Source organism: Magallana gigas, chromosome 3 (genome assembly GCF_963853765.1).
Source record: "Magallana gigas chromosome 3, xbMagGiga1.1, whole genome shotgun sequence".
In the NCBI taxonomy this organism is placed as follows: domain Eukaryota; kingdom Metazoa; phylum Mollusca; class Bivalvia; order Ostreida; family Ostreidae; genus Magallana; species Magallana gigas.
The window spans coordinates 28,282,182-28,403,834 of NC_088855.1; the positions used below are offsets into that span (position 1 = coordinate 28,282,182).

Consider the following 121,653-nt stretch of genomic DNA (forward strand, 5'->3'; position numbering starts at 1 on the left):
TATGGAGCCCTCTTTAGAACTATTTCAACAAGACCTTGGACTTTCAGTAGGACGTAGCTATCGTAGCTATCTATTTCTTGCGTCAAAACAAGTAAAAAATGACGCTGGTTTCAACCGAAATATACACCGATTGTGTGGTCTTAGCTAAAAAGCCAGACAAATATTGTTGATTTCAAAGAGCCATGGCTGAGTGGCCAGCAATGAAATAGACAGGCCTACGTCACGTTGTTGTTTGACACAACTACTCGAAGTCAAAGCTCTTGTTAAAATGGTTCTATATTTTGAACATATTATAGTTAGTGTGTATGATACTTGAAGGGCATTGACTTTTCAACAAGTTAGCGTAAAATTATAAAAGTGCATCTCTAAGTTTATTACTAAAACCGATTTGGTTTGACTTTACCGATCGCGTCGCGTTCAACTCTTTCAGCTACGTCATACATAAACAATACCCGCACCTTAACCACAATTTTTTTATTGGTGGATTCAGCTTACCGCGGGTTGGCTGCTGGTTACATGTAACTAAGACTAAATTATGCACGGACAGAACAACAACATATCTGAGAATGAAAAATTCACATGGGTACTCGTGACTGTCGAAATTGGGCTATTTTTCGAAAGTGTACACTTGTGATAAAACAATACATACGGTATATAACATATATAGCTGTAGCTCTATGTATAAATTTTGGGTTAGAAAATAAAAAGCTACAGTGCATACAATACTTACATGTACAAAAACAAAAAAATTTTACGGCAATTTGCCGCATATAAAAATAACGCTATTTTTGAAAAAAATAATAATTCTTCATTTAGTTTACTACTGTTAATAATTGTATTTTACTTGCCCCAAACTTTCTCCTATTAAACAACCTTCTTCCGTACTCGGAAGGCGGATCAAGAACTGTTATGTATGTAAACAAACCATTGTTCATGTATGGAGCTGGTGATCGGCGGTTCAGAGACAGGTAAAATAAAGAAATCTGCAGTAAATGGTTTGTGGATATTTTAGTATATATATATTACACCGAAAGTGATAGGGCAACAGAAGAGACACGAATCGGACACTTGTCTAATGAAGACGCACATGTACAAGCCCCCTTGCACTCTCCACTTCCGTCTCGTTCTTTCACACCATCGTTCAATTCTTTTATTGACTGTCGATTGCCGATCGAAAGGTGAAGAAACCGAGGAATTCATATCTATCACTTCGACTGGCAAGTTAGTAGGTAATACATGTGCATATTACACATTTACGGTATTTACATGAATTGAACGCTTAGCACATGCAACTTCTAAATATTATATTTTTTATAACGCCGTACGCTGGACCGTAGCTTGAGTTGAGGCTATGGTTCAACGCCCGTTTACAGAGAGAGAGAGAGAGAGAGAGAGAGAGAGAGAGAGAGAGAGAGAGTTTGAGTTTTGCACAGAATTTAAACATAGGGGATAGTCGATTTTGAATGAATAATATTGGGGGGAAATGAACTGTTCTGAGAAATCCTTCAGTTCTGGCATTGCATAAGCATGTACTGATAACTCCGCCTAACTGTTTTCACAACGGCGGCGTGTATAATTTATGCATGACGTAGCTGACAGAAATGATCGTTACGCTATAGGAAAAGTCAAACCAAATCGGTTTTGATAATATAAATTCTTACAGATACACGTACATACATATATGAATGACATTTAGAGTTTTCCTAATAATTCAGTAGAAGCCGAGTTCCAGAAGTAAAAAAAAATCTAAAAGATACATGTGCAGCGAAATCTTATATTTATAATACGTTTTCTGTAGGTTTCTACTTTATTTGCATAATGGCTGTATCAATATTGGGGGAGGGGGTTAAAGGCCGAAAAAAAACCCGCTATCTACTGGCCTATTATCAGTGGGGGTCAACTTCGCATGAGAAAATTAATTTTTTTTTAAGCTTTGACATCTTCATGTATGTTGATCATAATTTTTCTATTTACTAGTAGGGTTGTCTTCCTTCTATTATTTTGCAGACTGGTATAAAACTAATAGAATATAATTTCTGGGGGAAGTTCATTGTTCGTAAGAACTTCCAAGGTTGAATTAAATTAAACGACAAACATCCTCAACAGATAAGTACGTTTGATGCGCAAATAAACAATCTGGAATATCCCCATCTTACCAATGGGATTGTGGTGGTCCTTTAAGATAATGGTTACGATAAAGAAAAATATAAAACGAAAACACTCCAGTCTCTGCACGTGTAAGTTACATGTTATCATTCAATTTGGACTGACTGATGATCCATAAGTACACGCACGGAATAAACTTGTCTAATGACCTAGTATCTGACTGAAAAAATCATGTTGGATCCATTCATCATGTATCATCATGTATTTTCACACTAACACGGCGTAGTAGTATGTGTTTTAAAGTGTTTGAATGTTTTAAAAAAAAGAATGAAACTTCAGATAATTTTAATAAAAATTTTAAAAATACACCCCCACCCCCACCCCCGCCCCTAAAAAAGGAAATTTTTAAAAAAATACATTTTTAACTTAAATAACACTAAAAACGTTTTGAATTATTATTGTTTAATTGTATCTTTCCTTTTTTTGTGGGTCGACTATCTATTAGGTTATTTGTTTTAAGAGGTTATGGTGAATGTAGGTAAATTTCATCGATAAAATACTCAAACTGTCTAGACAATAGATCTTTAAAAAAAGGGATGCCATTAGAAATAAATCCAGTCTTGTATCTACAAAAACAAAAATCTAAGTTTTTTTTCCTCATGGCATAAATGTATTATAACTCATGGAGGTGCCTTTGCACATTTCTTTTAGGCTGTTTCATTGGTTAAACGTTTCTAATGACATAACTTTTTTTTCTTTTTTATCCCCATTTACTGAATCGGTGGTTACCTCATTTGTACAAATGATGTTATCTGGCAAAGTAAACTTGTTTCTGATAAGACAACGTTAGCGTTCCTGTGCATTTGTAAATCAAACAGTCAAACGGTCAACGAAGGAGATCTAGAGGGCCACAAAACACCCATCTGAACAGTGCACAAAAATCTACTGTAGGAATTCTGAATTCAACTTTGCACCCGATGTTCATCAAATAGAGGTAAGTTTATTTTGTAACTTTGCAACTATTGGATTAGTTATCATTTAACGAACGACTTGTTCTTAACCCACGTGGCGAACACAGCGAGTTAAGAGTTGAAGAACGTAAATTCAAGGTATTCGATATTCATATATCTCAGAATGGTAATTCAGGTCTCTCCTGACTTTACTTGTTTTTGAATAAACCCCTTTAACTTACAATTCATTTATTTGTTAATTAGAAGGGTTGAATAATCGTGGTCATTTTTTAAGACTGTATTAATCGCATTGAGAAAAAAGAGCCCTGCTTGAAAATATAGGAAAATATTCAAAATTTAAAGCTAAAATATTTCGAAATAATTGTAAACTAAATGATATTGTTTGGCTAAAAATCCAATTTGAAATTCTAAGGTAGATTAAATGGGTATTTCGTTGACCATTTGGTCTTTTTAATTTGCACGCTATTCACACAAATACTAGTAAATGATTTAAAAACTACAATTCATGTACATCGGTTTTTTATGCACCAGGGTCAATAATTATTTAGGTACTGAAAAAAAAAACCAAGAAAATAATAAACAAAATCTTAATTGGGTCAGTACAATACTGATAAAGAATTAATATCGTATTTATTTACCTGAAAATGTAGGCCACAGAGATATGCGAGAGCTTGTTACTGTATAATTTATTGTGCTGGGTACATGTACAAACCAGGAAATCTTCGAACTTTATAGTACTTACAAAAATGCTTTCTTTGGTGATTCATGCGGGATATGAAAGTAGCGACATTGCAGAAAAACTGTAAAAACAAACGTATAGCTTTGTTAATATATAAGATAATTCTACATACCTCAAAAATAAAACAGATTTGTTAAGTGTAGTATATATATGTCATCAATTTTCTACAAAAAAGGTTTAAACACAGAGATTGTATACTAGTAATAGTCCATGGTTATCTATTTCTTCTTTTTTTTTGGTTATGTTTTTATTACAGAGTTCAAAATGAGACTGTGGTCGTTATTACCTCTTGCTCTGATTGTGCTGGTCAGTCTAGGAAGCATGCGTTCTGTCAGCTCCCAATCTCCAATATCAGGTATAGCGGACATGTTGAAAGGAATGTCTATCAATGATAAAGTTGCTCTTATAGCCGATATACTTATCAAACAACCCGTATTGTTTGAAAAACTTGAACATATTTTATTGGGCGCACTTCCTTTGGTTTCAACCTTTAAAATCAAGCCGGAAATTAACATGTTCATACTTCCCTGGGTTTTGGATAGTATTCCAAACGTCCTTCAAAATCCAATTCTGTTAAATATATCAACTGGCGTAGTGGATGACATGAACCACGTTAATGTCAGTGGTTTGAACACCAGTGGAATAGATCCGTTTATGACTGGATTCATGCAGAGATATAACCTAGTCGAGTCTGGGATACGGGCTGCTATAGACGCCATCTTAATCAGCAGAGGCTTAAATCAACCATATTCAAAATTTGTTGCTTCAAAATCGACGAAAATCCTCGAAAAATATGGTGAAAAGGTTCTATATGCCACCATAAAATACATCAACACAATCAGTGTGTCGGGTATTGCAGCAAATGATAGCCGGATGTCTGAAATGGAATTCTGGGAAGGCTTCAGCTTGCTCAGCCTTGTCAGTAGTGTTCTAACTCCAGTTGAACAATTTCTTCCGAGAGCTGAGGGGAGTTCCAGCTCACCAAAATGCTACAATGATACCATGATATATCTAAACAATCTTCTACAAGGGACAACGTGGGCTGTTAAAAGTAAGTTAAAATAAAGATATTATTGAGAAATTAAATGAATATATTTGTTCAATCTAATTTAATAATTGTTCAACAATTAACTGACATCTAAGAACAGCTAAGAGAAGCACTTTTTTGTGTCAAAATACTGATTTCATTTCTCATCGTTTATACTGCATAATCATGAAGTCCATTTTTGTCTACCTCTTTTTTGCCTGAGTGCTTTAGAATTGCCAAGGTTGCAAGCATCGTCAAAGTTTTATGTGTAACTAAAATGGTTATCTTGGATAATTAATCAACGTCTTAGTTGATTAATTATCCAATATAAGTTGAAAGAAGAATTTATCTACCCAGAAAAAATTTATTATCGCTCAACATTTATAAAAGAGCAAATTGGTCTTAGCGCTGAACCTTTTTGCCCAATTCATGCACATAATTTAAGTGTCGAACAATTTTTATAAAAATAGTGCAACTCCTTCCGTGCCATTTGAAACCGCCTGATTCGTAACATTTGCATTGGATTAATAACGGGATGACTCCGATCGACCATGCATTTCGATTTTCTGTACTTCATTACTTTGATTTTCAGTGTTCGACGCTACCGGTAAACCACCCACGGGTACGCTTACCGGTAATCTCCACTTTGTCGGTTCTTACGACCAATGTCTGGCCATAAAACCGGAGAAGACGGCCACCAACAAGCACCTGTCAGCGACAGGGAGTAGGTACTGCAGAGCCACGTTCGACATTCCAGCAAATCTAATGACCTCAGTGAAAAGTTTTATCGGAGATGTGGTAAGAATTATTTTCCTTTATCACGCCCAGTACAGTGTTGTACTAATCGTTTTTCGTTAATTTTTCATATTTTATCAACTAATTACGTTCAATTTTATATTATTTTATACGCATCTACCAGAACACGTATGGAGTTCCCATCACTGTCACATGGGGTTTGTGTCTTCCGTCAACTTGCCAAGAACATGACGTCACAGACCTGTTTCGATTAGGTTTGTTTCCGTTTTTGTCGTCATCGACGATGATTTTGTTGATGTTCTAGCAGTGTCTTAAACCTTTATTTTTTCTTTGTTTTCATTCTAAGAGTTTTTTAATATCTTAATTCTTTATTTCTTTATTTTGGTAAGTGTAAGGGTTTATCGTACAAGATTCCTTCTTTTTCTTCAAGGTTTTCTTCAAAGTTTCAACCTGACACCATCAGTTGTCTGCTACATGTCTCCCGATCTGCAACACGACGATGGCGCCATCATTGTGATGTAAAGTCTTTGATAATAAGTCACTCATTTCTTTTCTTGCCATTCATAATCTAAACAAAAAAAAATTCGCAGTACAATTGTATCTACATTTAATTTATTGTTTAACAAAGTTGTTACAATATATACATTTGTAGATTTACATTTTCCGTGTGATATGCACAGAGTTCTTTCTGTATTGAGAGTGTATTTTTGTTTTCAGTCTTTGGGAAATGTTGATAAAACAATAATCATTTTGGTTCTTCGAATACATTAATTTTGTTAAAAATAAATTAGCCAAATTGAAAATATCAGAGTACCGTTTAGAGGTTGAAAAAATACAAGTATATGATTGCCATTTATTCTGACGCTTGTAAATTATACAATTTTTTTTTACAAAGATATATACAAGAGATTAATTTTGGTGACGTTTATTTTGGACAGTTTGGTTAATAATATAAAAAAAATGCATCCTACCAATACGATTCGCCGTGCAGTAAAAAGATATATATAAAATATCATTTACCGCGATTTTATCAAAATGCATTGAAAGTAGTTTTCGCGAATTTCATACAAATCTCAGTTTCAAGGATTAAATTCGTAGACAATGATTTTAAATTTATCAATACATTAAGTTTTTTTAGAAATTGCACCTTAATGAATATTTAATTTTGTGGATCAAATCAACAATAAAATCCACGAAAATTGGTATTCAATGAATATGCCCAACGTATCTCTCAAAATATTTAGAAATTATGGGTTTTATTGGGGGGTTTTCTGGTCATTTTCAGCTTTGTCCTTTGTTTGATTGCGGCTATTTGTTTCATCGCAACATTATTTCATATCTACCGATTTGATGACGACGGCGAAGAGGACGAACCCGTGTTTGCCACTTCAACGGCAGACGCGCATGACAATAAGGGATATATACCGGAAGTTGATGACGAAACGACGTTCTCACCAGGACAAAAAATAGGTCACGTGGCCAATGGTCACATTAATGTATCTGATGACGATTCTTTCCAAATAAAGGAATCAGGTACATATATATTAGCATTTTAAAAAGTTGTTACCTTATGTATCTACATTTATTACATTTTGCAACAGTGAAATACATAATAGTTGTAATTAATCCATTGAATAAAAGTGATGTGAAAGTATAGGAAAATGGTATTCTGTCACAGTAAGAGAGAATGCTAACCAAAAATGGCAACAAACACGGGGAAACAAAACCTGGGGAAAACGTTATATTCAATGCTTTGTGGTTGGATACGGTAGTTTTTTTTTATCACTCGTGTGAGAGACAGAAATTTTTGATATTTTCAATCTTGCTTCACACTTGTGAAAATACAAAAAAAGATTCTGTCTCACTCGTGAAATAACTCCCGTATCCAACACCAAAACATTGAATATCCTCTATGTACAACTAAAATTATTTGTCTGTGTTAATGCTGTGGATTCATATTTAGTCTGAATATATATACACGTACACTTTATTCATATAATATTTCACTTCCTTTTTGAAAAGCTTATAAAATTGTTACAGAATACATTTGATTTTAAATTCAGGTTGGAAACAAGGAGTCGCCAAAGCGTTTTCTCTTTACCAGAATATACCAGACGTGTTGTCATTTGATCACGATCAAGATTCCATCCAATGTGTTCACGGCATCCGTTTTCTGAGTCTTGCCTGGCTGGTTTTGGGAAACTCTTTCCTTTTTGCTGCTTTGTCTTTAACTAAAGCACCAGTTACTGGCAAGTCTCAACGATCAGTTTGATGTTGAAAAGTTGAAAAACATATTTACATTTATGCATTATTAAAAACAAAAAAACAAAAATAAATAAAAACACTGTGGAATGACTATTTATATAAAAAAAATGTTGACATTTTTAGGGAACGGGTGTATAATAGTTCAACAAACGTCTTTGAGATGATTCACAATACCGATCAATGATACATGTAAAATGGCACGCATCTATGATATATGTACACATATACAAACTAGTATATCAATTCATTCAGCGTGTAACTTATATTAAATCATATCCAGTTTTCATGTACTAGTTGCTTTGTTTTCACAGGTAATCTATTGGAAGGTTTGGAAATGATGAAGGGTTTTGCGTTTCAAGCTGTATTCTCATCTCCCTTCGCCATAGATTCCTTCTTTGTCATCAGGTATAGATATAAATCAAAGTACTGAATTACTGTCGGGAGTTGATTTTATTGGTTATTCTTCAGTTTAAAAATCAAAGAATAGTAATTTTGCATGGCAAGTAGTTTCTTATACATGTAGCTATATTTGAATAATTACGCACATTTTTTTCTAATTTGAATTATCGGGCTTTTCCGACAAGCATTCCGAGCTATAGACGGAAAACCCCATATGAATCACGTTGTGTAATATGTTAAGATAGAATTAACACCATCAAAATCTACGGTGCTTTGTCTATCAGTACAGTAATCGAAATATTTCTGAAAAGTTTTGTCTAAGCAACCTTGAACTCTGGCGTAGGAATATATACGACTAAAAAATGTCTAAATTTTTTGTACCATTTAAGATATCACTATTTTCAAGAGGTATTTATAAATAATTTTCCTTGAAAAACAATGCTTCTGAATACATTACATCGAATTTCTCGATTATTTTGTACTTTAAAGGACTGTATTGTTAGCGGGGATTGATTTGTGATTAGGTCCAACACTGTTTCACTCACGGTTTGCCAGAGTAACTGCATAGGAGAGTTAATTAAAATTAACTTCCAAAAAACTAGAGACTCAGTCTAGAAGTCAATGTCTCACATGCGAAACCTCTTATTAATGCACAATAGAATAAGTTTTTCTTTTTTTATTATAATCTTGCTCTGCAAAATTTCTAACCCAATTACTCAATTTATGAAGACCAGATTTCCTCCATTGGTCAATCAGTACTAGCATTACCCACAGACGAAATTCCTCAGCTTTACCAATTCATTGAAATAATCAATTCAAGTTTTAGACATCAAATACCGGTTGCAACTGAATTATGTTAACGTTGGCAACGGGCCAAACCAATATTCTTCAAATTCACGATAAAGAGAAAGTTTTCAAGATACAGGATTGTCAGCCTATTTCTAATGACGTTTGATCCAATATGTCTATTATTTAGCGTAAGAAACCATTACGTAATTATGTGTGAATTTGACAGCTTTGTTCATGGCAATTGATTTACCATTTCAGTGGGTTTTTGCTGACTTATAAATTTCTCAATAAATGTACAAATAAAGGAAAAGTGGAATGGCAGGCAATATTGGGATTCTATTCCAATCGCTACATTAGGTAATTGGCGTGTTGAAGATGCATTTTAATATATATGATAATAAAAAATTTTCTTAGCTAGAATAAATTTACATAATCAAGAACTGAAAGGTACTCATATCAGATAAAAAAAACATGTGCATTTCAGTAGAAAATGAATTGAATTCGGTATCTTAAACTGAGTAGTCGATATTATAATAATTTGACTTATAACTTTTTATTGAAAGGACAACCTATTAACGTCATGATATTATCTTAAATGATTACGAGAGTTTTCGATAACGATTCCAGATATACATGTATTTCCCTCCTTTCTCCAGAATCACCCCCGTGTACATGGTGATCATGGTCTCCTATGTGTGGCTGTATCATTTTGTGGGGGACAGTCCTATATATCCTAAGGCTATAGGGGTCGCCGATAAATGTAAACAAGATTGGTGGCATCATATTCTATTCATCAACAACATCGTCGGCACAAGAGGAAACGTTGCCTTTGAACAGGTACATAGCATTTTTAGAAGAAAAAAAATTATAAATTATAATGTGTCTTTTTTTCTTGATTGATTTTTTTATATTGCAAATTTTATTTTTGATATCTAGATTGATTATTTTTTTATATTGCAAATTTTATTTATGATATTTTAGTGCATGCCCTGGTCGTGGTTTTTAGCTTGTATAATGCAGTTCTACCTGATCACCCCGATACTCTTTATGATTTATCTATGGTATGTATTAACATCTCACATAACTCAATTTTAAAGAAAAAACGATTGTTTTACTATGGAAAGGTTTAAATTAATATTTAAAAATAGAGTTTATCTTGGATAATGCCCGACGTGCGTAACTGCAGAACTTTAGTTTTGTGAACATTTCGGGTTGGCAGACTGCACACATGCAGCTACTGACTACAAATATGGTACCTAAAAAAATTGATTTCAAATTTAATCCATAAATGCACAAAAAAGCCTATTCACATCCTCTGTAAATATTCTATGCCAACAAATTTCGAAGACAATTTAACATTGCTTTAACATTGCTGTTGTCATTTTACGCGTCTAAGATACTCAGTAAACCAAACAAAACCTCTTTGTGTACAACTAGTTTGGGTTGAACTGTTTTTCCTCAACATCTTGTATCTCCGGATGTACTTTTCTTTCCATGTTTTACAAAGAGTTAGAAAAAGACCGCTTAACCTGCTGGAACCTTAAACATTATAGAAAACTTTGTTGTAAAGATGTCTGTTGTCGTCAAAAACAAACTTTTATAACTGTATTTGTGTATCAAGTACAAGTATATATATTTCATTTATTTTTGTCCTTTGTGTTGATTGTTCATCAGGTCGTCTGCTCTGGGATCGGTCTTTGTCGGCCTCCTTTTGACAGCAAGCGTTGTAGCGACAGCGATCAAAGAGAGGAGGTACCCCGGAAACGTTTTGTCGTGAGTCAACATTTTAATTAATATTAAATTTTTCAAAAAGACTCTCATCTATCTCTTTTTTTTGACTTACTTAGTTTTATTCTTGCAATTAAGGTATAAACTTAATGTTTTAATTATAATAAGAAATTTAAACTTGCAATACTAATATGGTCAATTATATCATTCAATGCACCATTGCATACACTTGTGATTTATAAAAAAAAACACAGCATCTAAATCTGAATATTTTAAATACTAGTAATTGTGTTATAAACTAGATTTAAGTTTATAACTATATAAATATTTACATTTTTCAGTATCGTCACCAGTGAAAACATTACTAATCAACTTTATAACGTACAGTTCAATATATTTCATCAGTGACATGACTGTTTTATAATTTAATCATACAATTGCTGATAACAGTATATAAATATACGGAATCATTCTTTGGATATTATGAGGTGATCAAATACGGCCGGGTGGCGGGTTTTATGGATTTGATCACCCCGACCGTATTTGATCATATTGATCATATTACGAGAAATCACAGAAATGTTCCCTCCTTGATGCTCAAAAGATAATTCATTTAGAAATGCTTCATCAGAGCGATGTAGTGATACTGTTCAGATACACCTTCACATTTCCAATTATTTCATTACGTGATGGCAGCGACATCAAAGAAAAGTTGAGCAGATATTAGTAAAATATTGGCCACCCTTTTAATTTTTTTAGCATGATGTCTGATGGCGGAGACTACTGGAATAATGTTTTCATCACCCCCTGGTGTAGGGTCAGTGCCTACTGTATAGGCATCCTTCTGGGATTCTTATTCGATACTCTAGAATCCAGCAAGAAGGTCAAAATCAGCAAGGTGACGTCATCATAATACCAAGTTTTCATAATTATTTCAAAAAAGTCTTCTTATATGCTGATATATACAGAATGAAATCATGGGGTTTTTTTTTAAGAAAAGGTTTACCTCGTCTTTTCGTAGAACTGTTAGATATTCTTTGCAAATGTGTTATTAAAGTTACGCGTCCCTTTTTTTTTAAAGTGGCAGAATATTCTTGGATGGTTGGTTTCTTTTGGGTTGTTCATCACTGTTGCCTACACCCCGTTCACCAAGAATCGCGAGGGAGGGTTCCCGTGGACCTCGGTGGAATCGGCTGTTTACGAGGCCATGAGTCACGTGGTGTGGGCCGTTGCCATATCCTGGGTGATTTTTGCCTGTACCCAAGGTTATGGAGGTATGTGTATGCCGCTGAATGCTCTAAACCTTGTATTGAAGGGATAACTGTATTCTGTTGTATAATGTATTAGAATAAAATGAGATATACATTCCCGTGCATACCTTTGTCATGTTGTAAATGTTGAATTGACCGGGTGGCAGTAAATATAAAATTTACAACATGTATTTACTGCCACCTGGTAAATTCAAAATTTACAACATGACACCTTTAATTACCAGATAAGTAGTCAAAATAGTTATCATAAATAAATTCAAAGAGTTAAGTAATATTAGAGTATTCAAGTTTCTTATGATATTTCCATGCTTCAATTTTTTTATGTCTCAAAATATTTCTTTAATATCAGGTAAATTATTCTTTTCCAAGTCTGATTATTTCAAAGTATGTTAACTTTAGGTTTACCGGGACATGACTTTGAATATTCCTTTTCAAACACTGTATATCAGAAGAGACTGAATTATTGGTGCACTACCAATAATGCCATGAACACATATTCAACTGAACTGAAAAAAGTTGAACAATATTGATCACGACCTCTTCGTACCCAAAATTAAATTATTTAATTTTGGGGACGAAATAATACCTGAAACGGTTTAGCCCCTGTATATTGTGGCATCATTAGATAGTGTATTTATTATTTTGAAATGTTTCTCTAGGTGTCATAAACTGGGTGCTTTCCTGGCGCGGTTTCCTCCCTTTGTCACGGTTATCGTTCGTTGTTTATCTCATTCACCCCGTTGTGATGGTGCTGTTCATTTACAACAAACAGGTCTTGGTTTATATGAATACTTTTGAAATGGTAAGTTCAATGGTGCATTTTTAAAAAAATATATCTTTATATACAAACATGAAAAACAGCGGTTTTGTTGGAGAGATATAGAGAGATATGTATTTTAAAGGGACATGGCCACGATTTTGGTCAAATTCTATTTTTTCTGTTTTCATTATTTACAATGATTAAGGAAAGCATTTCTACTGATCAAATGAAATTTAAGGGTCAGTTGTAAAGTTATAAGCAAGATACAGGGCTCACAATTCTTTGTCATGTAAACAAGGCTCGTGTCCTGTTGTTGTTTACATAGGTTCAATATACCAGTAAAAAATCTTTTTCAAGCTGATTTGTCTATCTTCTTATTCATTTTAAGCATAAATAAACAGTTCCTTACGTTTAAAACATTCAGTAGGTCTAAAATTGGAATTTTCACTTCAACATTCAAAATGTAAACAAAAGCGTTGTTTACATAGCAAAGAATTGAAAGCTCTGTAACTTGCTTATAACTCAACGAATGACACTCAAATTTTAGTTGCCTATTGAAAATGCCTTACTGAGGCATTGTGAACATTAAAATCGGAAAAATAATTTTTGACTAAAATCGTGACCATGCCCCTTTAAGTTGTATACTATTACTTTAGTTCTTCTTCATTTCATCGATCCAATTCTATACAAACAAGTGAAAGTAAATCCTTTTTTTTTCGATTTTCCTTTTTTTTCCTTACGAAAAGGAAATGACATTTCCTTCTTCTTTTTTTCAGGCATACATGTTTCTTGGCCATTTGATTATGTCGTATGCTGTCGGCCTTCTCTTTTGTGTTGGTGTGGAGAGGCCTTTCATTCGCTTACTGAAACTATTGAAGACAAGGGGGCGGAAGTCCTAAACTTTTTTTCCGATCGGACTCAAAATGCATATTATAAAATAATGTGTACAATGTATACATGAATTGACAATGAACAAGCAGCTAGGATTTTCAAGCTTTTAGTTGTGTTTAATGACATGTTTATTTTCAGTATTAATTCTAATTATGGTACATTGTAAATACTCTGAAAAAAATGTTCCATGGATTATTATTTTTTATCCTTAAATTGTTCACTCATACCACTGCAAGTTAATTAATTAATATGTAAATGATTTTTTCAATGTCCATTTTTTGAGAGAGAGAGAGAGAGAGAGAGAGAGAGAGAGAGAGAGAGAGAGAGAGAAAGAGAGAGAGAGAAAGAGAGAGAGAGAGAGAGAGAGAATATGGTATCGCTTAACAAATACGCATATATTTATGTATTTTAAAAATTGGCATTATACAAAATGTGTATGCTGATGTTAAAATAAATATAGAAATTGTTCTCTTGGCTTTTATCTTGTACTCTTTTCTACGTGTTAGGAACAATCTTATACATCATAATCATATATTTACATTTTCAACTATCTTTGTGATAACATTGCGAATCAATTTTGAACCCTAAAACCCAATAACATCATAAAACATGAGTGACACAAAATGGGCGTGTCTATAGCATAACCGAAAAACGGTATTGGCTGCGCCGCGTAGTAATACATAGCATGTGCTACATAAAAAATAGTAGTTTTAAAATAATGTTGTTTTAAAGTGTACGAATTGGAAATATTATAAATACAAGTAATGAGGAATCATTCTTTGAATATAATGAGGTGATAATTATGGTCGGAGCATGGTCAAATCTATCATAAAGCCCTTCGGGCTTTATTGTATTTGACCACGCCCCGACCGATATTATCACCTCATAATATTCAAAGAATGATTGTTTATTCCTTAATTAAAACGTTGTGCCAATGAACATTATGCCAGTGTCGAGGTAGCATTGAATCTGCTTAACTTTAACTTTAACTGTTATTTGACTTATTTGCCCTGAAAAAAAAATAATTACCCTGTTATAATTTCTAAGAGAAAAATAGTTTACCTTGAGAACTATATAAAATTCTACAGGATTATCGGAAAATCCTGTTTGAATTTTATTTGTAATGTATTGGATAAAAATATTTCGTACAGAAAAGACAGGTACTTTTTCTATAAGAAGCTGTTTTTCCACTTTTCGCACAGGATTTCAAATTAAATTACTCTGCATGAATTTCGTTAAAATCCTAACAGAATATTCACAAGGAATAAGACTGTGATTCAACAATAGCAATTTTTATTTTTATTTTATTTCATTTTTATTTCATTTTTTTTTCATTTTCGCGGAAATTTTTCCGAGAATTCTTTTAAGAAATTAAATAACTAACCAGGCAAGTCATCTTCGCTAGCCAAGGGTGACGATCCACGGTGTTTCTCTATTCAGAGTAAATAGAGAAACACCGTGGATCGTCACCCTTGGCTAGCGAAGATGCAGGCAAATGTGATACATCAATAACTAAAACTTGCACTTTTGTCATAATTGTAGATTTTTTTATTCATATGTATGTTCACTTAAAAGGTTCTGGTCGCTCTCATTTATATGATTTTACATTGGTTGGTCTTCCAGGCTTCAATAATTCAACGTTTGCTAACTGCAATTCATATTATGACGTCATCTATTACGTCAATCGTTATAAGAACGTTGACGTTTTCCTGCTTAGAGGATAGAAAATTCAATGGAAATAAGGTAAGAAATAATGATTTTGTATTGAATCGTTTGTATATAATCTTAATATACAACCATATGCATATTTATATCTACCGAGTATTTCTATTTCTTGGGAACCTGACTGATTCATAGCTCAGTCTCTGTATAAACTGACAAGGCTGAAGTATACATGATCCAATTCAAACCAGTTGATCGCTATAGTCTGTCCCAAGATATTTTTGCCGCATATTTTCTTAAATTATTCAATATTTATAAATACCTCTTGGTTCAGACGATGTTCATTCAATAGTATGGAAAAATCCCAAGATTTCCCCTTTGAAACGCCCCCTCTAGCTTGTCGGGTATCAGAACACGGCTAAAAATAAAAAGTCTACGAGGTTTTTCCATTGCCAAGGAGATGAAGACGCCCGGATGATAACGTTGAAAAATTGCGCGAGGTGTCCCGAGTATTTCCGAAAGGAGAAAAGATGTCAACATTCCCCATTATAAATCTCCGTAGGAAATCTGTTTTCGTTCCTGTGAATTTTTACGAGGGAAAAATGATAATGTGTGAATGAAGTTACCTTGGGAATTTTCCCTTTCATCGATTTTAATTGCACTTCAGTCACAGGTATGTGTATTTTTATTAAAATTCGTTCAAATATGCAGCATAAATATCTTGGGACAGACTATAACGAGGGTAATGTATTTTTCCATCAAATTTCGCTACCTTTATCTAAACAATAAAAAGCTTTCTTTAGTGATTTATTCGGGATATGAAGGTAGCGACATTGCAGGGAAAATACATAACCCGCGTTAGCGGGTTATGTAAATTTTTCCTGCAATGATCGCTACCTTCATAACCCGCATGAATCATCAAAGAAAGCATTTTATTGTTTATTTTAACATTTTTCTTTAACTAATTAATAAACTGATTATGAAAAGTAAGTAAAATTCACTAAATTACTGTTTATGTACAAAAGGACGTTAGCTAAAAGAAACAGCCAAATCGTCTCCTGTGAGACTTTGAGTCTGGCATCGTCATGATTATTTCGTGCAGTCCGGGATTTTACTAAGGTCGCTGTAGGTTCAGACCAATCGATAAACAGGGCGTGTCAATTTCAGTCCTGTCAGTTTCAGCCGCTGTAGATTTTGACTAATCGATAAATAGGGCGTGTAGATTTCATTTTGGCTGTTTCTATAGAGCTATGAATTAGAACCATTTTAACAAGAGCTTTGACTTTGGGTAGTTGGTGTCAAACAGCAATGTGACGTAGGCCTGTCTATTTCATCGAAGGCCACTCAGCCATTACTCTTTGAAATTTGTCTGGCTTTTGAGCTAAGACTACGCAATCTGTGTATATTTCACTTTATACCAGCGTTATTTTTAACTTGTTTTGGGCAACAAATAGATATTTACGTCCTTCTGAAAGTCCAAGGCCTTGTTAAAATGGTTCTAGTTATAAGTTTCCGTAAGAAATAGTGGAAATTATGCTTGGTAGATGTAAATATATCCTCGTGAATCACCAAAGAAAGCATTATTATTTTAAATACCAGGAAAGTGTGTATTATCCTTGTTGACCTCTGACTCTAAATAATAATGCTTATAAAATTATGAATACGATATAATACATAACAGTATGACCACGGTAATCTTGGTATACTTTAGAAATATTGAAAACACCAGGTTTAAAGGTTCACCGATGTAATAATATTGATTTTGTATTTTGAGATTACCCCTGTTACGTCACATTGGTCATGCGATGTTTTATGTGAACCCCGTATCTTGTAAATTAGTACTTCCGAGTGTTTCAATAAAGACACACGTGTTTGATGAACTCAGCGTTCTTATTATATATTTTCCAACGCCTGAAAATATTACATGGTGTCAGAATCGGGATGGAAGGGATGGAAGGAATGGATGGAAGGAATACCACCACCTGTGATGGACTGGGACTGCCGGAGGCCTGGAGGAAATTCCAGCAGCACGCTCAACTGATTTTCGGTGGCCCCCTCAACAGTGAAGAGGAGGAGGAACAATGTTCGTACTTACTTCTCTGGGTCGGAGACAAAGGAAGGGACATATTTAATTCATGGGATATTTCTGCTGAAGACAGTAAGAAATTAGACAGTCTTTATGAACATTTTAAAAATCACGTGCAACCAAAGTTAAACCCCGTGTTCGCCCGTTATAAGTTTAACAACGAATTTCAGGGCAACACGACTTTCGATCAGTTGTCACCAAGCTTAAACTTCTGAGCAAAGATTGCTCCTACACAAATGCGGACGAGATAATCCGGGACCGCATAGTGTTTGGCGTAGCATCCCCCAAGATAAGGGAAAAGCTCATCAACGTAGGCAGAGACCTTACGCTTGACAAAGCCATTGAGATCGGCCAGAATTTTGAATACTCCCAGGAGCAACTAAAGTCCATGGGTAACAACTCGCCCGAGGTACACGCCATCCATGTTAACAGACGATCTGCATCCGGACCGGCACATGGAGCCAGTCGCCACAACACTCCGAAGGCAAATCCCGGATCCACCCAACAAAAGTTCAGGGGACAGAGCAAGAAGCGATTTCAGCAAAGATCCTCAAAGAGCGCGAATAAGAAATGCGGGAACTGTGGCAGATTACACGATGAACAACAAACTTGTCCTGCTAAAGGCAAAAGATGTGACACTTGTAATAGGTGGAATCACTTTGCGGCTATGTGCCGATCTACCTTAAATGTTAATGAGGTAACCACACAACCAGATCAAGGGGGTAGGGTCGAAAGTGATGATTTTTATATAGATAGCATAGACACATCTGCGCACAATCCCTGCGAAACCAAAGACCTGGCATTCAGATACTTAGACTTAGGCCCGGGGAGGGTTCCCATTAAATTCAAACTTGATACTGGGTCACAGGTCAACATATTACCCGTAAGGTTATTTAAGAGTATTGGTTCTCTAAGTAGTCTGAAGCAGCCATCAAAACATCTGTATGATTACAGCAAGTCCCGGTTAGAAACCCTGGGTGAGCAAAAAATCCGATGCACGCACGGCAATCGGGTAAGAGAGTCGACTTTTTCATTGTAAATACTGATTCCGTACCAATACTTGGTCTGAAATCATGCGTTGATTTAGAGTTTATTAAGCTGGTCATGGCAATCGAGTCCCCCTCTTCGACAAAGCCGACGTCTTCAACGCGCAAATATTTAGACAATATATCTGTTTTATCGGAGTATAAGGACGTATTCGAGGGCATCGGGCTTTTTCCGGGCGAATGCGAAATTCGCATAGACGAAAACGCAACTCCCGTAGTAAATGCTCCGCGACGAATCTCTTTCGCGTGACGCGAGAAACTGCAGATAGAACTTGAGCGCATGGAGGAAAGTAAAGTTATCACTAGGGTCACTGAGCCGACTAAATGGGTCAACTCTCTTGCCATTACTGAAAAACCCGCTTCTGGCAAGCTCCTTGATCCTTGCGATCTCAATCAAGCCATTTTACGTCCTCACTACCCTATGAAAACCTTAGAGGATATAATTCCGAACTTAACTGGCGCTCGATACTTCTCAAAACTTGACGTTATTGGGCTATTAAATTAACTGAAAAGTCCTCACATTAGACTACTTTCAACACGCCTTTCGGTAGATACCGATTTTTGCGCATTCCCTTTGGCATCAGATCTGCCCAAGACGAATTTCAGCGCAAAATAGACGAGATATACGAAGGATTGCAGGGCGTCACAACACTTCCCGATGATATTCTAGTCTATGGCGAAACGCGCGAGGAGCAAGACGCAAATTTACGGAGTGTCTTGACGCGATCTTGCGAAAAAAGGGTCAAGTTAAATTCCGACAAACTCGCTGTTGGACTAACCGAAGTTCCATATTTCGGACACATACTGTCTGCAGACGGTCTTAAGCCGGATCCCGGCAAAATCGCCGCTATTCGCGATATGGAACACCCTCGCGACCGCAAAGAGCTTGAGACAGTTCTTGGAATGATTAATTATCTAGCGAAATTCTCTCCAAACCTATCCGAGATCACGCATCCGATGCGGCAGCTCTTGCACAACACTTCTGAGTTCATATGGAATGAACCACAAGCTAGCGCATTTCAGAAAGTCAAGGAGATCTTGACGAGATCCCCTGGACCGGTACTAGCGTACTATGATCCTAAAAAGTCCGTCACACTGCAAGTCGATGCATCTAAATACGGACTTAGCATAGTTTTACTACAAGACTCTAGACCCGTCGCATATGCGTCTAAAACTCTGACCTCAAGCGAAATTAACTACGCGCAAATAGAAAAGGAAATGTTAGCAATTCCGTTCGGGTGTAAGCGCTTCCATCAGTATGTTTACGGCAGACGCTTTACGGTTGAAACAGACCATAGACCCCTCATCTTTATTATGAAGAAACCATTAGCTGCAGCCCCCGCGAGATTGCAACGAATGCTTTTACAGCTACATCGATACGACATCGATATTGTTCACAAAGCCGGCAAGGACATACCGGTAGCTGATGCGCTTTCGCGTAAATTTCTTAGTGATACTTACCCAGAGCTCTCTGATAGCATGGACGCCTTAGTACACAGTGTCATGTCGAGCATTCCGATCAACGACACGCGATTAGATGAGACGCGTGCCATCATGTCCGCTGATCCGCAGAGTCTCAAGCTGAAGCTCACCATTATGAATGGCTGGCCAGATAATCAACGCGACTGTTCACCGTTAGTCAAGGAATTTTGGAACTTTGGCGACGAGCTAAGTGTAGCTAATGACCTGATAGTTAAGGGCAACCGTATTTTTGTTCCGAAGGGACAAAGGCAGACTATGCTTGAACGCATACACACCGGTCACATGGGTGTAACGAAATGCACCTAAAGAGCGCGCGATATTCTGTTTTGGCCAAAAATGTCATCGGACATTGAGGAAATGGTCCTCATGTGTAAAAAATGTCTTGAAAAGCGCAACGCTAACCCCAAGGAACCTCTTATGCCTCATGAGGTCCCTGAGCGTCCCTGAGAAGTAGTAGCCACTCACTTGTTTAGTTGGGATGGACAAGATTTTGTTACTGTAGCTGACTATTACAGTCGATACTTTGAGGTATACCCTCTTCGAAATACTCTAGCAGGTACAGTCATTCAACAAATAAAAGTCGCATTCTCCCATCATGGGATACCAGAGAAACTTGTGTCTGATAACGGCCCCCAGTATTCTTGCGATGAGTTTGCGAAGTTCAGTAAACAGTACGGATTTATTCACGCGACGTCGAGTCAGACTTACGCGCAGTCTAATGGTCTCGCGGAGAAAACGGTACAAACCGTTAAACACATATTTGGTAAATGTAAGGCTGACCGTAAAGACCCCTATTTGGGTATCCTTGAATACTTAAACACTCCATTAGAATGTAATACTTCCCCCGCGCAACCTTTGATGAGTCGACGTCTTCGATCCATCATACCATCAACTCACGAACAGTTGCAACCGAAACCTGTCAATCATGAGCAATTTCGGAACCAGTTTCTCCTTAGTCGACAAAAACAAAGTGAATATTATTCGAGACAATCTACGACACTTAAACCTCTCGAAATGGGTGAAACAGTCAGAATTAAGAAACAAGGCACTTGGGTTCCGTCAACAGTAACTGGTCAAGTTGATCCTCGGTCATACACCGTAAGAACAATTGATGGCCGAGAGTACCGTCGGAATAGGCGCGATTTGATAAAGTCCCGCGAGGCTACCCTACCGGAGTTTGAACCACCTACCATATTGAGTCGTGACCATGAATCTGCTACCCCGTTAGCCATTAAGCAGAGCCCTACTAAGGTCTAGGCCCACCTTTGGCAATTCCCACTATAAATTCAGACAATTCGTCTACGGGTGACCCAAAATCTAAAACTTCAGATAGTGTCCCAGCAAGTACTTGTAAATCTGAACCTTATATGACTCGGTCTGGTCGTGTGGTAAAGCCTCGTTCTATCCTGTCTTTGTAAACTGTGTATAAAATATATGTATGTGCTTGATTGTATTTCTTTCAGCATGACCCTGCATTCTTTTAAAAAAGGGGAGATGTAATAATATTGATTTTGTATTTTGAGATTGCCCCTGTTACGTCACATTGGTCATGCGATGTTTTATGTGAACCCCGTATCTTGTAAATTAGTACTTCCGAGTGTTTCAATAAAGACACACGTGTTTGAGGAACTCAGCGTTCTTATTGTATATTTTCCAACGCCTGAAAATATTACAACCGAAATATGAACTTGGTTGGTCACGTCATCAAAACCTCTAAAGCCCGAAGAGTTTCTCAGAACTTTTGATCACGTACCAACCAAGTTCATGTCCCGTTGAACTTGTTAATATCGCTGTTTATTACTATAATATTTATGTTTGAAGAACTTCAAGACAAATCGTTCAGAGTTATTTAAAATACCGTGTTTTTATGTTTACAATAATCCAAACGGTAAACGCGTGCGGTAATTTTTGCTATTCTATAGGTTCATATAGAAAATATATTTGCAAATGTAAATATTGCTTTCTAGCAGTCCAGATTGGAATAGTTTTATGTGTACTATGAAATATCTACTAACGTTAATTGTTTGATAATTATTCACCAATCAACTAAAAATTCGCCATGCTACATCCAAAAAAATGCACTCTTTAATTCCATGTAGGCCTATTGCACAAATAAAATTCATGGATAAAATACGTTTCCATGATTTTGCGCATCAATGACCGCTGGTGTTTTCACAATCTACCTGTGTGACATCATAAAAATCTGTGATCGACTTAATCACAACCTTCAAATGGACAACAACAAGAGTTTTTAACAGGTGAGTTGGTCGTGCGACTTACTTAGTTACCCACTGTAGCGTTTATTTGAACAAGCACTAAGTACAAAAATATAATTCCATTCACCATTGCTTTAAATGGTTGATTGAGACATACGGAACTACTAAAACGAAAGTACAAACATGGTAAAGAAACCCGGAAGGGGGTTGTTGTCTAGAGTATATCAATGCGAGCTTGTTTGTGTCATGTTTATCTCATTGCTTTACACTCAATAGCCAGAGTCAGATTTGACTTGTTTATATATATAATTATAATTTTATCAAAGTTCAAATTCCATATGTACTGTCAAAACTGTGAAAACACTGGACATATTGGAATAAATGTAAGACACCTCAAGGCAAACTCTCATGCATAAACCAGTAATTAAATGTCAGGATGACAAATGTAAACTTCATTTGTCTCTATCACTAGTCTATAGTCGGCATGTACCTTTTTCTGCAAATTTGTTTGAATTTATGAAGGGGAAATGATTCACACTGAATTTCGTACTGAATGTTTATTTAAAAAAAAATGTATACTTTTTGAATTTTCAGGTTTCAAAAATGGAATCAACATCAACAAACGGATGGTCAACATCAAAGAGTAAGATTATGCCCTAACTTTATTTTATTTCCTTTTTAACATATTTAATCAGATTCATTTTACTGGGAGGGCAGGCACGTACCATCGGGGGGAAGGGGGGGGGGGGGGGCGCAAGTCCCCCCCCCCTTCCGCCCCTCTTTTTGAATGAACATTTTTCTTTTAAAATTACATATAAAAAAGTGAATGAGCATGGAGTTGCCCCCCTCGCTACTTTTTGGGACCATGTAAAAAATCGAACTGAAATTAAGGTAATGAACAGTGAAAATGGAGTTAGTTTAGTTTAAACAATATTTATTTAGTGAATTTCATCATACATATTATAATAACAGTACACAGAAGATTGAGAAACAAGCCAAAAGGCTTATGTTAATCTCGCTCTCGGAGTTAAAAGTATACCCCCCCCCCCCCCCCCCCCGTTTAGGATTTTCATTATTTCGAGAAGTTACCGGTATCTTTTTTCTTTTTTGCTTGTAATGATTTTTTAGATGAGTTCCCCCAACTTTCAAAACGATTCTACGTGCCTGGAGAGAGAGCGAGAGAGAGAAAGAAAGAGAGAGAGAGAGAGAGAGAGAGAGAGAGAGAGAGAGAGAGTATGTATGTTTATATATAATAAGAGAATAATTCGTGATTTTTACAAATTTCACTTTCTTAGTATTATTACACCATTCTTTCTTGTATTGCAGAATCTCTATAAATCATAAAATCGAAGCATGTTGAAGAAGATTTGGAACTGGATTAAAAATGGCGGTCACGTCTACATCATCATGGTTTTGTCCCTATCGTACCTTCTGTATTTATACGTGAACCGGTTCCATTTGCAAGACGAGTCAAAGACTACGGAGGGCAGAAAATACTCGTGGATGAACGATTTCGCAGACTTTTTACTTATATTTGAAGATTTCACAGACTAATTAAAAGAACAAAATACATGCTGCTCTCAAAGCTGAAACCTTATGAATTTATTTCCATATTCAGGAAATACGTTTTCAAACCGTTTTAGCTAATCCAACACACTTAAAAAGGGCTTTTGCTGACCTTGGACAGTACATGATGAGTATCATTTATACTTTTTGAAAATTCATTTAAAATATTTTCTTTCGATAACATCCATAAATCCAACACGAGTCTTCCATAACCTCGTTGAAATTTGGAGAGGGTGTCTTTTTCACAAAATCCCATTTTGTGACAAACGCTGGGTCATATAGAGAGAGTATCTGACAATCGACATCATATACTCTACCTTGTTTAATCTATTCCATATAAAGCAGATATAGGTTGACTAGCAGTACTCAGTTTAAAATGAAAAACAAAAATAATCTTTAAAACAATTCAATTTACCTTTTCTAATCCCTACTTTTTAAATAATGCTATGGAAAAAGTTTGCACAATTTTGTATTTTAGAACAGTCAACATCAATATCATCACATACATGTATGCTTGACTTTCTAATGCCAATTTATAGACAAGCATTCAAAGTTGAATAAGTGAACGTCATGATACTAGTAGTTGTTTAATCAAATAATAATTTATTTTTAAGTGCCCGTGATTATTTCCCTTTGCACAAAACTAAATACACCAAAGAAAACGACCAACACGCCGACAAGTAGCACCAGGAAATCGTGTAGTAGCCGGTACCACTTCATCTTCCTCCAGAACATATTCAGATGAAAGTATACAGGCATTAGAAACATGACGAAGGCTCCGACCGTACATCCGGTGTAGCCCGACATTACGGCGACATCCGGAAACACAACACACACCGCTACGGACAGACAGATCAGTGACATGCGCAGAAGCAGGGCCCACCACTTCAACGCATTCTTCTGATCCACGCAAGATGGAAAACAAGGCTGATTCACGCCTTGGAATAGTTTTTCTTGGATGAGATCGATTATTGCAAAATAGGGAAACTGGAAAACCAGGAAGAATTTCAAAGGGTAAAACAGATTGAAAAAGTATTTCAAAGGCGCTATGTCGATGTTATTAGTGATAGTTTCTCGAGTTAGATGTCCAAACGTGAAAACACCGACAAGGCCGAAAAATATCTTTACGAACACAGCTATCAAGTGTGTCCATACGATCATTTTCTTAATGTTGGATCCTTCTTTCATTTTATTATCTAAAGCGTTAACGTAAAGTTGAGTATCAAATCCGAACACAATCATTCCTAAAGACACCGAGAATGGGTAGATATCAGTAGTGATAGGGAATTCATTGGGCAGCCATTGGTTCAGTTTTGAGAACATGTAAACAACTATTCCAAAGTGCGCGAAAGAAGTCACAATTACACTCACGCAGCTAAAATGGCTCACTAAAATAATGGACTTCACGATTGCAAAGGGAAACAGGGGTATGGAGAAGACAAAAATAATTCCGTTGAAACCCAAAGGGTTTTCCGGAAACAGCGCATTGATCATGTGACCACACGTCAGGAGCTGGTAAACGCAGTTCCCAAACATCAGCAACAGTTGAAGAAGGTCTATAAAGACCACCCCGGCCTTCTTTCCAAGGTTGTGGACGGCAATATCGTGCAGTGTCGGCCTCTTCTTCTTCTTCCCGCCCTCCATATCCTCATCATACTGACAGTTGATGAGTAAGAAGCACGTGTAAATGCTGATGTATCCTACGAGGACCGTGAGGAGAATACCGGGTATTCCTCCGACTAACAACACAAAGGGCGCATTCAAAATGTTCGTCCCCTACAATAGATAATAAAAATTCATTCTAGGCTTAATTCGTTTATGGTTTTGTATAAAATTTCTGGAATTGGTTCCTTAAAATTTTTGAAATTCTTTCACCGGGGAACAGCGTTCCCCGTAAAACATATCGAATATGCATTGTACGAATATTTAAGAAACTGTTTTCATTACAAGTGTAGTATGCTTGCTGTGTCTACAAATAGGGATGACGTAACAAACCAAAACTTTCATTGTCCAAGATTAGAGATATGTATACGTACATGCATGTACCATTAACTTTCTCTCTCTCTTCTCTCATTCAAGTCACGAGCGGCAATGTCTTAACTCCGCCCTACTACGATCTGATTTGACAAAGGTCAGTCAAAACATTACGTTGAAACTTTTTTTTTGGAGTTACCGCCTATTAAAAGCTTCTACGTAGTTCGCTATATCATTTTTTCTCTTGGAAAAATTCACAGGAACGAAAAAAGATTTCGTACGGAGATTTATAATGGGAGATGTTGACATAATTTATCAATTCGGAAGTCACACGGAATACCTCGCACAATTGTTCAACGTTACATACCGGTAATCCGGGAATGTTGCAATGCAAAATCATTAATTAAGACAACATATTAAAATCTGATAAGTTAGAGGGGACGAAATCTTGGAAATTTTTCACACTTTAAATTGTACATCGTTTGAATCTTTGGGTAATTGTAAATATCGGGTAATTAAGCAAAATGTGAATGGAAGATATCTTGTGAAAGAGTATAGCTTTATTTTCCATGGGACCCCAAATTAAACACACTAATTAACATTTAATGATTTGTAAATGCATTGCGAAATGAATTATACCATTATTTCACCTTTTGTTAATAATTGTCAATACACCTGAAACCTTGCACTACATGTTTAGTACATGTAACTTATTATTTATTGTACAAAAAAGCAATGCGTCAGTATATGATAGTTTGTACTTTCTTGTTTGCATTTGTTGTTATTGTGTAATTAATTTGTTATTGTTATTACTCTATAATAATATCAGTTATGACTTGCGAACAATGTACCTTCTTTCTCTCTTTCATGAATCATATCATTTTGCAGGGTCAAAGCTTCATTCTATGTTCGAAAAAGAACGAAGTCTATATTAAAAACTGCAAACTTTTTTAGACCTCTTGTATAATTATAATATTTTAAGAATTCATAACTATATGCTATAAAAGTAACGTAGCGTACACAATAGCAAAGCTTCTTGGTGACAAAGTAATGCGCCTTTGTGACGTTGCAATTTGGCTAATTGTGACGTCATAAAAGATTCATAGTTTCAACATAGTGGAATATGGAAACCAACAACAAAATGGATAATAATATGTCCCGCTTCATAAGGCTCTTCGCCTGTTGTACTCATGGAGAGAAGGTTTCGCCCCAAACAGACGAAGGAAAACAAGATTTTGTGCAAGACAGAGAGAAGTGTCAGACTTTTATAGAGATGGGTACTAGACCAAAGACTGGCTTTCTCTACCAATACCGAAGGTTTCGAGATTACATCAGAAGAAAACTTCACATTGAGAGAAAGATAAAAGTTTTGAAGAAACCAGTTGCTATGGAAGATGGCACACAAGGCTCCAACAATGAGCCTTGTTCTTCCTCTCAATCTTGCTCTCCAGAGTCCTCTGATTCAAGCGTGAGCAATGCCGTCTCGACAAGTCCCAGAAAGCCACGGAGGAGACTTATAAGGGCTATGGAACGTGCAGGTCGTTGCCTTCCGGGAATTCCCGAGGAAGATCTTGAGATAGAAATCATCCACCTGGACGATTAAAGAATTACTGGGTCTGAATAGATCGTATGGACTAAGAAGTGGGATGCTGTAACTAGAAATGGACGCTAGCGAGTTTGTACTTTTCCGCTGTAACCTTGTATTGGCCTCCAAGGAATTTATGGCATTCCGCGGTACGGAAATTAGCAAAAAATAACTGTCTTGATGATTTGGGAAAAGTCGTGAGTCCAGTGGTGAAGAGTGTATGATATGTGTTCGATTAGCAAGAGAAATCAGTTCTAGCCCGCCTTCTGACAAAGACGCATCAAATATTCATTTATATAAAAGTTTAGTTTTTATTATTCTATGATTTAAATATTTAGAATTATCATATACTTGTTCCAAAGTTCCTGCAATAGTATGGAGACGGCGCGCATTTTGCGATTTTGACATCGTATGGGACACAGATTTCCAGAGCTTTTTCTATTTAATTAACTTAACATCTACTTAATATCGTCGATGAAAGGATCAAAAGTTGTTTTTTTTTCTTTTTGAAAAGAATGATGCAGTGATTTTTTTTTTATTTTATATGTACATTATACATTTTTGTATTGCTCACAGTTTAAAATAAACTTTCGGCTCCCCTACATGCATTCTGGGCTAGTCGGTAAATATATATTTGCATGTCATTTTTGTAAGAATAGATAAAGACTGCTGATAGCTTATAGACGCGATATCGTGTAATGAAAGAAACTTAGCCTTTAATCAAATTTGCTGCTCTAACAGTTGTTTTCATCATTTTATTGCTCAGTTAATTAAACCAATATTTTAATTACTTGTTCTATTACTTTTGTCTGAAATGATGAACATGGATAATGACATAAACATTACATTACAGCTACTACACACAAATATACCGAATTACAACGAACAAATTCTATACTGTGCACAGAACTATTTTTTAATTTTATTTTCGCCCTTCTACGATATGCAAACGGTTTCGTCCGGTCTTTAATTAGCTTAGACATATTTAAAAATAAGTATTCTTTTTATCAACACACGCATCTAAATATGTTTTGAAAATTTTCCCAATTTGGCTAGGCATGTTTGAACGTTTCATTAAATCTCGTAACAATAAAATACCTAGTCAAAACGGCGTGATGACGTTTACATGTGCTCATACGCCGTGATCAGGTTCGACGTGTGTTCTTGAACATGAACGACTTGCGTCACAGAATTCCAATGCAAACATAAGAATGTAAATATGATATAATAAATACACGAATGTGTCCTTTAAAATGTATAATACATTAATGACATTTTGCAAATTATACAGAGGATACCTCCATTGTGTGACTTATATTTGCTTTCTCTAACGAGTTGAAGTGATGTATACATGTATATTCGCAAAGCTTGCCGAGTGAATATACATGTAACCATTCACCGAGTTCTGTCGACCTGGTCACTCAGTAAATGCCCCAACGGCATATATAGTTTTAATTAAACAACTTTTTCTTGAGTCACTATCAAAATCTACCTTTTTTTCATCTCAGAGATATCCAAAGGAATAAATGAAAGCAGTGACGGGAAAAAGTATCAGATTTTGACCATGTTCTGCTATTCTCACTTTTTAATGCTCAATTGCAATTTTAAAACCACATTTAGATATCATATTTATTTATAAAGGGAAATGTACGATTTTCCAAAATGTTTTTTATGCGTAAGAAGTAAGATACGGAGTACCTGTATCATGTTCGTGATATTCCAGGATGCCTGCCATGTTGTTAGTTTCGCTTCCTTGAATTCTGCCTCATTCTTCAAGCTTCCGTATGACGTTGTGTTTCCAGGGGCGAAATCCCGGGTTTCTTGGCTAGAGTCACACTCAGTTTCCCCAACTTTTTCAGCATTCTGCTCTGTCAATTCTATCGATGCGTTCTCTTCTAAACTAGAATAAAGCTGGAAATTTCGTCTTCTAAACCAGTCCATATTTTTTTTTTTTTTTTTACAAATATTAAGAACGTATGTACGTAACTAAGTATATATACGACGTTTGTTTATCAGAATGCTTAGCTTGCAAATGAAACATATATCTTTTTATTGAAAACCGCCAATCAGCTTTAGTTTGATGAAAGCCAGTATTTAAATACACTTGCATTGAAAATGACAGTAATCTAGTTTGTTTTGTCCTGTGTTCGGGTGTCAGTTTAATATTAAATTAATGCAACAAAAAAATAAATAAAGTACACAAAAAAATCGCAAACGATAAAACCACTTTGATACAAATATTGATTTAATTTTTACCTTTTTCCTCCAATACTAAACGGTTTATGTTAGGGTCTTTCGATTTCTATCTATTTTATTTAAATAAAGAAAGATTATTTTGAACAAGTTCGTTTTATGCTTAATCTGTTTCTGTTGTACTAGATAAAAAGGACAGGGCTACCTGCAAGTGGGTTAAAGTTTACTTTAAAGTCTTTATTCCTCTTACAGTCCGGTTTGTAGTTAAGAGGCTATCATTTTTTTAATATATAGGTCAGAAAAGACGATTACAATATATTTAAAATGATTCTATGAGTATTGCAGGCACGTAGCATCTTTTTTTTTTTTTTAAAGGAGAAGAGTTATTCGAAACTTCTGCAAGGAAAACACCAAACAATTAATGAAAAATAAAAACACATCGTTAAAATCCTAATCCCCGTGGTGAGGTAGGGTTGCGTATTACCTTCCATTTCTATTAATTCAAATGTTAATTTTGTCGATTAAATTTCCCTATATCTTTTTACACGATCCCAAAAATCGGGGGACGATCTTTTGACACACCATATTTAAGACAATAAATGTCTTTTGGGAGAAAAACAAATTGGAGGGCGGTGGCGGCGGCAAAATAAATCGTAATTTTTTGTTTAAAATGACACAGAAATGTTTATGCATTATAAACTTCTGTTAGTATTATTTTTGTGGGAAATTATCCAGATATAACCATACTTACATTATTGTCTTTACTAATTAATAATTTTTAGAGATATTAGCGCAATTTACGTGATATTTGTACTTTCAATTGAAAAAAAAAGATTTGGTTATTGAATAAATAGATCAAATACGTTTATTTGATCTCTCTCTCTCTCTCTCTCTCTCTCTCTCTCTCTCTCTCTCTCTCTCTCTCTCTCTCTCCACTTTGAGATTTGCAACCAAAGCAAACACATGTAATTTATCAAATCTAATATTGCTTACAATTTTACAGGAACAAGCTCTTACTTTGCTCAAATACCGGTATATGAAGACGTGAATTATCGCCCTCCCTATTTTAAATCCACGCCTTGATCAAGTGATCTTCTTTTGTTGTTTTGTTATCTTTATATATTAACTATAATTTAGCCTTTCTAAATATTTATATGTCTGGCAAGAAAACCTAATTATTATAAGAAAGTCAAGTTTATCAGCCGAGTGAGGTAGATTTCTGATATTTAATCCGTTCATTTATTCACTGTCTAAAGCCAATTCCCTTTCCAATTGGGCATGTGCAATACAGTCGATAGCGCGATGGTGCGATGAAGTGATGTTGATAGCGCGATGGTGCGATGAAGTGATGTTGATAGCGCGATAGAGGAATAACAATGACACAGCAGAGCATCTCGCCTTCTCAATCACACCATCGCTTCGTCGTTCCGTTGCACCATCGTCATCGCATCGTCGGGCCATGGCATCATCGTCTTCGCGCTATCGTACCATCGCTTCATCGTCATCGTTTCATCATCATCGCATTATTGCGTCATCGTACTGTCGACCCAATTTAAAAATTCGATGGTGCGATGATGCGATAGTGAACTACATGGTCATATCCGGATTCCATACATATCTGATATATATACATGTTTAAGTGATCTGAAATGTAGAAGGCGTTATTTAGACAATAAGGACAACCTTTATTTGCAAAAATTGTTTAAGTTTAATAGCTGGTATTTTTTGCATCCAAATCCAAGTAATATGCACATCTCTGATATATGTACAATTGGTCTGCAAGACAAGTTGGGTATCCCATAGGCAGCGGCCCGCCCGCCAATTTAATAACCAGATTTTTCCTCCGGAAACCCTAAGTTAAGGGTCCTCCACACACCTGGGATAAGTTCTGCATTCAAGCCGATTCTTCTAAATTACATAAAGATGTGGATTTTTAGCATGTGTTCGACTTAAAAATGACCACAAAAAATTCAAGTTTTGTAGAAAAAATCAACTTTTTAAATGTTAACGCTATTCATGAAAACAAAAGTCCCTGCAGTATTCGAACTCGGAACCTGCGGGTCAATTAGTAGACCAAATCAACTCCCACTGCGCTACAGAGATAGACAATAAATTTTGGCGATATAAACTGTTTCATCATGTGTTAAAATCGCCATGTTGTGACGTACTGTCATGAAAAGTAGAAGTCTCGAGGATCCTTAAAATATAACGAGCCCTCCTAGTTCTCTCTCAGGTGTTAACAGATCTTGTATTTAAACATTTAAATCGTTCAGCGGTTAAAACTTTGCCAGTAAAGCATGTTTTACAAAAATTAAACCCACAAAATGCACTGAAATATCCATATTTTTTAATCCTTGATTATTAACATGTACTGTGATCAGTATTTTTCTGCAGCCCGAGGAATAGAGTGTATATCATTAGGAGTATTTCTGTCAAGTAAAACAACATATTACTACTGCTGACAAAATTGTAAATAAAATTGAAGGCAGTTATTTTTTTTTAATGAAATAACACTTTCATTTCATAAAAAAACTACTTTCAATTTAATATACAATTTTGTATCATTATAGGGTGGAACTGCAGTGATTAGTGATGAAAAGTTGGTATCAGTGGTTACGAGTGTAGACAGATGCTTGTTTCATTAAGCGTTACGGCTACTGTGCTTTTGTGACGCCTAATGAAACAATTTTGTCATTAAACGACAATATATCATTAACCGTTGGTGTTGTTAACTGTTATTGCAATAATTTATGGCATTGGGCGTTGCAGTTGCAACTATTAATGATATTTATATCATTTAGCGGCGTTGTATAATGAACGGTTGTTACGAAGCATTGCTCTCCCAGTAGGAGTGTTACCTGGGTAAAGCTAAAAAGTTTGGAGTTTGGTTAAAATCGAAAAGCAACGATATGTTGAATAGACAATATCGAAGGACTGTCCGATGGTCTAAGAAAAACAACCAGCATTTTATGCCCCCCTTCGAAGAAGGAAGGGCATATTGCTTTGCTGCTGTCTGTCTGTTGGCCTGTCGGCCCATCATCAGTTTCCATTCATTTTCTTTGCAGAAGCTGCACCTACTGAAATAAAATCTGGTATACATATTTATCCTTAAATTAAGAATATCTAAATCGAGTTCGATTTTTGTACGATCGAGCAGCAGTATTTGACAGAGTTATTTATGGTGTCCGGATAGGGCCATTTGCGTTAGCGCGACATCGCGTTCAGGTAAACGAGACATCGCGCTAACACACAACACGCCGTCGCGCTAACACACAACACGCCGTCGCGCTAACGCAACTTTGCACAACACGCCGTCGCGCTAACGCAACTTTGCACAACACGCCGTCGCGCTAACACACAACACGTCGTCGCGCTAACACACAACACGCCGTCGCGCTAACGCAACTTTGCATAACGCCGTCGCGCTAACACACAACACGCCGTCGCGCTAACGCAACTTTGCACAACACGCCGTCGCGCTAACACACAACACGCCGTCGCGCTAACACACAACACGCCGTCGCGCTAACACAACTTTGCATAACACGCCGTCGCGCTAACACACAACACGCCGTCGCGCTAACACAACTTTGCACAACACGCCGTCGCGCTAACGCAACTTTGCAAGTTTCACAGTCTAGTAGGAAGTCGTGTCCGGAAATATCAGACTGCGCATGCTTAAATATGTAGGCATGCACGCGTTAGCGCGACGGCATGTTGTGTGTTAGCGCGACGGCGTGTTGTGGGTTAGCGCGACGGCGTGTTATGCAAAGTTGCGTTAGCGCGACGGCATGTTGTGTGTTAGCGCGACGGCGTGTTGTGTGTTAGCGCGACGGCGTGTTGTGCAAAGTTGCGTTAGCGCGACGGCGTGTTGTGTGTTAGCGCGACGGCGTGTTATGCAAAGTTGCGTTAGCGCGACGGCGTGTTGTGTGTTAGCGCGACGGCGTGTTGTGTGTTAGCGCGACGGCGTGTTGTGCAAAGTTGCGTTAGCGCGACGGCGTGTTGTGTGTTAGCGCGACGGCGTGTTATGCAAAGTTGCGTTAGCGCGACGGCGTGTTGTGTGTTAGCGCGATGTCTCGTTTACCTGAACGCGATGTCGCGCTAACGCAAATGGCCTTATCCGGACACCATAGTTTTGAAATATATTCTGTGAAAATTTTAATACCAACAAATTTCTGAGACATTCTATACTATTTAGATATCATTACTTAACTTGCCTCTGAATATTTTTTAAACCCCCTCACCACTCAGCCACGTAAAGTGAAACAATGTATTACGGGTAAAAATAGTGACTCTTGATCTCAACATGAATTGTGTATGAATTCGGTTAGGAATAATTAAGTAGCTGCAGATTTGCAGCTCTACGGGAAATAATTTAATCCCTGGCCAATATATTTATGAAAATGGAATTTTTTTTTTTAAATGTCCTGCATAAATATCTTGGGGCAAATTATAGTGTTATATTAGGCCGAAGTAGACACTCTATGCGTGCGTAAAGACAAGAGAGTGAGAGATCGCATCAAAACAAAATATATTTAATAACATAATGCCAATTCCACAATTGTAAATTATCGAAAGCATTTACCATAAAATGAAAACATAAAATTATACAGTTTAATCTCCATTAAAGTTATTCAAGTCATAAACAGCTTTTTCGTTTTAAGAAGAAGCTGCTTCCTTACACAAGAATTAGTCTCGCTTATCCCAGACTCTCGCTCTCGAGAACTGCTCGCAGTCTGGGATACTAGTAAGCGAGATCAGGTGTAAGTACACACGTACTTGTAAATCACAACGAGCTGACTAGACATAAATACGAATACCGCTAACGTTACACGTTGCATACTCGGACTTCACAAATTGTACAATGGCGATTCTAATTTTGGAATGTTAGTGCATGTTGCATGCACTCCAAGAACATTTTGCACATTAGAGGAAAACTACATCAAATATCAAATAACAACCAGTGTTTTAATCTTATGAATCCGTGCAATATTTGGGGTCAGTTTTGTCCGACACACATCTGACGGGACAAAGCGATTTTTCGTTGGTCAGACTGTGAAACCCTTGCTCACACAGAACCTCCTTTTGGTGTGTGACGTCACTGTAAAGGTATTTTTGGACTGTATGGGACACCAGAGTATCTTCTTCACATTGAACTGGCTGTTTAGGTTGGGTATCTTCGTTGTTCAACTTATTAATAAAATAGTTGACACCTGTAAATTTAATGTACTGCATGTTTACATGTACAGCCAATAATTGTCATAGTAGTCACATTCTATAATAGGACTTGATACAGAATCATTTTAACAAGACCTTGGACTTTCAGTAGGAAGTAACGATCTATTTCTTGCGTCAAAACAAATTAAAATGACGCTGGTTTCAAGCGAAATATACACCAATTGCGTAGTCTTCGCGCTAAAGCCAGACAAATCCTGTTGATTTCAAAGAGCTGAGTGGCCTACAATGAAATAGACAGGCCTACGTCACATTGCCGTTTGACTCAACTACCCAAAGTCCAAGCTCTTGTTAAAATGGTTTTAATTACCTTCCGAATTCCCCATTGAATCCACCGCTGGTGTTTCTATGCAAGAAGAATTCAAACGTTCCCTGTCCTCGACTTCTAAAATAATAAATTAAAGCTTTCGATAAAAATTTTTGGGAAAATGTAAGTGGGCATACATGCTAAAGATTCTCATGTAATTTTATGACAAAAAGCATTCGAAAATGATCGAACTTAAGTGTTATTTCAAAATCAACAAAGCTGCAGAACTACTGAAAACAGAAAATATTTGCCCCCGATTTATTTTTGCCTCTTTCGCCCTCGATGTTAGCGGGCGAATTTAAGACCAGTAAATTCAAAATTTACAACATGACATGTACATCAAATTATGAAAATTGCTCATTTCCTTCGCTTTTTGGTATGTCTCCTTTTTCGTGTGTAACTAATTAAACTGATTGCCTGAAGTATTCATAGAGGAATCGGTGTGAGATTCATCCTCTAGTGATCGCCCCTGGAGAGCCCTAATGTGCCACAATGCCCGCGGGTCATTGGGATGATACACCCCGGGCTGTCCCGTCTCAGAGACGACAGGAGACCTCGGAGTAGAACAGGCCTCTGACAGCAGACTGACTTCAGGCACAATAAGAGGTCTGGAATAGGAAAGCGACGAGAGGTTACTTTTAGTATGCATATGCCTATTGAGTTATGCGTTCCTAAATTGATTTAATATAAAATACCTTGAAACTGTTCCAATTTCATTTTCTGCTTCATCTGCATTTTCCTCCCTTTTTTCCGCTTCATTCAGAATGCCTGATTAAACATAATTTTGTGTGTTCTTTATAAAAAGTCAGTTTTTCATTTTCTTGAATAAATTTTTCATAGGAATAATCTTAAAGCGTACCACCATTTGAACGACTCCTTCGCACACAGACGAAGATTCCTATTATAAGAACAATAACGATAAATCCGGAACCAGCTGATCCAATTCTGAAATTATAGGCATTAATATAATTATAATCAGTATTTATTTAGCTAAGAGATCAAATGAACCAGTCGTACATGAATTTACGAAACTCTTTTTAAAATCATTCTAAAAAAAAAAGAAAGAAGTAAATTCACTTACATGATGAGCCAAAAATTATTCTCCTTTTCTTCTGTAGATGGAGTTGTGATAGACAAGGTTGTCATCTCTGAGGTCAATGTCGAAAAGCCTGCAACAGCAAATTGATATATTTCATTAGTAGATGTATGTGGATTTGTTTGATTTCCATAAATTGTTAAAATGTTTAGAGTTTTCCCCAATAAGAAAACGGAGAGCTGCTGTTTCTATTTCAAAATTGCAACGTTTTTAAAAATGTACACCAAAAGCAGATGAACAAACCAATAGATTCCGCTTTACGAGCGGAAATGGCCAAGTAGTTATGATTGATGAACAAACCGGAAGTTGTGGATGATTTTTCTGTGGCTGCGGTGGTTGATTTTTCTGTGGTTGCGGTGGTTGTAGAAATGTTGGTGTCTGGGGTCACGGGAATCGTCCGACAAGGCCCGCAACCTACAATCTCTTTATTTGTGCCGGGTGGACATTTCTTGCAACCTGTGTACGTGTATACAATGATGAATGAATTAATGGACAAGAATGAAATGTCGTATTTATACAGGTGGGTTTTTTTTTGTGTTGCAGACTTTGCGAAAGTGTGTAGAAATTCAAAATAATTTGTGAAAATCTTTTTATGCGATTTTGAAAGACTTTTAATACGTAATATTTCGGCATGTTTTTATTCTATTTTTTATTTAATAAGATTTTGAAATAATCACAGAAAGTGAAAACGAACAGATATATATACGGTTCTCAATTCAACACTTTTTTAAAAATCCATACACAGTGATTTATAAAATGAGAAAAGTTTCTTACCAGGCCTGCCTCCTTCATATACAAAATATTCATTCACAGGACACTTCCTGTGGTACTTGTTACAAATACATGGGTTTTCTCCGTACCAACAGTCGTACAAATAACACTGGCAAGTCGTCTTACGACATCCAGGAACTGAACTACCATTGCGAACAGGGACCGCTATAAAGAAACAAAATCCATTGAAATGGGTATACATACATATTTTTGTAAAGGACATTAGTCTTAAATAGCATCAACACTGGCAAAAATGATAATCATTTGTTTCATAAATTCACAACGCATGTAATATATTTCCCCATAATTTTATTTTGTTTTATCGTTAATATTGGTTAGTCCAACATTTAAACAATAAAATGCTTTCTTTGGTGGTTCATTCGGGATATGAAGAAAAAATTTTTCTGCAATGGTCGCTACCTTCATAACCCGCAAGAAATACAAAAGAAAGCATTTTATTGTTTATATTAACATCTAACTAATTAACAATAAAATTTATTGTGAAAGTTAGTAAAATTCACTAAATAACTGTTGATGTACATAAGTACGTTAGCTAAAAGAAACAGCCAAATCGTCTCCTGAGATACTTTGAGTCTGACATCATCATAACTATTTCGTGCAGTGCGTGATTTTTCTTAGGTCGCTATAGGTTTCGACCAGTTGATAAACAGGGCGTGTCAATTTCAGTCCTGTCAGTTTCTTGTCAATTTTAGCCACTGTAGACTTCAACCAATCAATAAATGGGGCGTGTATATTACAGTCTTGTAATTTCTATCAGGTCCTGTCTATAGAGCTATAAATTATATAACTATAAGTCTCCATAAGAAATAGAGAGAATGATACTTGGTAAAGAAATAGAAGAAATAATACTTGGTAGATGTATTATATATTACTTTATATGTGAATTAAATCTATCCAAAAATGCCTCAAAATATCAGAATGTACCTTATTTTTTAGCTTGTAACCATAGCAATGGTTCTCAATTTTCATTTTTTTTTAATTCTTTATTGCGCAATCAGAATAGTATGTACAAAAAATTCAAGATTTGCATTCCAAATTCAAAAATCATGTTTTGAAATTTTTGTTTAGTTACCATGGAAACACTTTTTAAATATGCATTTCTCCATAAATGTTTTTCTTTCTCATAGAAAAATGACAATTTTTTTCTAAATATATTCTACATGTACCCTGGATACCCTAAATTGTTGCAAAACACTCACAATACGTTCTCAAATAAGCATTCAAACGCCATTTTCACATCTTTACACTTTGTTACCATGACAACGAGACCACATAGCAACAAATAAATGGTGTTAGGCTTTTTTACTCATCAAAGTCTATCAAATTGTAAACTATGAAGAAAACCCGTGACTATGCGTGGCAACCGAATTTTGATTCCTAAATAGAATTGATCTTTTAAAAGTAATGATATTGGAATATTTTTCAAAGTATTTTTCATAGTACAGTGTATATATCTAGGATAAAATTGCAATTAACCTTTTTTCAATACGTTTACTATCTGACTTGCTTCAGATGTTGGTTAATATTAAATGAAACAATTCCAGTTTTGTTGTAAACAATACTTCATTGTGAAATTTCCAATGGTTTGTGTCAGTTGTGTTTAAATGGAGATACAGGGATCACAATCTTTGTTATGCAAAACATTTCGGGGCAAATTTTTGTTAACATTTTGAGCGCTTAATAGAAAATATCAAGTTCAAAGGTTAACCGAATGTGACAACCACCAGAAACGTTTTTGTGAGCCCATAACAAAACTAGCGATAGAAAAAGACTGTTTGAAACAGAACTTGATCAGCATATTGAATCCACTAAACAAAAGCAAGACACGAGCCTTGTTAACATAACAAAGCGTTGTAAGCTTCGTATTTCTTATACTTCGACATTTGACATTCCAAGTTGAGCGTAGGGAAAACCTGTAGATAAGCATTCGAAACTTTTAAACAGAAATGAAAATTTACAGTTAATTAAATCTTTCAAAGTGCACTTTGTGTACAAGGATTGTGTGTGGCTCTTAAGTGAGCGAGATAGCTGTGTACAATTATGCAAAATGTGGCCAAAAAAATCATACGAACTCAATTGAACGTTCATATCACCACTTACAATATCATATACATGTATACACGAAAATACAAAGTCCGTATACGTGGTAGGAAGTAATATTGAGGAAAAATTCATGTAAGTGTCTTAATTTCTTTTTTAAAATGATAGGGCGATTCTGAGTGTATACTTACAGTCTTGGGCGCACACGCCTTTGGGGGTGAAGCATTTCCTGTCTACCTCGGGTGTAGTGGACTGAATCAGGAAAGGCTGAACCTGACCGTGCGGACACGCCCTGCACCTATCGGACTCACAATTAACGGAGCAGTCAATTATTTCATGATCTAGAAAAGAAAAGTCGCAAAAATTTATCCAAAATAAACTGTTTTCCAAGCATAAGTTACAATATACTCTGCAGTAAATACACAAGAAGGAGAAATTATCAGTATGTTTCATTTAGAGGCAGCAATTTCCAGTTCCCCGAGAGCAAGTCTATTTCCCGAGGCGCTCAAACTTGTACATGCTTATATGAATCTAAGCTATTTTCACCTACCTGTCTTACAGTTGTAGACTTTCTGACAATACCTGTCTCCTCTATCGATGTAAGCGTCAGGATTACCATGACATTCAAAACAATGAAGTTCCTGAAATTTTATATACGTATTTACTGATTAACAAAAACATGTAGGATACATAAAACCGACCATTTTCAACATGCTTTTTAATGTAGTTTGCTTTTGTTCAATTTAACTCGATGATATTCTTTTCTGTCAAATCGACAGTGCATATTGGTTACATGTATAAGCTTAAATCAGAAGGTAAATTTTCAGGGAAGATGCCCCAATACTGGTAACGAATACTTTTCTCTTTTTTTGGGCGGGGGGGGGGATATAAAACTTTATAGTACGTTTCCTCCTTTCTTGCGCTTTAACATCTTTTACCTTTTTAAGAAATAAATCATAATTTCAAAAATTGTACAAAATCAAAAAATTTTAAACGATGACGTAATGATGTACTGTCATCCATACTGATATATCAAGATGTCCGATACAATTTTGACGTCGCGATTTAGGGTTCTCCTTGATAGTCCAATTTGTTCGGTTAGTTATACAGTGCCTTTCTTTGAATATAAAATTATATTATTATATTTCAGATCATAGTCTTTTTAAAGGGACTTACACATGATTTAAGCTCAACTTTTAAAAAATTTATTACTTTTTAATGTCTAGAATGATCAATATGGATGTTTTTAATGCTTTGTCAAAATTTGAAAATCGAATATTGAATTACAAGCGAGTTACAGAGGTATGAGTTCTTTGTTTTGTAAACAAACTCGAGTCCTGTAATTGTTTACATACATGTATGGGCTGTATTGGTATAAGTTTCAATATCATGTTGCTTTTTGTTGTTGATAAAAAAAAATTAATGTACGCATTGAATCAGTTAATCTTGTTTTCACAAGTTTTTTCGTCAAAGAAATGGTAATTTCTTTACTTAAATTGTGTTTACAAACAAATATTAATAAGACTCGAGCTTTATTCATATAATAACATCACTTCTTTTCTCTGTATCACGCGTGGTACATGATTTCTAACATTCAAATTTTGGTGAATCATTCAATATTCACAGATAAACTATTCCGTACATAAAATTCAAAAACAAAGTCTGAAATCGCGAAGCAAATTTTAATAGGCATGCCACATACCCATAACTAATGCCATGACTTTGCTCTTGAGTCGTTATTACTAATTTCTTAAAATGGTTAATTGATAAACGTACATTTTAAATATTCTGAATTACATTTTTTCGTAAGCGTTATTCTTATATTACTCGTTTTATTGTAAAATTTAATCTTTAAAAAAAGAATATACGTACCTTGAATATAAGCATTAAAAAGGCGCCGAAAAGCATTTCAAAACCCATTCCGGACACATCCCGTTAAACTTCATAGAAGAAACCGTTAAGGAGCCATAGTTGATAGGTTGTCGTGTCTCAGTACAAGCTTGTAAAAGGAGAACAAAACCTTTAAAAACAAATTGCTAACAATTTGTCACAAAATGCTGAAAAAATCTGTTTATTGTGTCCAATTCCATATTCATAATATCAAAATGGTATCTTGAATGCTCAGGATACTTAGTAATGATTATTTTTTGGTTCAGAATTCTTTTTTCTATGTTCAATTTTTCTGAGCATTTCTTCTTAATTGATGCAGTTCAATTTTGTTATCATCCTATAGATGGTCACTGATCCTCATCCGCAAAACATATACATGTATTGAAATTACAAAGAATTATCATGGAATCCAGGCACTTTACAAAGTCATTGCGTATTGGCTAATAGATTGAAATATGAAACATTTGTGTAATTTCTTCTGTAAAGCGTTAACTTGATTGGTGCATTCTAGGCTGGATCCCATATTTTTGAGCCAAAGACAGCCAAATAGAAATATTTAAAATGACTGCCAATCGGTTTTGTGAACAAACAGAAGGAAAATCAAAACCAGTCGAAAATCTTTGTTGCGATGACTGAAATCTACACGCCCTGTTTATCAATTGGTCGAAATCTACAGCGGCTGAAACTGACAAGCAACTGACAGGACTGAAATCGACACGACCTGTTTATCGATTGGTCGAAACCTACAGGGAACGAAGAAAAATCAGGGACTGCACAAAATAATCATGATGATGTCAAACTCAAAAGTCTCACAGGACGACGTTTGGCTGTTTCTTTCAGCTAACTACTTATGTATATTAACAGTAATTTAGTGAATTTTACTTACTTTTTATGATATTAATTAGTTAAAAAAGATGTTTATATAAACAATAAAAACGCTCTCTTTGATGGTTCATACGGGTTATGAAGGTAGCGATCATGGCAGAAAAAATTTACATGTATTTTTCCTGCAAAGTCGCCACCTTCATCTACCGCATGAATCCTCAAACAAAACATTTTATTGTTTAAATAACATTACACTGAATGATAAAATGGGACGCAAACACAATCCATGTACAGAGGGTGTCCCAGAATATCTGATATCATTTACTATTTTAATAACTTTTGATTAAATTAATTTGACAAAAAATCAAATGCATTTTCATAAATGTATAATTTAAATGCATAAATGTTCAACAAATTTCACAAATATCCATACCTCTTTGACAAATTGAGCGTTGTATATAAAAACATAACTCCAAATGACGTCCTTTTATTTTTTATCAAAGACAACATCCAGTCGATGAGTAAAATTCCTCTTAACAGCCACTATACATAATCCCATTTTCTCAAATCTTCTCACTATTAGAAGAATCTACTGCTTGTTGAGGCGTTTCCCCCAGAATATTCATATTGTATAATTCGTACAACTATATTTAGAGTCTGTGTTTGATGATGCAGTAACTGTTTTAAAACGGAAGACGCCTGCTCTCTCGTTCAATTCATCTTTTAAAAACTAAAGAAATATGATGCAAATTTGTTTCATCATAATTCAAAGAGTGTTTTTCTCCCACACTTATTTGTGGGAAATGTTAAACGATTTTACTTTTAACTTGAGTCACAATTTACAAATTTTTATCAAATTTTATATTATTCAAATGGTATCAAATATTCTTGGACTCCCTGTATAATCGGCATTAAGGCTTTAAAAAATCATGCTTTTTAAAGATTTTGTTTGCTCAAAAATACGATTTAAGTAAAAGCTTATTTAAAAAAACCCTCAAAATCTTATTTTTCTAAAAAGACATCGAGGAGAGACGGGGTTTTTTTTTTTTTAGAAAAGCAACACTTATATGTATTTGTCCTATTGATCATCTTTTTTGAGTTTCTTATCAATCCTGGCCACAATTATTTCCTCCCAGTAATGCACATAAATAGGTGAATGAAACATTGATAACTAGTATTTTCTAGAGGGAGTTGGGGGTCGTGAAAAGCGGAATAGCGCACTTACGAGTAATGTACGATTTCGCCCAAAATATAACGCTTTTGCAAACATCAGGCTTTTTTAATATTATACAGTATTTAGTGAAAGTACGTGTATATCCAAAATGAACCAAAATTTCACAATTACCCCATTAAAGCTGCTTGGTCCGATTTTTTTGTAATTACAGTATCAAAATTTTTTTCATACAAATCATTTATCTTAGAAAGTTATGGACTTTCTCCTATTTACACCAGCAGAATCAGTCTCCTTTCAAAGTTAGAAATATTGAAAGTAAATAAAAATAATTTCTCTTTGGGCAAACGAAAAAACAAACCAAAATGCATCACGGGAATGTTTAGAAAAGGAAACCGCTTGGTTTCGTCCCCCGAATGATTGGGGTTATTCAACCCGCATGCTATGCATCGATTGTAAAGAAAGCAGACTTTAGAAATATTAGCGAACAAAACGTACACATGTTTATTTGTAATTTGTCTGATCATTTCGACCTTTATTTAATGCGATGTCAAATTCGTAATACAACCATACCCGTCTCGTCGTCAGGGGTGAAATTTAACATGAGGCGAAATAATGCGGTACCTTTTAATGTCGTTTGTTTTGTTAGCAAATTTTGTACGTATCTTTCTTCATTGAAATTTGGCATAATTGACGGGTAAAACTACTGCAATGTCTATCATTATACATATACTAAGCATAGCCATCGTTTAAAAGCGTGCATAAAATTTGATATAAAATCGGACCAAGCAGCTTTAAAAAGACACCCTATGAAGTATGAATGTGTAATATGCGTGGCCTAGTGGTAACGCGTAGGCCTCTTTGATTTTGCTGTCACTGGATCGATTCCACCAAGTAGTAAATATCTGTTTCCTTTTCACTTAAAGCATGATAAGAATAGAGAGTTTAAATTACATGTATCTAATCTGGTTATTTATTTTTCTCAAAAACTCTTGTTTAATCCTGAGTAAAAGCACACCCAGTATAAACAGACCTTTTTTATAACACTATACAGTCATGTTCTCTATCTACTTTACACTCATTGAATTTTGCTGGAAGTTATCACGGTTCAGAATATCAGCTGTTTTTATACACAGAGATCTACATGTATACATTCATTTCTCAATGCAGGTTTCCTGAATTTATGACAAACCAATGGTTACAGACGCTGTTATAAAATCAGTACCTGGGTTTCGATAATCATTTTACGACAGGTACATTGTACCTGTATCTATTTTTAGTAACAGGTACTTCCCGCTAAAACAAGGGTGTAGGCAAATAATGGGAAATGGCGCTATACTTCTTTGAAAATTGCAATATACATGGTAAATCCCACCCCTCCCCCCCTATGCAAAAAAATTATACCTCAGGCAAACCCCCTGAGAAAAAGATCTCGATCTGAGTATGCTAGTATGTATACTCGAAGTACCTACCGTCACCTGGTGCTAAAAGTATAATTAGGTCTTTCCACCTTTCAGGTGAAAGACCTTTTGTTTTTCTTATGTTTTTTATTATTATTATTATTATTCTTATTTTTTTTCTTCTCTTTTTTTCCAGGGACAGCTTTTTTATTTCAAGAGATATTAAAACAATTTTTTCTTTATGTTATTGGCCATTAAAAGTTATGGTACCAAATGACCCTTTGCTTGATCACTCCCAGAACTTACAAAGTTATTGCCCTTGTGTACGAAAAGCTTGTTATCGCTACTCCTCTGAAACCATAAAAGATAGAGACTTGGAACTTTTACCAATGTCTTTAGTACACTTAGAGGGTTATTCAATCTACTAATACCGAAAGGATCCGAGACCCCCTTCTATCAGTTATTGCCCCTGAAAGTATTTGAATTTCAATAAAATCACTTCCAACTTTTTTATCATTTATCATAGAGACTTCGGACTACTTGGGATGGAAGCGTCTACCTTGGCCGAACAAAATGACATAAAGGTCAAAAGTCAAGGTCATTTGGAAATCTGTTAATTAATCAGTTTTTACATCTCTTTTTTTAAGGGTGGTAGAGAAAAACTTTTTCATGGATGTAGTAGGGCATCTTACGACATTTTAAAATATAGCCCCTTGGCTCATACCTTTGAATAATTACAGAGTGATTGCCCCTATTTACGAAAAGCTTGTTATCGCTACTCCTCTGAAACCATAAGAGATAGAAACTTGGAACTTTTACCAATGTCTTCAGTACACTTAGAGGGTTCTTCAATCTATTCATACCGAAAGGATCTGAGCCCCCTTTCTAGTAGTTATTGCCCCTGAAAGTATTTACATTTCTATAAAACCACTTCCAACTTTTTTATTACTTATCATAGAGACTTCGGACCACTTGGGATAGAAGCGTCTACCTTGGCCGAACAAAATGACATAAAGGTCAAGGTCATTTTGAAATCTCTTAATTAATGGGTTTTTGTATCTCTTTTGTTTGGTATGGTAGAGAAAAAAATGTTCATGGATGTAGTAGGACATCGTCAGACATTTCAAAATATCACCCTTTGACCCTTACCATGTAACAATTATAGAGTTATTGCCTCTATTGTACAAAACGCTTGTTATCGCCACTCCTCATTAACCGTTAGAGATAGAGACTTGAAACTTTTACTGATGTATTCAGTATACTTAGACGCTTCTTCACTCTTCTCATACCGACAGGGTCCAAAGTCCCTTTCTAGCAGTTATTGCCCCTGAAAGTTTCGAACATTCAATAAAAAATACAAATAACTTTAAATCAATAATCATAGATACATCGAACCACTTGATATTGAAGCGTCTACCTTGTCAGATGAAAATGAAATAAAGGTCAAAGGTCAAGGTCAAGCAATAAAAAATTGCAAACTTAATCGTTTGACATTTTTTTTATGAAGTAACGCAGTAAAATTACTTTATTCTATTGAAGCAATCTTATTTCAAACATAAAAAACGATGAGGTGGAAAGACCTCTAATTGTTCGAGAACAATTAGTCTACTAGTTTGTACTTGATCTTTTTACAATAAAATAAACAAACAAGCCACTCGGTTCATTCACATGTCTCCCTAGTGAGGAAACTAAGGAACACCATACCTGATGAGTAAACAATTTGAAATGTCACAGGCCTATTGTTTCGCGCATGTATCAAGATGTACCGTCAACGCAATCATAAACTCATGCCAGCTTTCGGTTTGACAACATAATGATATGTTGTTCAAACATGGTAGATGTCTTGAAATTTAAACAGTAAGGTCTCATTAATACCTATTCTCTTTTGAGAACACCCTAAACACAAGTAAGTAATCACACAGGAAATGCTTAATCAACATATTTAAAATATTTCAAGTTAAAGATTTGGTCTGATTAGGATTTAAAAAGGCCTTTAATAAACAAATAAATTATACAAATATAATGTATACTTACAATCATATATGGAAGTGAAGTTATAAACAGCACGAAGGAAGTATACTTGTTATTACTCATCTACTTACTCTTTGTTCTAAAACGAAAGTTATATGTATGATATGGAGGAATGTCTGTGCAATAATTCTAATTATACATCGTTTATTTATTTATTTATTTTTTCAATACAATGACTTTTTGTTTTTCCAATTTTATATCATTAATACATTGTATTCACTTCGTATTTTTATCTAGTTGTTTTCTTTTTAATTTTCATACTTTTGTCTTAACTTCATTTTTGGTGATTCATGCGGGATATGAAGGTGGCAACATTGCAGAAAAAATACATAACCCGCGTTAACGATTTTTCATAAACGGGAGTGTAGATTTCAGTCCTGTAATTTTTTATAGGGCTATGAAATAACTATAAGTTTCCGTAAGAAATAGAAGGAATCATATTCTGTAGATGTAAATAAATGGCGTATATATTCTGGCTAAACATTTTCAATTTTGAATGAAGGTACCTATATATCATAAAACTAAACATTTCACTGAGTATGGTATCTGAAAAACGAGTCATGTCATAGTAATTATCCTATAAATTCCATAGTATTTCTTTAGTTTAAGAAGAAGGTGATTGCCCCCCCCCCCCCCCCCCCCCCCCCCCCGACGCGACGCAATTCGCAAATGACGTACTGTTCGGGTGCAAGCATGGTTCATAATTATGCGAAATGAAAATAAAGCAAAAATATCAATAATTTAATATCTAATCATACAATTGTTATAAATTTTATATAAATATGTGTAATAAGCAAACATTCTATGAATATTATCATTACGGTAAAGCCTTTCGGGCTTTTTTTTTATTTGATCACGCTATGACCATAGTTTTATAATGCAATTATGAAGGTAACTTAATTAGATTCTATAGCATTGCAGGAAAATATATAACCCTAATTATGTGTGGCCCACACTTGTATTGTGATCACAAAGAAGCTATACATAGTGCTTATTAATTAAAACAAGTTCCCCTTCCACGGGCTTCTGACGTATAAAAAGGTCCCCCCCCCCCCCCCAACAAACGTAACATCTATTTACGTCTTATTTTTATAAAGAAATCTTTAAATCTCGATGTTTTTTTTTTTCTAAAGTAAACTTACTCATTGAACTGAGTAGCATGTCCCTTTGGGAACAATTTATAATATCGCATATGCATTGAGTAAAAGTAAAAGCTTTTCATGTATTCTATTTATGAAAAGCTTTTACTTTTACTCAATGCATATACGATTTTACCAATACTACCAGAAAAAATACTCGAGATCGTGATATACCGGTATTCATAAACTTCTTGAGTTTATATTTTCCCTAAATTCCATGCGTGCAATTATTCTACATTAGTCCGATAGTTTAAAAAAATCCAACTTATTTTGGAAGAATTGATTGTGTTTCAATTACCACTTTGGCTAAAATTACATGCAGCTTTTCTTTGTTTATAATGTTTTAGATACTAATTGCAACATCAGAGTACAATCAGATAGATTTGCAGAATGATATTTATAGGTCAAACATGGTCATAAAACCGCATCAAGTGATATTCAACTATCCTTTTGCCTGTTCCAATTCCCAAAAGAGTTTAAAACTCGGGATCCCAATACGAGTTCATTATATAAACGCGTTTTCTCTCACTCACTCGCTCTCTCTTTCTTTCTTTCGGAATTACCACGCAGAGGCAAACCATTAACACATTGGGCTAACAAGTGTGGCCAATTACAGCAGGTATATATAAAACCGACACAGAGCCGAGTTGCTAGCTATGGTGGGAACTACAGCGGAGGCAGTTCCTGCGTTATGATCGATGATGACTTAATAAGAAGGAAGGCTCTATTGTGTTCACAACGGGTTTTAAGAATACGCGGGATATTTTTTCTTCTTTTCCAGAGTAAACCGCCGAGGAAATATATATACAACGACGCTTGATAGATACTGGGATTCCTTTTTTCTCCTATTAATTAGAGAAGTTGGAAATTGTCGGAAACATCTGTTTTTGGAAATTAATTTGAATGGCTCTCGATTTTCAGTTTATAGGAGATGAGTGGTGTTTTTTTTTAATTTATAAGTTAACCAGACAGTAGATTGGACAATCAAAGGAACTTTCCCTTAACATCAGATATTGGACAAACTATTCATGAACTTTACGGGATTAAATTTTTCGTCTGATTTGGTCAGAGAAACAAATCGTGTGTATTCCTCGGAACTTCTGACTTTTGTGTCCGTCTTTCTCCTGCTATTTCTGGGAGTCGGAGCTGTCAATGGAGTTTTATTTATTCAATACAGGAAAAGAACAATAAAACTATTGGACGTGTTTCTTTTAGTCATTTATGCAGAGATCACAAGTTTCGCTTCTATCCTGTCATTAATACTTTTCTTATTCGAAGCAACAAGTCAATATTCTGATTTAGTGCGAAGTCTGTCTTTCCCTTTTCTTATCAACTGTTTCTGTCTGATCCAAGCCATTATCCTCAGACTTACTCGACTAGATATAAAACCAATTCAGTACAATGGAATCAAATGTGTATTTCTCTCTTCGGTTGGCATGGTTCTAATGGCAATTATCGTTCAAGCTTTGGGCTTCTTGACCATCTTTGATAGAGATTTTGTTAATATTCTTTTAGATGTATCTTTTATTTGTTATGCTGTCTATCACATCTTCTGTTTCTTATTCAGTGCCGCTAAACTTATCAAGTACACAAAAGAGTTACGAAATGTAAAGCGAGAGATTAGTATACATACTCTGTCCAAACGGAACTATTCCTCGCGAGACTCGTCAATAAAACGTGTGAAAGCTCCTCGCCTTCGGAATTGTGGGAACTTGGTGAAACTGGTGAGTGACTCGGAGTCTTCTGAATGTTTGACAGAACAAACAAAGTCATCGATGATGGAATACTACATCTGCAAACACGTTTCACCTTACAGGATGGTGTCTAAATCGTCACCATGCAAGTTTGCAAAAGAAGCCGAATGTAAGCGTGGAAAAGCCAAACAAAAGTCGGATACTAATTTATTTTATGAGCAAAGTGACGACATTTTTACCAGTTCAAAGATTCCCAGGGACTATGATGCATTAGCTTGTCGAAGAAAAGGTCACAGGTCAATGTCGTTTCCAAGGGAAGGGTCCGATCTGGTTCAAATGACACTAAGGATCCCTCGATCTTGCTGCAATCTGAATAAGTTTGACACTTTGACTGTCAGTGATCAAATGGATTTCAAACGAACCATTAGTCCTGCTTCTTCTAACAGTTCGGGTATTACACGAATCAGCAAGAGAAACATCGGAAGTGGCTACGTAGCTGATAGTGAGGTCATAAGTGCCAATTCTGAATTTAGTGACAAAAGTCAGGCCAACGAAATGCAGTCGCCTTTTTTGTCCACCCTGCCGAACTCTCTCTCGTTCCTGAGCTTTTATCGGGTACAACAAGGTCATCTGCTATACAGACTTCTTTACATATGTTATGCCATGACCACTTTTCTCGGTGTCTCCTCCGTGGTCAAGATATGTCGAATCCAGAAGTTCTGGGGTCAAGACGTCAACACGGATTTTCCAGACCAGCTGACGATCCGCTGTTTTGACAGGTAATTTTGAACACTAGATGTTCAGATGATGGGATTTATACACAAAGTAAAGGCATATTATTTGTATATTTTTATTAGTTAATCATATTCCTACATGGTTTTGCATGCAGTCGATTTACAACAACAGCAATTGATGATATTAACGGAAACAAAATCAAAGCAATTAATTAAAAGCAGATATTTGTCAGACACATATGCTGTTGAAAGGAGATGGTGTTCATTAATTATCACTTGTTTATTTTTCTATAAGAAAACAATATTCAATGATGTTTTAGTCATTTTGCGATGACTCATATGTAACAATTATAATATGATTTCATAGTAGTACATCCATTTGCATGCAATGATTAAAACGTGGCAGCACAATAAACCCCATGAGTCCCGAATGAGTCCCCGGTTGTTATTATTGCAAGATTGATTAAAACACAACGTGCTTTGTGTATGAATTAAAATCGATAGTGTATTTTCAATTTACTCTTGTATGTAAATTTACCAATTGGCTAGCAGTAGTTTACAATTCTCATGATGAGATTGTACTCATATACCATAAATTATTATGTGAATTTGTGTTTCGTTCAAACTTATTTTTTAAATGTCCAAAGATACACAATACGTTTTTTTCATAATTTAAAAAAGATATGACTAGAGCACAGACAATGCAAGTGCTAATTTAGAATACGCAGTTTAAACCAAAACTGAATGTCTTTATTATATTATAGACCACATCCTCTCTTCTAGGTCTATGAAGAATACATTTTTGAGTGTTTTCATGTCAAATCCTCAAACCAATATTGGCTGGTTGCACGTGGGTGGGGGTCTCCTTAAATAGCAAGTTATATAGACGATCTATAATCCCATAACCTTTTTGAAGGATTATTGCCGAAATTATCGTTTTAATATTTTGTCAAACCCGATATAATTTGATAAAGACAGCCATGTGTCGACAAAATATCTTTCACCAGTCAAGCATCATGATTATATTTTTTTGAACAGATCTTATATTCATTTATGTCCCAGTGTTCCCTCGACAATGACATAAATCAATATTATGGCCAATGTGTATTCATCGTTATAATATCTAATAACTAATTGATGCCCCCATATCAACTACGAGCATCACACTTGTACCACCCCCCCCCCCCCCCCCAACTCAATCTTCTCTATAAAGCACAACTACCATTCATTTCTTGAATCTTGTCTTAAATATATGTATATAAAAAAAAACTCCGCCCAAACTCCTAAAACAATTCTGAACAATGAGACCCGTCGCGTGTTCTCAATCAGGCACGAGGCTTCCTTTGGCGTTTGCTAATCCGAAAATGGTAACAGTGTGTCCAAGAATGGAAACACTTTAACCAGGTGCTAAATGGTACCAATATAGCGATAAGTGTCACTGTTAGTGGAGTACCTTTATATGTCAAAAAGATTTGTAGATTTGTAAACATTCTATGAGTTCTGCTCAACTGATGGTTACTATTCATGTTCCAACACGGTACCGGTGACCTACAAGTAATTGGATGCATGCATGTTTTGCATATCCTAAAAAAAAAATTCTAATACCTAAACATATGCATATTTGTGTTTAATGACTTTTGCAGTCTGAAAAAATTGTCTACCGCTGGATTTTATAAATCCACATGCGTGCAGACTTTGATAATTAACATTTCTCTTCTATAACATTTTATGAGCAGAGTTAACACTTCCTTAACACGTCAAAACAATTTAACAATATTTTCCTTTGAACATAGAGATATAAATGGCCTTTCTGTTGATTGGAAAAATGGTCAAGAATGGATAACCAAGGGGGGTGTTAATAGATAATTAATATATGTTTATGATCGAGTCCAATTCTTGCCCGTGTATCGGATGTATTCGTTGATCAGAAAAGGAGTTTACGAGTATTTCATTTTCTGTTAATTAATGGCCACATGGAGATCAGTGGTATATTGTCATGTAAGCAGACGCGACTAATTACATATGTACCTAACACTCGGTAGATAGAAAATCGACCCCATGCTGTATCTTATTTTGATGTCCTTCGACAAGTCTACAATAATCTTATTATTGAACGGGCAGAGAGAGAAGTCCAAGGAAATGATTAGTATCTCACTGTAAGAAATCATCATTACAATGTACCGTCCACATTGATGCTATCATTCCGATTTTAGCGAGGAGTTTGATTTCCATGGCCTCTAACTACTAACTATTACAAGTAGATTATACGTGATTTACTGCATAAGGTAAACCAGTAATATACGTGTAGTATTGCACAGTCAATCCCTGAGTCTCTACAGCCTTTGTGAACTGTCAGATACACATAAAGATTGACTGCAAAATATGACATTGTCAGAGGTCCTCTATTGTTCTCAATACCATTATGTTGTTATTGCAAAGTGAGTACATTTATATTCCTTTCTTTTGTTTCAGGGTGATGGATGTCGGCATTGTTGTGTTGACGACCGCCGCTGTCCGTCTCGTAGTACAGCATCGAACACACCGTAAACGGAAGAACGGCGTGTCAAAAACGGAGTCCAACAGCGCCACGTGACTTACTCCATTTTGTTTTTGTAATAGTAATAAATGTGTCTGTTTCGTGTTTTAAATCAATCACTTTTTTGGTCATGGATGTGAAGGTTTAATTATAAAGATACCGCTTTGCCATTGTCTATTCTTCTGAACATTCATTTGCAAGAACATGAAGAACAAGTCAGCTTTTCCCTCTCTTTTATTGCCGAATTTTGCGCGGTTTTTTTTTCACATCGAAATTCTCGGATGTGGATTGTGTCTGAATTTCCAAACGTCGAAACTTCATACATGTAAGACATCGGTGTTCCCGTTGTATAACTAAAATATTTATAATTTATATTCAGCAAAGTAAATGATCTTTAGACTACACTGGCGTCGGAAGCAAATTGAAAGTGGGGGGGCTAGACTAATCCTCAGAAATATTGCGAAAAAAACTGATTTCCCAAAATCATGAAAATCCTAATCCCCGGGGGGGGGGGGGGGGGGGTATATGCGTATCCAAAATTTTTTTTACCTACCCGAATTTTTTCTTCCCCAAATCATGAAATTCCTAATCGGGGGGGGGGGGGGGGGTAGGCCTATATTAATCCAACTTTCTCAATCTTTCAAGGTTAATTTAGGAACAACTATACTTCCGGCGAGGCGATAAAAAGTGGGGGAGGGGGGGGGGGGGGGAGGGGGGCTAAACCCTCTATAATGCTATGTGCCTAATGGTTAGGTCTACATTTGCAAAAAAAGCACTATGGACTACTTATAACGTACGTATCATCATTTAAAGAAATCTAATATATTACTAATATTGGAAATGGGTTTGAACTTCTTTTCTCTTCAAGGACAGGTAAAAAAAAATGTAATATATAACAAGTTTGTTTTCTCTAAAGTTTGCGGTTTAAACAGTATTTATACCAAACAATTGAATATTCGGCTGGACGACCTTGGAGATAGTGCCTTCTATAGTTTAAAACACTGCAATTTACTGCGCACACAAATTGCGATTCTGTTCAAATATTTGATTCCAAAAATTTCTCGAACATTTTACTATAGATATCTTCACTTTAATTGCCTCTGATATTCTTTTAAACACCATCGACAACCCCGTAAGAGGTGCAATTCTTTTCAGCAGGAGGAAGAAAAGGTTTCCAAATATTAGTATTATTATTTTTTAGAATTAGAGGAAATCAAAACAGACACGCTGAAATGAGAAAAAATACGATGCAATCAGTAATCAAAGTTGAAAATTTTCAAATTTAAGTTTATATTATACATTTGAATAGTGTCATCATTTTGCGGATAAACTATGAAAATGGTCTAAATAACAATGTAGCAAATATTCTTTTAGGTCCTTGCATATATTAGAACCCACGGGAATTGAGAAACACAAAAATGAGATATAATAGTTTTTGCAAAATTGCAAATTCTAGTTAATTGAAGGATAACACGTGTTTGACAATCAATTGCACCTCAATTCTTTTTAAAGAAACAATCTCAATTATTAATTCAAGGACTTAAGTGTCGTTTCTTTTTCAACAATGTGAATATGTACAATACTTATAAACCACTCGAGTAATATACTGTTTGAATGTGAATACTATAACCAATCCAGTTTCTGCGATAACACCATTTCATGCGGTCACTAAACGGCTATAAAATTTGTTAAATGTGATGTAAAAATGATTGGAACAATCTCAATTTTTTTCTACGGCTTTGAGCGATAGAATCCAATTTGTTGATTAAATGTCGTTTCTGGCAACGACTCAAAACTTCGATATGGAAGCGACAGTTCCGTGCTATCTGCCAAGGAAATTGACACATCGTACATAACCGAAGCGTCCAGAATAACGGGAGATTGTGTATATTACAGACACATTTTAGCCACGCTTGCCCGAGAGTTCTACAAACTAGATATGGTGAATCAAAGAAGACACGGTGCCGTCTTTGGACAACATCGAAATGAATACAACTCACATAGTATTTAGACAATAAACATTTTTGTTCATCTTCTATTTTTTGATTGAAGTATTAAAATCGGTTTTCATCCAAATAACCGATAAGATCTGACAGAGCATCGGACTTGCAATGGACTTGTCGAAGTTTATCCCAGGACAAGACTGATGACTAATGAACGCCCCATCAAACTAAAATATTTTTGATTATAATGTATAGTTTGTGGATTGAGTTGTCGTTGGGGATGAGCCGAAAACCAAGAAAACAGCAAAAAAGTATACCTGACAGATATTTACAATTTTATAGCAATAATAAGTACTCATTATTTTACCCTATGTTATCTATACCACTGGCGTCGGAAGCAAATTGAAAGTGGGGGGGGCTAGACTAATCCTCTGATATATTGAGTATACCTATACTTCCCATAAAAAAAATTACTTACCCAAATTTTTTCCCCCAAAATCATGAAATTCCTAATCCGTATGGGGGGGTGGGAGGGGTAGTAATATGCTTCTGAATCCAACTTTTCAATCTTTCAAGGTAAATTTAGAAACAATCATCTGTCCTGCGAGAAAAAGTGGGGGGGCTGAACCCTCATTTATGCTATGTTTCTTATGGTAAGGTATAAATTTTCAAAAAAAGTGGGGGGGGGCTGAGCCCCCCCTAGCCCCCCCTCCCCCCGGTTCCGACGCCTATGTATACCAATAAGTCATATGCTATACATTGTAAATAGGGTAACAGTTGCAATTGACACCCCGAGAAAACCATTGTCAACCGACGCGGCGTCGGTTGACAATGGTTTTCGCGGGGTGTCAATTTCAACTGTTATCCTTCCAAACAGGCTCTATGTAATTTATTATACTGAAAATCTTAATTTAGAGAAAATTTTACTGCTTTTATATAGAAATGGCGTGAATTTTGAGGCGAACTGTACGCGCATAATTTACGCACATGTAACAATTCGTTTAATTATACTTTCATGTTAAATACTGAAATCTGATTGGTCTAGACGCAGTTGATAATATACAATTATTTAATGCTTGAGCAGTCGATAGACCCGAATATTTTTCCCGAGGTGCAGGGAACAGCTCAGTATGATCTATTGCCCGAGGCCAACGGCCGAGGGCAATAGATCATACTGAGCTGTTCCCTGCACCAAGGGAAAAAAATTCGGCTCTATTGACTGTTCAAGCATTAAATAATTGTTTTATTACCTAATTCCGTGTTTAGTATTTTGTGTTTACAATTATAAATTACAGAAGGTTTTCATACCATGAAGATAAATTTTAAGAACAATAGTAAAATCAACATAATAACGTTATCTTTTAATCTTGTAGCAATTTCACTTTTTCTAAAATACGTTGCCGGTCCAATAGATCGCAGTCTATTGACCGGCGGTCCAATAGATCAATAGATCGCAGTCTATTGACCGGCGGTCCAATAGATCACAGTCTATTGACCGACGGTCTAATAGATCGCAATCTATTGACCGGCAGTTCAATAGATCACTTTCAAATCTTAATACACATGCAAAATAGACGAAAATAGTTAATTTGTAATAAAACAACAAAATCCCTTTGATTAGGTAATAATATACAATTATTTAATGCTTGAGCAGTCAATAAACCAGAATATTTTTCCCGAGGTGCAGGGAACAGCTCAGTGTGATCTATTGCCCGAGGCCTACGGCCGAGGGCAATAGATCATACTGAGCTGTTCCCTGCACCTAGGGAAAAAAATTCTGGTCTATTGACTGCTCAGGCATTAAATAATTGTTTTATTACCTAATGCCTTTTTAGTTTTCCGAGTTTACAATTTGCATATTACATATGGTTTTCGTGAAATTATGCAATATACTAAGATTTATTTTCATCTTTTACATGCACCAAACCTGTTGCATGCATAACAACATCTCAATTTAATATTAGTTTACACAAAGAAGGAGGAGTCTTCAACCCATTAGATTTTTTAAAAATAGTCTTTTACTTATATGAGGCTTTAAAACTGTTGATTATTTGATACTCCATTTTGATAACATTGAATTTGGTTTCACCAAGTACAAAAAACCGCGTCTATGTAAAGGAATATACATTCCCTGAGAAAGGATGTAACATTATAACGTACACGCGCTCTGATATACGTTGCCGGTCCAACAGACCACAGTCTATTGACCGGCGGTCCAATAGATTGCAGTCTATTGACCGGCGGCCTAATAGAACGCAGTCTATTGACCGGCAGTTCCAAAAAGACGCAATTATTTAATTTGTAATAAAACAACAAAATCCCTTTGATTAGGTAATAAAACAGATTATCAACTGCGTCTTAACCAATCAGATTTCAGTATTTAACATGAAAGTATAACAAAACGAATTGTTACATGCGCGTAAATGATGCGCGTACGGTTCGCAGTAGAATTCAAGTCATTCCTGTAGAAAAGCAGTTAAGTTTTCTTAAAAATTGACATTCAGTATAATAAAATAAATATTAGTGCCTGTTTGGGAGGATAACAGTTGAAATCACCACCCCTCGAAAACCATTGTCAACCTCCGCTTCGCGTCGGTTGACAATCGTTTTCTCGGGGTGACGATTTCAACTGTTACCCTCCCAAACAGGCATTGTTTATATAGTGTTACCCGTTGCCATGTGTGTTACTAACGCTGAGGGTAATAGAACGGATTATCAACTGCGTCTAAACCAATCAGATTTCAGTATTTAACATGAAAGTATAATAAAATGATATGCTTCATATCGGAGAAAAAACTCACCATTTTGGTTAAGAATTGTTCGTCACGGCATTTAACCATCATTTCTAACTTTTTTTTAGATATGATTTGTTCAGCTGTAAACTATAATTTAAATTTTAAAAATTCTATAAATTTTAGTTTAGTAGTATAAATTTGAGTGTTTCCTATATCTTTTTACGGAGCTCTTCTCTCAAAGGAGGCCAATAAAGTCTAAAAATGGCCATCATAAGTCCTTGGTAATTCTAAACGGTGTGTTTTGCCCTCAACTGTCTGTTTTTTATTCCATTAATATCTCTACTGCGTTTAATGATTTTTTAATGAATAAAACAATAAAATAGACAGTGCAGAATTAGTTTGTAAAACCATGAAAATCAATGTATTTATCTTTCAAATAATTTCATGAATAATGCAAGACTGTGGGATACGCTAGGTAAACATAATCTTTTTTCCATCGCCTGCACAAAATAAATTTCAAGTATTAGAGAAAATGCGAGCAAAGTTGCGGCAGTATTTTTTGTAAAACCATGGTTTAACATACACAAAGTACTAGACTAGAACAGTCGCCATAATGACACATATAGTGCCTCAATAGAGCAGACGACTAAGTTGTCTTTCAAGGTCAGAAAGTAAAATCAGACGTCGTAGACGGTGCAAGACAGACATATTTAAAGCTTCGGCTAGTGCATTTAGCTTTTTATGTTTTAAAAAAATACCTCTCGATCTCGAATGTCAACAGACAAGACTCAAGACAAGTACTTTTAAATACAGAGTGTACACTTTTTTTATTGCAGTTATAATTGATTGTGTGGAGCAATGAGTTTCTCAGTCATTTTTTCTTTATTCTTTTAATATAAATGAAATTAAAAGAATTTGACTAATTAAATGTATATAATTTTTTGGGGCAAAGTTAAAGCATGTTTTTCTAATCGAATCGTATTGGGAATTACATGTATATTTAAAAAATTGAATGGCGAACTTGGGTGGTCTATCATCCCTTTGAATATATTGTTCAACCCTCTCCGTAAATGACCAATAACAATTACATGTACCGAGGCACCAATGTCACATTGTGTAATAAAAGGGTATAAAACCCAAACAAAAGTACGATTTATTAAAATAAGAACAACTAATTCCCGGATTTACAAGAACTACCAAACATTGCTGATATCGGACACTCGAATTATATATGAACATTAACTAATATTATACTTTCATGTTAAATACTTAAATCTGATTGGTTTAGGCGCAGTTGATAATCTGTTCTATTGCTCTCAGCGTTAACAACACACTTGGCAACGGGTAACACAGCGAATTGTTACATGCGCGTTAATTATGCGCGCACAGTTCGCCGTAGAATTCACGTCATTTCTAAATAATTTCTCTAAAATTAAGACATTCAGTATAATAAAATAAATAAAGCCTGTTTGGGAGGGTAACAGTTGAAATTGTCACCCCTCGAAAACCATTGTCAACCTCCGCTTCGCGTCGGTTGACAATGGTTTTTCTCGGGATGTCAATTTCAACTGCTACCCTCCCAAACAGGCACTATTTATATACTAGTACGTGCATGATGGTTGCAAAGAACCTATAAAGTTAACGAAAAGTTAATTATTAAAGCAGAATTGTGTTTCTAATCGGGTTATCAAGATCTATATAACAAGCTAAATACATAGTACTCATATCATACTGTAGCTTGATACAGCGAATTGCAGAATGCTGGATTGCTCATTAGGGTATACAATTTGGCATGTTTTCATGCGAAACATATTTAAGATGGCTACCTTAGTTACCACTTTGTAACACAAATACAAGCTATTTTCTTTAGTGATATTTTGTTCATCCTATAAGTTATAATGAATTTTAACCTGTGTATTTCTGCTTGAAATTAAAAATTATGTCGATGTAATTAGTCTTTAGTTTAAATATTTCCTACTTCAAATCAGAGACCTAGCAGTTAAACTTAGCGGTCCATAAAATAAACCTAGATAGGTGTTGCGATCTTGAACGCATAGTCCATGTATCACATTAGGTCTAAATCTAGGTCAAATCACTATTTTCTTATTACCCTACATTACTGCTTTAAACTAAGAAACCAAAGTACTTTTACAACTTTATGACCTGTTGTGATACCCAGCTGACCAAATTGTATGCCCTACTGAGCAAGCTATTGTAAACTCTACCATATTCTGCAATTCGCTGTAACAATGTCAATGATCAGCTTTTCTTTAACAGAAGTTCTAAGACAATCAATATATTTAATATCCTCACGGAAAAAGTTCACTAAATTTCAATAAATCAAGAGGAACCTCGTGCATGCGTACAGTGTATCTGTTCAGAATGAAATCAAGTTGTCACTGAAGGCTCCAGAAGCCAATCAAAAACTTCTCCAGATGTGTGAGAAATAGTCCCGCATCTTGCTGAAACCCATTTCTGTGGGGATCAATACCCTGTATCCCTCATCTAGTCGTTGACTGTTTTTTTGTTTAAATCTGGATGACAGACCGATCAAAGAAAATTTTCCCCACAGAGGTTTTGATCAAAGTCCATAGAGCACTTGGCTTATTGATCAAAGGTGCTGGGCCAGCATAACCTTAAAGTTCCTGGACCGTGGTTCAAATTTAAATGCATATCTGGTTCTAAATACTAAGTTTTGTATTGTCTCAGGCTCTTAGCTCGTGATGAACTCAAATCAACAGTTTTTAGCATTGTTTGTCACTTCATTTTCTTTTAAATCTGGCCTTTTCTATTCATGCAGCTGTCAATATGCAAACAAAGGATATTACAAGCCTTGTTTACATTATATTAAAATTGTTAGGTCTATATATTGCATGTTACTTGCCAATCGAAAACAATTAAAGTGAAGCATTGTAGATGGGAAAACATTTTCAGTTCAATAAATGACCCTGCCCCTTTATATAGCTTGCGCCAAAATCTTCAAACCCTCCAGCATCAGAAAGGCATGACTCATATTCAGCATTCAAATTTGACATCCGACCCCTTTTGTGCTAATGTCGACGATATTGTACACAAAATGACAATATCACCATCGATATTGCTCCTGATTACTTGCATTTGTAACTGCCAATTTGATGCAGGCAAATCGATATCAATACGATGTCGTCGATATCGACATCAAGGTAAGACAACGCCAAGATAAGACAATATTTTTGAGAAATAACGTCTCAATGATTATGGTGTGTCCTGGTGCATGTGAAATGATATCGATATGATATCAACACAAAGTCAAGATTGCAAAGTACAGATGTGTGCGATGCCTCTACAGATACAGTTGTTGGAATTGGCAAATCGATATCGATACGATATAGTCGATACTGACACAGAGTACAAACACCTGAAAGTTAAATGTCCCAAGAGCTATAATTGTTGACATTTCCACATCGAAATTATATCGTCTCTATCGATATCACATCGAGTCTTGGACAAAACTTTCCAAGTCTGATATGAACTTTCCTTTAAGTGTTCAATTGAAAACTTATTTTTATAAACTACCTTTTGATTTAATGTTTTTTGTAATTTGTCAGCTAATATTAATACTTTTCCTTTTGTTTTATAGCTACGCATTCTCTGTTTTGTCATGTCCATTTTTATGTAAAGCGCCTTAGAGTGATATTTTTATTATAGGGCGCTGTAAAAATTATCATTATATTATTATTATTCCCCAGATTCACAATTCATTAAGTTTTGTGAAGTTAGGACCAGTGATAACTCAGACACAGTATAGGGCCAGGTTCACAAACTTTAAATCAGAAAGTGATGCCAAAAGTATAGCACACGCTTCTCACCGAGTCATTTCTGGCTGTTGCGTAGAACAGCTTAAAATGGATTTATGCAAAAGTACGTATACACCCTATGTATTGGTTGTGGTTCGCGTCGATGGTATACACACCCACCAAAAATAAGACTAATCAAGATTTACTTTTATAAAAAATGTGATATTTAATTCCATTGGAAGAAAGTATTTAATTATAAAACTGGTTCAAACACAACTTGTGAAACGCTTATTTACATGTACATGCATTGCACAAAAAGCCATGGCTGTGTTAAATTATACCAAAAAACAGTGAACAACTCAAATGTTTAAGCAAACCTGTAATGCCCATTCAAATGATAAACATTATTATACATTCATACAAATATGTAAGTCTTAAGTCCAAAATAGAATAAGTGTACATTTCCAGTCTGCGTAACATAACTGATGTACGATTCAATATGCAGTAACTTAAATTTGCTCGATTTGAGATCCTACATTTGAAGGAGGACGATTCCTACTTTTCAAGTTCAAAATACTGCTAGGAAGAATTGGAAAAAAGACAAAAGAGATTCAAACTTCTTTGTTGATTTGACCCACATCATTTTTTTTATTAATATTTAGCAACACCATTTTTCATTCTTCAAAGTGATATTTATAACATGTAACATTTCCCTAAAAGAGAAAAGTCTTTAGCATAAAATTTTGAGGAATTTTTTTTTATTTATACCATAAGTTAAAAAAGTAGGTCATTGACCCAGTTATGGGAAAGCCTCTGAAATATAGAGGGTTTTCATTCCAGTCAATGAGGGCAATAATGCTAGCACATGTATAAACTTATAAAGTGGATATGTATAGGTGTGTGTACTCTCACACACACACATAGTAAAGCAAAAAACAAAACAAAACAAACAAAAATAATATTAAAAGAAAAAACAAATAAAAAAACACGGGTGTCCACACCAGTGTATTTCTGGTCTGCCACAATTGGAACAAGCGGGCAATTCTGCCTCAGTACCAGCATCCAAACATCAATGCAATGTTAAGGGTGTAAAGGCATGTAATGGGACTGAATCATGTTGGTAATTTTTGGATAACACAGAACCTTCATTTGCACTGTACCTTGATTGCCTCTACATTTTGACTATCTTGATCTTTGACAGCAATGTAATCTACTATGATCTTAGATCTTAGGATAAGCCATTACTCATACACAAACTGAATATGGTCATCCTCTCACTAAAATGTTTGAAATTTTAAGAAAATTGAAAAGTCAATTCACAAGTCAAAGGTGGTAGCAACCAATATTTGTGACATTCAGATAATTTTTTTTTCAACATAAATGATGTCGGCATAAATACAGGTAATAAGCCAAGTACATTGCATTAAAAGGAGTAGATGTATAAATTGATGCAAAAATATTATAGCAAATCATAATACAAATTTATAAATTGAAAAATATTGGGATTGAATTTCTTTCTTTCTTTTTTTTTTTTTTTAGCAAAAATTGTATGTATAGTAAAGTATGATACAGCAGTAAGGTTAAGTAGGCAGACATCACGAACAAACAACTTCTAGTACTGGACATGTACCTGAGGCTAAGGTAAAGTCAGTTCTATTTGCCCAACTTAGTGGACTGTCAACAGATAACATTGTAAAAATTCAACATTGATTTAACAGCCATAGAATATCGAGTTTCAAAAACATCACTGGATTTGTAGTGAAAATGTAAATATTCCTGTATATGAATTAACAGGTGCACAGTAAGTCGAACAATGCTACTTCTGATTCAGAGACATATTCCCCTTTTGGCCGCCTACATTCTGTTCTGTCTCCTCTATGATACCAGAGTTAAAAAAATTGGGTGGAGTTGAAGTGAATATACCAATACAGCAAAACTTGACTATAACAAACACGGATATAGCAAATTTACGGCTGTAACAAATTCTTATTCATGTCCCCACAAAGTTCTTACATAAACCTATAGAAATTTGCAGTATATAATGAACACAGCTACAACGAATTTACAGCTATAACGAAGTAATTTTAAGACCCCCTTAGGCAAAAGTACTTTATCATTCATATAATATTTTTTTTTTCTATTACAAAATCCAGTGAAGATACATGCAATTTTCAGATGCACTTAAAAAATACCAAAATTTTAAATATCATTCAATTATTCTTTTTTTAATTGAAGGTAAAAGATTTTAAAGAATTTTTTTGTAAATGACAGTAATATTGAAGATAATTTGAAGTACTGTCATTACTGTTATTCTATAACATATCTGCCAGAAGATTTCTCACATATTTGCTATAAACATATAACGAATAACGGCTATAACAAAGTTTTTTTAATGGTCCCTCAAAATTCATTATAAACTAGTTTTGCTGTATGTGCTGTTAAAATGTGTACTGTTTATAGTCTAACAGAGCAGCTCCGAGGGAGAGTTCCAGAAATCTGTTCAACTTTGTTGAACCTTCTCCATGTACTATGGAGCTATAAATGTCACTAAATTTGTAGTAAATTCTAGTTGTTCATCAATTCAGATAGCCTTAACATACATGTATGCAACATATATCAAGGAGAAATTAAGGCGATTTCATCACTTTCAGAACGTCAATGAGTTCCTGTTGCCATGAAACATGGAATTCAAAGTAGATCAGTAGTGAAAATGTTTGTACAAATGTGTGCACAGTACAAATGTGTGCACAGTACCAGTTATTCCCACAATGCAACTTGTCTGAACAGACACACAGAACTTCCTCCTGTTCTCAGCTAGTCACTTCCTGTTGCTGTTGCTCTTCCTCCGAGATCTTGTGATTAGCGTATTTGCTTTTGTGCTTGCGACTGTCCATGTGCTGAGCAAACTGGTTCTCTCCGTTCACGGTCACGTTACAGATGCTGCAGTAGTAACTCCCGCTCGGAGTACGGAAGTTGGAGTAGTCCCGCCCTCTTTTCCGGGACTGCTGGGTCTGAATGGTCACCACATTGTGCTCCTCTCCCGTGAATCCTGTGTATCCTGAAATGTTAAAAACAATACTGAAATTTCATTTATTCTTTCAGGTTTATTAATGTTAATTAATCCTGAAATGTTAAAAACAATACTGAAATTTCATTTATTAGTTCTTGTAGGTTTTTTAATGTTAATTTATCCTGAAATGTTAAAAACAATACTGAAATTTCATTCAAACTTCAGGTTTATTGATAATGTTCGAATGTCTCCAAATTGATCCAATCAGGAAAATTGGAAGAAATCAAAACAAATAATATTGAATATCAAATCAAAGAGAACCCTCCCCTCCCCATTACCTCCACGGCCTCTGCCCCGGCCCCTCCCTCTAACTCCCCATTTGCCTCGATTTGTGTCGGCTGCTTTCTCCAGAGACCTTAGTTTGCCCTTGTGTTTGGCTCCATTTAAATGGGACTGCAACTGTTCGTTACACGTCACCTGAACACTGCACATCTTGCACTCAAATACAGCACCATCTCTGTGGAGGGAAACACAAAATCAATGAAACTCTACACTAATATCTGATAACTTCAAAACATAATTTTGAATTCTACATCTTGTAAATGTAGTAGGCCAAAAATTATTATTGGTCAGTTACATATACTATTAAAACTAAAATAAAATGTGGCTGGTAAGCGCTTACATTTCAATTCTATTTTTGGGGGGCAAAATTTGAAAAAGTGTATGACCATCCGGTTTTTTTTTTTTCATCTCCTTTTGCATAATATTGAAAGAGTAATTCCCCTTTTCAAATGGTGTAAAAATATATCAATGTGATAGCATTTGCCACAATGCAGCAGTTCTAGGGAAACTTCATCAATGATTTTGGCAATAAACAAGAGTTAAAAGTACCTTAAATGTTCATGTTTACTAATATTTTCCGGTTAAAAAAAACAAAAATCATAACGTTTAATAACAGTTGAATAGTTTTCATTTGGAACAGCATAGATCGGTTTTTTATTCTAACTTTATTAACAATTAAGACATATTCATTGGTTGACAATAATTTGAACTTTAAAAATGATATTTTAAAAAAGTTACATCAATGAAGAAAATCAGCTTAATATGTATCCAAGTGTAATTAACTTATGGCCATATATCAGCATGTTTCTTACATTTTAACGTGTTGTTTGTCTGTGTCGGATATCTGGACAATGCCTGCTGCCTTCAACTTCTTGGCGTGGTTTTTGCCTTCGTAGTGTTGAATGGCTTGTTTTGGCGAGTTGAAAGCAACCTGACACAACTTGCAGTACACACGGTCATTTTCATCCTTCATTTTCTCTATAACACTCTGAAATAAAAATTTCGCTCCTAGTTGAAAACAAAATGAATGCCTTTATATAAAAAGAAGACCTAAATCCTAGATGCTTCTGAAAATTCCTTATTTTACGTGAGTACTTAATTCCACGATTCTGCTGTTTTGTATCAAATCGCGAGAATATAAAATCGTGATCTGCAAGTTTTTGTTATAATTTTTTATAGGTCAAAAGTGTCTTAAAAATAAAAGTGAGATTTTAAAATTCTGAGGATTGCCTCTCGTGATTTTATGCGGTAATTAATTCTTCGCAATCTACAGTATTAATTTAAATCAAGCCTTATATAAGCATATCACTGACCGATATCAATATTCTTATATTTATATTATGTAGAGCATTTATTCTAGTGCTTCAAACTAGGGAAACAACTAAAGACCCATATTTATCATTTGTTCGACTCAGTAATGAGTCCGTTATTCAATGTCATGATTTAAGCTGAAAGTTTTCAAATTTTCATTTTTTATGATGATACATGGTATAAAAATTTCTAACTGGTAAATAAAAGCAAGAAACACAGCTTTTAAAAAATCTTTTGTTCTGTAAACAAGGCTTTTGCCAAGTTTTTGTTTATGGTATTTGTACTAGTATAAAGTTTGTATGGGTACATTTATTTTGTGCTTGCCATTTAATTACGAATTAAGTTAAATGGTTTTTAGTGTTTTTCACATCTCATTTTGTTTTTCACAGGATTGAAATGGTATTTTCTTTTAAGAATCAATAAAAAAAAAACAACAAATGGCAAGAGCCTAAAAAGCTTGTTTACAAAAGAAAGAATTAAAAGCTATGGATGTTTATTGCAAATTTTGGTTGACAATTATCAAATTTTCAGCTAAACATTTAATTTTTTTTTAGCTAAATTGAAGCCTTAAGGTTTTATGGAACATTAATGTGGATAAGAATACATAATTGTCAAAATACTTTCACTGATTTAGAATTTTCAAACTTTTCAATATTAGGCCAAAAAATATATTTCAAATTTTTTTTAAAAGTTAAAAATTATAAATTTAAAGGGGCATGCTTACGATTTTCGTCAAATTCTATTTTTATGATTTTATTATTTACAATGCTTTAGAAATGCATTTCTAATGATCAAATAAAATTTGAGAGTCATTCGTAGATTTAAAAGCAAGATACAGGGCTCACAAGTCTTTGTCATGTAAACAAGGCTCGTGCCGTTTTTGTTTACATAGGTTCAATATACCAGTAAAAAATCTTTTTCCAGCTTAGTTGTTTATCTTTTTATTTATTTTAAGCATAGATAAACAGTTCCTAACATTTAAAACATTTGTTTTAGGTTTAAAACTGAAATTTTTTCTTCAACGTTCAAAATGTAAACAAACGCTTTGTTTACACAGCGAAGAATGTCAAGCCCTGTAACTTGTTATAACTCAACAAATGACATTCAAATTTCTGTTGCCTATTAAAAATGCCTTTCTGCAGCATTGTAAATATTTAAAATCGGAAAATAATTTTTGACCAAAATCGTGACCATGCCCCTTTAAAGCTCCAGCAGGATTAAAAATTATGACTTACAGATTCGTAGGTGATGGTCAGACCCATTGTGCAATACTGCTAGGTAACAATTTTGAGAAAGAAAATAAATCAAGAAATCAAACATGATTATTTTGTATGCCACAATAATATGGAGGTGTCCCATACTACCTAAATTATTAAATACATGTGTCATGTGATTGTGATATGATTGACCAGAAATAAGATACCCACCATTCTGATTCATTCTCCTAAATATACATGATCTCGACCAAAGATATTTGAAACCCCCCCCAAAATGGAGAAATTTTACAACCGTACCTCACTCATGGCCTTATTCTCTTCTTCTTCTTCCTTTGGTTTGTCATCGGCTGGCTCTGTAACTGGATTTACCTCTGTGACAAGGTTAGCTGTGGTCACAAGGTCGCCCTGAGCCGCTTTCTTGGCCAGAGTGGCCTCCAGGGCTGCTGACTGCCTGTACAGACGGACTTTCTTGGCGTGGTGTTTCCCATTGTAGTGAGACTGGGCTTGGGATGGGTGATTGATTGTCAGATTGCACAGTTTACAAAATAAGGGACTCGTCATTTCTTCCAATGCCTTCTCCACATCAGGGTCAACTGGAAGATCATCCGTGGACCTCCGCTTCTTGGCTGGTGAAGGCCCCGTTATGGTATCCTTGGACGTGCTGTCTGGCAGAATGGCAGCTGCATCCTCAGGTTGTTCCAGTTTTTCTGTTGAAAGTGACTCGGTTACAACAGTGTTGTGTTCCACTTTGGGGAAAACTTCTGTACCCATCTCTGCTTTAATGGCTGGGGGTGAAGACGTGGACTTTACTCCCACCTTGTGTTCCACTTTACAAGGCTTTTTCACAGGTGGCTGCTCATTGGTTTCAGATTTCATCTCAAGTTTATGTTTTTCTGCTTGCTTTATGTCTTTTGTATCATTCCTATTTGTGGACATGGCTTTGTTATCACTCTGAATGTCTTTTACACTGTCATTCTTATATGTGAAAGATCTTTGGTTACGATCAACTCTGTTGTCATTATGTGTGAGATTTGGCCCTCCTCTTCCCCTCCCCCTATGACTAGATCCACCTCGAAAATGAGGTGGAGGCTGGTTGTGTAGACTACCTCCATCATCCCTGTACCTGCCTCTACCTGACATCCCACCCCTGTCCATTCCACCACGCCTTCGTGGCCCTCCACCTCTATCTCCCCTGCCCCTCATCCCACCTCTCTCTATTCCTTGATCCCCTCCTCTAGGATCCCGGTTGCTGTCCGGCCATCCTCTGTTCCAGTGTTCATTCCTATTCCATCCTTTATCCATATGATGATATGGTCCGTAAGCTTCCTCCACATGTGGATACATCTGATCATTTGCACTTCCCCTATTATCACTATATCCTCTTCTATCTGGAGGACCATCAAAATTATTATTCACTGGGGGCATCTGTGGTGGTGGTGGCCCTCTCTTGTAACTTGAATCTTCGTACTGTTTTCCATACTCAAAACTATCACCTCTGTAACTTCCACTGTATGCTCCCCTATTTAACCCTTGACCTCCTCTGCCACCTCTACTTGAGCCCATCTCATTAAATGTCCTCCTTCCCTGTTCGTCTCCTGGCTTTTCTGGCTGGCTTCTGTTGTTGACTTGGGGCGGAAAGCTGTCCCTCCCTCTTCCAGCCCCCGCTGCCTGTCCTCCACCCCCTCTCTTCTCCAGACGGGGATCTCTCTGGGGAGGAAGCTTCTGTTGCGGATGCTGATTGTTGTTTGCATTGCTAGCACTCTGTGTCTTTGCATCTTGTTGACCTGTGTAATTAGACTGTCCATAAGAATCCCATCCAGTTGATGATACACCTTGTTCCTGCGAATTGTTCATATAGCCATAGTAACCATCGTATCCAGATCCATAATAGCTGTTATTATAGTTGTAGTCCGCATTCTGGTAGGAGTCGTAATTAGCCTGACCTCCTCCGCCCGGAGGGTACTGGTTTGCAGTCGTGTAGCCAGAGTAGATCTGGCTGGTGTTGTAATAGCCAGAAGTGTCCTTGTACTGGGGATAACTCTGTGTCGCAGGATCTGCTGTAGTAGTAGTAGTAGTAGCATAGCTGGATTGCTGATCTTGGGCAGGGTTTTGTCCTCCAGTCCAATCTAACAAAACAATACATATTTTTTTATTAAATGCAGGTTAAAGAAATCTCAGTAGTAGACAAATACATGTAAAATGTGCCTATAAAGCAGAAAAAAGTATTACCGAGAGTTTAGAGTACAAAAGCAACACTACGTTTAAAATTCATTCCAATTTTGTTCTTAGCTGAAGGGATTAATATTTTGCTTACGGTAATGATGTTCATTTGTCACTTGGGTTAGGTACATGTGAACATATACTATAGTAGACTGTGACACATTATTTAAAATGCCGGTATGTATATTTGAGTGAGTGTGAGAGATTATATTTGAGAGAGAGAGAGAGAGAGAGAGAGAGAGAGAGAGAGAGAGAGAGAGAGAGAGAGAGAGAGAGTAGTTACAATTTGTCAACAAATACCTTGATTACTGTAATTGTATTGGGTATTTGTAGTGCTTTGTTGGGGTGTTGCTGTCTGCTGACTTGCAGTGGAATATCCTTGACAAAAAAAAATATTATAATCATAATACATGTACGATAGTTACAGCATCATGCATCAATGAAGTACTGTCGTTACATTGTGCATACCTTGATATGGATTGTAAGCTGTCTGTTGATATACATATTGGGAGTTGGGATCACTGGCGCCTGTAGTATTACTAGCTGCTTTTGGGGCTGTCTGTTGGTAGTAAGAACTGCCTACTGTGGAGTAACCTATAAATATAATACGTGTATTCACTACATCACTTGAGCTGTTCAAGAGAGACTAAAAATTCCAAACATGGTGAAAAGGATGAACATGATGATATGCCATGATAAAAATGATGACTTTGGTCAATGACCTAAAATCAGGAGAAAATTCATCATCACAATCCAAGGTATGGAGTCTGCACAGCTCTCTCTTATGCTTGAACATATTGTTTCTTAAAGCTGAATATTCATGCACTATCTGTTAGATAACCATTAAACCATTTACAAAGTCTGCATGTAGTGAGCTCTGACCTCATCAGCAGTAAACTATGCTTTATCCTCTGACTATGCTTTTCTTGCATTGGTCAATGCTCTAATGGACAACAAAATATTCTTTGCAACCAACTTGGGAAGGCTAGATGGGAGAGGATATTCATACAAATTGGGGGTGGTTTGCAACAATGGTGAAAATGATGTCAACAACTATACTTTATTTAAAAAGATGACATTAAAAATCTGTTAATTTCAGACATCATTATATCAGATTAAAGGGTATTACACTGTTTTGCTTTTCATCTGCTGATGAATTTGATAAATTTCAAAAAAGAATAATCACCATGCATATAGTTAGCTCGCTGGCTAAGACATGTTGACACACATTCTTAATCTTCCCACTTTAAGGGTTTTCAATCCACTCTTCTCCTCACAAACCTTTGGTAGATTTAACGACCAAAAACTGTGGCTAATTTTCATTGGTTCCAAGTATATAGCTTTGTGAGGACAGGAGCAGATCAGATACCCTTGACTGATGGGAAGAAATTCTTACTTAATTATCCTGATAATTAATGTACTTACTCTGACCATAGTGGACTGGCTGCTGCTGATAGCCCTGCTGTGTTAGATTCTTCTCTCCTGACTTTTTAGGGGGTGGGGGAGGAGGGGGTGGTGGGGACTCTTCTCGAGATGTCATTGTGGTCTGTACAACGAAACAAAGATTAATTAAAAATCAACAGAAATAGCAAGACATCTTCATTATAGAAATGAAATCAATAGCTACTTAAATGAAACTTTGTAAACTGGGACTGTGTTTGTGTATGATATGCTGATTATACAGATTATTATCAGAGACATAAATAAGTATTTATGTCTCTGTTATTATACAGAAATTTTGTTGATATTGTTCTTTTCAAATATAGCCTTTATAAGATTAAAGATTTAGTATCATTTGTTATCACTAAAAATCGTAAAAAAGCATTATACATGTGTTTAAAGAGCTACATGATGATACTTATTTGATTATCTGGTTCCTTAGCAAAACAATGCCGTAAAATGTATCGAACAGAGACAATTCGAACTAGACCACATTGCCGTTTTACAGTTTAAAATGGTTGCCTTCTAGTGACAGTCATTGCATTTCGGCATTTCACTAAAATCTAGCTGAAATATTCAAACTGACTGTCATGCTTACATGGCTGCGACACCAAACACCATTAGATAATCATCAATGGTCACAAATCTTGAATTTCATCAATGAACATGTTGTATCGGCTAATCGACGAAAAACTTATAACAGTAAATTTTCACTTAAAAAAAAGAATTTAAATTTTTTTGATGGAGTCTTTTCAATAACGAAGTGATATTTTTTATTTCACAACGGATGATTTGTATATGGAAAAAATATTTAAAAGAATATATTTATTTCTTTTAACAGAAGGAGTACGGGAAAAAATGTTCTCCTTTGAGAACTTTAGTATTATAGCACTTCCGGTGGGATGAACAAATTAAGAAAATTAACATCATACACATTTTGCTCTATATCTCAATGAATTTGTTGAGAAACGCTTGATCACAGGTAGGTTCTTGTTTATTTTTTATACATGTTTAAGTATGGATTTAGGAAATCTCAATGGAAAATCTGTTTTTGGCTTTTGTTCTCAGTTGTTTCATTGTTGACACATCAGTTTTTATAGAAAGTACTGGTACATGGACAGTACATGTACAATGTAATGTGACCAGACTACATGGTATACAGATAAAACTTGTTCTTTGATAGGTATATTAATTAAGTTTAGTTAAGCTGAAAATTTTTGTAATTTTGTAACTTTTGTACATTTTGTAATGTTTACTAATGCCTCTGTGTAAGCTAATCACAAACATGACAAGTCAAAGACCACAAAACTGTAATAGAGACAATAAAACTGGAATTTGGGTGAAAAATATTGTACACTGCCCTTAAAAAAAGGTACAAAAACCGGTACATATTATTGCTTAAATTCTTCTGATAAAGCACCTTATTTCTAAATCAACAAATACATATTGTCGCAAATGTCTTATTTTAAATGTTGTAATAAAGTTGTCTATGCTTTAAAATTTCATATTGTGTTTTATAATCACAATTTTCTCAAGAATCATATGAATTGAGCAAGTTTAGATGATAGTTTGTATACCAACTTTCTATGGTAAAACGTGAGAGTTGATGTCTCCAATCTACATCTTGTTCATATATATTACTGATATATACATCAACAGCAATGTTAAAATACAGCAGCAAATGTAACTCTACATAAATTTCTGAACATAAAAACTCACAACCATATCCTTTAATTCAGCATAATTTATGGGGAAAATGTTAAATCATCGTATATATTACGTACGGAGAGCTGGGCCAGATTCATGCATTTTTCTTAAGTTGGATAAAATTTTTTCGATCAAAACACAAAACATATTAGTATCCCTTTAAAAACAAAGCTACCCAAAAAGGTATCTTAATATGAATATTTAGCAAGATAATTATCCCAATTGGTAGTTCACACCTTCACACGTGACAGTTTGTGTATACTACACAAGTATCAGTAGGTCACATGTCAAACACAGGTGATGTTTTCCAGTGTCTCACCAGCGAGAATGAGAGGAAAATGGCGACATTTAGCGAGAAATTCAAAATACTGTACATTAAATTTTGATATTTCACAAATTTTGGTATCCTGCCAGTACACAGTGAATGGGGTTGAAAAAACGGTACATTGTGTGTATACCGCCGGTACTTATCACATGTATGTAATCTATATGACTAAATACGAACCTCTGAGCGAATTTTTTGAAGATTTTAGGGTATCAAATCAACATGTACATACCAAACTTCTGCTCAAGTCATTACTTGTTCCTAAAAGTCAGTTCACACCAGAAACATTGTTATGAAGTAAAAATTTTTCACATGTAATAACAGTTAAACTGTCTCGGGTCAGGTTGTACCTTATAAATTTCATATCAATTTTTCAATTCTTGAAATTTATTAGCATAGTTATTAAATAGAAACAGTTAATAATAATAACACGATTAAGCAGTATGACATGGGAAATGTAAAGCAAAAATATAATGGGAGAAATAACATACGATACTAACAGTAACAGCACACAAACCCACACACTAAAAGGCTGATATACTATATGTCTCGTACTTCTACTGTGGAATAATTTAAATTCGTAGGGGCCAATTTTCGTGGATGCTTCAGTTATTCTTTCATTAACAAAGATAACTCTTTCTAAAATTGTTTTTGTTGAGAATTTAAATTCGTGGGGGAGGGATACCCACGAATATCACGAAAATTGAGCCACCACGAATTCTAATGATTCCACAGTATTTCTCTCACTTTTTGTTGATAAATACACATACCAACCAGAAAAGAACAATTGAAATTGATATAGGGATAAAAAGTTCAAGACTTTCTCAAAATGAAATGTGCCCCCTCTTCTCACCCCCTAGGGTTTTTTTTTAAGGAACCATTTTAGCTAGTTTTTTCATTAAATCAATAAAAGCATAATGTAAAACATTGTACTGTTTAAAATCTCCTTTCCAGCCCTCTTTTGTAAATAAGGTTGATTAGGACAAAAATATTTGGGTTTTGAAGTTTACAAATGAGAACAGAAGCATGCTCTCATTGATGTTTTCCATAAAACTTTTAGCACAGCTGAAACATTTGGAATGAAACCTTATGAACATACAGTGTAGATATTACAGATATATGATTAACTATACCGGTAGTAGTATTTGTACATATAATGTGTGGCCTTGTATAAAAGTAAGTCAACATCTGTCATATGTTATCAATGTTCTTGTAGTAATGTAAACAACCATGTTATAAGTTATTCGCTGCAAGATTTGGTAAGAATATTTGATACAGTATGATATATTAGATACAACATATATGCGAATATGAACAGATTATACGTTTACTATAAGTATAACGTCAGTAAATATGGGATAGGTTGATTTGGCCAACAGCTGTTGTTGATCATATATATCAATAACATTTTCTACTTGATAAACAGAATTGACTCCTTATTTGAAAATGACTGCTAGTATGTTTTTTTTTATGTTACAAATTTTAAGAGTGGCCGGATCAGGATTAATGTTTCAAATTTTTCAGTGTATTGTCAGAAAACATGCATTTATATTTTTATAACGTAGCTCTTAATACATCATGATTGGAAAAATGTATTAAATTTTTCATATGAATATTTTTACCAGATAATACATGTACTGTATGTGTGTTGAGTGTTTTATTACTGATAAAGTTAAATATTTGCAAAAATTCCAAAGCTACTCAGATTTTTCTGCGGGTGTACATATTTTTTCTCTCAATAAAACAGTATGTTTGAATTTATCCAGAACAACAAATGATTTAAATATGACACAAATATTAATATAAAGAATTGAATTTTATTCATTATGCACTTTTCAGTGGATTATTTTAGCCAGAACTATCCTTCCTTGAGGCAATGTTTATATTGATCAGACTCAAGTTAGGAATTCAATATTTTTCTTAAGGTAATTTGATACTAGAAATATCTTCATTATGCTTGACAGTTTCCTTTTACTGTTGACAAGCTATTAGTATCAATAAATCATAAGTTTAATGTATTTTTTAAAACTTTGCAGCAGTACCAACTACTACCGGTAATTGATTTTTGCAGAAAAAAAAGCAAGATTCATAGTGCAGAGTCATTTAATCATTTTTCCTTAGAAATATGCAAAAAAAAATTCCATAATAAATGACGGATGTTTTCACATCAAATTTCTATTTTAGAATTTTTACTCATTTGATCAATTTAATTAAGATGTACTTATTGTTGTTGTGTCTGAGATGAAATGGTGTTCTTTAAAAATATGTTTTTAAACTTAATGACATGCATTATGCAAATTCTTTAGTGCCCTGTTGAGAGATGATTGATAGCTAACTAGATCACAGGTGGTGTTTTTACAATTAGAGAGAGAGAGAGAGAGAGAGAGAGAGAGAGAGAGAGAGAGAGAGAGAGAGAGAGAGAGATTTCATTAAAGAATAAGTATAATATATGGATGTAAGAAGTATAAGTAATGATTATTATTTTCAAAAAATGGATCTAATGTATCTATAGTAGACTTCATATGCAAATATGTTACAGTGATTTATAAACATGTGTGGGCATATATTCTGAAAAATCTTCAATATACTGTAGCAGGAAACTGTAATTAAAACCTGATGTATCATAGATTGTTTACTTGTTGAAAATGTTATTTGATACATAAGGAAAAAGTACCAGACTGAATATGACCTTTAATATAATGAAATGTACAAGTAAGGATGGAGCCTCGATGCATAGGCATTTTCAACATTTGCAGTTACAATTTTAAATTGGTGTTTTTAAAAAAAACCATAAACAGAGTAATTATAAATTTAAATGGCAGATTTGTAATTCAAAAATTTACCCCTTAAAATAGCCAATATATACTCTCACCAAAGTAACCCATCTTGGTGGTATACCTACTGTAGATTCCTAATTAACGTGAGAAATTAACATCCGCATAAAATCATGAAAAGAACATCTCATGGATTTTAAAATCACCCTTTTATTTTTTTGGACAGATGTAAACGAAATAAAACTATGATTAAGATTTTGGCTTTCCTAATTTTATATTCTTGCAAAATGACGCATATACGGTTGAACCATAGAATTAAGTACATCGTACTCATGGAAAATCAGGAATCTACAGTTATATAAAGTTAAAGAAAGGACACAATAAAGTCAGGATCAAAGTCCTTTTTTATATTATTCTAGCTTTGCTGAAATATAAGGTTTATTTTGTCAGTAGTTCTTGTACATGTTAACTGCCTGATGGGCCAAGACTAACTGCTTCCCTGTTAAGCAAAACAGTTCAGGAACAGTCTCTTCAGTGTTTTTTCTTTTTCTTTTTGCGTTGTTGATTCTTAATCTGATGCGGTTTAGGGGAAAAACAAAAAGCCAGATTTACATACTGTGACAATTGGAATATTGATGTTGTGCTGTGCAGTGCCACATCAGTTTAATTGATTCACAGTTTGACAGCTCTAATAAATTGATTGCCAGTGCAAAAAAATATTCCCTAAACATGTTTTGTTATCACAGAGGCAGTACGGAGTCAAGATTGTGTGAATGCAATTTACATGATAATCAATTTTTCATGGATACCTGCAATAAAGCACACATTAAATTCATGATTTGTTTTTCTGGAGATTTTTTTTTCCTTTTTTAAAAAAAGTCCTATGTCATTGTTGACATTAATAAAAAGTACACCCTCTGCAGACCCCAGTAATCTCAAGATAACAGAAATAAGGCATGAAATTTTGGGAGGAGAATTAAGTTATCGCAACAAAGATTATTTGGTAAAAATAAGCTGTTTTTAATGTATTTTTTAGCAGAGAATACCAGTATTTGTGACTGGATTAAAATTGATTGATTATCGACTCGGGGAACTAATGCATCTAATACTTGTTTGTCAAGCAATTAAAAAAAAAGTTTTGATGGAATAAGGATGTTTTCCATCAAGAAATTGGGAGAAATTGGGTCTCTATACTCCAGCTATTGTGAACGGGTAGTTAAACACGTTTCTGACCAAACACATTTTTCATCGAATCAGTGATGCAATTTTCAGAAACCACAGGGGGCTAAGGCCCAGTCAAGGGATGGTCGATTTCAATGGAGAGCAAAACAATGTTGTTTACGAACTACGTTTTCCACAAATACGTTAGAGATAGCATGTCTGAATTTGTAAACAAGACGTGAAGTAGTAAAGTGAGAGGCAACAATAGGTGCTATCAGATCTTTGTTAGCCAAGGCAACCATCAAGTCCTTGTTGTAACCTTTAAGAAGTAAGTCTTGTCTTTTTCTATTTAGATATATACCTGATGTTAACAATGCATGTTGTTTATCTTCATTACCTGTATTTGAATCGTGAATTTGAAATGGATTTTCTTTTGGCTTCAATATTTTCCTCGAATTATTTTGAAAATAATGATATGATTTAATTTTATTGTTTATTATTAATGATTTTCCTTAAAAAAAAAAATCTAGATGGTCATTGTTGTTTCTATTCTTTTTAAATATTGTTAAGTAACAAGAGAGCCAACATCAAAGGATAAAAAAAGTTTTAATTTTCAAAAATAGCGATTTTGTCAATGAACAAAATACCTATTAAATTAACATCCAAAGATCAATGCTTGAACATGTTTGTGTGAAATTTCACTTCCTGATGTGTGTTTTGATTGACGTGTTTGTTTTTGTCGTTGTTGAAAATGACTCTCTCCATATGTCATCTGTACAAATTACTGCTGCCTCGTAAGATTCAAATCAATTAGTATGCACAACAATCTGGTGAAAATACTGAATGAACCCAGCTAGAGACAAACCCGCAAAGCTGCGCTCGAAGTCATGATACATAATGTATGCATTGGTTATTTTTGTTTGTTTGGTGTATATATATTTTTTTTCTTCCTACCGGTACTTTAAATCCTCACACCTATTGGGGCATACACAGGACAGTTTGTGTTTCAGGACATTTAATGTTAATACTGAGCTGCCCAGATTCTCATTGTATTTTGTGAATTGCAGATCTATCAAAACAATAGGTTTATTATTTTTTTTCTCTGGTTGTTATTTAATTCGGCCATTTCTGTGGAGAAACTGATATAAACTAGGTGTGTAAAAGTCACACAGTACTAACTTTTGGGATTAGTGGTCAACTCTAGGTATGTATTTTAAATTGGAATTGTTTGTATTTTTTAAGCTGCAATAAAAATGTGGTACGCGTTAATCTTTTACTACCCGGCACATTTTATATTCTATTGGCTATAAAAGATTAAAATGATTTTATTATTCGAAAGATCAAGGTGTGCTGGGTTGAAAAAACTGAAATATATCCAATCCAATTTCTCATTTGAATCGGATGATATTTAAACTGTCAGTCAGGATGTTTTTAAACATAGTAATGAAATACTCCTAAGTTTGGTCTATGGGGAAATGGAAATGTACACATACCTGAGTACATCATGCATGACACAATATGCAATTAAATTCACAAAGGTAAGGGACATGATTTTAAGGGTATATGCATTTGGTAAAAGGATACAGCTGAAAATTGTTTATTTAGAGGTCGGCAGAAGAAAAAGATATATCTCTGAGCTTTTATTACTAAATACATTTACCAATTTAGTATTCATTGTATTACAATTTGATTTATTTTAGTAATCCTTTCTTTGTTCTGTTTTCTGTTCTTTGTTCTTTGTTTTCAAAAAAAAAATTATTTTCTTAATTTTCTTGCTACTTTCATTTTGATGGATCATTAAGGAGGTAAAAATAAGTTTCATGTTCATTCACTTTCTTCTCTTGACGTGCTGTTTATTTGTATAAGAGCTTTGAAATTTTTCAAATACATAGTCTTCGGATAACCAGAAGGGGGGATATTACATTATTTAAGAGTTTTCGTCACATGCATGCAATATCTTATTAATTAAACATAATATTTTCCTTCTCAGAATAATGCCGCCCAGTTCAGGGGAGCTATGGGGCCACCACCTAATGCCCTCCCAGGTGATGGTGGACTGTCTCATGCCCAATGGAGTATTAATACAGGTAGATTTATCTCTTATATTCTCAATCATTTAGGTATAGAAATCTCTTACATGTATTTCCTCTATTATGTGTAGGACCTACACTGTTATTTTTTCAACAAGAATTTTGTTTGCTCTTTTGGCATCTTTTTTATGCCTGTTAATATATACTGAGGTTTAATGTTAAAGTTTTTGCACTTGGAAAATTACTTTTACTTCTTGGAAAATAAGGAGTGTTAACTTAATGATAAATTTAATACCTTATTTAGAAATCTAAATTTAGAGCAAAACATTTCCAAACTAATTTTTTCTTTACGACTTTGTCCAAATACATAAATGCCAAACATATACAATAGGTGCCAATGTCGTAAACAATTTCATGCAAAATTTTGTACATAAAAATTGGATGTTTTCAATGTAGTAACAAATAAAAAAAAATCTTTTAAGTTAATGGTGAATCGAGATGAGACTCTGGAGCGGATTAAAGCCCAGCTATGGGCTGAGGCCAGAAATTACCCTCTGTGTCATAAGCTCGGGGATCAGGGGTCATACATCTTTGTGAGTATCACTCAGGACGCTGAGAGTGAGGAGTTCTATGACGAGACAAGAAGGCTGTGTGATCTCAGACTATTCATGCCCGTGCTCAAAGTGGTTGAACCCATCGGGAACAGAGAAGAAAAAATCATTAACTATGAAATAGGTACTCCATTTGTTCTAAGGATGTTCTATGTTTGTACTTGAATTGGCTGTGTTGCGCGAATTTATTTCAGTATATACTTTATCGGTGTGAATTTGCATCAGTTTTTTAGGATTAAATTATTTTCCATGATCTCTGCTCTTTGGTAATTTCTCTCTCAGTGTATAAAATGTCTGATGTTGGATTTTTTGCTAAGATGATTCTTAGAAATTTGTATGCGAATATTTTTGGATCTTAATTCTTTGTAAATGAAGATAATATAAATTGATTTTGACAATTTTCAGGTATGACTATTGGAATTCCAACCAGTGATTTTGATGATATGAAGGATTTGGAGGTGATGACATTTCGGAGGACAGCACTTGACATGTGTCGCAACGCCCTGGAACAGCGGCAGATAACCAGTAAACAGAGCGCTGCGCTGTATGCCTATCCTCCCGACCTCGAATCCCATGTAGACCTACCTCCCCATTTGAAGAAAAAGCTAGAAAAAAATGGTTCGTGTCTTAGTACTTGTAATTTGTAAGCATGCATGGTTGTCCAATTGTCATCATATTCTTAATCACACCTGGATATGAGAGGAAATTGCTAATAGGAAATATATTTCTTATTTTCTGAACTGAAATGAAGGTACCTGCAGGGAAAAATATGTTGTCCTTATTTTTCTCCCCAATTATTAATACAAATATTTCTTCATTTTAAGTTTGATAAAAGAAAAAAAAATTAAAAATAATACAAACTGTATTATGTTTTCTGTGGAATACCATAGCATACAAAAGAGTGAGAAAGTTTGTTAGATAAGTTAAACATTGCAATACAATGCATTATAGAAACAATGATTTTGTTAGTGGTAATGTAGTAAACAAGTTCTGTATTTGACATTTCCAGAGGGAAACGTGGTATGTTGTGTATGGATCGTCTCCGACGACGGAAACAGGAACAAATTCAGCGTCAGAGTGGAACACATGGCCCGGCCCATCGACGTCATATCGGAGGTCATCAGACGCAGGGGTCGTCTGATGGACATCACAAAACAGCAGGTGGAAGGCCTGATAGAAAGCTACCGAAGCACGTACGCTCTCAAAGTGTGTGGCTGTGATGAATTTCTGCTGGCAGAGAATCCAATTAGTCAGTATAGGGTAGGTATTAGAATAGGTGGAGTTTTCTGAAATATCAAAATAGGGATTTATGAAACAACATCAATTAACATAATGTGTTTACGTAGAGTATTACTCTATACAGCGTTATTTTTGCCATGTGTAATTTTTGCCCTTTTACACTTGCAAACGATTTCGTCAATATCAAAATAGGGATTTATGAATACAACATCAATTAACAAGAGTCATCAAAATGTGTTTACGTAGAGTAGTACTCTATACACCGTTATTTTTCGCCCCATGTAATTTTTGCCCTTTGACACTTGCAAACGATTTCGTCCAGTCTTGAATTCGCCCAGATACAGTTGTGTTAACAGAGATATTATTTGCAATATAGAATTCGCCCAGTCTTAAATTCGCCCTCTGACAACGAGGGCGAAAGGGGCAAAAATAAAAGGGGGGGGGGTGAATATTTCCCTGTATACAGTAATTCTTAATCTGTTTAGTACACTGAAGACTTAGTATTTATTATGATTGTTGGTAATTATCAAGTTCCTTCTTGGCACACCATACTTAATTGATATTTTGTTTGTGTTTCTTGATTTGAAATATTTACCAAAAGTCTTCTTTTGCTCTTTGACCATGTTCTTTTGTTTCTGTTTTCAGTATGTCAGGGAATGTATAGCCTTAGAGAAAATCCCACAATTCATGCTTCTGACCAAAGAAAGTATTTATGCAACGCTCCCAGAGTGTTACTTCCAAATGCCATCATATTCACAAAGAGGTAACCAACCACCACCAAGTCCCAGTCTTCAATATACATTTACATACTCCGACTACTGGAAATTATAGATTTGGTCTGTTTCTTTTGAGCAAAGGGCCCCAATAGAGGCTTTTCTTAAAAAAAAAAACAACCAAACCCACCCACCCCCAGATTTATGTAAGAAAATATAGACTAAAATATAGACAAAATAAAACTAACAATGGAATTGTCACTCAGATGAGCAAAGTGTAAGATTGAGTTCTTATTTTTCATAGATTGATTAGATTGATAACTTCCTGTCTGTTTTGTAGGGCATCAGTTATTGCTGGACATCAACAACCAGCCAACCATCTCTCTCTGGGAAATTAACGCTGCCATCAGGATCAAAATAAACTGTGCAACATACGTCAATGTCAAAGAGGCAGGAAAGGTAGGGTGATGTCAATATTAATATCTTTATAAATGCAGATGAAAAATATGTTGCTGAAAAGGATGGATCGAGACAAGGCCAATTAAATTGTTATACATGTGTATGATATTAGTACAATTACTAAGAAATGATCTCCTTTGCAGATTTACGTGAAAGCAGGTATCTATCACGGAACGGAAGCTCTGTGTGAGGCGCAGGTCACCAAGGAAGTGGAGTCCAACAACCCGCGGTGGAACGAGTGGCTGGAGTTCCTCAACATGATGGACATCCCACGCAGCGCAAGGCTCTGTCTGTCCATCTGCTCTGTCAACCGCAGGCGCAACAGGAAGGTCAGAGTTCTTTCCCTTATCAAATGTACAACCGAGTGTTTGTATTATCTGTGAAGCAACTATGAATGGCAAAAAAATGTGTTTTCTTTAAGACATACAAAGTATTTAACATACTTTTGTGTATACTACTGTAGAGGTTTCAATTAGTACATGTTTGATTGAATTATTTTTTAGTGTCTTTATTAAACTTTTTCTGCATGTAAAGTATTAAACATGTTATTTTTTGTTATAGGTGACCTTTGCCCTAGCCTGGGGAAATCTACAACTGTTTGATTTTAATGATAGACTTCTAAATGAAAAAGTCAGCTTGAATCTTTGGCCCATGCCACAAGGAATGGATGAACTTCTAAATCCAATTGGAATTCCAGGTAAGTTTGAGAATTTTACGGAAGAAAGAAACCTTCAAGACTGGTACTAGTATTTGAGAATGAAATACGGTAATATAGTGAATTTGCAATACTGATTATTACGTTATATGGAAATAACAAATTTTGGATATAGCAAAGAAAGTCCACTAGTCCCTAGGACTTCGCCATAACCGAATCTTACTGTACATTAGGATTGCTTTTGTTTCTAGTGTAAAAAAAGCATAGTACAGTAACGTGTACCGGTTCTTCATGTTGCTTCACTGGATATATAACTTGAACAAGAATAGGTTCATACATATACCAGTATGTAGATGTTTCCTAATAAGGACTCTGACTGTTTGTTTCAGGATCTAACCCTGATGAAAAGGAGACTGCCTGCCTGGAGATAGAATTTGACAGATTTGCTTTCCCAGTGGTGCACCCTCAAGAATACGAGTACGAAGAGCTGGCTCATTTTCTGACAACTAAAGAAAGAAGATCACATCTACTGGTAAGCTTCTTTTTCATTCTCAGGAAACAAGTAAGCAAGGATTATTTAGAGGGTTGAAGGTGTGTTTTGTACATTTAACTAAGGGAGATTGACAAGTGACTCGTGTTGTTATTCTTACAATAGGAGACACCAACCATGCGGCAGAAGGATGAGGAGACTATAAGGGAAGTGGTACAGAGAGATCCATTGGCCGAAATCTCATATCAGGAAAAAGAAACATTGTGGAAACAAAGGTATGTAACTCGTTGCAGACTAATTCAAAATTACAAACATTTTCATCGTTTTGACTTTATTGCATTTCAGGTGTTTGCTGTTTCAGTGCATTATCATTATTGTTACTTTCCCTTTCAGGGAGTTCTGTATGTCTCTTCCTCAATCTTTGCCAAAACTTCTACAAGCCATGAGATGGAATGACAGAGAAAATGTTGCTCAAGTTAGTGCCTTTTTCAATTGAATACATATACATGTACTTATAACTGGGGTATCTTATACAACTTGCTTACTCCAGTGGTTATCAAATGCTAGAGTACCTGTGTGTGCTTTTAGTAAACAGGTAAATAGGAAATGAGAAAGTTATGACGAGATGGATGCGATGGGGGAGCTGAACTTTTGTGGAGTGTCACAGTCTTCACAATATTAGATGTACAAGTGCATTTTGGATTTCCTTTTGTTATCAAGAAATATTTATGAACCATACATGGGAGAAATATTTTAAAATACAATGTGTAATTGATATCCTAGTTTAGGGTTCTAGTGCCAGAAACAAAGAACTACTGCTTTTAAAACATAAAAAGCACAGTACGCTGAACTTGTAATGTAAATACTAAATGTGATTGTAGATGTACATGTTACTGAAAAAATGGCCGATTTTGGAGCCAGAGGTGGTCCTAGAGCTACTGGATTGTTCATTTCCTGACCCTCATGTTCGGAGCTTTGCTGTTCGATGTTTGGAGCAAAAATTGACAGATGAAAAACTACAACGATATCTACTACAACTTGTTCAGGTGTGTCTTTCACTCCCCAAAAATGACATCAATTTTCACGGAACATTTAGAAAAATACATTGATGGAATATGATAGATATCATCCTTGTAGTTTTTGATAGGAGGTAAATATTTACACTGTACAATATTTTTTCTACAGTTTACCAGTAAATATCAACATATATTTTGCACAGACAATCAAATAGTTGGAGTTCTTTATTTATGACTTCTATTTCAGGCATTAAAATTTGAGCCCTATTTAGACAATACAATAACCAGATTTTTGCTGAAGAAAGCACTTATGAATCAGAAAATTGGACAGTCTTTCTTCTGGCATCTCAAGTGAGTATCATGTACAGTACCTATATAAATTATAATGATGAACTAAAAAGTCAAATTTAATTTTGAAAACAAATCTTTTCACAAAATTATCTCCCTTCAAATCTGAAAATGTAAACCTGTTTACATATATTGGCTCCAGCGAGTTTTAAAATAAACACCACTGTATCTTCCTTTCACTTCTGTTAGATCTGAAATGCATCAGCCTGCTATAAGGACACGGTTTGGGCTGGTGTTGGAGGCTTTCTGTAGAGGACTAGGGCCTTACCTCAAAGTCCTGACCAGGCAGGTGGAAGCTCTGGATAAACTTACCAAACTAACGGATGCTCTGAAAATGGATGTTAGAAATGTAAGGAATGGAGCCTGCATTTCTTAGAAACATAATGATATGGCTCAATTGATATAATGGTACTGTGGTTTTATTAATATTCAAGGGTATCAATTTTTCGTGGATAAGGTGAATCACAGTTTCAAGGATAAGTAAATTCATGGCCATTGACCCTGTCAATACAAATATAAATAGTAATTGCACTTCAATGAACATTTAATTTAGTGGATCAACCTAACAATGAAATCCATGAAAATCGGTATTCAATATTGATGAAACCACAGAATCATAGAATTGAGTATTTCAAAAGCATGCAGAAATATCAATGTTTATTGCATTTTATATTTAATTATGGATTCATTTGTTCACACAGGATCACATAGAACAAATGAAGCACCTGCATCTACAGCTACAGCAGCCAGACTACCACGAGGCGCTCCGCAACTTCCTGTCCCCCCTCAACAATAGCAACAGACTCGGAGACTTGAGGTGAGAGGCACCTCAGATATCTGTGCATGTGCATTCGAGATCAGGATTTGCACAATTAATAGTGAAGTGGTAAATGATCTTTTTATATTCCAAACAGTGCTGCTGATTGCAAGGTGATGAAGTCAGCTAAGCGACCCCTAAAGCTGGTGTGGCAGAACGCCGATCCAATGGCAGACATCTACTTCCTGTCTTTCAAATTCTTTTTCAAAAATGGAGATGGTAAGGTTTTGTAATTCATGGACATAAACAAATGTGCATGTATGTTAAATGTTTTAGAACTTGTTACATGCATAAAGTCTTTCTGTCTTCTACTATTGTATGTTGTAGATTAGTTTAAGAATTGAAATATAGTTTTTTTGGGTTTTTTTTTTTTAAAAACAATACAATGTACCGGTACATGAAAATATACGTCAGTAGAGAAATTTTGACGTACTGTCTGTCTTGTAGATCTAAGGCAGGATATGCTGACACTGCAACTGTTGAGGGTCATGGACTCCCTCTGGAAGGAGGAAGGGCTGGATTTACGGTATGTGTATATACATGTATGATGGCTGTTCAAATATGGACAGAAAAAATTTCATACTTTCTTTTGCCAAAAAAAAATTTTTCCTCCACTATCAAAGTTGTAATACATGTACATGTATTCCATGTGCTTAATATTTATTTTTACATGTATATGAAATGTTTCAATAAAATTGTATAAATTAATTGTGGAAAAGTGGGCATAATAATTTACAGTACTAATACTATTAATTTAAAACTCGAAGTCTTTAATCATTACAGGCTGATTCCATATGGATGTTTATCAACAGGAAAAGAGTTAGGACTTATAGAATGTGTGCGTGATGCTCTAACTATTATGGACATTCAGAGCAAAACTATATCAGGTGCTATTCAGATTAATTCTAGTAATCTTCATCGGTGGATCAAGGACAACAATAAAGAAAAGTAAGACACAAAGAAATCACTGTTCAAGTCTTTACAGAAGTCATTTTCTCAGAATGAAAGTACTGGTACATGTACATGTTGTACATAGCTGGCTTTATGTAAAAAAAAATTGTCTGTTTGTTTGCAGGTATGAGCAAGCCATTGAAACATTCACCCGCTCCTGTGCTGGCTACTGTGTAGCCACATTTATCCTAGGTATAGGAGACAGACATTCAGAGAATATCATGTGCACAAGGGATGGCCAGGTATAGCACTTTTAAATTACTGTATGTCAACATTCACATGTACATGTAAAAGAAGTATTTGATATCTGCACTAATTCTTTCAGTCAGTGCTCAAAGATTCAAACAAATTTGTAACCACTTGTTCAATATGTATCAAATTGTGAATTGAAAGCAATGTATTTTCCATTACGTACTATAAAATTGTACTTTTCCTTGTAAAACACTTCAGAAATCAGAAAGTCATGTACCTGTAAAAAAATTTTCTTCAGGTATTTCATATAGACTTTGGTCATTTCCTGAACCATAAGAAGAAGAAGTTTGGTATCAATAGAGAGAGGGTCCCGTTCGTCCTGACGGAGGACTTTGTGCGGGTCATCGTCCGAGGATCTGACAAAACGTCTAAACACGAACTCTTCCGAGAGTGAGTCTCTCCTATTTCATTTAACCTTCATTTCTTCTAGCATATTTGATCTTGACTTATCATAGCATACTTCATATCTTCAACAATTTAGTTTAGAATGTAGATTTGTTAAAAGTTATTATCACACGTAACTTTATAATAATTTACATTTTGAATGTGGATTTCATTATCCTCCGTACCTTAAGTTGAAAGAGAATGAAAACAGATAAGTGAATTGTTTTCAAAATTTCAAATAAATAACATCCATTTTTTTCCTAATCTTTCAAGGTTCAACAGACTGTGTCTTGAGGCTTATCTAGTTCTTCGCAAACACGCTCACTTGCTCATAAACTTGTTAACCATGATGCTGTCGTGTGGTATCCCAGAGTTACAGTCCCTGGACGACATCAGTTATGTGCGGAAGACGCTAGCAGTGGAGGAGACAGAGGAAGAGGCCGCCAAATATTTCAATTCCCAATTACAATCCGCCCATGACGGTCAGTGGTCCACAAAGGTAGACTGGGTGTTCCACTTTGTGAAGAATCTCAGCAAATAGAATGGCGAGAATGGACACTGGTGGCATATATATGTATGGATAACTGTAATAAGGATAGCGAGTGTAAAAGGAGACTTGTGTGGCATATACAGGCCAGTGTCATGAGGACAGTGGGGAGGTGACATAAGTGATACCTACTCTCCAGTGGTGATAATTTGTGTTCAATTCATTTCTATTTAAAAAATTTTGCTCTTGGAGTGATGGATCAGCCAGCAAAGAAGGAGGAGGTTCCTGGTAATTACTTGTCTTTCATATCACTGGTATAGTCATTGTAATGCAACATTTGCAGGGAAATGCTACCCATAGTGATTATTTATGAAGAATTTTTTTATTCTTAGTAGCAGTTAATGAGAATTTAATGCATAATGGAAGCATTTTAATCCCATCACCCCCTATATTATGTACATGTTTCATACAGTTAGTTGCATCATTTGAAATATTAGATTCAACACACGTCTACAAATTTGTGACAGATTTTATAATGGTGCCGTATTAGAATCACTAGAAATACCCCCATGTCGGTATTTACATTCTGTCCCTAATAATTGAAGTATTTTAAAGGTCAAGGTTATATACCTTAACACCAAGGTCAGAGGTCATACTACTGATACAAGAGAGCTTGATCAATGTGGGGACTGCAGTGTCCTGACACAATTGTTTTGAAATTTAATTTTTTAGTTTACATACATATTATTATGAAAAAAATCATGATTTTAAAGTACTGGGTACATATGATTAAATAGGAAGCAAATATTATAATGTGTAATTATAAGATACCTGGTTTACATTTCCCTGTGTTTAATGTCTACTGGATAGAGTCCCAAGGTTGTTTTATTTTGTGATATTTTACATACAAGTTGTTATAAAGCATTAGAATTTTATTCCATGGAAAGAAAGCAATGTATTTGGCATTCAATATCATACATGTAAACTAGTGATTTTTTATAGGTCTGAATTATGTTTGCTCAGAGAGTGACATTATGTAGAATTCATGAATAGCTCTGACTTCATCCACTGGTATCTTAATTCATCCTGGATCATAAGAGTTGCTATTAGTCAATCTTTTTCAAAACACTTTCAACAGGTACATGTACTAGTGCTTGAACAGTTATTGTATACATGTATTAGAAAGTTGAGCGTGTGTAATGGTAAGGTTGTAGTATTAACAGTTGTTTGACTTGCACGATATTGTTATTAGTATTGTATTGAAGTCTATAGTGCTACAGAAATTTCCATGTGTTAATGTATATTTGAAGTTTGTTACATATATGAATAAGTCAACATTATCTTTTCTCAAGGGAGTGCAATCAATATTATACTTTAGTGTGACAGAAAATCATGGTCAACTTGTTTGAAATCGATCAGTGTAAAAGCATTTTTGGAGCAAAAGACTACCTATTTATATTGTGTGCATGTGTGTAAGGGTAAGATATAGACCTTCAGTGTTTTATAGAAGGATATAAAATACAATTGATTTAGCAGAAATATTATTTTGCATATTTTGTATTAAATAAACATTTTATAATTACAGTAAAATATGCGTTTGTTATTAATTGTGATATATATGTGTACTACCAAGAATGAAATGAAAACTGAAGGGATGACGGTTCCTACACTTTCCCCAGAATTCAGAAACTGATTTTAGGCACCAAGTGCTTCATGTTGTACCTTTAACTAATATCTTCTTGCAATGTGTTTGTCTCTGTTTGGGGGACATTTATGCCTTTTTCTTTGTTTTGCTGTCTCAAGCTTAATTAATTATACAAGATATACTTCATTTTAAAAGTGAAAGGCCAAGGTCAGAGGTCAATGCCATGAATTGGGGGGGGGGGGGGGGGGTGTTTGTTGAAACTTTAGTACATTCATTTAGTAGCCTTTTATTGTAAAATAAGCTGTTTCACACCAGTTTACCTTGTTATTTCTCTCTGGTTTGACCAAATATTTCATACTTTATGAAATATCACATATGATCAACCCCATTTAAAAATGTTCTGATTTAGAAAATTATTGAAAAATTACTGCAAATGACTCTAAGGTAGCATGTACCAGTACCAATACTGGTACATGTACTTATGTTTACAATCCTAACTGAATAATAAAGTAAGAGGAATGGATGTAAAATAAAGGAAAAAATACTAGTATATTTTCAATATTTATTTATTGAATTTTCCTTCATGTTTCAAGCATAGCGTTAAATAAAGAAGAAAAGTTGTATAATTCTCCTAAATAACAGTTAACAAATATAAAAGAAACAATTGTGGATTTCTGCATCTTAAGAAAAAAGTGATAGTCAAATAATTGCAAATATGTGCTTTTACATATTACTACATGTAATACAGCAATATAAAATTAAAGGACAGAACAATAATTTATACAAATGTATATTAAAATATGTGTAGAGTATTACTCAATATAATATTTTTCATTCACTATTAAATATTTATAATTTTACTTGGACATGATCAAAACACCTAAGTAAAATAGCAATGGAATGTGCAAGTACCGGTATACAAGATACCGTAAATAATAATTCTATCTTAAAAAGCTATACTAATTTGGTATAGTTACATTGTACACAAGTATTTTCCATGTTCATACAAAGATTGAATTTTGTGCTCTAGCTATAAAATAAAGCTTTAAAAGCAACTTATTTTCCATTCTTGCCAAATATTAATTAAAGGCCCCAAATGCAATGTATGCATTGTATAAAATAAGTAAAAAGAGTTTATGAAAGACATCTCCGTCCTGTATGATAATTGGCAAACTATACTGCTTAGTTCTTACAACAGAGGATATTTTCAAATTTTGTCTGACAGTGCAATCTGTTCCTAAATAAGACTTGTTAGTCAGGGCTGCATTTTACAAAAGAACTTACGACAAAGTCGTAAATATTTACTGTCTTGTAAGATGATCTTTAGAGAACCAAATTGACATAAAACCATTTGTTTACAAATACTTCAATTCCCATAATTATATTTTCCAGCCATAAGAATAATTCATTGATTAGTTGGTGACTAATAAGCATTCATTAATTTGGTCGTAAGTCGTAAGTTCTTTTGTAAAACGCAGCCCAGCTTCTCTAAGAAATTTAAACAAGAAATAACAGTGAAAGGGGTGGTAAGAGAAATAAGTCTCTACACATTCAGAGTGAGGGATAACAAATCACTCCATTACAAGGAAAAAGTGGAGTCCAAATCAACAAGAAAAGAAACTCATACTGTTCATCACATCACAGAAAAACTGTCACATCATCAAATAAAGATACTGGTTTATAACCACAATCTAATATCAAAACTCATACTGTTCATCACATCACAGAAAAACTGTCACATCATCAAATAAAGATACTGGTTTATAACCACAATCTAATATCAAAAGATCTTCTATATATTTCCATGATCATGAAAGACATATCTAACAGTTCTATGGTATCAACAATCTACATGTGCTGTACTAATTAACAATTCTAAAGATGATCCTTACATTGCAGTGACATCAATAAATAATGAAATAATATCTTAATATATGATATGTCATAATGCAACATGACCCAAAAATAAGATACAAACAAACAAACAAACAAACAGAAATGTCATTACAGAACACAATGGATGACATCATATGCTCCCAACTGGTACATATATACATGTATCAAAAGAATGAGATGTACATATACATACCATATAAATGCATTAATACAAATATCAAACACTTACCGGTAGGTCATTCAGTTGTACAGTAAGTAGCTAGGGCACTAGGATCACCTATTTTACACAACATTTAAACCAAATTTGTGGCAGAACTGTAGCTTCATGGGAAATTCAGGTTGATGGACCGTTGAACCATCCGTCAACCTGATCGAATTTCCCATGAAGCAACTGTTCTGCAGCTAAAACCAAATAATTGGTAAGCATACACTGCAAGACAACAATCTATTGATTGTGCGTACTAAAGGGTAGTTGCTTTCGGATCAAATTGACTCTAGGGTTTACTGAAAAAACAATGAACAAAGATACACGGAAGTTTTGTACCAGGTACAGGAATTTTAGGTCTACATCTATTGATTGTATACTTTCATACAATTCTTTTTTGATTTTGTATTAAATGTTCACTAAGAATCATTTATAGGCTGTTCTCCAAAATGCAATAGGTATTGTACCGGCATATATGCAGCTTCTTAAAAAACACTCAACACAGCATATATAAAAATATATATACGCTCTACATGTGGTACAAAATTAAAGGAAAACAATTGTTCATGAATATTCTGTGCGAGTATATACGAGTGTCAGATCTTTTACTGGGTTATTGAATTTCTATTTTCTAGTTACAGAAGACATTCATTTCTAAAATTTCATTCCACACATGAAAAAAATTATGCATGCAATAAAAAAGTTTTGAGTCAATTCTTTGCATAAAAGAACAAATTTCTAACCTCCCTCCACTGATATTGAAAAGTCATACGTTAATATGCATTTTCTCTGGGCATTATTGTAGAGAATTTCAAATTCTTACAAAATCTCTTTCGGAATAAACAAAGGCATATCTTTGATTGAGTAAAATTTCATCAATCTTTATCATCATACTGTATGGTGGGTAACTTTCGTCCAGTGTTATTTTTCGCTCTTTTTCACTTGCAAATGGTTTCAGCCCATCTTTAAGTTGCCAAGACAAGTATGTGTTTAAAGAAAGACAATCTGAGACATTGGAATTCACCCAGTCTTAAATTCACCCACTGATAATGAGGGCAACAGGAGCGAAAATAAAAAGAGGACAAATATTTCCATGTATACAGTACTTCTTACACAAAAATTTTGGGTATTAAAAGGGGTCCAAATAATTCAGAAATTATTTGTTAATTTTTAACATCTATAATATATATATATTGTCACTAATTTTGATAAAAAATCCTTACTATAATAATGAATTTTGGGGAGTTTTTTTGAATGAGTTTAAATAAAATCTACCTCCTGTATTAGTTTACATCACAGACAAGCTTAAATTTGAAAAGAAAAAAAAAAGAGAGACTAATTATAAATATCATCTAAATCACAAAAAAGTTTGTTCTCGAGAAAAGTGGAAAAATGGATCAAACTTACAAGTATTAACTGGGTTCAAAATGTACATGTACATGTCTATCTATATAATGAAAAAATTATTGCAATTATGAACAAATATATCCGATATGTATCATTTTTTGTTCTAAAACTCATCATGTAGCACCTTCTTGACATTAACAATTTTACTGCTGATAAAAATGTCTTTGTGTTTTTTTATTTCCTCTACAGAGAGTTTCCCATCCTTGTTGTCGTCCATTAGAGACATCAGGTTTTTGGCCTCCTGCAAGGACTGCTGTGGGTTCCGAGGATTCATGTACTCCTACGAACAAATCCATGAATATAAATAAAACAGATTGCATTACAGCTCAATGGTCTTTTCAGTTCAGTTGTTACATGTATTGACCTGTCTGTACATTATAACATATAATATTAATTTGAAATTACATTTACATTACCTTTTCCAATGAACAACAATCAAAGATCATAAAATTTTACATGTTTAATAACTTAATTCTAAAAGAAATAGTAAAGGTACAATTTACTATAAACCGGTACATCAAGAGTAACACTCCAAACTTATTTCGACAATTTAGTTGGGAATGATATACTTTGTTGATTGATTGGGGAATCAAAGTAAACATTTAAATAAATTTCAACAGGGAGTGAGACCCACCATCATTTCCTCCTTTGTGGCCACCCCGTCTTTGTTTTTATCGATGGCCGACACAAACTCCTTCTCTCTGACCTTATACTCCTCATCTCTCTCCTTTTCTGTCGTTGGATCCTCCTCCATGATGTCTGGTTTAGAAAATTCTTTCAAAGTCAGCTTCCCATCTTTGTCAACATCTGTTTAACAAAATTAAATAAAATCATTGATAACAGTTTACGAGATTTTATTACACGTACAATGAAATGCAAAATATCTGCTTCATGAGAAACTAATACATAATTATACATTCACTAAAAATATTTGTCAAGGGTCAGAAAATCGATTAAAAGTTATATTATGTTAATACTAAATGCATTTGTATTCTGTAGTTCCTTTTACAGTTCAGAGTTGTGCCTTAATGATCATTTGATAAATATCTCTCATGTTATCATTTTCCAGAAATCTTACCTAAAGAATTGATTATGGAAAGAACCATATTTTCGATCAGCTGAACACTATGTTCTGGATGACGAAAGCTGAAGAATTCCTCTACATCCAGTCTGTTATCAATAGGCTTAATGTCAGCATCTGTCCATTTAAACTTGTACCAGACCAACTTATCTCGCTCTACGAAAAATAAATACAAGATATTGTAGGTACTTTCATTCTGCAACGGGTGTGTTAAGGATCGACATGTAATTCAAATTCAAACTTTCATCTTACCATCATCTTGCAAGATATCAGTGTCATAGTCTTCTAAATACTTTTCAGTTTCATTCAATCCATGCCCCTTTGCTAACAAAAAGTGCTTGTAATATTCCTTCCATTCGACATAACCTGCAATAACAAATGAATTCAATGTACATGTATTTCATCAACTATGGTAATGTAAAAAAATACACAATTCAGAATAGTACACTTGTTACTTATAAAATTCCATCCAATAAAATTACCAGTATGCACTCAAAATAATTAAAGATCTTAATTAGATTAAAAAAATAATTTAAATATAATTTTTTCTTCACCAACCATCTCCGTCTGGATCTAAGTGTTTAAATATAGCTGCATTTTCCTCCATGGCTTCATTCATGTGTTCATTAATTTTGTCCAAAATCCATGAATCCAGTTCGCCTTCATTTAAGTAACCATCAGTATCTTTATCTATTCTATAAAAACAATTGACACGTATAACCATCACTTCTGAATCATTAGTCTTTATTGTTAATTGACCTCAGTTGATGTTTCACTAGCAAGGCAGTTGCAAATAAAGAAAATTTGGTAACAAAAAGTCTGCATTCATTTCATCCTATAAAGTGAATGATCCTAGCTTAAATGCATCTGTTTTTCATAATTTTCTAACATATTCTTGGACAGGATATTCAAACCATCTGATATAATCATATGGCAAGAAAACCAAAAAGCTTCCCAGTGCTACAAATTAGTTTTCTGTCGGCTAACAAACTGTGATCAGTTCCCTCTTCTAACATACCCTTTTTCTGGACTTAAACAAAGCTTCTGTCACTTCTATAATTAATTAAGGTTATAAGAGCTACAGACCCTTGCATCAATACCCAAACCAAAGTTACAACATGTACAATGGTACATGTACCGGGTTCTGATTTTCTGTATTAAATTCTGGACAGACCTACAAAAGGCCAACATTATCATGTAGCTTTATAGAGGAGAAGTAATTCATAACAAATACATCATGCATATCAAGATACATTGCAGAGGTACACAAATATATATTAAAAAATAAAGAAAAAAAGAGATATATTGCAAGTTAATTGTAATCTTATGTCTATTGACCTAACTTCATATATAGAAGGATACTAGATCAAACTGCACAATTGAAACATGCCAGAATGGTCCCCAGATATCCATCTACAAATTTCTACTCTCAAAATACCAACTTATAAGCGAGTATGGTACATGTATCTACTCTACCTTACAAGTGACCAATTTTGAACCAAATAGTTAAGGTGCTTCGGTTTACCCAAATGGTAACCCAAATGAACCTCAAGGTTAAAATAGCAATCTAAATGAAAAATCAGATTTCAGAAAATTCTGAGATCAAATTCTCTCACATCAACATTATCACCCTCCCCACTTTTTGGAGGGATGTAAAAAATTTACCGTTCAATAAACAAATCTGACAGCATTAAATAGAAGTTTAATACCCCCCCCCCCCATTCCATAATGATTCTACATGCCTGATAGTGTACTCATCACTTTCCACTGGCTAGCTTAATTTGTGATAACATACAAAGTCCCCATATCTTATTTTTAAAATATGATTTCACAGTGTAATTCATTACAGAATTAGTGAAATAAAGATTTATTTCATTAATAAAGTGATAGATTTCCATATAGATTGCCATTTTGGTCATTTGTGTCACCATTTGATAAAATCGACTTACTAAAATAGTTCTGAGAAACTGTCACATAATTCTCTGAAGGTAAAAGTCTAATATGATTACATTCGTTTGACCATTTTAGAATTGGTCAACACTGCACTGGTCAAATAACTATATCATACTCTCTCATTAAAATCAAAAACAGGTGTTTACTTATGAAAAATGTCCACTAGTTTTGCCTCAGCTATTTGTATTGGCTCATCGTCTATCTCTTCGTGATTGCCAAGAAAAACTTCTTTGTGAAAGTCTTTATTAATGTGACCATCCTTCTCAAACTTCACTGCATCCACATGATCTGGAGGTAGCAATTTTTCAGCATCAATTGCAGGTGAATTCGATTGACTTTTATTATTTGTGTTTATTGATCGAGGTCTGCAATAAACAGAAATTAAAACTGATGTAGATATAGTTGCTGCCAATAAAAACTTCATTTCCATCGTTTTTGCTTGTTTGGGTCGTCAGCAATGACTTTACTGCGTACACAAATTGATCACAGCGCCATCTCAAATCTGAGTTCTACGTCATAGTTTTCTGTATTATATAATTCGCAATGTAAAATGAATTTAAAATATGTTTGGCGTCAAGATTTTAAACTTAAAATATTCATCTGTATGTAAATTTTTAATAAATATGTGTAAAATATTATTTCATTCGATATTATACAGCTAAGTGTATAAAAGTATCATATGGCATGCCGCGGATGAATTTAATATTGCCGTAGAAGTAGTCCCTTTGTTCAAAGGAAAAATATGGCGGAGGTGAAACCAAATCCTCTTACAACAAGAGACTTTAGTAGAGTAATTCTCACTTTGGAAAATGTTCTTATTCCTGATGATAAACTTTCTCCAACCCCATCCATGCAAGATGGATTGGATTTGGATACCGAAACAGATCTAAGAATTCTAGGTTGTGAGCTCATTCAGTCAGCAGGGATTCTGTTAAAACTACCTCAAGTAAGTTGCGTTTTGTTTCACTGTATCGAATATATTTGATTTGTGAAGTAAGATTTACGTTATTCAGAATGTATATCTTTAGAATAAAGTAAGGTTTAGATCGAATCATCGAATATACGTCTGATAAAGTAGATGTGCAATCACGTGTTTGAAGCGTGAAAAGTCGGTCATTGTTAATTTTGGAAAACGACAATGGTTGATACACAAATGTTAAAAGACTGAATGCTATTTTTGAAGAAATCATAAATTGTTTCTTTTTGCAGGTTGCAATGGCTACTGGACAGATTCTCTACCAGCGTTTCTACTACTCAAAATCTTTAGTGAAACACAATTATGAGGTGGGTCATTAAATATTTTTTGTTGTTTAAATTTTGTGTTTAAAAGGTTGATGAAAATATATTATACAGTGGTTTCAGTTTATCTAAATCATATATGTGGTCATTTTTCAGGTTGTAGCTATGGGTTGCATTAACTTAGCTTCAAAAATCGAAGAATGTCCAAAGAGAATGCGAGATGTCATAAATGTTTTCCATCATATCAAACAAGTTAGAAGTCAAAAGTAAGTTCTACTTGACATCCTTTTAAATGATATATAATATTAAAATTACTTCTGCTGTTATTTGTGTGTTGTACATGTACATATGTAATGTATTATGTTTTAAATGTTCCAAACTCATTGTTTTTTAGGGGCACTTGTTATGTGATTTCAGAGAAATGTCATGTTTTCTCACAATTCCTCTATTAATGTTGTTTTTCTCTTTGCTGCATTGAACAGTTTCTGGAGTGAGCTCTGAGCATTAAACCATTGGGGGATTTTGGTGACCAATGACCCCTAACATGGTTTCTCTACTTGTGGCCAGCAACTTTATCACTGAAATTTCAGTGGTGAATGGTTTGTATTTAAGACAGGGTGCATCAAATTTTGCTATCAGTGGCTTCAAGTCTTTAGTTTAAACTCCAAACTTTGGAATATCCTTTGAAAATCTGGTAATCAATGTTATATGATGCATTCTTTTGACTCTTAATACCATCCTAAGAAAATATTTTTAAATTGAAAAATCATAAAAAGATTTCCAATTGTCAGTATTTTACGGAATTACATTTCAGTTTGCAGTTATAAGAGATAACATTCTCTAAAACTAGCCAAATTTTTAAGGACATATTGTGTTGCATGTGTAGCCTCTCTTTTTTTATGATACATAATATTCATTTTAGACATGGTAATATTGGTTAAATACAACTTGTCATCATGTTTCAACAGTCTTGAAGTAGATTTGCCATGCTGTTAGATTTTCTCCACTTTACATACCTTATTTAAGCCACTGATAAGCATTCTGTCAAGTGATAAGCAGCAGAAAAGTCATTATGGAGGAATTGTGGGTTAACAAAAAAACTTTTCATATTTTGTCAGGGTATGCCATGGTTTTCTGTTTCTTTAATTGTAGAACAATTCATCCCCTGATATTAGACCAGAATTACATCACCACGAAAAACCAAGTGATCAAAGCTGAGCGTCGTATACTGAAGGAGCTCGGATTCTGTGTCCACGTTCAACACCCCCACAAGGTATATTTCAGTCTTTTATTCTGCTAAATCTGGATTTATTCTCGCTAGGAAAAAAGTGTTAAAGCTCCAAAATGTTATTGTTAATGTTTTCTCTTGATAAACAGCAGTGTTTGCCTGTAAGAGCTGTTGCATGGAGTGGTTGGCATGGTTTTTGCAGTCAAGCCATGATTCGTCTGAAGTTTTACACCTTTTGTTATCACGCTGTGATGTTTTTCAGGTCATTGTGATGTACTTGCAAGTACTTGAAGCTGAGAAAAATCAGAGACTTGTGCAGTGTGCTTGGTAGGTATTTTATATATAATTTTCTTTTTCATATACTTTTTACGTTGGATAACTTGTCTTGGTGTAAACTTTTATTGATTTTTTTTTTCTCCAAGAAAAGAATGATTTTGTATCAAGTTGTATGATGTTGCACATGTATATTTACACACCATTAGTTAGTCACTTAGAACTGGTGTTTGAGGAGCAGTTACCTCAATGATCAAACTATTTGAAATCAACTTTTAATTCTTTGTAATGAATAACGACAAAAAGACAGTATTTTAACTATTTTCAATTTGTAAAAGCCTTGTTAAATTGTGTATCAAAATCTCAACGGATGGATTACAACTGTGAAAATAATTATATGTAACAATAAACTGATTGCTGATCTACTAACTTGGAATTATGTAAGTTATGTGTATTTGTATCAAAACATGTAAATCTGTCAGTCTAATGGCATTCTTACCTCTTTCAAAATTTTGTTGTATCCTGATTTAAAGCAGATTTATCAATGATTTTAGGAACTGTTCTGTTTATGATGTTGCTATAAATTAAAATGGATTGACTGCTCGGTCTATCAAGGGTCTTCTTTAAAAGAAATGTTCATTCAATAGCTTCAGAATGTTAGCTTATCTCTGTGTGTTGTATGAGAAAACCATATTAATGCTGAACTTTTCCTTTTTGCCTACCCCAGAATTAGGTGGGTAGAGATGTCTGTCATTGCAACGTCTGCCTAGCTGCCAGAAATGCTCCACAATGTAAGAGAGCCCTCGTCTTCTCCACCTTGGCCTGACTCACTCACAGGTGACACATGGACAGAAAACAGACCCAAGTCACCCCAGATTGGAAGACACAGCGGCCAGAAAGTAACTGAAGTATTCCATCTTGGGATGGAAACACTCAGTTGTGTTGTTGATATAATGTGGAAGAGTTTAACACATGAACATTTTATCTTTCTGCTTTAAATGATTTTTTTTTTTGTCTTTGCTGAAATGAGAACAAGAGAGAAAAAAGCAAATGCTTTAATGTCTGTTCACAAAAGAAAAAACAACTTTAGTATGTAAAGTGGATGTTGATTTGTAGTATGATAAACTGTCTCACAAACGTTTTAGAAGAGAGAACATTTTTAGGAGTCATCCATTTGAATATGAGTGTGTCTTTGACAAGAAACTTTTTGCAGCTGTGATAAAGTGTTTCATCGACAACTGGACCTGTGTGAAAAAAGAGAAATTTCCTGAAGAATATGACTTTTTGGAAGACTTTGGGAGTTTTGGCATGGCAAGCAAGCAGATGGTGGTTATCTGTCTAGATAATATTCATTTCTCTTTATTTTTAACCCATTATTAATTGCACAGGAATCTTTATCCATGTGGAAAGAAATTTTCTCTTCAGCAAAAAGGAAAATGGTTGGTATTTTTAATGGTTTTCTCTAAAACACAAACAAGGAGATGATTTTCAGGTTTAAAGTGTTCTAAGTGAACATGACCTGAGAAAAAAAAAGTGTATTGAATGAACATGAAATAGTGTTTGAATGAAAAAAAAGTACACAATAAGATTAACTTTAAATTTGTACTTGTTGTAGAAGAGGGCTGTAAATCAAAATGTTTATGTATCAATTTTCTTTGAATTTTTTTGTCTTTATTTGTAGGAACTACATGAATGACAGTTTTAGAACAGAAGTGTTTGTGAGATTCCAGCCAGAGACCATTGCCTGTGCATGTATATACTTAGCAGCTAGACAGCTACAGGTTTGTTCAAAATACAATATTGAATTTTACACTAATTATGAGTTTAAAGCAATTAGCGAAATGGATAATAAAGCTTATTGTAAGTACATGTATGTCTTAACTGATTCAAATACTTTGTTCTACAGATTCCATTGCCAAATAGTCCTTCATGGTTTTCCATCTTCAATGTGGATGAAAGCCACATACAGGAAATCTGTCTCACTATCCTAAAGCTTTATGCCAGGCCAAAAGTAAGTTTGTGCAAATATTGGGATAGGTTTAGTTTATTAAAAATTTCATAAATGAAAAGTAAAGGAAATCTGTACATGGATTGATTTCAATGTAAACACAGTGTATAGCATTACTCTCTTGTTATCCTTGGATGTTTGAAATTTTTCTCTTGAATTTACTCATGAAGTGAATCTTTTTATCAATTCTATTTCATGTACATCTATATCATTTCAGCCAAATCATGAAAAGTTGGAGGCCAAAGTAAATGAGTTAAAGAAAGCCCAGATGGAAGCCAAAAATCGGGCCAAGGGTCTCTCGTCCGACCATGGTACACCTCGAGATTCATCGAGACAATGTAAACTATTGCTCTTTTGTTTTGTTTTTTCGCACAATGTCTTTTAGTTGAGAATGTTTTCTGAATGTTAATTTTGATTCAAACAAATTGACTGACTTTATTTTCATATCTGCAGCTTCTCCAAAAAACGTGAGCCCTAATCCAGCCTTATTACCCGCTCTGAAGCGGATCAAAGCAGAGGATGACAAACACTCGGAGAACGGTTCTATGTAAGTATAATGAACACTGTATTTTTTAGAAAAATATGTGATATAAAAAACCTCTGAACTTAATATATGTTTTTTGACATGTATTTCAGAAGAAACAATGTGAAATCATCAAGATCCAGAAGTAGAGGAAGGTAAGCATGAAGATTTTACTTCTCAGAAACCTGTTAAAACTCCCAGATCACTTGTTATTTATAAGGTTGGATAGTAAAAATTACTCATTTAAATACTTGATATTTTTTATTGATGCAGATCCTCTTCAAGTAGGAGTAACAGTAGAAGTCCTAAAAGACACAAAAGGCGCAGCCGATCAAGATCTCCCCCTCCTAAGAAGCATAAAAAGGACAAATATATCAGTTCTAGCAATGACAGGGAACATCGCTACGTGACATCCAAAGAACACAAACATTCCCACAAGAGAAAGAAAGTGTCTCGTTCCAGGAGTATTAGTCGGTCGCTGAGCAGGTCTCCTGACCGCTACAAGACGGCCAGCAGGAAAAAGTACTACAAAGACAGGGACCACTACTATTCCCCAGAAAGACATTCCACAAAACGCAGGAGAAACGGCCACTCTAGTCCAGGGAGGGAGCGCTACGATAAATACAGGCGATAACAAGGGTAGAACTAGGAGGGGCATTGGGCATTGTAAATCACCGCAATATTGATTCTCCTTATCGTTTTTATTTTATCATGAAGTGCATCAATTTATTTTTTGTGTGTGTGTATGTGTTTGAGTAAGATGATCAGAAGTACAGTATATAAAATGTTTGTGCTTTAGAGGTAAAAAAAAAAAAAATTGTGATTGTATGAATTTGGATGAGCGGTATTGTGTTAATGGTTGTTTGATTTTTGAGCAAGTGTGTAGAATTACTACAAGTACCATACATATGTATCTGTGATATGTTGTATGAATCAAAGTGTCCGAGTGCGATCAGAAAGAAATGCCTTATGTTTTTTACACTGCAGGGAATATAGCAGAATCATGTTCTGTACAAAGGAGATCTGGTGTTTTGTATAATTTATGATATTGATAGCAGATGCTATTGTATTTCAATAAAGAAATTATTTTATCGTTACTGGTAATTTGTTTTACTGTCATCTTTCAATATAACGTGTATAATTGTATACACTGTAATCAAATCCAACTGCATGTAATTCCTGCTAAATAGCATACGTTTTGAATAATACAGAAAAGGTAAATGTGAAGTAAAACACTTAAATTTCAATATTGTTATATTCGCTAATCCGCCTTGATCATCACCATCATTGTCGAGCTTAAAATAGTGAAGCTGATTTACCACTAGTATATTTCGTTAGCCTTATACAATCGAGGGTTTCAAAAGGTTTTCCCAGGAAACGGCGATCAAAACAAGATTGTTCAAAATATGGTATAGAGTTAAAAAATACCAATGAAAAACTACGAAGAAATCTGAGCGAAATAATCTTAAATAAAATCAGCAATGTAAGCGAATAATAGGTTCATGTTCATGCTCACCTTTGCACCTCAAGCTTTAAACATTGTTCAAAGTGATACCATCAAGCCAAGTAATTTATGTTGACTAGTGTGTAATCTGAATACAATTATGAACATTTTCTAAAGTAAAAAGCAAAATCATTCTCTGATATTTAATACCCCCACGCAACGAGTTTTCGTGATACTTTGTGGGTATTTAGGACACAATGTGTACTAGTGGATGTGCATATTATCAGGAAATTCCGATTCCATTATATTCCTGTAATGTCGAACCTTTTGAAGGAGCGTGAGGCATGTGAGCTAACTCACGTTCTCTTTCATTATTGTATTTTGCTGAGGATCGCACGTCGTAAAAAGATTCATCAGTTGGTCGAGTCACGTTGTACTGTACTGTTCAGTAATTTAATAGTGGTTGATCTATTCTGTGTGACCCACTGGGTTTTCCCCCCGTTGTTTGGCTACTACGTTTACAAGTATTTATTATTCTCCAGAGTTTTCATCAGTTGGCTTATCTAAGCTGTAAGCCTATTTGGGCTGATCATCCGTAAGCTAATTTTTTTATCACCAAAATGCATTTGGTACACTTTTATCTTTAAAACAACAAATATTGATCGTGTTCAATATCACTCCCTGACTCTGGATGGACCCATTAATTAAAATCTTGTTTGTATGGGAAGACAGGCTTATTCATCGCCTTTTTTCCCCTAACAAATAGGCCAAAATTTAAGATGAACATTCGGTTCAGGTGAGCATAAACTAATTTTAAACCTGCACTGTTACTAGTAGCTGTAAGAAATTATTTATATTTTCTTGAAGAGTGGTTTTAATGTCTTTTATAGAATTGCATGTACATGCGCGGATCTAGAGGGTGGAAGCATGAGGGGAAAGGTCTGGCGAACTTTTAAATATTACTTAGACCGTAAATCTGAAAGGAACGTAAAAATACATGTATAAACAATCAAACGTTTTCCCTGGTGGTTCACTCTTTTTAGTGGTTCATTAGAGTATAAAGGAAGCGAGCATTGCTTAATAAATGTGTAATGCCCGATACTTTAAAAACAATATGAAGGTAGTATCAAGTGTTACAAAAAAAGACCCTCCCCCAGAAAAAACCCCCACAAAAAACAAAACTCAAAACCAAGGTAAGCAATGTTTGCTTCCTTAAAGCATGAGCTTTCACTAATTCTATATGGATAAGGTCCAGAGAGCTAGAAATGTAGATATTTTTAAAAAAAAATTACTAGTACCGGTATATGCTTTCGTCAGAGGTTCAAACAGGCCAAACAATGCTCATTACCTTCATACCTGCATGAATCATTTAAGAATGAAGACATTTTATTGTTTAAGAGGGCTGGATATGGTCGTTGGTACTAGTTTTTCAGACTACATGTATATAAATCTCCTTTAGAAAAAGAGCTTTTTATTAAAATATAGAAAAATACTTTAAAGCTAAAAATATAGATATTAAAGGAAAATTTTTAAGCTAAGAAAAATTTTAAAGCTAAGATATCAGGAATATTCTTTTACTAAATATTTATTGTATGGCTACAAAAATCATATATTAAGATCGATGTTAATTTTTGACCATTCAGCCTCCTTAATAAATCACTGTCATGATTAATCAATAATTCTATATATATTTTTTTAATTTATTACTATCTGTATAGAAGGAGTTCAATATATGAAAAATTATGGATTATTAATTCCATCTACTCGTCTGACTTGCAATGGTCAACATTTCAAAACATTTCAAAACATTTCTAAAGGCTTATTATTTTTTACATGTTCTGTGCCTTGTTATTGAGAAACATTTCTTTCTTATGAATTATCAAAGAAAAGAAAGTCATAGATTAAGTTTTTATTTTATTTTTTTCAACTCGAAAAATCATCATTGTAAATAACCGGACGGATTTTGATTTTGCTGGGAATTCCGATTCTTGAAATAAAGTTCTTCCATCATGCGCAGGTTTCTTCTTTCTAAATGTAAAAAAAAATATATTTTACATGCAGTGTTCATGTTCGCTGATACCATAGATCATAAAAGACAGATATTTCCAGTTGTCAAAGACAGACTGTCGGTGTGACCAATAGTTGTATGAAATCAAGCAGTTTATATATCAATTCTGTATTTTATTAATGCATTGAAGATTTTATTGTCAAACTTGTAAAGAATTACCTTAAATTGAGAAAAGCTAAAGAAAAATAATTTTCTCGGCATAAAGCCTTCATCGTCATCTTCTTCATCATTTTCATAATCACCAAGGACAAGCTAAAATCAATAATTAAAAATAAACACGTTAGAAATGTTACCGGAATTATGCATGCAGTGGGGCCGATATACATAATAGCTAGACATCATTGACTGAGATAGTGACCATCTCAAAAGGCCCCGCTTAAATATTAGACAATAGGATGAAAAGCATTCCAGAGAATTTTGCTTTGACCCTGACCCACAATTTCGAAATTTTCCACCAGGCATAGAGCGTCTAATTCAATCTCATTACCAATTACATATAGGCATTTTAATTTATTCATTCTGAACAGATTAACCAAATGAGAAATAATCTATGTTCTAAAACTGATTGTAAAGAAATTTGCTATGGCCTTCTTATTGACTTGGTTCAAGGTCAATGCGCGCCATTAACCAAAAAGCTCTGTTTAAGCAAAGCATTAGCCAAAAAAGATTTTTGTTTGATCTGATATGACCTTGACACTTAAACTACAAATATCATATAAAGTCACTGCATACATGTACCTTTTGATCGAAGGCACTATATGAGTGAAGTATGAACCAGATTGGAGAAAAGGGAGAGAAGATATGCTCCGGACAAGGATTTCTCATACTATTCTGCTATGACATTCACTTTTGACCTTAAAAATTGGTTCAAGGTCACTACTCACCCGTTAATCATAAGCTCTGTTTATTTGAAGTATGGGCCAAATAGGGCTAAGTGGAAAGTATAAATGCTCTGAAAAAAGGATTTTTGCACGGTCCGATATGACCTTGACCCTTGACCTACAAACCTTATTCAAGGTCATTGCACACTCAATGACCATAGACACTATGTGAGTGAAGTATGAGCTAGACTGGACCAAGGGGCGAGAAGATTTGCTCCGGACAAGGGTTTTATTTATAATTCTGCTAAGACTTTAACCTTAGACTTAGAGAAACATGGCTCAAGGTCACTGCACATCCTTTACCCAAAGACACTTTATGGGTGAAGTGTGAGTCAAATTGGGCCAAGATATGCTCTGGACAAGCCATCTCGGACGGAAAGACGGACGGACAGACGAACAGACTGATCACTAAAGGGCGTCCGCAGAGCGGGGCCTTAATAAATTGCTCTCTACAAGACGCTATAAACTTGTATAGCGTATTGTAGATTGTCAATTTTAAACTAACTGAAGTTTAATTTTGATTAAATTGATGTACATAATCTAATTATGTACTTCTATTGTGGTTGAAGGCCAAATCACTTAATTATTTACATGAATTAGGATGATGATATGACAGCTTTTCTCATTAATCGAAATTTTGTCGAAGTCTTCATTAACCAATTTTCAAAACAGCCCAAACTTTCTCATACTAATCTGTTGATTTATCATGTTTTAATACATGTGCCTCCCCCGGAGATCATTACATGTTCTAAATGATAAGCTATACTGGAAAATCCTATTTCAGTCGATTGGGTTATTAACAGAAACATTGGACGGAAAGTACAACTAGCGTCAATTAATTAAATCGTTAACTTTACGGAAATAATTGACACTCGTGCGACTTAAATTCTTCCATTCTTTCATATTAAACAAACTTTGGAAAAATACACATTAAAAAACGAACTATAACAGTTATCACGATATTTTGAAGTTTTCATCATTTCTTGAAAAGCTGTACAATAATAAGGAAATGTGACATTAGAACCATTATTACAAGGCCTTGGACTTTCCGTAGGACGTAGCTATCATTTCTTGCGTCAAAACATGTTAAAAATGATGCTGGATTCAAGTGAAATATGCACCGATTCGTAGTCTTAGCTCAGAAGCCAGACAAATCGTGTTGATTTCAATGAGCTTTCACTGAGTGGGCAGCAATGAAATAGACAGGCATACGTCACACTGCTGTTTGACACAACTACCCAAAGTCCAAGCTCCTGTTATAATGGTTCTACCTTGTTCCTTCCACAGAAACCAATCTTTCCTTCATCTACTTCATATTTTATCAGCTGATTGGATTTGACGGCTTCCAATTCAGGATCTTTTGGCGAAGGCTCCTTTGATCCAGTGTTTAGTGTGTTGTAACTTTCTTCAGCCTTTTCCTCCCTGAGAATAAATTTACTATTATCAAATAGAATATAAAATGTTGTGAATGTTGTCTGTACATGTTATCTACCGTATGGACATTTCTTACAATTTAAATATTTGACATGAAGATCAATCACTGTTCTATGGTTTGTTGTAAAAGAGGAAATAAAGAAGTTTACCCGACATCATCAATTTTGTTTCCAGTGTCCTTTGCTTTCTTCAAATCGTTTTGCCCTTCCTCTGGAAAGTTTTCTTTGTCTTTCTTCAACTGTACATCATTCACATGTTTTGCCTCAATCCCAGCATCTTTAGGCGACGTAGTGTTTACGTTGGTCACGTGGGTGAACTTTTCTTCTTCTCGCTTCACCTCCATACAGTTCACGTCATCCTTTTTGATTTGGTTTTCAACTTTCAACTGTTTTACATTGCTCTGATTCTTCAATTCATCTTCAACTTTAACAAGTATTTCTGATTTTACTCTGGTAAGTAAGTATTCAATCAATTTGTCAAACTGTACATCCTGTTGCTTATCATCTCCGATCTCCACCTTTGTTGATTGAACTTCAAAGTCCTCAATCAGTTCATATTTTCTTTGCAGATCAGTTTGGTTTTCCTCATATTTCTCTAAAGCTGCCATCATTGTACTCTCGATTTTATTCAGATTGCAATCTTCTCTCCCTTCCCCTTTAGATACTTGTATCCTCTCATCCTTAAAATCAATTGCTCCAGGGTCGTCTGACATGTTTCCATTGGGAGCCCCCATGGTTCTGTCAAGATGCTCTGTTCTCTCCGAACTCTTCATCTTTTTAACGTACGACCGTCTCCTCCGTTTACGCTTGACGTGCCTTTCAAGCGCAAGAAGTCTTCTTTCTTCCAATACGGGGACATTTCTAACGCGACGTTGAATTTCTCCATTCCCAATACCATTGGCTCTCTTGTCTGAACATTGAATTTTCTGGCCATTTGTGACTGGACCTTCCTAGATAATTCATGGATAAAAAGGACGGCTGAAGTATGTTGCAACGTAATAAATCTTCAATGATATTTTTAAAAAAAACACACAAATGAGTACCACCTAATATAGCATTATATCTCTGTTAATGAAAACGATATCGGTCAAACTTTGACACACAGAGTCTTACGAATTGATTTATTTTTCGGGGGAGCGTAGTGTGATTAGAATTCAATATCAGTAAAGTGAATAGCCTTTTTCACCTTTCTCTCAGTAATTTCACTTACCATGTTGATAACCGGACCATAACTGAACTGTGACTGTGAATCCATTTTCTGATCTGAAACGATATATGTGTATGCCTTCTATAATCACAACAAATATTAACTGTTTTTACACAGATATCTAATTATTATATTTGACGATGCAATCAACCGAATACAACGCAGGATATTTCATTACCAGCCATATCTTCTGAATTGTTTGTTGTAGTGATAGATATTGCGTTGTTATTTATTGTGACGTTACACTACATGACTGATTGTGACGTCACGTTTACACGTGACTCGACTCAAGAAGAGTATTCCCTTGATTTGGAAAAAAAATTGTCGAGGACCAAAACCATTTGTATATATACTCTCTTCTCATTATATCGCGGGTTCTGTTGCATTGCGGTATGTTCCAAAAAGTAGGATTCCAGTTTTTTCCCATGATTTTCCACAAGGAGTACATGCACCAACTTCAGGATGAATGCAAAGAAGGTTTTCAAATATATCGGCAAATAAAATTTTTCTCACTATATATTTTTTTCCAGAGAGAAAGCAAGTTCAAAAGGCCACAATGTAAAAAAGCATAATAGAATTTATATTTCATTCCCTAACCAGTTTAAGTGACTTTGCTTTCATGAAGAATCGTATTTTATTTTAAAAATAATAAAAAATGTCCGTTATAACCAAACCAGGCTACTAAGTAAGTTGGGAAATTGATGTTCCTCAGAAAAGCTGGTCTAATACAAGCTTTTTAAAACAGCACTAATGACATGTGAAAATGATAACTTGGTGTGTCTTTTTTTAGGGAAAAAAATAAGTACCGCGATATTATGAGACACCAGTATACATGTAAATAAAATATATCTTATAAAAGAGAAATGCAATGAAAACAGATATTCGCTCCGCCATGTTGTCGTCTATATTTGGTTACTTGAAGTCTACAAGATTATTGACCGTTACGTGACGCGGTTTAATTTATTGTTTTGATATCAACAGCAAGATTATAGGTAGAATTGCACTGCAACATTCACTTACGCTGATTAAGATTTCGATGGTCGTGGTCGTTTTAGACAATATTAATTTCCTTGAGAAGAAGAGCTTTATAAAAAAAAATACACTCAAATTTTTAAGCTCAAATATTAAATTTTGCTATCATTAAAATACACACAACCATGATTGCTGTTGGAAATTCCAACTTTAAAGTTAAAGTTGGAAATTCCAACTTTAAAGTTGGAAAAATCAACTTTAAAGTTGGAAATTCCAGGATTAAAGTTTAAAGTTGGAATTTCCAACTTTAAAGTTGAAAAAATCAACTTTAAAGTTAATTTTTTAACTTTCAAGTTGGAAATTCTAAGATTAAAGTTGGAATTTCCAACTTTAAAGTTGGAAATTTCAAGATTAAAGTTGGAAATTCCAACTTTATATGTTGGAATTTAAAAAAAAAAAAAAAAAAAAAAAAAATATATATATATATATATATATATATATATATATATATATATATATATATATATATATATATATATGTATATATATATATATATAGAGTAGCACTAATACGCTTCCGTACGTATCCATTAGATACACCTTGCAAATTTACCACAAAAACTGTGTGTCATTCGGATACTTTTATGTTGTTTGCAATGCAAAATCTACTTAAAATATACTTTCTATCTTTTTATCTTCTTTCAGAAAAAGGGTGGTTTCAATACAGAATTCTTGGATTTTTTTCATGGTAATGAATACAGTGTCGGACAGTTTGTATACAATTCATTTGATATACATGTACAAGTATTTATCAATTCATATTTACATCTACAGAGTATTATCTCCTCTATTTCTTAAGAAAACATATAGCTTTATAGGAGCTGCTAGGGCTGAAATCTACATAATCCAGTTATAACAAGTTTATCGATCGGTCGAAACCGTCAGCAGTCTAAGAAAAATCACTGACTGCATGAAATAATCATGATGATGTCAGACTCAAATTCCCATATAAGACCACTTATAAACAATAACATGTTTTTTTGATGATTTATGCAGACTACTGGCATTCAGAAGATGGAGTTGTATTCGCTTTTCACAATTTACTGTACGAATAGCAACTAGTACTAGACTAAGTATTCTGTGGTCGATTAACTAATTAAATAAACCTTAGTATGCTGATGAACGTAAAATTAAAATCCACACAAACTTACTATGATATTCAGTTTCGCCTTCGGCGAGCTACAAACCCACTCTTAGGTTGGAGTAACATTGATGCGGAACTTTGGTTATTATATATGAGTAACAGTCCTATCCATCCCCCCACTTCCTCTACAGATCTTTAAAAAAACTAAGCCTATAATTACGAAGCCGGGGCCCTATGCAAAATGCTATGACTTCAACTTAAAAGCCAGCTGCACAAGAAAAAATTGTCATTATTTACATCTGTGCTTGAAATGTGGTCAGGGGCACCCATCTGTAAACTGCTGGCAAGGCCAATCGAAACAATTTTCCAAGGTCCCCACTATGCTATAGACCCATTCGTCAACTCCCTCTCATTCGTTTCGCCAAAGACTCTACAGGCCAAATAGACAAAAAAGTACATGGTCTTTGAGAATTAGGCCTTTCCCCAATCAATTTAGACAAATTACAATACTGGTTTTCATTGTACCCCAACCCTTTGATTGCGCATGAATTATTACATGGATGTAGACATGGATTTTTATTGCAGTATACTGGTCCTCGCATTGCATTATCCTGTAAAAATTTGGTATCGGCCAATGAGCATCAGAATCATCTCTTAGCAAAATTACAGAAAGAAATACAACTAGGTCGGATCTTGGGGCCTTTAAAAATCTCCCATTTCAAATCTTTATTGTAGTCCTGTTGGGGTCGTACAAAAAAAGCAAGGGGGTGGAGAATGATTATGAATTTATCATCCCCAGTTGGCAGAAGTGTCAACGACTTTATAGACCCTCGGGAATGTACTGTAAAATATTCTTCTTTTGATGAGGCAGTTCTAATGATACAGAATTTGGGGCTAACTGCTATGATTGGGAAAATGGATGTTTCCAATGCCTTTAGGTTATTACCTGCTAGACCTCAGGATTTTAGTCTGTTGGGATTTAAGTTCATGGGCGATTACTACATTGATAAATGTCTGCCTATGGGCTCTATTTGAGAAATTTTCCTCCTTTTTGCACTTGGCATTGGAATACAAGTCAAATTTGACAGATGTTATTCATTACTTAGATGATTTTTTGTTTGCTGGCACACATGGTTCAACAAATTGTCAGTACTTAATAGACCAATTTCAAGGTTTATGTCAATTGCTGGGTGTTCCATTATCAAAAGAAAAAACATCTACATGTGTTAGTTTTTTGGGACTAGGCATAGATACAGTTAAACAATCAATTTTTGTCCCTTCCGACAAGGTGGTAGAACTTCATGAACATATTATGGAAGTTCAAGACAAGAAAAAAATTACACTTAAGCAACTTCAGTCTCTGTCTGGTTCTCTAGCTTTTATCACTGAGGCATTGCCAGCTGGAAGTGCGTTTTCATGTCGTTTGTATGGTCTCATGTCTGGCGCATCTAAGCCCAATCATCTTATTAGGTTGTCTAGGGGAATTCAATATGACTTGCAGATGTGGCTAACTTTCTTGAAAGAATTTAACGGTACATCAACATTTCCTTCATTGAACTGGCAATCAGATCAATGTTAATATTTTTATTCTTATAGTTCAGCATCGCATGGTTGTGGCATAAGACAGCATGGGCATTTTACGAATGGCCTGAAAGTTGGAAAAAATCATTAGTCACTGATATTACATTGTTAGAACTTGTCCCAGTTGTTTTAGGCATTGAAATTTGGGCTGAAGATACAGACTCAGAAGCTGTTATTGCACATTGACAATTTGGTATTAGTTCATGTTCTCAACAATAAGACATCAAATAATGAAAAAGTGATGTCATTGGTAAGATATCTCGTTTTGATTTGCTTACAGTTTAATATTCAGGTTAGAGCTGAACATGTACCTGGTTCAAAAAATCAAATTGCTGACTCCATTTCTCGTTTTCAGTGGAAGAAGTTTCGAGACCTTGCGCCTTTGGCAGACCCTTATCCTTGTCAAGTTCCTACAACATTTTCACCAACTTTTGTTGACCATGTCGAAAAGTTAGTTCAATCAAGCTTATCAACTAATACTACAAATGCATATGAAAAAGCAGTTCAAGCTTTTCAGTTGTTTCGGGCACAATTTAGTTTGCAGCATACTTGGCACCTACAGTTGATCAGTTAATAAATTTTTTCGCATATCTTTTTGCAAGAAGTTTAAGTTATTCTACTGCCAAGTCATATTTGGCAGGCCTGAGTTTTTTCTTGCATTTGCATGAGTATCATAATACATGTACAGTTAAGGCCTTGACAGGTTTTAGACAGCATAATCCTACACAAGATATCAGAAGTCCCATTACATACTCAATGTTGAGTAAAATATTGAGCGCTTTACCTAATTTGACAAAATCGTTGTATGAAAGTCACTTGTTTGGTGCTGCTTTTTCCCTAGCATTTTTTGGTATGTTCAGAGTTGGGGAGATAACACTGCATGACTCGGCACAGTTCTGTTGAGAAAATACTGCTGTTATCAGATACATACATTGATCCAGATACAATTCACTTGTTTTTGAGATATATATTCCAAGACTGATCAGTTTGGTAGTGGTACAACTATAAATTTACCATCACAAAATCCCCAGAATCAAATGTATGCTTTCAGTTAACTCTTAACCCTTACTTGCAGTGTAGGCCAAGCCAATTAGGCCCACTTTTTTGTCATATTAATGCCAAACCCTTAACATCATTTCAATTTTCTAGCATTTTACAAAAGTGCCTGAACTTTTTACAGGTTGATACAAAAACATTCAAATCCGATTCTTTTAGAATAGGTGCTGCAACTCATTTGTATATGGCAGATATACCTGAAAGTCAAATACAGAATAGGGGAAGATGGCAATCTAATGCATACAAACGTTATCTTAGACCAGAATTAGTTTAATTAGGACAACAAATTGTGACAGAGGGTTACAACGTTTACAATGTACAGTGCTCCTTATTTAAGTTTCAGAATACATTTGGATTGTTGGTTCTTCCATAGTAAAGAGGGCCAGAGAAAATATCTTCCAAGATCCTGAATTCAATACAAACTTAAGAACAGACATGAGTATTATTTGGAAAGGTGTTTCAGGCCTGCGGTTGTGTAACCTCTTGTCGACTATCCAAGAATCGCAAGTTAAGTACCCAGTGCCGAAACTTTTAGTCATTCATTGTGGGGGAAATGACATAGCAGATATTTCATTGTCAGGTCTACAAAAGTTCATGAAACGTAACTACCTTAAGGGAAATTTTTGAAATCTTCCCCACTACACGCATTGTATGGTCCCAAATTTTACCTAGGTCTCGTTGGATGTATGCTATCTCAAACATCTCTGCAAAAAATTCAAGAAAACGCATTAACAGCTCAATTGCTACATTCGTGCTTAATCATGGTGGGGCATCGATTAAATATCTAGAATTTCAGCCTTTCACCCCACCTGAATTTTGCCTGATGGGGTGCATCTTACAAATTAAGGCAATTTTCATTATTTAACAACATTACAGAATGCGTTAAAGCAGTTCATTCAAAATGGTTCAAACAAATTCCCTAGTTCATAACTCTATAAATATATCATTTTCACAAGTTGGTTAAGCTTCTGTAATTGGTAATTTTTGTTTACTTGAGGCATAGTATCATGCATAAATTTAGTTTGTGGATTGGCATGCATGGTCATTGAATTTGTTGCAAATTGGGTATTTTTATTGTACAAGTGTGTACACACCAAGTCGTCAGACCTCTGATTTTGAGGACATTGTTAGAGTTTATCTGAATCTGTCAGTTGCTATTATTTGATAATATATACCCAGTAGTTGTCGAGTTGGCATTTTTTCAAAGAGTGGGCAGGTTGTCGATTTGGAGTAGAGCGAATGAATTTAGTAGAGTTGGTAAAAAATCGGTTAGTCACATAGTTATTGAGTTGTATTTCTCATTATGCTGGGATATTCTGAGATGGCAAGTATCCAATATAAAGACAATTTTCAATTTTGATTTTGCCGATTTGGCAAGTCTCCGATTTGGAGGCAACTTTAGTATTTTGCCAATTTGGTAGGTCTTCGATTTGGAGGCAATTTTTCACTTTGCCGATTTGGCAGGTCTCCGATTTGGAGGCAATTTCAGTATTATGCCGATTTGGCAGGTCTCCAATTTGGAGGCAATTTTTGATTTTGCCGATTTGGCAGGTCTCCGATTTGGAGGCAATTTTTAATTTTGCCGATTTGGCATGTCTCCGATTTGGAGGCAAATTTGAAAATTTCTTCAGGGATGTCATATAACATGTTAAGAAAGTGTAATTTTCTCCATTTAATTGAGGTATTCCTGTCAAAATGCGGCCGCTCAGTTGGCGGTAGGATTTCTAGGAAATCCAGTTGGCACAATTTTGACAGTAAAACATTTGCCGTCGGATACTGTTATTTCTAGGTGCGACTATATAAACCTTTTGTGCTATTTTACCATAAACACTTGTTTACTTAATCAAAATATTGTTATCTAATAAAAGCCATGACATTTCTGCCACCCATGTATTAAGTGCTTTATTTTGGTTAATTTTTGGATAAAGTGGAGCACATAGATGCTAAACCCGTTTCCTTTTAAAATGCTCATGTTCAATTTTTAAAACTGATATTATTAATTTAATTAATCCCATAATGTGGCATCTCTGTGTTTTGCTTTTAAGCAATAGTCTTTTCGTAATAACTTACTTTTTAACTTTAAACAGAGATATATTAAAACTTGTCACTTTCTGAAATGACCTGACAGCTGTCATAATTGGCTAGCCTGGCAAAAAGGGAGGACTAACAACCTGTATTCCATACTTGGGCTCCATATGAATATATTCGATTTAAAGGATGGGGGCCCCAAGGGTAGACCAGTTGGCCCGCAAAAAAAAAACGGTTTGCAGGACCAGCAACAGGCAAAGCTAGCCTGGTCAAAATGAGAAATTTCATACCATACAGTTGTAATGGGAATATCATTCAAGAGGCAGGCTAACACCTTGTATTCCATATATAAGGCTTCATATTCGGTAAGGTTGAGGCCCCGGGAGAGACCAGTTGACCCTCGAAATGAATTGGGTGTACACGACCCACGACCAGTAAGAGGCTTAGCTAGCCTGGTGTAAATGGGAAATTTTGTATGATACAGCAAATGGGAAAAATCACGAATAACATTGAATTGTTCACTTTTATCGGCATCATAATCGAAAACAGAATTGGCCATTATTGAACATCAAATAAAATTTGAATTCACCCACGAACCTACATTATTGCAAAATATATTCTGTTGAAACATGTCATGTAAAGTAGTTTAGAGTATTTGCAGACCTGCATATTTTAATGTAATCTGCTTTGTATATGTTGTAATTTTCTAAGAGCCCTGTTTTCGCATAAAAATGTGTTGCTTTGATGTAACTGTCCATGCGCCAAACTCCTATTTGGAGTAAGTTTTTTTTCACAAAAATCAACTGCCGTTTTCAGAGTCCTTCCCAAATAAAAAAAAATGCTGAGAGCTGCTAGAATATAATTTTAATGATAGCAGATCTAATGTATCGAAGGTAACGAAGTAAAAAAAACAACAACAGAGCGCTGTGTTTTGCGTTCTTTGGGTGATAACTGGTGCTTCTGAGGATACCATCGGTAAAACTCTGAATGTTGCAATTAAATCAGCTGTTTTAGATGTGATTGTCTCAATCTATGAATTTATTACGGCGATAGAAATGACGACATAAGAAAATATGCATGGACAAGGGATGAATTATAAAAATATCACAATGATGAACTTGTATTGAGAAGATCTCCCCCAAGGGATGGGACGTTTACATTTTTAGTCCGTTCAAATAGACTTTAATTTCATAAAATTAATTTAGACAGTGATCAAAGAGAGATTCGGAATGCAAACATAAATATTCAGGTTTTATGCAATATTTGATGGATCTTATTTGTAATGTTCGCTACCTTTATACGAACATAAACTCCAAAAGAAAGAATGTTTTGATATTGCAATCTTAGGGATCAAGTGCCAACAGCTCTTAGATAAAAAAAAAAATAACCAACTACAGTCAACAAAATATACTAGTATTTTATTTCTTAAACTCGTAGCAATATACAACAAATTAACCAGGTGATGACGTGGAATGCTGTTTTTGCTGATAATTATTTTTATTCCGTTATGCAGAGGTTTCTTCTTTCTAAACGAAACGAAATGGAAAAAAAACATTATATATATTTCATTTACGTGTTGAATGTGTAGTCATTAACGCTGAATTTAAATTCATAAAAGTACGAATAATTCAGTTCTCAACCTATATACTAGTATTAGTGTACAGTAGTAGTTTGTAATCAAACAATTAATTTTGTTGTAGATATTTGCAGTGAAATAAAGATTGGAAATCTTATATAGATATAAAAAATTACATTGAATTCAGAAAAACTAAAGAAAAATAGTTTTCTCGGCATAAAGCCATCATCATCATCTTCTTCATCATCGTCTTCTTTGTCATGGAGGACAAGCTAAAAATTAAATGAAAAGATAAACATTTTTTTATCGGTATCAAAACTTAATAATAAGTTACATAAGTCTTATTTCAGTGGATGAAGTTATAAATAAAACAAGGACCAAAAACTTTACCACTAATGTATATAAATTTCAGTGTAATTAAGACCAAATAATATCGACTTCTTCCTACTTTTCAAATTAAACAAAACTTTGGATATTAATATCTCATTACAGTATTACGAAGTTTTCATATATTTCTTGACGAAATATAAAATAATCAGAATATGTAAATACCTTGTTTCTTATATTTACATTAGTCTGTTCATTATTGCTTCCATCTTTTACCAGTTCATTTGATTTGATGGCTTCCGATTCGGAATCTTTTTGTTTAAGTTCCTTTGGCTTAGAACTACTTTGTCCCGTGTTTTCATCTCTGAAAAACAACATGAAATGCATTTTGTTTTTTAATCAGATCTAGACCTTTATGCATAAATCAATAACAATAAAGAAATTCAATATTATTATAACAAGTACAGACAACATTTGCAATCATTGACTGCTATCCGATCTAAAATTTTATTTTGAAGCAAGAAGATTAAACAATGAAAAAAAAATTCGTACATGTAAGTGACTGATCCAGTATACATGTGATGCAGTAAAAGAGGAAATTACCTTATATCATCAGTTTGGATTTTAGGGTCCTTTGCTCTCTCCGAACATTTGATATGCCCTTCATTTTGAAGGTTTTCTTTCTCTTTCTTCAAGTTTTTATCATTTACACGATTTACTTCCATCAAAGCATCTTTAGGCGGCGAAGTGTTAACTTCCTTTACGGCAGTTAAATTTTCTTCGTTTTCTTGCTTCACCTCCATACCAGCCCCTTCATCCTTTTTGATTTGACCTTCCTCTTCAACCTCTTTGCTCTGTTTGTTTAGTTCATCTTCAACTATATTCAGTATATCTTTTTTCACTCCGTCGAGTAAGTATTTAACCAACTTATCAAATTGCAAACTCAGTTCATTATCTTTTCCGACCTCCTTCTTTGTTGATTGAGCTTCAAAATTCTTGATCAGTTCGTTTTTTGATCGCGGATCAGTTTGATTACCCACGATTTTATTCAGAATGCAATCTTTTTTCCCTTCCCCATTAGATACGTGTATCCTCTTATCCTTATAACCAAACGCCACTGGGTCGTCTGGTACTTCCGCCATGGTCTTGCCAAGCTGGTGCTCTGTTTTGTCCGAACTCTTCATCTTTTTTACGTACGGCCGTCTCCTCCGTTTACGCTTGATGTGCCTTTCTAGCGCAAGTAGTCTTCTTTCCTCCAATACGGGTATATTCTTAATCCGACTTTGGATTTCTCCATTTCCGATTCCATTTGTTCTCTTGTCATCTGAACGATGAATCTTCTGGCCCTCTATGATTGGAACCCGTTCCTAGATAAGTAAAAGACATAAGTGGTTGTTTAAATTCCGTTGCAACTTTGTAAATTATCAATGATGCATGTATTCTAAAAACTTATTGTAATTGTACATACCATATTGATAACTGGACCGTTTCCAAGATCTGATTTTGACTCCATTTTACTGTGATCTGAAACAAGAGATGTCTTCTATAACCACATTTAAGATATAATGTTTATGTACATACATGCAATGTTTGATGGTGCAAACTACCGACAACAATGCATATTTACATTACCTGCTATCTCCTCTGTGTATGCTATAGTGATAGTGATTGCGTCGTTTTGATTATGACGTTATACCATGTGACTTTGATTATGACGTAATGCCAATTCGTAACTCGATTACGAGATATCTAGAGGGAATCGAAAGACTGGACTCCCAATTGGGTTTGAAACAACATATATAGATAAGATAATTTCATACAGAAAGTTACCAAAATATAGACCTTGGACCCCAACCAACCCATCCAGTGCTAACAAAATTATGAAAATTGAACAATTTATTTTGTAAATATGCATGATTTCTCCCATAGGATTAAAGCTGCTTGGTCCGATTTTATATCAAATTTTATGCACGCTTTTAAAAAACGATGGCTATGCTTAGTATATGTATTATAATAGACATTGCAGTAGTTTTACACGTCAATTATGCCAAATTTCAATGAAGAAAAATACGTACAAAATTTGCTAACAAAACAAACGACATTAAAAGGTACCGCGTTATTTCGCCTCATGTTAAATTTCACCCTTGACGACGAGACGGGTATGGTTGTATTACGACTTTGACATCGCTTTAAATAAAGGTCGAAATGATCAGACAAATTACAAATAAACATGTGTACGTTTTGTTCGCTAATATTTCCAAAGTCTGCCTTCTTTACAATCGATGCATAGCATGCGGGTTGAATAACCCCAATCATTCGGGGGACGAAACCAAGCGGTTTCCTTTCTTAAACATTCCCGTGATGCATTTTGGTTTGTTTTTTCGTTTGCCCAAAGAGAAATTATTTTTATTTACTTTGAATATTTCTAACTTTGAAAGGAGACTGGTTCTGCTGGTGTAAATAGGAGAAAGTCCATAACTTTCTAAGATAAATGATTTGTATGGGGAAAAAATTGATACTGTAATTACAAAAAAAATCGGACCAAGCAGCTTTAAGACGTCTTTGTTTAGCAATGATTCCGGATAAATTAACGAGACCGAGTACAGAACGAGTACGCACGCTTTCGCGCAGCGTTTCATTTGTATTGTGACGTCATCTTTTTGCTTGGTTGACGCCATGGCGTGATAGTTTCAACTGCAGATATTCAGCGAAATTTGTTGAAAATGGCTCGTTTAATGTGTAGAACTAATGTTATAATGTGGAATAAACATAACTGTCTCGAAGTATAAGTTATATTTGGGCTCGGGTTGAAAACGTGAAGAGGGTTCAGCAGGCCTAACCCTCTGTCACGTTTTCTTAACCCGCCTAAATATAGCTTAATTCGTATATTTCAAGACAGTAACCATGTATTTTATATTAATGACCCTTAATATGTGATGTTATATATTTTTTTATTACTTAAATATGTCTGAATGCTTTAATAATACTATAAAGATCACCTTTTCCGCCTTTGTCAAATAAAAATTAGCCATTATCTGACCAATCTGGGAAATTGGGCATACAAAAATCAACTTTGATAAGACCCCTGGAACAAACCAGGAGGTAAAAGGTTTTTTTTATTTGACCATTTGATGCCTTTTAGCAATAACTTTAATATGTAGAACAGAAAAAGAAATCCCTAGGGCAGAAGTTTTAAAAAATGTGCAAAATTGATACATTTCAAGCGAAATCCCATAGGGTCCTATGTTAAAGATTAACAAACTTTGAGATGACCCCCTAAACAAACGGTGTGGTAAATGTCTTATTTTTTAATCTTAAAATAATAATTATATCAATAGAAATTCAGGTAAAAAAATTCATTTAAAAATCTAGGGCAGAACTAATTAGACCCGGTGTAACGAAGAATTTTGACCCGGGTTGAAAATTGACCCGGGGGTTATTTTTCAACGTTGAATATTGAGACCAAAGGTGTTGAATAAAGACCCTAATCCGTTGAAAATTGACCCGCATCGTGGAATTTTGATCATGAAACCGGTTCAAAATTCAACAGCAAAGAAGCACAAATTAACGAATCAATATTATAACTTGAGTTTATTTAATTAAAAATTATCAGTTTTTATATATTTATTCTTTAGATATACATGTTCACATGTTTCAACGGGGGGGGGGGGATTAAAATGAGACTTAAATAATTATTTTTTGAATTTACATAGTATCCCTTTAAATATGTACATGTAATAACTATTTTATTCATAATAAACTTTTCGCGTATAATTGCTGTGTGTGATATCTATATATTTTTAAAGAAATATATGTTTTTTAATGATATTAGTATACATGTTTACACGTTAAAATATTCAATTCAATAAAACTCTTTTTTTTAATTTGCTGGAGAAGTGTACAAATATATATAATTTAAAAAAAATTACAATACGTCATATTATTTAATTTTGGTTTTACGTTCACCCAATAAATTGAAACTTTGATATTGTTCATCGTAAAGAAAGTGAGCACACAAGATTGTAAGTTTGCAGGAATCCTCGACATGAATCAATTGGGATTTAAATGTCTATAACCTCGAAAGGCTATGTATAGGTTTTAACAAAAATATATTATGTTGAGAGTCGAAGTACATGGCTATTCCGGTTATTCAAAAACTCACAATTACCTTTCAAAAAATGGCAATGAGAGGTAAACCGATAACTAGTTGGAAATGTTAATACAAACATATTTTAATGAAGTTATATTGTGTATATCCTAATAATTCAACATCATGTTATAATAACAAACATTTAAAACAAAAAAGTTTAATTTAAAAAAAAAGACCACAAGTTGGATTTGAACCCAAAACACTGAATGTATGTATTCACTAATCCAGGACGAAACCACTGAGCCATGCGAGACTTGTCAATATATGCTCTATAAAGTACTGTTTGAAACAACACTGTCATATCAATGGACTTTGTTTTTTATCTTTCAAAAAATAATTTGAAAAAGTACATAATTAGTCATCTCTGGGTCATCTCCATCTTTTTTTTAAAAAGCGACAATTTTAATGTTGAAATATGTTATCTTTACACGTTTCAAATATGTGGAGAGAAGACCCAGAGACATCAAAATCATTTAAAAACAGTTGTAAATAAGTAGGATTTTGCATGAATTGCATCGTGTTGCTATATCTAGACCCATATTATAATAAAACCTTTTGCTTTTCAAATATTTTCCCACTAATTCCACATACAACATAAACCAAATAACGGTTATAATTCGAAAAATATTCAAAATTAATTGATGAAATTTTCACTCTCCTTGTGCGCCCATATTCCTGCCGAATCTACATCTTAAGCGCCTACATTCTTTCTGAGTGGGTGTAAATAAAACAAATTACAGTATGTCATATTGAGATTTTTGTGTTTGCACCCACTCAGTTTGTTAAAACTGTGACTGTCTGAATTTTGTATTCACACCCATCCAGCCAATAACAGTTTACAAAATGGTGATATGCTAACATGATTGTACTCTTTCATGAACTATGCTGTAGTAACTATACCTTGAAAGCCGAATTTTGGTGTTTTATTTGTTCCGTTAGAATAACTTTTGATGTAACTAAATATCATCAAATCGCTAATTTTTCTAGGCATTAACAATTCTGCTTCATGGAATCTGTAGCAAGTTAGCAACCTAATTTTTGTACAGGATGACAATAGAATTTTGCTTTAAAGTTTCTAACTTGCTTTGATCACAAAAAATTATCATAAATTTACTAACAGTAATTGTTTTCGTCAATAAATTGGTAAATTGCATTTTTTGAATAGAAATAAGTAGTAGAAGATCATACAGCAGCGTTGGAGTAGATGATTGACCTTCCTATCACAGCCACCTACATTATTGATTTAATTTAAACGTGTTAAATGTGTATATTATGTGTATATAAGACATGAGGTACTTGAATATTAAATAATTATCTGAATATTTATCATGTATGATTGTATGACATATTGTTGGTAGACATGTTCACTCACACCTATATTAACAAACATATCACCTTCATTTATACCTGCAGAGATACAAACATAAGAATGAGATTTGCATGATCCAGCCCATTTGAAAAGAACAGTAAATAAAAGGGAACTATATATTAAGTAAATATACAGGTATAATAC

At 34.6% G+C, this 121,653-nt stretch overlaps 10 protein-coding genes and 1 long non-coding RNA gene across 21 annotated transcripts; 5 read left to right on the forward strand and 6 right to left on the reverse strand.

Moving 5' to 3' along the window:
- The first annotated feature begins 2,802 nt into the window (after window positions 1-2,802).
- Window positions 2,803-14,129, forward strand: LOC105346570 (O-acyltransferase like protein). Of its 2 annotated transcripts, none has more exons than XM_011455198.4 (16): window positions 2,803-3,100; window positions 4,073-4,867; window positions 5,436-5,641; window positions 5,763-5,853; window positions 6,030-6,117; window positions 6,885-7,132; window positions 7,663-7,848; window positions 8,176-8,269; window positions 9,311-9,409; window positions 9,709-9,889; window positions 10,034-10,113; window positions 10,727-10,825; window positions 11,540-11,678; window positions 11,862-12,054; window positions 12,711-12,853; window positions 13,588-14,128. In XM_011455198.4, exons 2-16 carry the CDS (start codon window positions 4,081-4,083, stop codon window positions 13,708-13,710), a joined length of 2,757 nt encoding a protein of 918 aa, XP_011453500.3. In that variant the 5' UTR covers window positions 2,803-3,100; window positions 4,073-4,080; the 3' UTR covers window positions 13,711-14,128. The 2 variants fall into 2 exon arrangements, with proteins under 2 accessions (XP_011453500.3, XP_011453502.3); XM_011455200.4 differs by lacking the exon at window positions 2,803-3,100 and adding an exon at window positions 3,123-3,215 and having other exon boundaries at window positions 13,588-14,129.
- Window positions 14,130-22,090: 7,961 nt separating this feature from the next.
- On the forward strand, window positions 22,091-24,153 carry LOC136273766 (uncharacterized). The gene is made up of 3 exons (XR_010711996.1): window positions 22,091-22,236; window positions 22,789-22,837; window positions 23,521-24,153. It is a non-coding gene; the product is annotated as an uncharacterized lncRNA (long non-coding RNA).
- Window positions 24,154-24,359: 206 nt separating this feature from the next.
- LOC136273765 (vesicular inhibitory amino acid transporter-like) lies at window positions 24,360-29,275 on the reverse strand. Its single transcript, XM_066079127.1, has 2 exons — window positions 29,018-29,275; window positions 24,360-25,536 (listed from the first exon to the last, which is right to left on the reverse strand). The coding sequence occupies exons 1-2, from the start codon at window positions 29,258-29,260 to the stop codon at window positions 24,370-24,372; spliced, it is 1,410 nt and encodes a 469-aa protein (XP_065935199.1). The 5' UTR covers window positions 29,261-29,275; the 3' UTR covers window positions 24,360-24,369.
- Window positions 29,276-34,030: 4,755 nt separating this feature from the next.
- Window positions 34,031-46,410, reverse strand: LOC105346572 (uncharacterized). Of its 4 annotated transcripts, none has more exons than XM_011455204.4 (12): window positions 46,303-46,410; window positions 40,855-40,981; window positions 39,533-39,623; window positions 39,174-39,323; window positions 36,925-37,086; window positions 36,451-36,606; window positions 36,136-36,223; window positions 35,914-35,999; window positions 35,750-35,822; window positions 35,472-35,662; window positions 35,058-35,132; window positions 34,031-34,725 (listed from the first exon to the last, which is right to left on the reverse strand). In XM_011455204.4, exons 2-12 carry the CDS (start codon window positions 40,900-40,902, stop codon window positions 34,487-34,489), a joined length of 1,359 nt encoding a protein of 452 aa, XP_011453506.3. In that variant the 5' UTR covers window positions 40,903-40,981; window positions 46,303-46,410; the 3' UTR covers window positions 34,031-34,486. The 4 variants fall into 4 exon arrangements, with proteins under 4 accessions (XP_011453506.3, XP_065935201.1, XP_011453503.3 ...); XM_066079129.1 differs by having other exon boundaries at window positions 35,058-35,129; window positions 36,394-36,606; XM_011455201.4 differs by having other exon boundaries at window positions 36,394-36,606.
- A 1,265-nt stretch (window positions 46,411-47,675) lies between these two features.
- Window positions 47,676-52,518, forward strand: LOC105346573 (uncharacterized). The gene is made up of 2 exons (XM_011455205.4): window positions 47,676-49,911; window positions 52,339-52,518. Exons 1-2 carry the CDS (start codon window positions 48,467-48,469, stop codon window positions 52,457-52,459), a joined length of 1,566 nt encoding a protein of 521 aa, XP_011453507.4. The 5' UTR covers window positions 47,676-48,466; the 3' UTR covers window positions 52,460-52,518.
- A 9,849-nt stretch (window positions 52,519-62,367) lies between these two features.
- On the reverse strand, window positions 62,368-71,106 carry LOC105346574 (uncharacterized). Of its 3 annotated transcripts, none has more exons than XM_020074685.3 (9): window positions 70,995-71,106; window positions 70,382-70,502; window positions 69,425-69,550; window positions 69,257-69,334; window positions 67,034-68,862; window positions 66,755-66,790; window positions 65,021-65,196; window positions 64,205-64,383; window positions 62,368-63,914 (listed from the first exon to the last, which is right to left on the reverse strand). In XM_020074685.3, the coding sequence occupies exons 2-9, from the start codon at window positions 70,494-70,496 to the stop codon at window positions 63,667-63,669; spliced, it is 2,787 nt and encodes a 928-aa protein (XP_019930244.3). In that variant the 5' UTR covers window positions 70,497-70,502; window positions 70,995-71,106; the 3' UTR covers window positions 62,368-63,666. The 3 variants fall into 3 exon arrangements, with proteins under 3 accessions (XP_019930244.3, XP_011453510.3, XP_019930245.3); XM_011455208.4 differs by having other exon boundaries at window positions 66,755-66,793; XM_020074686.3 differs by lacking the exon at window positions 66,755-66,790 and having other exon boundaries at window positions 70,995-71,105.
- Window positions 71,107-71,225: 119 nt separating this feature from the next.
- On the forward strand, window positions 71,226-88,405 carry LOC105346575 (phosphatidylinositol 4,5-bisphosphate 3-kinase catalytic subunit alpha isoform). 4 transcript variants are annotated; one of them, XM_034482736.2, is made up of 22 exons: window positions 71,226-71,378; window positions 78,354-78,450; window positions 78,876-79,128; window positions 79,410-79,622; window positions 80,014-80,264; window positions 80,889-81,006; window positions 81,297-81,415; window positions 81,559-81,744; window positions 81,977-82,112; window positions 82,460-82,602; window positions 82,726-82,835; window positions 82,954-83,035; window positions 83,442-83,606; window positions 83,824-83,927; window positions 84,114-84,273; window positions 84,626-84,741; window positions 84,839-84,960; window positions 85,189-85,267; window positions 85,525-85,689; window positions 85,817-85,934; window positions 86,183-86,334; window positions 86,602-88,405. In XM_034482736.2, the coding sequence occupies exons 2-22, from the start codon at window positions 78,358-78,360 to the stop codon at window positions 86,867-86,869; spliced, it is 3,153 nt and encodes a 1,050-aa protein (XP_034338627.1). In that variant the 5' UTR covers window positions 71,226-71,378; window positions 78,354-78,357; the 3' UTR covers window positions 86,870-88,405. The 4 variants fall into 4 exon arrangements, with proteins under 4 accessions (XP_034338627.1, XP_034338628.1, XP_034338629.1 ...); XM_034482737.2 differs by lacking the exon at window positions 71,226-71,378 and adding an exon at window positions 76,475-76,691; XM_034482738.2 differs by lacking the exon at window positions 71,226-71,378 and adding an exon at window positions 77,011-77,567.
- A 2,839-nt stretch (window positions 88,406-91,244) lies between these two features.
- LOC105343489 (45 kDa calcium-binding protein) lies at window positions 91,245-95,507 on the reverse strand. The gene is made up of 6 exons (XM_011450884.4): window positions 95,149-95,507; window positions 93,608-93,744; window positions 93,302-93,415; window positions 93,047-93,205; window positions 92,603-92,775; window positions 91,245-92,248 (listed from the first exon to the last, which is right to left on the reverse strand). Exons 1-6 carry the CDS (start codon window positions 95,430-95,432, stop codon window positions 92,072-92,074), a joined length of 1,044 nt encoding a protein of 347 aa, XP_011449186.3. The 5' UTR covers window positions 95,433-95,507; the 3' UTR covers window positions 91,245-92,071.
- Window positions 95,508-95,705: 198 nt separating this feature from the next.
- Window positions 95,706-101,370, forward strand: LOC105343487 (cyclin-L1). Its single transcript, XM_011450883.4, has 11 exons — window positions 95,706-95,948; window positions 96,212-96,286; window positions 96,398-96,507; window positions 97,394-97,514; window positions 97,732-97,796; window positions 99,424-99,523; window positions 99,649-99,753; window positions 99,968-100,088; window positions 100,204-100,297; window positions 100,387-100,428; window positions 100,547-101,370. The coding sequence occupies exons 1-11, from the start codon at window positions 95,745-95,747 to the stop codon at window positions 100,905-100,907; spliced, it is 1,398 nt and encodes a 465-aa protein (XP_011449185.3). The 5' UTR covers window positions 95,706-95,744; the 3' UTR covers window positions 100,908-101,370.
- Window positions 101,371-106,245: 4,875 nt separating this feature from the next.
- LOC105343486 (ribonuclease Y-like) lies at window positions 106,246-107,538 on the reverse strand. The gene is made up of 3 exons (XM_066077845.1): window positions 107,485-107,538; window positions 107,310-107,362; window positions 106,246-107,049 (listed from the first exon to the last, which is right to left on the reverse strand). Exons 1-3 carry the CDS (start codon window positions 107,489-107,491, stop codon window positions 106,246-106,248), a joined length of 864 nt encoding a protein of 287 aa, XP_065933917.1. The 5' UTR covers window positions 107,492-107,538.
- A 7,948-nt stretch (window positions 107,539-115,486) lies between these two features.
- LOC105343485 (DNA ligase 1) lies at window positions 115,487-117,696 on the reverse strand. 2 transcript variants are annotated; one of them, XM_066079131.1, is made up of 6 exons: window positions 117,623-117,696; window positions 117,459-117,514; window positions 116,594-117,357; window positions 116,234-116,354; window positions 115,840-115,935; window positions 115,487-115,613 (listed from the first exon to the last, which is right to left on the reverse strand). In XM_066079131.1, the coding sequence occupies exons 2-6, from the start codon at window positions 117,501-117,503 to the stop codon at window positions 115,593-115,595; spliced, it is 1,047 nt and encodes a 348-aa protein (XP_065935203.1). In that variant the 5' UTR covers window positions 117,504-117,514; window positions 117,623-117,696; the 3' UTR covers window positions 115,487-115,592. The 2 variants fall into 2 exon arrangements, with proteins under 2 accessions (XP_065935203.1, XP_065935202.1); XM_066079130.1 differs by having other exon boundaries at window positions 116,216-116,354; window positions 117,623-117,695.
- Window positions 117,697-121,653: the final 3,957 nt, after the last annotated feature.

Coding starts and splice junctions, on each gene's coding strand:
- LOC105346570 (XM_011455198.4), top strand. CDS start 4,081: ATGAGACTGTGGTCGTTATTACCTCTTGCTCTGATTGTGCTGGTCAGT. Junction 5,642..5,762: donor AAAGTTTTATCGGAGATGTG/GTAAGAATTATT, acceptor CGCATCTACCAG/AACACGTATGGAGTTCCCAT. Junction 5,854..6,029: donor CACAGACCTGTTTCGATTAG/GTTTGTTTCCGT, acceptor TTTTTCTTCAAG/GTTTTCTTCAAAGTTTCAAC.
- LOC136273765 (XM_066079127.1), bottom strand. CDS start 29,260: ATGGACTGGTTTAGAAGACGAAATTTCCAGCTTTATTCTAGTTTAGAA. Junction 25,537..29,017: donor ATATCACGAACATGATACAG/GTACTCCGTATC, acceptor TATCTATTGTAG/GGGACGAACATTTTGAATGC.
- LOC105346572 (XM_011455201.4), bottom strand. CDS start 40,902: ATGGGTTTTGAAATGCTTTTCGGCGCCTTTTTAATGCTTATATTCAAG. Junction 39,324..39,532: donor AGTCTACAACTGTAAGACAG/GTAGGTGAAAAT, acceptor TTTCTTTTCTAG/ATCATGAAATAATTGACTGC. Junction 35,133..35,471: donor TTCCTCTATGAATACTTCAG/GCAATCAGTTTA, acceptor TTATTATTTTAG/AAGTCGAGGACAGGGAACGT.
- LOC105346573 (XM_011455205.4), top strand. CDS start 48,467: ATGAACTTTACGGGATTAAATTTTTCGTCTGATTTGGTCAGAGAAACA. Junction 49,912..52,338: donor ACGATCCGCTGTTTTGACAG/GTAATTTTGAAC, acceptor CTTTTGTTTCAG/GGTGATGGATGTCGGCATTG.
- LOC105346574 (XM_011455208.4), bottom strand. CDS start 70,496: ATGACATCTCGAGAAGAGTCCCCACCACCCCCTCCTCCCCCACCCCCT. Junction 65,197..66,754: donor TGACCATCACCTACGAATCT/GTAAGTCATAAT, acceptor TTTTTATTTCAG/AGTGTTATAGAGAAAATGAA. Junction 63,915..64,204: donor CCGGGGCAGAGGCCGTGGAG/GTAATGGGGAGG, acceptor TTAACATTTCAG/GATACACAGGATTCACGGGA.
- LOC105346575 (XM_034482735.2), top strand. CDS start 77,882: ATGCAATTAAATTCACAAAG. Junction 82,113..82,459: donor AAATCCAATTGGAATTCCAG/GTAAGTTTGAGA, acceptor TGTTTGTTTCAG/GATCTAACCCTGATGAAAAG. Junction 85,690..85,816: donor AAGGACAACAATAAAGAAAA/GTAAGACACAAA, acceptor GTTTGTTTGCAG/GTATGAGCAAGCCATTGAAA.
- LOC105343489 (XM_011450884.4), bottom strand. CDS start 95,432: ATGGAAATGAAGTTTTTATTGGCAGCAACTATATCTACATCAGTTTTA. Junction 93,416..93,607: donor CTTAGATCCAGACGGAGATG/GTTGGTGAAGAA, acceptor TTGTTATTGCAG/GTTATGTCGAATGGAAGGAA. Junction 93,206..93,301: donor TGATATCTTGCAAGATGATG/GTAAGATGAAAG, acceptor TATTTTTCGTAG/AGCGAGATAAGTTGGTCTGG.
- LOC105343487 (XM_011450883.4), top strand. CDS start 95,745: ATGGCGGAGGTGAAACCAAATCCTCTTACAACAAGAGACTTTAGTAGA. Junction 97,515..97,731: donor ACGTTCAACACCCCCACAAG/GTATATTTCAGT, acceptor GATGTTTTTCAG/GTCATTGTGATGTACTTGCA. Junction 99,524..99,648: donor TAGCAGCTAGACAGCTACAG/GTTTGTTCAAAA, acceptor TTTGTTCTACAG/ATTCCATTGCCAAATAGTCC.
- LOC105343486 (XM_066077845.1), bottom strand. Junction 107,050..107,309: donor ATGGTCCGGTTATCAACATG/GTAAGTGAAATT, acceptor TGAATTATCTAG/GAAGGTCCAGTCACAAATGG.
- LOC105343485 (XM_066079130.1), bottom strand. CDS start 117,503: ATGGAGTCAAAATCAGATCTTGGAAACGGTCCAGTTATCAATATG. Junction 116,355..116,593: donor ATCCAAACTGATGATATAAG/GTAATTTCCTCT, acceptor GTTGTTTTTCAG/AGATGAAAACACGGGACAAA. Junction 115,614..115,839: donor TTAGTTTTTCTGAATTCAAT/GTAATTTTTTAT, acceptor CGTTTCGTTTAG/AAAGAAGAAACCTCTGCATA.